The sequence below is a fragment of the Periplaneta americana genome, chromosome 16 (assembly GCF_040183065.1).
Source record: "Periplaneta americana isolate PAMFEO1 chromosome 16, P.americana_PAMFEO1_priV1, whole genome shotgun sequence".
Lineage (NCBI taxonomy): Eukaryota > Metazoa > Arthropoda > Insecta > Blattodea > Blattidae > Periplaneta > Periplaneta americana.
Genome location: NC_091132.1, coordinates 153494184 through 153603562, shown reverse-complemented (window position 1 = coordinate 153603562; position 109379 = coordinate 153494184). Strand labels below are relative to the sequence as shown.

The 109379-nt window shown below is 35.3% G+C and overlaps 1 protein-coding gene across 7 annotated transcripts; it reads right to left on the bottom strand.

The window, feature by feature from the left end:
- Positions 1-15521: 15521 nt before the first annotated feature.
- LOC138691379 (zinc finger protein 664-like) lies at positions 15522-109152 on the bottom strand. 7 transcript variants are annotated; one of them, XM_069813288.1, is made up of 6 exons: positions 107801-109152; positions 99356-99438; positions 59190-59269; positions 45559-45669; positions 39424-39506; positions 15522-17313 (listed from the first exon to the last, which is right to left on the bottom strand). In XM_069813288.1, exons 3-6 carry the CDS (start codon positions 59262-59264, stop codon positions 17184-17186), a joined length of 399 nt encoding a protein of 132 aa, XP_069669389.1. In that variant the 5' UTR covers positions 59265-59269; positions 99356-99438; positions 107801-109152; the 3' UTR covers positions 15522-17183. The 7 variants fall into 7 exon arrangements, with proteins under 7 accessions (XP_069669389.1, XP_069669390.1, XP_069669391.1 ...); XM_069813289.1 differs by lacking the exons at positions 99356-99438; positions 107801-109152 and adding an exon at positions 75579-75631; XM_069813290.1 differs by lacking the exons at positions 99356-99438; positions 107801-109152 and adding an exon at positions 64559-64619.
- Positions 109153-109379: the final 227 nt, after the last annotated feature.

Sequence of the window (109379 nt, the reverse complement as noted above, 5' to 3'; positions counted from 1 at the left end):
TAAACCAAAGGTCCCGGGTTGGATACCCGGCTCCGGAACAATTTTTCCCTCGAAATTATTCAAATCAACTTTACAGGGAGTTATACCTGAAATCTTGATTTGCAACTTAGTACTGTGTTAGGCCGTATAATGGTCCATCTATATACAAGATAGGCCTACTACATAACCTATATAAAAATGTGGCCTACACTTTTCTGACATTTATTAATAAAACAATTGATCAGTAAAGATGTAGGAACAACTGGATAATACCCACGGCAGACGAATATCGATAGCGGACGTTACTCGCCGGCCACTAGTCACCAGGCCGTACCGAGCCGTGCCAAACAAAACACAATCGAAATGGTGGTAGTAAAATTCGCGACTATATTCTTAAATAATTCACTGCATTAGTCAAGAGCAAGGTTTTATGTAGTACAACGGCGGTGTTTTGAACGCATTAAAAGAAATGCAGATGTAGTAAGATCTTAAAGTGGGCTATCACAAGGAAATGAATATAAAAAAAGGCGTGTTTGACGGAATATCATTCAAATGACGGAAAATAAATTTGCGGTTAATGTTCCCCAAAGCGTTAAGTACGTAATTATGACCGCGTTGCCGTTTTATTTCTGGCCTAGAGAAAAATAGCCTACCTTTTACGAAAAAAAATTTAGGGTCCATGAAATTATTCACCGCTTTCATTATAGGCCTATTATTGTTTATCAATATTACGAAACAAAAACTGTCATAAAGGCCATGACCGACTACAAAACATCGATACGAAAGAGATAAACACATTCGGCCGTAATAAAACAAAAGAAAATGCGACAGATGTTTTAGTTCGAGATAAAATGGACACTTTAGAAGACATTTTAAAACGTTTCCAGAAGGAAATTACAGAAAGGTACAATTCTTGCGTCGGATCTTACAACAGATCAACAATAGGTTCGTCAAATACATGAAAACAATATTTATATTACATAATATGTAAATAAACATCATGTTAAAATCTTCTGTCACTTCCCCATCCCTAACCTAACCTATCCTAACCTAACTCAACCTAACCTAAACTATCCTAACCTATCCTAACCCAACCTAATCTATCCTAAACTAACCTAACCCAACCTAACCTATCCTAACCTAACCCAACCTATCCTATCCTAACCTAACTCAACCTAACCTACCCTAACCTAAACTATCCTAACCTAACCTATCGTAACCCAACCTAATCTATCCTAAACTAACCTAACCCAACCTAACCTATCCTATCCTAACCTATCCTAACCTAACCTATCCTAACCCAACCTAATCTAAACTAACCTAACCCAACCTAACCTATCCTAACCTAACCCAACCTATCCTATCCTAACCTAACCTATCCTAACCTATCCTAACCCAACCTAACCTATCCTAACCTAACCCAACCTATCCTAACCTAACCCAACCTAACCTATCCTAACCCAACCTAACCTATCCTAACCTAACCTTACCCAACCCAACCCAACCAAACTTAACCTAACCTAACCTTCTCCCATTCCTCGACCTCATATCACTTATCACATGCGGCTCGCGACAGGATATTGCCTGTCTGCGCATGCGCGGACTTGGCTAATAAAAACCTAAACTAACCAAACCTAACCTTCGTATATCCAAGGTCTGTAACCGGAACAAGAAGGGATCTCAATCATTTAATCTTCAATGTACACGCGAAAATATTTTCAAGGATCACGCTTCCACTGCATGAGAGGTCCGTGCATGCGCTACAGCAAAACTGTTTCTATCGCGAGTCTCTCATCTAAGCCACTCGTCATAATTTACCCGCAATATTTGCGCAAATACACCTTGTACCTAACAGTGGTGCTTAACATTTAATAAAAAAAAAACAAATATAGCAAAACTCTTTTGTCTCGAGACTCTCATCTAAGTCATGTAATAAGTTTCAAACAATTATAAAATACGATAATTTGGTCCAGGGAGCATCCGTTTTTGATGCAAAGATAATTAGTTTGGCTTCTTTCTTAAATGAAATTACGAAATGGCGTTCCTGTGCTTAAGTCACGTAATCTACTTGCAATATATTTGCGCAAATATACCTTGTAGCTAACAGTGGTGCTATCTCTCAGTAATGTTCAGAACGAAGGAGGCACAGAAAGAAAATAAACAAATTTCTCTCTCCAATGACGCCACACACCAACTTCGTGTTCTTATGTTGGCGAGATTGTGTATTTAGTAAAATTTGACGCTAAACGTAACGGCACGGTTCAATGATACCGTGGGAATTCTCCAGTATAGCGAAGATGTAATTTAGCATTATAATAGGACCTTATATATTCTTTGTACTGTATATAAAAATGTAAACTATTTTATAGCCTCTATTTAAAAAATAATGTAATTTACCAGTATTAGGCCATGTGGCAACTACACGATAAAAATAATAGCCTACACTCTTTGAAAATACTGCAGCCTATAATGATATTGGGAAAATTTTAGAACACTGATTGCACCTACCAAACTATGTCTTAAAATATTAAAAAGAGCAGATTTGCCTGCGTTTGTCGAATGCGTATCATTATATTTACGAAAAGGCACTTTTCAGTGCCAATAATTTATTTTGTGTGCACAAGGTTGGAATTTTGAAGTAAGAGGGAAAGGGTGCAATCCATGTTCTGGAGTTTATCCATGATATTTTATTGTCGAATAGCCTTACGTAATTATATTTGACATGGTTGACCTTCACCTTTACTATAAAAAATGTACTTTTCTATATAGTAAGTTATGGTATTTTATAAAGCCAGGTATTAAAAAAATTAGACTCAACAGCACAATATGTCCACCTATGCTCTATCTAACATAATATGAAGCTTCAAAAATTATATTTTGTCTTACGTAAATGGCTTAGAATGGATGTGGAGAGAACAGGAGTAAGTTAGTAGATTATTATAACAATGCACATTTCACTGTAGCTTTATTAAACGTATTATGGTTGTTACATGGACTGAACACTTCATTTCTACTTTCTTTTATTGCTGTTCACTATATCTTCACCAGGTTCAGATGGATCCAGGTGCCGGAGGGAAGGAACACATGGTAAAGTTGTGAAAGAATAACCCAGGAAGATCCTTATGAGGAAGCCCCAACACATCCATTTATACTCGTATATACTGTAAGAGCAGAGCTAGAAATGTAATGAAGGATATAATATACCATTAGTTTAAATTTAGGATTTAAAAAAAAATATTAAATTTCCTGAACCAACCACAATTTTACCCGAAAATCGGGTAATTACTCGCCTACTGGCAAAACTGGGTAATTAGTAACGTGATGGGGACTACTATAGTGCACAAGAATGATTCCCAGATCTTTTCCCAATTCGTTTTGTCCAAAGAAATATTTCCCAAAGCAGTTTTTCCCCGATGATATTGCACCAAATGAATTTATTTCCAATTGTAATTTTTAGCAATTCACATCTTTCAATGACAGATTTTCTCTTTCTCACAAATAATAAATAACAGAAACCTTAATTATATGCGCTGATATTTTTGAAGTGCCTAATAATTACAGGGTAAAAGTATAGCCTAAAGTTCGTAAATAATCGTGAATTCTGTCCTCATCTTTGTACATATTGTAGTTCATATTATATTCTTTCATGCATTCTGAAGCATTTTCTTTTTGGCTTCGTCTTTATAGCCTGGCTGAGTGAGAGTTATGTTATAATGGCCGTTTCCGTATCACTTTGTCGTTTTTGAAATTCTTGAATTGGTTGAATAAAGTGAGGGGTGATGTTCCTACAACACTTCGATTACAGCTGTGCTACCCCTCACTTATGTTATTGGTATGGTGCTGTCCTAAGATTGCATCATACATGTCCTATTTCTCTAGTGGATAGTGTGACTGCACTGAAAATCTTATTCGTCCTGTATGTACTTCTCCTGCAATATAAGTTACGCGAAAGTAATTTGCAATTTCACGAAGATCTGCTGGCAGGTAAGTCTGTAAAATGTTAAAATACTCTTGTACATCTGCAATAGGTATGAAAGTAAGACCAAGAAGCATATGTACCTACTAGATTAATCGATCTGTCATTTGGACCGTTGTATCGAGCTTGTAAACTAGAATTTTGGACCTTACGGTACATTGATTGGCATAAATGCAAGAAACACATTAATTGTTTCAGGGAATGTTCTTAGTGCAGCGTCGATTATCCCCACTTCGATATTGGACATTATTGTTATCGGAGGTGTAAACTGTAACTGTACATGATCCGCTTTTTCCCTAACACCTTCAAACACTTGAATGTAGAGTGCTTCAATTTTCCCTTATAAGAGAGTAAATATGAATGGAAATGCTTCTATTGAACCATCATTAGCTGTTGTAATATTGTTCCTGAAATAACAAAAATTTGCGTAAAAATAGTTAGACAGCCTCTAAATGTTCCAGCTACGTGCTATGTATCTGATTTTATCAGTAATTCTGAATTTCTTTTTGTGATAAACACTATAATGAGGTTCTTAGGAAAATATTTGGGGCTAAGAGGGATGAAGTTACAGGAGAATGGAGAAAGTTACACAACGCAGAACTACACGCATTGTATTCTTCACCTGACATAATTAGGAACATTAAATCCAGACGTCTGAGATGGGCAGGGCATGTAGCACGTATGGCGAATCCAGAAATGTATATAGTGTTAGTTTGGAGACCGGAGGGAAAAAGATGTTTGAGGAGGCCGAGACGTAGATGGGAGGATAATATTAAAATAGTTTTGAGAGAGGTGGGATATGATGATAGAGACTGGATTAAACTTGCACAGGATAGGGTCCGATGGCGGGCTTATGTAAAGGCACCAATGAACCTCCAGGTTCCTTAAAAGCCATTTGTAAGTAAATAAGGCAAACACTATAACTCGATCGGATTGCTCTTCTTCCTCCTCTCGTTGGTCATAACTATCATACAGTAGAAACTAATCCTTACCTTATGTCCGTGTATAACATTCTGGGTTATTTTGAAGGTCTCCAATAGTCCTGGGATCTGCTAACTGGTTTCTCATCAATTCGCACCCAATACTTCTTTTTAAATCATCTCTCTCTGAGATTTGGTCCAATATCCCAGATGGAACTCCATGCAGTTCATTAAGCAACAAATGACAAGGGGTAATTTCAGAATTCTATTTACAGGAATCCCTGCTTGTACTTTTTCTGTGTTTAGTGCATGTGCATATTGATTTTCTTTCAATAATTGGATTACATTTCTAATGCTTCTATTAGTTGCAGTTCACTCAGGTTTTCTTTCTCTCCTTTGGTATCTCTTCGATTATACAATAGTCTGTTTAATGTAAGCTTTTTATCGCACTTTGCAGCGATTATAATTAGCCTTTTGTAATCGTGAAAACTTTGTAACTAATTCAACAATTCATTGCATAAATACACGTCAAAAAATGACTTTTATACTCCATTGGCAAGTCTATCGTGCTATCAAAAAGGAGTGCGTTATATGGCAGTAAAAATTTTTAACAGCCTCCCAATCGATATAAAAAATGAAACTCAAAATATAAAATTATTTAGAGCCAAATTGAAGAAGTACCTAATTTCTCATGCCTTCTATTCTGTAGGAGAATTCATGACATTCAATAGCACTTCATGAAATTGATACTAAAACTTTGTGTTGTACTAGTAGACTATATTGTAAATCTCATCTGTATATATTTCATCTAGACTGTGACTATAAATTAAGACTTTATAATAGTATTAAGTTTTTGACTTGTTCCATATTCCAGCTGTAAGCAATGTATGAATACCATGGAATGTTAATAAATACAATACAAAACAATACAATACTGCTTCATTTGAAATTTCGTCATTTTTACTTGTACAGCATAGACACAGATAAGTATCTTAAAATACAGGGTGATTCACGAGGATTTACCGTCTTTTACGGAACTTATTTCCGAAGATACTCTGAGCAAAAAATGTCATATAAACATAGGTCCTATTCTCAATATTTACAGAGTTATGTTTTGTTACTGGAACGCATTGCTGTGAACAATGCGTGATCTTGGTCAGCATGCAGTCATCATCCAGCACGAGTGCTATGGAAATCAAAGCCATATGCAATTATGTAGAGCAACAAGTGCCGTTCACAAGCGTGCGGCCAAGTGTACTCAAGCGGATGGTGACATTTTTTTAAAATATGTTGTAAACTCTCCAAGGCTGTAAATTAGAGTGCAAAATTGAACTACAAATAATTAAGTCGGTGGAAGTGGTGTGGTTTGTAATAATTGTTGTGATGAGTGCGTAAGAATAATGTAATTTTCTAGTTAAAAATAGAAAAAGATGTGTGTACAAGGCAACTAAGGAGTTCACAGCACATTTTTAGCTTCATAATACTTGCCAATTAAAGAAATGATACTTCTGAATGGTTCATTTTCTATTTGTATGATTCTTTTAGCTTCAAACTAAAGAAAAAAAACGTATTTGACAAACAACTTTAAATTAGTGTAACTCTGAAAATATTGAAAATAGGACCCACATTTATATGAGATTTTTTGCTCAAAATGTCTTCAGAAATAAGCTCCTTAAAGGACGGTAAATCCTCGTGAATCGCGCTGTATAAACTGTCTGTAAGCAACATATTCGTGCACTCAGTGTTCAAAGCGACCAGAGTCTTAAATTTAGATCATATAAAATACTATTTGCCCAGGAAATTCAGCAGACTGGTTATGCCGAAGATTGCAGTCCCATAATATGTATGTTGAAAATGCAAAATGTTTACATGGACTTACGGATACATACTGTAGCTCATGTTTACATCTGATAAGATGTGGTTTCATATTATTGCACAAGTCAGTTGTCAAAATGTGAAATTGTGGAGTGATAATCCTCATATCAGCTGGAAATTGCTATTGCATTCCACGAAACTGAATTACAGAAAGCGGCAAACAAGCGATGAGAGGCAATTGTCACTGCAGGAGGATGCCACATTGCAATAGTATTAGAAACAAATATTAAGTGAATGAATAACCGATTTGTCTCTGAAGGACTAAGGCTTCCTTGCGAGGGGTAGCTCGGTAAGACTCACGTGGGGAGTTAGTCCGCGTAGGTGGTTATGTTCATTGGAATTTGCTCAATTCTGGGCAGTCACTGGATCAATTCCGCATGTCACCTCTTATTCCTCTCTCACTCCTTTCCGATTGGGCACTGTGTGATCGTGTTCGTCACTCCGCACTTTGCGCACTTCCACCCTTCTTCCTGGTCGGGCACTTCCTGCCTCCTTCTTAGAATGTCTCTCCAGCCACCAAATAATTATTAAGGGGATGCATTACTGAATTTTCTAATTTCTACACTTTAAGAGATAATGTATTGAAATTTTAACAGCATATTATGATCATGATTATGAATTAATCAGGAAAATTTCAATGATCTAAGTCAAGAAATAACTCTTTTAAAAATAAAATTTGAAAATGACGTTTATCTTTGGAAACCGTTTTTTGGAATCTAAAACAAGAGTTTTCTATGTTTTTTGTAGTGCATATTATAGCTGAAACACAGGTTGTGGTAATGGAGCATTGGAATTTAGCATATGAAGAGTAAAATAAAAAAAACATGACATTTCTTCAAAAACTGTCATTTTTCAGTAGCGCATCCTCTTAAGTACCTACGTAATAATTCTGTCACTTAAGTACCAGTACATATTCGTTTTATTCTTTGATTCTGCAGTTGGATGTTAGTTTGTTAGTGGGGTTTAAAATGGGCGCGTCAGCTACTATGGCTATTTGCGACCTTATCTAAAATCCTTCACAAAACAGAAACACAATACAGAGTGTCCATAAAGTCTGGAATCAAAGAAGTGACTATTTTTTTTTATGTTTGTTCATAGGTTCATAATGTCGCTGTCGAAAGAGCACCGAGAAGTCCACACCTGTGGAGTAACGGTTAGCGCGTCTAGCCGCGAAACCAGGTGGCCCGGGTTCAATTCCCAGTCGGGACAAGTTACCTGATTGAGGTTTTCTCCGGGATTTTCCCTCAACCCAATATGAACAAATGCTGGGTAACTTTCGGTGTTGGACCCCAGACTCATTTCACTGGCATTATCACCTTCACCTCATTCATACGCTAAATAACCTGAGATGTTGATAAAGCGTCGTAAAATAACCTACTAAAAAAAAAAAAGCACCGAGTGGAGATCATTTTTCTTTGTGGACGAGAGGGGTGGTCAAAGAGGGACGTGCAGGCCAAGTTTAACAGGAGGTATCCAGAGAAGTCAGTAACACAAAGTGTAGCTGCAAAATTACTGAAGAAATTTCGTGAAACAGGATTGATAAACGATAAACAGTGTTCCGGCAGACCATCAGTAGATGGAGATACCAGGTCTGCGGTACTTGCAAAGTTTCACGCTAGTCAAAAGAAATCAATCCGGCGCACAAGCTTGGAAATCGGTGTTCCCCAGAGCACGGTGCATAAAATTTTAAAAGGTTCCAAATTCCATTCTTACAAGTTGCAGATCATGCATCGTCTAACAGAGGACGATCCTGACCGAAGGATTGAGACGTGTGAATGGTTCCTGAGCCAAATAACAGAAAATCCATCTTTTCTGGAGGACGTGTGTTGAAAATGGTGGCGGACATGTGAAACACATTCTTTAATGTTAATATCGTCGTTGTTCCTGCAATAACTCCTATATGTCATATTTATCGATTTTCAGATTTTTGCTCTATTAAATAACTTAAATATGATACAGCAAATAATAAAATCTCCTATATGTAATTATATTTCTTTGTTTCGAAAATGTACGGCTGCCATGGGATGAATAAATGTGTTTTCCTTCCTACTGGAAACTTTTATATTTTGCACATATAAGTTATTGCAGGAACAACGACGATATGTATGTATGTGTATTATTTTCTATGATTCCAGTCTTTATGGACACCCTGTACAATAATCAGAATACTTAAAAGAACTAAAAAGCGCTGTCACAGTTAAAACGAGGTTCCCAAATGCAGTTTCAACAAGGTGATGCATAGACTTTAGCTAGTATTTAATAAGAAACAATAGAATAATAAAAACAAATGCCACCAGAAATAAATTATATGACGCATTTCTAAAATACTCTGATGTAAAAGGTCCGAATGTCAAGTTTGTTAAAAACATACACTACACAAGAAATGTAACCTCCAGATGTAAAGGGTCTGGAGAATAAGTAAAACGAATCAATAAAGTGTGGATGTAGTTAATGATTATTACTATGTAAATGTGTCCCGAGATATACAATAGCGTCATGTCTAAGCTACCGCCTGGAGTAGTGTTATGGAATAAGCGCTATTTCGACTCCTCATAGAGAAGGAATACTCTAAATAAATTGCGGCCAGTATATGGGAGCAGTGCCTATCCAGAATTGTGATGAATTTGGAGAGATAAGATAGGCAGCAAAATCCAGTTTCCGACACCTGTTATAGTTGTTGTGGTGATCACTGTGCTCCCATGTTACAACCATAATAAAATTATATGATGATCGTTCATTTTTGTTGACTCCAGCATTTAGCTAGTCGGCCTTGGCAATTCATGGGCTCTTCTGTCATGGATTATTTATCTAATATAAATCTATGCAATATAGAAAAAATTTTATGAGATAAATTTAACTAATTAATATCACTAGCATAGAGAAGAAACATCGAATCACTGGACTTGAACTTAAGTACTTATCTGATCTTGTAGTTAATCATGATGCACTCAATAGGCTCACAAGCAAACATTCTCATGGGGGTAGATAAAAAAGTTACTTTTTTTTTCCTCCATCATGTTAACAATGTCAAAACAAGTGCTTATATAAATTTTGACCACTCAAACGCAATTACAAGAGCTGTAAAAAAATGTTTCCCTGGGACAGTTTACAGAAAGAAAACAATATTTCATGGTAGGATTTATTGGAACAGATACTGAAATTCTTGAGATATTTTTCAACATATTCTCCATCGGAATTGAGACATTTGTCATACTGTGGGATTAACTTTCGTAGCCCTGTGTCGTAGAAGTCTGCTGCCTGTGATCGGAACGAATGTGTGACAGCCGTCTGCACATCTCTGTTGATCCCACAGTATGACAAATTTCTCAATTTCAATGGATAATATGTTGAAAAATAGTTAAAAAAAATTGTTGTATCAGTTCGAATAAATTTTTTTCAATGAAATTGTGTTCTTTTTTCTTCAGGGAAACATGTTCTACGGCCCTTGTAATTGCGTTCGAGTGGCCAAAATTTGATCAAGCATTCGTTTTGACATTATTAACATGGTGGAAGGAAAAAATGTAATTATTTTCTACCCCCATGAGAATGTTTGCTTGTCAGATGCTGTGGAAAGTCAATATGGTGTATGAAACTGATATAAAGATGGTAGTAAATAGAGTTCAAACTTGAAGGAGTTATTGGTGAACTAAGGACATGAAATGCATTTAGGTATTATTAGTTATTGGCTATTTGGAATACATAACAAATTTTAATTCTCTATATTTTTACATATAAAATCAGTGTCCAAGCCTTACTCAATATGACTCCGCTGTCGCAGCTTAAGGCTTTGAGACGAATTTAAAATTATAAGACACTCAAATGTATAAAAACTCTTTCTAATGCAGGAGATACGCTTACAAATCATGTACCACTTTGATACAGAACTCTCTCATATTGTTAAAAAAATTCACATCTTTTAGTTTTATTGTCCTAACAGTAAATCTAGAAATAGATGGATATTTACTGTATATATCATTTTAATGAACTATAATTCTTCGTATATGGGAATTTTCACACCAGTTACACGGATGCAGTTGTTCACCATACGGTCAAAACTAACTGCACTTGATATAGTCACAAGAGTTATATGTTACAATTTTCTATACACATTTTCTCCTCTCTACCCTAGACCCGCGAACTGAGTAGTAATGTTATCAGCGCAATAACGTGTCATATATTTTTGAAAATTATATTTAATAATTAATTTCAGGAGATAAATAATGGGAATGTCTTAACTTTAACCCATCATTGCTTCAAAATGTGAAAAAAAAAATTTTAGTAGCAATTTTTAAGATAATAAAATATAGACAAATGCCATTAATAATGATTCTACCAGGGAAAGTCTACAGGCGGAATCATTGTGAGTGTGATAATAATGGCATGGTCGGCGTGGGTAGCGTAGTCAATATAGCGCTGGCCTTCTGTGCTCGACATTGCGAGTTCAATTCCAGGCCAGGTCGATGGTATTTAAGTATGCTTAAATGCGACAGGCTCGTGTCAGTAGATATACTGACATGTAAAAGAAGACAAAATTCTGGCGCACCGGCGACACTGATAAAACCTCAGCAGTTTAGAGTGTCGTTAAGAGGTACTGCTTACAGCAGTACAATTTTGGGAATATTCAACATTTTTTTTTTTCCTCCATTACTGTATCTTGTACAATAATGAAAATTAGTATGTGTGAAACACTGTCCTTCTATATGATAAAAGTATTTTTACGACTTAAAAAAATTATTTATATATATTTTTTCAAGATTAAAAATGGTAGCAGTTGAATGGGCAGTGATGAAGCGTTTCCCTCATAACTCGAAAACTATCCAACATTCTGTTATGAAATTATTTTATGTGTTTTTATGCATGTCATATCTATAATAAGATCCAAAATCACTTCTCTACCTTTGATAGATTATCTGATAAAAATAAATTAATTTTAAAAATTAGTCAAATACCAGTATTTTCTTCAAACACAGAATAAAAAAAAAAATATTATTTTTTAAGGAACGTAGTTGAAAGAGCATGATATTGTAAACATGAGTTTCAGCAATAAAATAAAAGATAGAGAACATGAGAAAGTTAACAAGTTTATGGGGAAACGCTTCATCACTGCACAGTGAACTGCAACCATTTTGAATTTTGAAAATAAAAAAATATAAATAGGCCTATTCTTTTTTAAATCGTAAAAATATTTTTTTTTTTTTTCATATAGGAGAACATTTTATACATACGAATTTTCATTATTGTATAAGATACAGCAATGGAGGAAGAGAATGTTGACTATTTCAAAACATTTTAATGGTGTAAGCTGTACCTAACCCCTTAAATAAACCATAAAAAAATAAAATAGAAAATAATGTCGTGGAATGTCATACCTGCCTGAAGAAAAAAATTAAGATGTGAATGTGAAAAGATAACATTTCAAGAAACATTTAAGTAATTCCCGCAGTGAAGACTCATATACAGGGTGATTCTGACCACCCATAAGTCACTTATTTCGGAAATCAGTGCATTACAATTTTCGAGACAAAAATATTTGTGACAAGCACATGTGAACTTTCACTTGAGCTTAATTTCATCAATCAGCCCTAACAAGAAGTAGAGTCAGTGGCATATCACTTTAAAATTTCAAATGGGAGTCTGGGTCAACTAGGATATCATCTGACAGAGCTCTTCAAAACAAACAACTTTCATAGGAAACGTTTTTATTAATTTCTACTCTTTCAATGAGAAAACGTACGAGAAGTCAATACCATTAATATTGAGAAATGTTACAAGAAGAAAATGTAAACAAGATAAGTCCATTTAATGTTGTCATAGTACACATGCACAATTATCTGAGTGTAGACCTGGTGGCTGGCAACGCCATTGAAGGATTGAATACAAGTAAACTACCCCTTCCTCTTTGCTTGCTCAGCAGTGTTGACTTTAGTCACCGCAATACAGTACCTACAGTATGTATGGCCAGGTCTTCATGTACACTACACTTAGCCAGGCAATAAGTTCAGGTGGCCTTGCACAACAATTTACATTAAGAAGAAAGTGTTTCGTTTTCTCTGTACCTACGTATGTACATGTTTCAAGTTTTGCAATTACTTTTGTGACTAATAAAATAAGTACCTGAAAGTTAAGAGTGATTACAAATACCTCCTACGTAGGTCTTACTACAAACAGTGATGGTTTACACAATTCAAGAAGGTTTTGATATGTTGATGGTATTGGACGAATCTCGTAGAAACTTCCGGGCTGCCGAGGATCTGTATGCAGAGAGATACTCGCAATGTGCTCGACAATCTTGTAATGTTTTCAGGCGTCTTGTTGCTCGTGCACAAGAAACCAGACAGCTGCAGCTTAACCATAATCAAAATAGACGTATCAGACGACATGTGCAAGATGAGAGATCAATGATGTCATTGCTGCTGTACTAGTCAATTCTCACGACTCGACCAGGAGAATTGCTAGGGAATCTGGTATTAGGCAGACAATGGTGTGGAGGATTCTGAATAGCAATAAATAGCATCCTTACCACATCAATATGTACAGTAGCGTGCAAATTAATCCGAACAACGTAATTACTTATGCAAAAACACTCAAACGGGATAAAAAAGGATCTAAAACATACCTCAGTAATCTATGTGGCCTCCCTTGTTCCTAATAACAGCTCTGAGACGATTTGGCATGGATTCCACTAATTTCCCACAAATATTCTTCATTTCTTCATCGCGAAACCATACACCAATGAGGGCAGAAATCATCTTCTCCTTTGTAGAACAATCCATTTTTTGCATTCTTCTTTTGCAAATTGACCACAAGTTCTCAATGGGGTTGATGTCGGGTGAGTTGCCTGGCCAGGGGAGTACCTGAATATTCTTCTTGTTGAAGAATTCTGTAGTTTTTCGAGACGTATGGCATGGTGCCAGGTCTTGTTGGAACACACCTCTGCCATCCGGAAATGATTTTTGCAGCTGGGGTACGATTCTGGTTTCCAATAAGTGAATATATTTGTCAGAATTCATCATTCCCTTGATAGGTATTAATGCTCCAGGCCCTTCGTGTGTAAAACAACCCCAAAACATTACTTTAGGGGGGTATTTGGGTGCTTGTTGGAGATGAGCTGCTGTTACTTTTTCGGATCCTTTCCGTACGTAAGAAACATGGTGGCCGTGGACCTCGAAATGAGACTCATCGGAAAAAAGTTCATTCTTCCAGGCATTCAATTTCCAGTGTTGATGTAATTTTGCCCACATTAAGCGTTTTTTGCACATAACAGGGGTTAGCAGTTGCTTCTAAATAGGCTTACGAGCCATTCGTCCAGCTTCCAAAAGCCTACGCTGCACTGTTGTAACGTGAATATTCGCCCCAGTGGTAGCCATTAACTCGCGGGTTAAGTCGACAGCAGTTAGTCTAGGATTTAATTTACTTTTCCTGACAATTAAACGATCATCTGCAGGTGAAGTCTTCCTTTTCCGGCCACAGTTTCCTTTTTTCTGGGGTGTGATGGATCCAGTCTCCCTGTATCGTTTTATGATCGAATTAACAGTAGCCAAACCGATGTGACATTCTGCAGCAATTTGCCTCTGTGTCATAGAAGAATGCTCTGCTAATGTTATAATTTTAGACCGTTTTCGTGGAGTTGTATCCATTTGTGAAGACGACAATGTACACAGGATTGCAGTATTAAGTCTTCAACACAACTGAAATGCTTATAAGTACAAAACGACAGGCAAAATGTCACATATTATAAAAAAAATAATGACAGACCTTCAACAATGGAATTACACGTACTACAGATGTCAATTAAAGCGGTATGAGCAGCTGTGAGGCCAACAATGACAGAAAATGTAAAAATATGCCGTGTTCGGATTAATTTGCACGCTACTGTACTAGCAACTTGAAGATTTTCATAGTCGTGTGGTTTTCTGCAATTGGTTGTCTAGCAAAAACCGCCAGTTTCATCGCAGTATTCTCTCGACAGATGGAGAGAAATTCAAAAGCAATGGCGATGTTAATATCCATAATGCTCACTACTGGTCTCAAGTCAATCCTTTCTGGCTGAGAGAAGTGGACAAACAGTGGAGTGTCAATGTCTGGTGTGGCATCGTCTGACACCAAATCATTGGATCTTATTTTTTTGAAAGTGCTGTGAATGGTGTCATATATGCTGAGTTCCTTAAGAACATCCTCAAACAGCTTTTGGAAGACGTGCCACTGGCAACACGAGCACTAATGTGGCTGTAGCAGGATGGATGGCCGGCCCAGGCCATTTCTCTTTGGATGGACGTGACATGGCCAGCACCTAACTTTAATCCTTTGGATTTCTATCTTTGGGGACGGCTAAAAAACACTGTATAATCGTCTCTTAAGATCGTCCCACAACAAGGGATGACATGAAACAAAGAATCCGGGAGACCTGCCAGTCACTTGACCACGCCAAAGTGTTATGAGTCACTAACAGTATCAGAGGAAGAGTACGGGTGTGTGCTACTCAGAACGGCAGACAGTTTGAATATTTGTAAAAATTAATGGCAATATCCAATCATCTGTCAACATTAACTGTCTTGTTTACATTTTCATCTTGTAACATTTCTCAATATTGATGGCATTGTCTTTTCGTACGTTTTCTTGTTGAAAGGGTAGGTACGGATAAAACGTTCCCTATGAAAGTTGTTTGTTTTGAGGAGCTCTACCAAATAGTACTCTATTTGACCTCGACTCCCATTTGAAATTTTAAAGTGATATGCCACTGACCCTATTTGAATCGCTCCATACAGAAAGGGCTTTAGTCCATTAGACCTAGTTTTGAGAAAAATAAAGAAAACATTCTGTATATGCCTACTCTATTCCTTTCTGCATAGAATTCTGAGCCTGACGCTTCAGTTTCTATCTTTCCAAACATTGGACTGAATACCTTTCTGCACAGGCCGATGGAGCCACTCATAAAGATATGATTTCCATCTATATCTCGTTTTTAAAAATTTGTGACTGAAGCCCTTTCTGTATGGACCGATTCATTTCTTCTTAGGACTGAGTGATGAAATCAAGCCCAAGTGAAAGTTCACATGTGCTTTAGTCCCAAATATTTTGTCTCGAAAATTGTAATGCACTAGTTTCCAAAATACTACATAACTGTTACGGTGTCGTCTGAATCACTCTGTATGCAATTACCACAGGAAAATAATCAAAGAGAGCAGCTTCAAATCTCCCTCAATTCCAGCATGGTTGCAGGCCTTAAATCTGTAGAATTATGTCCTAAAACATCGCACCGGAAAACGGTGTAGCATGTGCAAACGTACGTGATTGATGGAAGATGCTTTATTGAAAAACTAGTCCATAGACATTACATTTCAATTGTTTCTCACCAAAATGCATACCTGCATGCACTCTCGACAACACTTGACCGCACAAAACATTTCCCAAGAAATATCACATTAGTATGATTTCTCGCCATAATGCGCACTTACATGCCGTGTTAAATAACACTACTTCATGAAACATTGCCCACAAACATTTCATTTGAATGACCATCCCGGTAATGCGTTCGTGAATGCCTTGTGAGATGAGCAGACTGCACAAAACATTTCCCACAAATACCGCATTTGAATGGCCTCTCGCCAGAATGGGTACGGGTATGCACAATGAGATTATGAGACTTAACAAAACATTTCCCACATGTATTGCATTTGAATGGCTTATTTCCAGAATGACTATGTGCATGCCCTCTAAGATGGTTAGACTGTATAATACATTTCCCGCAAACGTCACATTTGAATGGCCTCTCGCCAGAATGAGTTAGGGTATGATCTATAAGATTGCTAGAGTATACAAAACATTTCCCACAAACATTGCATGTAAACGGCTTTTCGCCAGAATGCGTACGTGCATGCTTTTTCAGAGCAGCGGACACTACAAAACTTTTCAAACACCGCATTTGAATGGCTTTTCGCCCAAATGCCTGCGTGCATGTACTATGAGACCACCAGACTGTACAAAACATTTTCCACAAACCTCGCATTTGAATGGCTTCTGGCCAGAATGAGTACGTGCATGCACTGCGAGAGCTCTAAATTGCACAAAACATTTCCCACAAATATCGCATTTGAATTTCTTCTCGCCAGAATGCGTACGTGCAAGGACTTTGACAGAGTCCGTGGATACCCAGAGTACCGCAATCCTTTGCGCCGGAAATGCCGATAAATCAGTCATTGTTGTTCCAGCGCGCGCAATTGGACTCTAGACTTAGATATGTCCCGATTATGGAAAAATTTTTCACGCACAAATCGCATACGCCTGTATGCGTACGTATGTAACCTTGGAGATGTCCTAACTGTAAAACAAATTTCCCACAGGTGTCACATTCAAATCTCCTTTCGGCGGTGTGGGTGCGCAAATGCATTTTGTAGCTGTTGATAGTGTGTAACAACTTTCCACAAATATTACACTTAAAGGTACCTTCGCCCGTAACTGTCTGATTGTGACTCCACATTATTCTTTGCTGTACTTTCTCTGACAGGATTCTCTGAGGGAACACGATTTTCAGCTACTGTGCACTTTACCTCTTCGTTGGAAGTGCTGTAAACAAAAGAATCCATTAGTGAAAGTTATTCCACAGTCTAATACACACAGTCGCGCAACTCATACGTATAAAGTATGCCAAAATTTGACAACTGACGCCGACAGTAGTGCTCCAGAGGCAGCCAAGTTAAATGTGTGCAGACTACATATGATAACACAGCAGAAAAATTATATTACATAGGTTATTTGATATTTTTATACGATTACAGTAACTATATATGGTGCTTATTAATTTTATTTTAGAAACCTACAAGAATGTTACACCCACTTAATCCGAAAAAGTTATAGGTTCGAGAAACTGACAATTCCTTTTGCTTCTTACTTTCAAGTGAATCATAGTTTGAAATATATAATTTTTCGAACCTGGATGGCAAATTCAATTTATTCCTAAATATAATTATGCATCATTTGAACTCTGTACGTATTTCCTGTGAGAAAAATCAGTATTAATACTGGTAGCCTCAAAAACAAGGATGTCATTTCAGTTTTAGTCTAGGGGAGGAGGACAATATTTTTAGGGCAGATCTTATCGAATGGCATACTCCACACTATTTCCTCAGAAATTAACTATTTTCCGTACCGTAAATTTGGGTAAACTCGACCGCTGACGTACACTTGATAACAAAAAAGGAGATTTAACCCACACGAGATGCACTAAGTATATTTTGAAGTTCACTTTTTTCTTTGCTTAAGTATCGGCATTTTTTATTATTTTAAGCCACAACAGACGCGTTATGGCTTTTTTTTTATGATATGTTTACCACAATTTGCAATACATTTCTAGTGTCCACATATAGGCCTATGTTTAACTTATCCTACTTATATGATACATTTACATGCACTTACTGCTAATATGGTGTACATGTCATCTATTGAATGCACAGGTTCGATGAAGAAATTTTGATTTCAATTAATAAATAAATTGTACTTTTATTTGAGTTGTAACATCAACACCAATCTGACAACGATTCTCTCATTATGTTTTCAGCTATCAAAATGACAGCAGCATGGCAAATAATAAATAAATAAATAAAAGAAAACACAATTTGAACATTGTTATTGAAACTGAAGGCACTATTCTTACAAAGTCCAACGAAGTAGCAAATCAGTGGAATGAATATTTTGCAAACATTTTCATTGCCCTTATGCTCAATTTGTGAGGATTCTTTTAGGTCTGGGGTTGGTGCAGGGGACATGCCAAATAACGTAATGTGTAACAAACCACAGAAAACTTGCTTTCAGCATCCAATAACATAGGCCTATAATATTCAAAATGAAGTGAACACAGTGTAATATTAATGTAGACCTTACTTACATACGTACAAATGGTTTTTAAGGAACCCGCAGGTTCATTGCCGCCCTCACATAAGCCTGCCATCGGTCCCTATCCTGTGCAAAATTAATCAAGTCTCTATCATCATATCCAACCTCCCTCAAATCCATTTTAATATTATCTTCCCATCTACGTCTCTGCCTCCCCAAAGGTCTCCTTTTCCCTCCAATCTCCCAACTAACACTCTATAGGCATTTCTGCATTCACCCATACGTGCTACATGCTCTGCCCACCTCAAACGTCTGGACGTAATGTTCATAATTATGTCAGGTGAAAAATACAACACCCTTAATCTCTGTTCCTCGCTCAAAGTGAGAGTCTAAGTTTCACAACCATACAGAGCAACCGGTAATATAACTGTTTTATAAATTATAACTTTCAGATTTTTTGACACAGACTAGATGACAAAAGCTTCTCAACCGAATAAAAGGCATTTCCCATTTTACTCTGCGTTTAATTTCCTCCCAAGTGCCATTTATATTTGTTACTGTTAGTCCAAGATATTTGAATTTTTCCACCTCTTCAAAAGATAAATCTCCAATTTTTATGTTTCCATTTCGTAAAATATTCTGGTCACGAAACATAATCATATACTCTGCTTTTACGGGATTTACTTGCAAACCAATCGCTTTTCTTGCTTCAAGTGAAATTTTCGTGTTTTCCCTAATCGTTTGTGGATTTTCTCCTAACATATTCACGTCATACGCATAGACAAGAAGCTGATGTAATCCGTTCAATTCCAAACCGCGTCTCTTATCCTGAACATTCCTAATGGCATATTCTACAGTAAAGTTAAAAAGTGAAGGTGATAGTTCATCTCCTTGCTTTAGCCCGCAGTGAATTGGAAGAGAATCAGATAGAAACTGTCCTATATGAACTCTGCTGTAAGTTTCACTGAGAGACAGTTTAATTAATCGAACTAGTTTCTTGGGAATACCAAATTAAATAACAATATTATATAAAACTTCTCTCTTAACCGAGTCATATGCCTCTTTGAAATCTATGAATAACTGATGTACTGTACCCTTATACTCCCATTTTTTCCTCCAATATCTGTCGAATACAAAAAATCTGATCAATAGTCGATCTATTACGCCTAAAATAGCACTGATGATCCCAATAATTTTATCTACGTATGGAGTTAATCTTCTCAAAAAAATATTGGCCAAAATTTTGTATGACGTCAGCAAAAGTGATATTCCTCGAAAGTTACCACAGTTAGTCTTGTCCCGCTTCTTAAAAATAGGTACAATTACAGACTCCTTTCATTGTTCTGGTACAATTTCCTTTTTCCAAAAAGCAAGTACAAGTTTATAAATTTCACTAGATAATGCGCTTACACCCTCTTGTATTAACTGTGCTGGAATTTCATCGATACCTGGAGACTTGTACTTTTTCAGATTTTCTATCGCAATTTCGATTTCTGAAAGTGTGGGTTCGGATATAAATGGCTCAGAAATTTCGTCCCGGTCATTTATTAATGTAGACCTACAAACAAAAATATTCGAAACTTTTGTTTATTAAATCTAATCTTCTAAAACTTATCAGTATTTTCTACTCCTGAAAGAAAAAATAAATAAAAGACGTAAGGTGGACAAGTGAGCCTAAAGGTAAATAATCGGTATTACTTTAAAAATAATATAATACACCATTGTACGTCTTTTTCCACATGTATTTAAATTATTTTGCCTGCCATACGGACAGGTAACTGGTAAGGAATAAGTGTTTTATAGAACATAATACCACAGATAGAAACGACCAATGAGACTTATGTTTTTCCTTTTTAATTTCATTGCTTGTTGGCTGCCATTTACCATTTACTCCATCAACAAGTCTATTGTGCTATCAAGAAGGAGTGCGTATATAGCAGTAAAACTTTTTAATAGCCTCCCTATGGATATAAAAAATGAAACTCGAAACATAAGATTACTTAAGGTCAAATTAAAGAAGTACAGTACCTAATTTCTCACGCCTTCTATTCTGTAGGTGAATTCATGACATTCAACAATGCTTCATGAAACTGATACTAAAACTTCGTATTGTACTAGTAGAGTATATTGCTAACCTCTTTTGTACATATTTCAACTAGACTGAGACTTTAAATTAAGATTTTATACTAGTATTAAGTTCTTTGACTTGTTCCATATTCTAGCTGTGAAACAATGTAAGAATACCTTGGAATGTTAATAAATACAATACAATACTGATGGTTATGATTATGAGTTATGACTTTATAATCTCTCTTGGTCTTTAGGGAATCTGAATAACTACAGGCTCAGAAAGATTTTAGTTTGTTGTCACTGCAATTTACAGAATTAGACACATTTCCTTTATTCAGAGAGATTACATAAAGTTATTAACAACCCACGCCCTTTTCATAAGCATGTTCTGGCATTTGCAATATTTGTCTATGGTAGCAATCCTATGACTTATTGCTTCACCTTGCCGGCCGCTTGGGTGCTACTGTCGCATCAGCTGTCGAGTGTGGGCAAGAAAAGTGTTGGAGTTGCGCGACTGTATGTATTAGAATGTGGTTATATGATCATCACTACAACAAAGGCAATCAACACAGTTACTAAAAACTGTACTGTCATACAATGTTAAAGCCATATGAAAAATATGTCCCGATTTTCCATAGAAGTTTCAATTAGAAATATAGGAGAGGTCTGACGTTAGATGTAAAGTAGTGGATTAAAGCAAAATACAAACACAGGTAAGTAATTAGTGAAGCTTTATGAAGACACGAATCTTATGAAGCCAAAAAATGTGAAGCAGGCTATAAAAACTGCGCTTGTGTTTACTATAAAGAAACTGCACGACATAATATGTTGACTTATAATTGCTTTTTGTTGGAAACTTGGTGTATAGATACCCAAAAGGTTAATAGAAAAATGGATTTGAGGGAGGTTGGATATAATGGTAGAGACTGGATTGAATCTGCTCAGGATAGAGACTGATGGCGGGCTTATGTGAGGGGACAATGAACCTCTGGATTTCTTAAAAGCCATTTGTAAGTAAGTAAGTAAGAATCATACTTATAAACAGAACTACATTAAACTAAACATTTCTAGTCTAAGAATTTCTTAGAAGCTATTTTAAACTAATTTGCAATTCAAATCAAGGGAACAATTCGTCAGAGTAAATAAAGGTGAAGTTTTATTAATGTACTGCCAGCATAGGAAATTAAAAACAAAAACAGAAAATATCTTAGTTTTGTAGTGTGGAGTAGTAGAAACTCGATGTGATCACTGGGAGAGCTGTGGTCCCAACCAACCCGTCCTAAATAGGATCCTTGCTTATATAGGAAAATCGTTGTACTTGTAGGAAGAAGGCAGCCATATTCCATCGTTGTGATGTTATTTGAGGTGGAGTGGGAGAATGATTGCAGTGTCGCCAACTGTGGTAACCATTCATATTATCTTACACACCTAACAAAAACAAAACCTAACCTAACCTAACGTGCTACACACCTATTGTAACATTCCTAACGTTTAGCACACCTGTTGTAACATTCCTCACAGTTTGATTTCGTTTGCCGATATTGGCATCCCTGCTACGCCTATAGCCTGGAACTCAAGTCATCTAGTGGAAGTGAAGTGAAACTGCGACTCTGTTAATTACGTTTCCGAAGTTGTGTCTGTGTTATCTGCAAGAATTATTGTGTCATTGTAGTGATAACTGCATTTATATTGTACAATAAAAATTGAAATGTGTCGTGGCTGAGATAAAAGTGTTCTACATTGATTTCCAGCACTACAATCCCAGTGATGAGCGTGTGAATATTCGTTAGGAGTCCATTGGAAGTGGCAGTAGTGTAATAAAACTTGACCTAAATAAATACGTCACCTTATGTAATGTAACATATCTTTTTTTTTTTTAATTTACACTTTATATACGACTTTTTACGTTATTTTTTAACCATCTTAAGGAAGGATAGCCCTTAAAGACCGCTGCAGGTAGTTCATTCTATTCATTTACAGCTCGATTTAAGATGGTGCTTTGTTTGCTGGGAATATCTGTTATCCTACTGGCACTCCACCACTGCTGCAGTGCTCATAATCATCACACTAATGTGCTGCATGCCACTTCAGATGGTACACCAAGGACAATGCTCAGCTGCATTATAGAATACAAGTAAAGCGTGCTCTTCTTAGAGGGGGCAGTGAGAGAATGACGCAACTGTAAAATACACGCCATTTAGTAAAAGATAATGATGTAATCTTCTGAAAAGTTACATAAATAGTAATGGTGCTGCCAAAGGTGTTTGCAGGCTCATTTTCAAGGTACAATTTGTTATTTGTCTTCTTCATTTCAACAACTTTGATCAATTTATAAAAACTTCCAAGAAGTTCATATATCATGATGACTTTAACATAAATATCCTAATCACGATATAAAGTCATTGCTTCAAATTATGTCAGTAAATCGCTCATTTTGGTGTAGCAGTACGTTTGTCTCACTGTGAAACTAACAGGTCCGGGATCGAATCTTAGTCGGGACAAGTTGCCTGGTTGAGGTTTTCCAGAATTTTCACTCAAGCCATTAAGGCTATGGATTGGTAAAATTTCTAACTTCTACATTTTTACACCAATTAAACTGAAACTTTCACCACATATTTCTTACAATGACGACATGCAACACACAAATTTTCACTTTGATATTCCAATAAGTATACTTATAATCAGGGAAAGGATTTATATGTAAATACATATTTACTTATAAAGCTAATATAATTTATATTTTGCATTATCTTTATGTTTCACAATGTGTAGGGTTGAAAAATCCTACTTTTATTTTCCATATTTTTCCATATTTTAGAGTTTAGTACATATTTTCGTTAATTTCCATATATTTTCCATATTTCATATAAAACAGTCCATATTATATTAGGTTTAACAATAAAACAAAACAAAATTCCATTAACTTTTAAAAATACATTTCAACAATAGAGATTTAAACACATGTTCAGTAATCCCTTTAACATCAGAGTTATTTGAAAATTAGCAGTCCTATCAACAATGGGAAAGTAAGTTACAAAACTGTATTAATTTAATTTAAAATTTTTAACAGACTTCAGTTGTGCAGCTCAACAGTTAAATGCCAGTCAGAGTACACATAGGTTCAGTTTTGTAAATCATACTATAAAGACGGTAAATATGCCAAAAGTACGTCATTCAGTCAATTTAAAATCAAAACTAACAAGTTACATTTCAGAATTTAAAGAAGATGGTTTATCAACTGACAATAAAATATTATTTTGTAATTTGTGTCAGTGTGCAGTATCATCTACACAAAAGTTCCTGGTGCAACAACACATTACAACTAGTAAACATCAGGCCAACAAACAACTAAATTCCAAGCAGAGACAATTGTTTTTAACACAACCAACAACATCGAATGTAAGATCTGAGTTTAACATCGACCTGTGCCGTTCTCTCATCTCTGCTGATATTCCTCTCTACAAACTAAAGAATAAGGTCTTCAGGGAATTCCTTGAAAAATATACTCAACATACAATCCCGGATGAGTCAACACTTAGGAAGACGTATGCTCCATCCATCTACGATGAGACAATACAGAAGATAAGAGATGAAATTAAAGATAGTTCAATTTGGGTTTCCATTGATGAGACTCCCGACAAAGAAGGTAGACTTGTTGGTAATGTAGTTATCGGTTTGTTAAGTGAACAATATTCTGAACGAATTCTTTTACATTGTGATGTTCTAGAAAAGTGCAATAACAAAACTATAGTTAAACTGTTCAACGAAGCTATGGGTATCCTGTGGCCAAAGGGTATTATGTACGATAATGTGTTATTCTTTATTAGCGATGCTGCCCCTTATATGGTCAAAGCTGGACAAGCATTATCTGTTGTATATCCTAAATTGACTCATTTTACTTGTGTGGCGCATGCATTTCATCGTGTGGCAGAAGTGGTCAGAGACAATTTCCCTAAAGTAGATTTGTTGATTTCATCAGTGAAAAAAGTATTTCTCAAAGCTCCCAGTAGAGTTAACGTGTTGAAAGAAATGTACCCTGAAATTCCATTGCCACCAAAGCCAATTTTAACTAGATGGGGTACATGGCTAGAAGCAGTTGAATATTATGCCGAACATATAGACTCTATTAACAATGTTCTCCTTGCATTGGACTCTGAAGATGCAGTCTCAATTGATACTGCGAAAACAGTTACCTGTGACATAAGTGTGAAGAATGACTTAGCTCACATTCAGCATACATTTTCATGCATCATAAAAACGCTCAAAAGTCTCCAAAATAGGCACCTTTCACTATCTGAAAGTTTTGAAATTATAAATAGTACTGTGGAACAACTGAATCGTGGTAGAGGTAAAGTTGCAGATGCAGTAAGAGCTAAGGTGGACACTGTACTTTCAAAAAACCCTGGATATGAAGAACTACAAAAGGTTGTTGCTGTGATGAGTGGTGAATCAACAGTGAAGATTAACTTGGACTTATCCCCAGCAGACATTGTGAAATTGAATTATGTACCAGTTACTTCTTGTGACGTCGAACGCTCTTTTAGTCAGTATAAATCTATCCTCAGAGACAATAGAAGAAGATTCACTTTTCAGCACTTGAAAGAAATGTTTGTAACCTATTGTTATGGTAACAGACAATAAAAATTGTGTTTTGTTGAAACTACATTGGAAGATAAGGTACGTCCATTATATTTTTTGTTTAGTTTGATTAAAATGTACCAATATTTAACGTACATAGTCATTTTTTTATAATTTTAAGTCCATATTTAATTCCATATTTTGGTAAAAATCCATATTTAATTCCATATTTTGGTAAAAATAACTACATATATATTTACATATTTCATATATTTTTAGTCCATATAAATCCGTTCCCTGCTTATAATTAATATTTGTATTTTTTTTAATACCGTATACTGAATTATAATTGTTACAATTTTCAAAGTTTACATAATTTTTTTTAAATTTATATTTCAGTTACTCCTGACAGATGCATGTAAAATATGACACATGCTTCTCATATTTTTGCAATTATTTTTTGGGAAAAAAAAAAAAAAAAAAAAAAAAACCTGTTAGTTGTTATTTTTTGGATTTTTTTTTTTTTAACTTATAACATCCTCAAGACATGGTGATTTCAGTACAGTAGAACCCCGTTTATCTGTCACCCTATTAACTGATTGGCGGATTATCTGTCTGTCTTTATGCCGCTTTTTTTCTATATATGAAGTACTGTACATTATATTAGCACGTTATTTTTTCTAGAGACTTTATTCTTACACAGTATGGCCTACTGTTTGAGTTGTCGTGCTTTATAAATTCTATGTAAAAGGACTTCCTCGCTTTTAAAAAAAATCGTGTTGTGCTAAGTACCAAAAAGTACAAACAACTGAGTGGTTTGGAGAATGAGAACTTTGGCTCAATTTAGAATACGGAGTCTCAAGTGTTTCCAATTTAATAAAAATCAGGATAGAGTGTATAAAGTATGTAAATCTATGACAACGAGACCTCACTATTCCTATCTTTCCACTGACAGATATTACAAGGAGTTTCTTTGATCCTTAAAAATCCGTTGTTAATAACCAGACTTAAATCAGTGAACTTCTGATCCAGTAGCTAATGTGTTCAATACAAGACCATGGAGGAAATTACGAAAGTGTAAGCATTATTCACTAAATGTACCAAAATATTTTATGGTACGGATTATCCGATTTTTCGATTAACCATTCAGTCCAACCCCTTCATTACCACAGATAATAGAGGTTGTACTGTACTTTCAATAGAAGAAGAAAACACATGTGTCACTTTACTTCACAGGCTTTTGTGAACTTCTGTGCAAGACTGGAGAAAAACTGCATTCATTAGAACATTATGAATGTTACAAAATGTTGAAAATTGGAAAATCGAGAAGACGAGTGTCAAAGTACAACATGTATATGATATATACACTATCGAATTGATACCCATACTTCCTATGCAGGTCTACCACATATATTTTTCTCCTACATAACAGCGCGACATATGAACTGAATGAGATGTAAAATTAGTTAGAATTAAGAACGAATTCTGTCAGAATGACAGCTGGGTGTCAGCTTACAGGGCTGCAGGCCACACATGCTCTAGTCTCTTTAATTCCATCCTGAGGGGCTTTAAATTGACATAGGGCCAAAATAAGGACAGATTTAGAAAATTGAAACGTTATTTTATTTTTTTTAGAGTCAAAAACAAAATTTCCATTTTTTTAAATGTTTTTCTCGTTACTTTCACCGATCTATAGCCTCAAGAGAAATTGCTGGATATTTATGGCGTCAGAGCCTGGAATCATTCCACCGCTATTATCACATTCATCTCCATCCATCCACCTACACACAACACAGAGCGAAGAGAACCGACCTAATGGCTGTACTTGAACATAATCGCCAAGAAAGGAGACATGGGCACTGCCACGCAAATTGACGAATCCTTAAAGAAAATAGAAACTTCCGATGCCAATCATTCCAGTGAATATGGAATATCCACATATAGTAAAAATATTTACTGCAACATAAAATTCCACTCCAGTAGCATACTGAAGCTGTATCCAGCAGATCAGCAAACATATTACAAGTTTCGTGATAAAACGAGTTTATAAAACTCACACATCATCTGAAATGCCTTGAGAAAGAGTTTGTCTCTTCCCAATTTGGATATTATTTTCCAAATATGGGAGCCAGACTAAAATGTCATCACCTCAGTGAATATATATGTATGTATGTATTTATTTACACTGCAAGTGGGCAAGCACCCGGTGGCAGTGGTATATACAATATTAACAATACACAATAAAATGATAACCAATACACAATAAAATTTACAATACACAATACAATTTTACAACACATATACAATTTTACACACAATACAATAATAATACACAATACAATTTAACGTGTGAATACGTGTGAAAATTTGTGTTTGTGGAGAAATATGTACATGAGCGTCAGTACTAATAGCAAATTATAATTAAACCACTGTCACAGATCATTACACAGGGTGATTCACGAGGAAAGGTAAAAAATTTAGGATGTGAATTATTCTGAAGTCATTCTGAGTCAAAAAGTTCATATGAATATAGGTCCGTTTTCGAACGGTTACAGAGATATGATTCTTTGATTTCACAAAAACGTCTGAGATTCCATTGCTCTAACTCGCATTTAGAGACAGATAACGGACAAATTTAAAGTTTATATTCACGTATGCGTACATAACTAATATTCTAAACATCGGGGGCGATGTTTTCGCACATTTTCAAACGTACCTTCTTCTACTTCAATGCACTGTTGCGCTCGGGCGTGAATCGCGCTCATCGCTCAGGAGAGTTGCACGTAGCAGTTCTTTATGCCGCATCCAAAATACAGTCGATTAGCGCCTCTCTTGTTTCCCCTTCCTTTGCTATACCAAGTCTTTCATCCAACCCCATAGACAGTAAATACTCTTCGATATGGTACCGTTCTGTTTGAAAAGTGTCGTTCTTATTCAGCGACGGCACACAATGAACTTCCATCGCACAAACCATAAACATACACAATATCGGTGTATTCTGTAGTCGAAAATTTATAAGGCATCTTGAAAAACACAACTTAACACTTCCGATAACTGTACCTGTATAACTACTGTACTGTAGGTAGCTGACTGAACTGCTGTGAATTGATAAGTGATAGTGTAGGCTATTTGTGATATGTGGTGGTTCTCTGTCATTACACCGGACAAGGGCAGGCGATTGGACATTTGTAATGCCCCAACACCCGGTTTGTGAGGTGAATGAAGTTCTCTTATCCACATTGCTCACAATGCAGATTCCAATATTACGTCATTCATTGCGACCTTGACCTTGTCTCACGTCAGCAGCATATTATGGTAACGTCTAATTCACATTGAGGAGAGACGTTTTATCAAAAAAATTCATCTAGCTCCACCATCATTCGAAAACGGACCTATGTTCATATGAACTTTTTCACTCAAAATGGCCTAAGATATCGTATCCTAAATTTTTTACCTTTCATCGCGATCGCACATATGTCCTGGTGACCACTGAACATCCTTGATCTGTCGAAATTTCACATCTAAATTCGCTTCAACCAAAGATATTAAATTCAGACAGGATCTGTGGACGCAGATCTGAATTTTTGGCTATATGATTCTGCTTGCAGATAATAAAATATAAAATTAGTGAAGTCAATATATTCAAAACACAAGTTGAAAACAAAATCAAGGTAAAGTTGATAGCTTATGACTGTGATTATTAGGAGACGGATTTCTATAACCTTAAATATAGGATATATATGCATATTTATAACTAGAGCCCGGATTTATATGTAATAAAAGTTGAGAATGACATCTAGTATAGTTGAATGGACGTAGTGTTGGATAGGTGGGTTTTTAAGTCAGGTTCACAAGACTTCGAAATGTGACAAGAAAGAACTTAATCACAAGGACTTGACAATGTATCTTGTAACCCTGCGCGATTTATAATTGGCAGTTAGGAGGATTTTAGACATTTTGCGGTACCAAAGGGAAATAATGTCAGGAATGACATTTAAAAGCAGTGGCTTGTATGTTTATAAACTCTACCAAGTAACAATATTAACTCCTAGTATGTATAAAACCGGGCTCTATTTATGATCTTGAAAAAAAAATTCTTCCTACCAAATATTAAACCTGGTGGCTTGTTAAGGTCTCACTCCATTGTTTGAGTGAATGGCTCAAAGATCTTGTTCCTAAAAGGGCGGTAATTTAATGCTTGGCGTGATACCCTTGTTCTAGGCATCCTGAGTATATGAAATTTTTTGCATTTCGGTTTATAAATTTTTAATCTTCTCTAAACTTGGGTCAATATTTCTTTCAAAATATCCAAATTATTCTTCTTGTCTAATCTAGTATAGCCAGCGGTTCTTCTTAAAAACTTCATTTCATTGACAGTGATTCAGTGTTCATCATATTTATGTATGGTCCAAGCTGCACTTCTAAACATGAGAATGGGTCTCGCCAATGTTTTATAGGCTTTATTTCTTGTTTGTTTTGGACAAGAGAAGGTTTGAAAATGTTATTAATGGTATTCATTACATAGTTAAAGTATTTAAATTTTGTATGAATATCTTTTTCTTGTTCACAGCTTAAATGATAGTTCTACTGGTTTATTATAAAGGCAAATTTTGCTGCAGAGATGACTTTTTCCGATGAATTCCATTACTTTAAGTTTATTAACTGAAATTTCCATCCCGTATTCCTCAGAAATGAGTTGTAAACAGAAAACAGAATTTTGGAGGCCATTTTCAGAATCTATTAATAATATTACATCATCTGCAAATGGTAATATATCTAACTTTAAATTTCTATTCATGCTCAAATTACCATGTTTTGTTCTGTTCAGAACATCATGTGAAACAACAGGAAATATTACAAATGTCTTCACATGGATATTTAGTAGGTTCTCATTTCTGTAGACATATTTTCCAAAAAGGGAGTGCTTGTATTTTCATCAGAGAGGATCTATTGTTTAGTAAATTGATATATTTGATTTCTGACTTGAACAAGATATTGAAATCTGTGGAATACAAGTTGGTTATGAACTTATGAGATATCAAATTTAATTATCTTATGTGTTTAAAGGGCGGCAGTGGGAGACTATTGAAAATTTATAACAAACTTAGATTCATTACTTAAAAGACTTTACAAAGCACATAATTACCAAATTTGTAATTTGTGATGACATAAACGTAGATTATAAATAAAAAAAATCTTATATAAAAGCAAACTACTCACCTCTTCAAACTTATAATCTTGGTCGCACAGTAAGTTTCCTAATCAGAATACATGCTGGAAGTAGTACAGCCATTGATAATATATTTATATATAAAAATAGATTGAATTCCTATTCAATAGTACCTTTAATCAATGGCCTGTTTTATGTTATGTTATGTTTTATTTAACGATGCTCGCAACTGCAGAGGTTATATCAGCGTCGCCGGATGTGCCGGAATTTTGTCCCGCAGGAGTTCTTTTACATGCCAGTAAATCTACTGACATGAGCCTGTCGCATTTAAGCACACTTAAATGCCATCGACCTGGCCCGGGATCGAACCCGCAACCTTGGGCATAGAAGGCCAGTGCTATACCAACTCGCCAACCAGGTCGACCAATGGCCTGTGTAATCACGATGCACAAATTCTAAGTATTTTCAATGTGAGTGAAAAATTCCAAAGTGTTAATTTAAAAACCAAAAAAGGGATTATAAATGCTGAATCTCTTCATCATTTAAATGCATTTCTACAAAATAACTCTTGGGAAAATGTATATAGCACTGGTACCCCTGATATTAATAGTAAATTTAATGCATTTTTGACTACATTTACGAATTTTTCAATGAATGTTTTCCAGCTAAGGAGGTGGAAAAATATAAAAGTGAAAACATGTGGATAACTCAGGGAATTAAAGTATCATGTATTACAAAAGGGAAACTATAGGCTATTTAATGAGTAAGAATAGTGATGACCTAATGTACTTAACTACTATAAGAATTACTGTACAACTTTGTCGTTAGTTATAAAAGATTCAAACAGAATGTATCTGAATGAAAAAATACAAAATACAGATAATAGGATTAAAATTAATTGGGACATTATTAAAAATGAAACTAATCGATATTCAAAGAATGAAAATATTACTTGTATTAAAATCAATGATTGTAAAGTAGAGAACTCAAAATCAATTGCAAATCGTTTTAATTACTTCTATATAAATATTATTGAAAACTTAAACATTAAAGATTGTGCAGAAGATGCTGCAATTGGTTACCTTAACAGATGCATTTAACATTGAATTTCTATAGTCGCGACGCTGTTATTCCCGACGTGACTCCTCCTCTTTGCTTATGTCTTAGGAAGTGAAGGCTCTATAAAGTCTAGGTAGGTAGTATCGTTCGCCATTTTTGTTCTTTCGTTGTCGAGCTACCATACGAGGAATCTATGTGCCACACCATTAAACATTATCATGTCGTAGCTAATATGATAATAAATCAAACGCACTGTAATTCAGCAAATAATTGAGCGGCAAATAACGTCTTCGTGTGCTTTTGTGCAAATGCCAATGAAAGAACCAAAATGGCAGGCGATTATATTAAGTATTTATCGAGCCTTAAGAAATGAATAACGTCTTTCTCAGCGAATCACAAGACGCACACGTTTAAATGTAGCTGACCTCCAACGCGATTGGCTGCCGGTAATTAGAGCGACAGGACTATAGGTCTAAAATTTATTCTCACTACCGCAGCACAAATTATGCATGTGATAAAACATCTACAAACAAAATATTCCTTTGACTATGATGAAATGCCAAGTAAAGTTCTGAAAGCTTGTTCTGAAACAATTTTATTATTTTTTTTAGTAGGTTATTTTACGACACTTTATCAACATCTTCGGTTATTTAGCGTCTGAATGAGATGAAGGTGATAATGCCAGTGAAATGAGTCCAGGGTCCAACACCGAAAGTTACCCAGCATTTGCTCATATTGGGTTGAGGGAAAACCCCGGAAAAACCTCAACCAGGTAACTTGCCCCGACCAGGAATCGAACGCGGGCCACCTGGTTTCGCGGCCAGACACACTGACCGTTACTCCACAGGTGTGGACTTCTGAAACAATATTCCCTCCTTTAAGCTATTTATGCAATTTGTTAATGCAATGTGATATTTTCCCAGAATGATTCAAATAATCAATAGTAAAACCAATATACAAAAAGGGAGATAAATGTGCTATTGCTAATTATAGAACCCATATTATGATTGACAACATTCTCAGAAGTGTTTGAGAAGTTCTGTATAATAGATTATATCATTATCTGGATTCCAACAATATATTAGTTTTAGAGCAGTTTGGATTTAGAAAACAAAAAATTTACAGATTTAGACTGGTGGATGAAGTACTAAATTCTTTAAATTCGAAATTACATGTCGGTGGGTTTTTTGTGACTTGGCTAAAGCATTTGATCATGTAGATCACAATATATTGTTTAAAAATTTAAGTTTTATAACATTAACGATGAGACGTTAGGTTGGTTTACATCTTACTTATCAAACAGGAAACAAAAGGTAGAAATAAATATATCAAATAATCACAAAGTGACTTACTCAGAATTTTGAAATTTTAAACATGGAGTTCCCCAGTGGTCAATTTTAGGTCCATTGTTGTTTCTAGTTTACATTAATCATTTAGTCTGAACCATAAATAATTTATCCCATGTAATTTTATTTGTAGATGGTACAAGTGTGACTATTTGAAGGAAATAACACGATAATTTCATAAACACTTCTAATACAGTGTTGAATCTAATGAATGAATGGTTCCATGCAAATAAACTAGCACTTAATGTTGATAAAACAAGTGTAGTCAAATTTAGTACACGTACTAGTGCTCAGGTTTCTTACAGTATTCGATTAAACGGAACTCATCTCAAAGAATCTATAAGCACAAAGTTTCTTGCTTTAGAGTTGGATAATCACTTGAACTGGGAAACACACATAGAATGTATTACTCCTAAATTGAGCTCTGCTTATTATGCATTAAGATCCTTATCTTCTATTGTAACAGCCTGGATCTGGTTGCTCAAATAATTTATTAATAATATGGAGTAAACAATATTTGCAACCAACGAATAACCCCACCATGGAACATTATGATCGGGATGGTAATCTCTTTGTTAAGTTGATTGAGGAAAAACACATAATATAAACTTAAATTCCCTCAAAAAGAACATGTATTAACCATGCAACAATAAAAATGTCTGTACTGCGTCGTCACACTAAAATTCCAATCACTGGTAATTTACGTCGTCACACTAAAATTCCAATCACTGGTAATTTACGCTTTAAGTAAATTAGTTGTTACTTTCCATTCAATGACCTGGTGTTCGTCAAAACTAGGGCTAGTAATGCCATCTGTTTTCTCTAAAGGAAAAACATGAGTAATAAATATTGAAAACCAAACTTCTCTCCCACAGCATAACTTTAAATTAAGAAACACCCTACAATTAATATAGCCCCGTTTGAGGAAAACTACGTATAAACACTCCACGTTGTTGGTATCTTACTGTTATCATAATTCATACACAATCAACTCTGTAAATATACGCCAAACCTGTTACAATCTGGTAGAAACGCCATCACAGTTAATGCAACAATGCCTTCTCACTCTCGCTTTCATGTATCCTCTCTCACTCCATGTACTACTTCACAAACAGAGAAAGACTGTTATAAATACAAATAACAGGCCTCGTTCGACTCTCGGTTGGTCCGATGTCACATCACAGCTAGAAACTTAAGATGTACATTCCTAATATCCGCCAGTATTTATCCAATCGCCTTCCTACTTTCTCACTTCACTATAACTCCAAGTTGGCTGCGCTCCTGCCTGTAGAGATTATCGAACCCAGTTCGATTGCCATTCTACTTCAATGCACTTACTTCTCGAACTTTCCACCTTCGCGATTCAATCGCGAATTCCCACAATCAACAACCACGGTCACCACATCACAACTGCTCGTAGGTCTGTCGGTAACTCTCACGCAGCTAAACCAGTCGTCTACACATCCTTCCTACTCGAAGGTCTGCCCGCAACTGCCCAAACATCTAAAAATTTATGCTCCCCCGAAATAAAAAAAAATTGATGTGCCCTCGGTCTAAACCAATCAGAATCAAAATCAAATCACGTGATACGCTACTTGCTCCTTGTACATGAGGAAAAGTAGAGCTATAATAGAAGAAAAGAAACAAGTTATCTAAAAGAGAAAGTAAGACTGAAAATGGAGAGGAAGTAAGCCATCTATGAAGATTAAGATGAACTAATAAAAAAAAAGAAAAGATAATAAGGATAGAAAGAAAAGAAAGAAATGGAAAAAAAAAATAAAAGTAATGCGCTGAAAATAAAACGGCACACTATTGGTGATAAAAACATATTTAAAATGTCATATTTTGAATATTTTCACTCTGTAATGAAACATGGATTAATATTCTGGGGAAATTCGTCTGAAGCTAAACATATTTTTTGTTTTACAAAAGACAGCTATAAGAATAATGTCTGGTGTGCATAAAAGAACACAATGTAAAAATATTTTTAAAAATTTATAAATCTTGACTTGTGAGTACATTCTTTCCTTAATGACATTTTATATTAAAAACCGAAATATGTTTAGTACTAATCAAGACATTCATAATTTTAATAAAAGACATAAATCAGATCTTCATCTACCCTCTATTAGTCTAAGCTGTTATAAAAAAAAAGGAGTTCACTATTCCAGTATTACAGTCTTCAATGCACTGCCTAATTATCTTAGAGCTTTGAAGGACAATGAGAAAAGGTTTAGAACAGAATTAACCAAATTTCTACACACTCATAACTTCTAAACAACTGACGAATTGTTTATGCTTTAAATTGAATTATTCTACTTGATATGAAATGTACAGTTTTGAATTAATCTCTTTACTATGTATTGTATATTATTTTTTATATAACTTAACTGATGATTTGTATATGTTATAAATTGAAGAGTAGTCTGTATAGCTCAACTGATGAAATGCATATGCTGTAAATTGAATAGTAGTCTGTATATCTTAAATGATGAATTATTTCTGTTTATAAGTTGAATTAATCTACTTCATATGAATTCTACAATTTTGTATAGCTTAACAAAGTATGTATGCTTGTAAATTGAATTCATCTGTTTACTATGTATTGTATATTTTTGTATAGCTTGGCTGATGAATTCTATATGCTTTAAAATGAGTAGCAATCTGTATAGCTCAACTGATGAATTGTCTATTCTTCTAATTTTGAAGTAATTTGCATGATATATATTATCAATTTTTTTATATCTCAACTGACTGAATTTATTATGCTTTTTAAATATAATTAACTTACTTGCTATGTATTATATTTTGTAGCCTCAACTAATGAATAATTGTTTAGGTTGTAAATATAATAATCTAATTGCTATGTACTGTATATTTTTGTAGAGCCAACAACGTAACTCAGTCGGCAAACTCGCTGGCCTACTGGTCTGGAGCTGTGCTCAAGCTTGGGTTGGATTCCTGTTTGGTCCGATTGCTTGGTTTCTTTCCGAGGTTTTCCCCAGCTATAGGGTGGATGCAGGATGATCTACGGTGAGTCCTTGCCTCATCTCACTTCGTCTCGTCAAAAAATTGTAATCTTGTAATATTTTGAGTTGTTCCACATGTTAAAGCTTCATTGCTAATGTAAGATCAATGGAATACAATAAATGAAATGAAAAAAAAAAAGAAATATTCGATAACCTCCAACTGTTGAACACTAATATCAAGCTATTTTGTTGAATATACACTATTCTACCAAAAAGTAATTGGGCACTGTTTTGCCCCTTCATAACCTCGTAGTACCACCTCTTGTTGCTATAACAGCAGCCACCCTGTCAGGCATGCTCTCCACTAGTTTGTGTAGGATATCCACTGGAATGCGTCGCCATTCCTCTTGCAACATGGCACTCAGTTGAACAATGGAAGTTGGCCCCCTGTTTCGGCGGCTACTATGCAGTGGTATGGAGACAATAATGTTCACCAATTGGACTGGCCTGCACAAAGTCCTGATCTCATTCCCATTGTGCACCTTTGGGACCAATTAGACCAGCGATTGAGGTCTCGGGAGATGCGGCCAACTTCCGTTGTCCAACTGAGTGCCATGTTGCAAGAGGAATGGCGACGCATTCCAGTAGATATCCTACACAAGCTAGTAGACAGCAGGCCTGAGAGGGTGGGTGCTATTATAGCAACAAGAGGTGGTACCACGAGTTTCTAAAGAGGCAAAAACAGTGCCCAATTACTTTTTGGTAGATAGTGTATTTTATTTAGCAGGTTATTTTACGACGTTGTGTCAATATCCGAGGTTATTTAGCGTCTGAATGATATGAAGATGATAATGACAATGAAATGAGTCTGGGGTCCAGCACCGAAAGTTACCCAGCATTTGCTCATATTGGGTTGAGGAAAACCCCGGATAAAACCTCAACTAGGTAACTTGCCCCGACTGGGAATCGAACCCGGGCCACCTGGTTTCGCGGCCAGACGCGCTAGCCATTACTCCACAGGTGTGGACTAGATAGTGTATTTCCTTCTCCAAAATAGACATGCTAGTCACTATTACATCACTAAAACTATTACATCCATTTGTGACGTAGTAACAAGTAGGCCTACTGGCGATCATAGTTTATTGCTTATATAGTGCATACATTCTATCTGTGCTGTGCACTGCAGCATCTGCTCTACATTCACGAGCAGGGGAAGATAAAATGTAGGCCTATGCACTGAATGTTAAGAGTGGAATTTATATAACAGATTGAGAAAAGAGTCTTAGTAAATTGTTGTTTTCTAATGCCAGGCGTTTGACAATAAAGTCATTTGATCTCTTGCACTCCAATATTTTTCAAAGATATTATCATGACCAGCCACTGAAGCACAGATTTTGAGGTGTTCCGAATCCATTTCTTGGTTTGAGTTGCACAATGGGCGGTTAGGGGACTGATATATTCCAATTCTACGCAGGTGTTTGGCCAAACAATCATGGCCTGTTGCCAATCTAAATGCAGCTACAGACGATTTTCGTGGTAAATCGGGAATTAACTGTGGATTTTGATGCAGAGAGTTCCATTTTTTCCCTTGGGATTGAGTTATCAAATTTTGTTTGTTGAAGTCTAAGTATGTAGATTTCATAAATCTCTTCACAGAGTAATACGTAGATTTAGTAACAGGTCTGTAAGTAGCAGTGCTGCCCTTCTTTGCTAAAGCATCCGCATTCTCGTTTCCCAGGATTCCACAATGGGATGGTATCAATTGAAATACAATTCTTTTAATGAGTGATATTAAATGAGAGAGCATTTTAGTTATTTCCGCTGTTTGAGATGAAGGTGTTTGTTTAGAGACAATTGATAGAATAGCTGCTTTGGAGTCTGACAATATAAGTGCACTCCTAAATTTATTGATGAGGCATAGAAGATTCCTGAGACATTCACTTATTGCAATGATTTCACCATCAAAACTTGTTCCATATCCAAGAGATCTATAAAGTGAGAAGAGACAGCACGTAACACCTGCACAGGCACCTCGTTCTCTGGAGATCAAGGATCCGTCGGTGTATAAATGAAGCCAGTTTTGTGGAGGGTACCTAATATTAATTGTCTCTAAAGACAATTGTTTCAGTATTTCAGTGTTTACTTCTTATTTCAGTATTTCTTCTGTTAAATTTAGATTATATTCTATATTTAATAGAGTTAAAGGGTTTGGTTTAATTTGTAAGTTTTCTTTTAAATTCGGGATATTGATTTTCTGTTTTAATTCTTGAACAATGGATATGAAACTTTTTTGAGTTTTCAATCTACAGAGAGGACTGTATGAATGCCAATTGTTTCCTGGTAATCTGATAAGTTTTTCATATTGAATCAGTGCTTTTTCTTCTATTGTCATTTTGATGCTGTTAATATTAGTGAGGAATCTCATAGAATCTATTGGAGTTGTTTTGATTCCACCAGTAATGAGTCCGAGAGCTTGGTTTTGAACATATTCTATGTCGTTTATGAAAGGTGAAGTAATTAAAATTTCTCCGCAGTATGTCAGCACTGGCTGTATAAACACTGTTAAATGGCAGGTTATAGCCGATATAAGTGAACACCATATTTTAACGTTTTGGTGGCTACTTCATTCACACACAACCCCCAGAATGTCTGAAGGACCACACCTGCTGTTGGTCGACGGGTCCATTGGACCTAGCTGGGAGATCTTGTTGATCACCAGCTTTCCCTCCTTAAGCCACTGGAGGACGATTTTAGTGCCATAGCAGGTCAGCACTAGGAACAGAAAAGTAGAAAAAGGAGGAAGGAAAGGGAAATGAACCCCTAGGCCTCGAATGCTCTAATGCCGTCGGGGTCGAAGAAAGTAAGAGTTCAGTCAGAGGACTGGATAGGAAAGGGTAAAGAGGGAATTAGGTATTGGATAGAGGAAAATTATACCAAATTCAGTTAATAACTCATCAAGCTGACCAGTGCTAACGGATGAGTAGCCCCTCCCTTTAGTTCAACTCGTAAAATTATGCTTACTAACAGCTGCACCAAGGGAAGGTAGGGATGGGACATTGCGTATTTGTCCAGGTTGGTTCCTTAAATCCTTCAATGGGAAGGATTAATGGCTCTCCCCCCTGTATCCGACAGATACCCTTTTGCAACCATTAGTAAATTAATTCTCCTGTTAGCACCATACATAAAAATGCAAGGAGGATGTTGGACGATTAACATGTTAAAATTACTTTCACAGATACATATTATGCTTTACATTAATTAACTCACAGAGAAAATTAAAAGTCAGTAAAAGCTACTGAAGTGCGTTTCTAGGAAAAAAAAAAAAATTGCTCTGCATCATATACAAACTTGTATTACGCTATTAAAAATTCCAATTATTATTTGCATAAAGGATAGTCTACCCTCATGAAAAAGGGCAAAGTATACTCGTAAATTTTCTATATTGACCAACAGCTGAACCCTGTGTGAAGGTTTAATTGTTCCATGTCTTGTGAATTCCGCAATTGTTTTGCATGTCGTCTCCCTTGTATCTCTATCACTATCACACAAATCTGTGTGACAACTACAGAAGAAAGCTAATGCCCTACGTCCACACTTCAGCAACAAAACCAAGCACAAATTGAACACTTGAACACATCCACAACATACTCACCTGTCAGTCAAGATTTCAGATTCCTCCGTTGCTACTTCCAGCTGACTCTCCTGTTTTACTCTAGCCATGCCAAACGTCTCTTCCTGAAAATAAAAATCTGTAGCAAAGACTGATAGTGGCAGATTAAAGAGCTCTGATCCATTGAAATACAATGCTCATTGTTTTAACATAACGAATTTCAATATAAATTTGCACAATGTGCCAAAAACAGCACAGGCTATAAGACTTTCGGATGTTCACAAATTTATTCCCTTCTTATTTAAAACACTATCATTGTATCAGATATTACAACTAGAGTAAATAAACAACTACACAAGATCGCTGCAGATATTGACTACTTCACATTAGGGGACAGTTTTAACCCTTACGAAGCCACGCAGTTCTTCCTAATATTGGTACTCTTGTCGGGAGTTACGATATAACTGCCTGGACTTAATTTTATTATGCGATATTGTTAAAATGACCAACATCTAAGCAATTTTCAAATTTTACATGTAATATTATAATGTTTATTAGCAAATACTGACAATTTTATAAATTCCAAAATGTCTGACACCAAACAGAAACTGCTACATAAAATCGTTTTCATTGTCCTTGTACAATTTCAGAATACTGTTACACATATACAAGATAATTAATTACACTTGAAAATAAGAAAGGAAAGGAAATGGTGTTAATTGATTCTTTGTCATTATTAAGGCCTTCCGAAATTTCGAATCATTTCTCATAAGCCAACAACAATGCACAAAACTGGTTGAGACTGTCTTTAGACAAAGCTTAACACAATCTTGAAAGGTACTGAAGGTCACAGCATTTTAAACGAACCAATTTCTGATATAAAGTTTTCTAAATATAGGTGGAGTAGCCTACATATAGGCCTACAAACATAAAGAGGTTTTAAGGGTCAAGTAAGTTAAGAAGAAGAAATAAAATGATCATTCCATTTTTTTAATTCGTGGTGTTTAACCCTTCTGTACTCACGTACTTTTTTGTAACATATTCAGTCACGTGGGGGACAGCTGTCATCCAAGTTATATTCCTGCTTTAGAGAATGAATTTGAACATTCTCTTCAGTGTGAATGGTTACATAAATGTGTTACAAAGTTTATTTATAAATGAATGTAAAAACAGTTTTGAAAGAGAATTAGTTCATTTATAATTAATAGATAGACCTAATTATTTATATATAAATTTCAAATGCTTTCTACATTTATTTACAAAATTAACACTGGCAACAAGTTTATAATCCTTGCTTTGTTGTGAAAATCTTTCTATACAATAATACCTGAATAGCTTGTGTCTTACTGTTCTATTTTCCTAGGATTATCCTTCTCAAGTCTTTATTCCTGAATGCTTTTTGCAGACATGTCTTTACAATACCTAGTTATTTACGAGCAATTGACACAGATATCCCTCAAATGGTCGGCACATGTCGGTTTTGAACATTTCACACACCATTTTAGTCGTTTTATCTGGAGACCTACCAAAGTGGTAACAATGGCCACTGGATCCATTCCTTTGTTCTTGAATTCGCAGTAATACTTGAGAACGCTTTCTAATCTCTCAAGGAAACTGATAAACGTAGATCCACAATCCTTCGAAGTTCAATAGAAGAAAATTATCCCTAAAGACATAGTATATAACTCACAAAAGTGATAATAAATACTAACCGAAACTTTACAGAAACCATAATGTAAAAAGTCGCGTGGTTGACAATTGCCACCCAAAAGAACAAAACCTCAGCTATGCAAGTTATACGGGGAATTTCATGACTGAAACTAAATAATTTTATTATGTGAGCTTGGTTTTGAAGATACCTAAAGCCTCATTGTTGTAAACCTTTTCTAGGAAATACAACAATGAAAAGAAACACTGGAATATAATTAATTGCACAGAAAATACATCTACTGCTGTATAACTGTACGTATTTACACCTTAAATTGTTCAAAATCTTTTTTCTTCAATGTCCATATTTTTCCTATCACTAAAGATTTGATAAACACAAGAGAATGCATACAATGTTAATATAATAAGCAACATCGTAAAAAAAAGACAAAAATGAAAAACAAGGAACAAAGAAACATAACACAAGAGCACAAAAGATATATCACACTAACATACGAAAACCAAAACACACACAAGATTGCATTTTCATTCAGGAACAGAAATTACAATACTACATACAGAACACAAAACTAACCACAAAAATATCTGAACACACAAACAAAACAAATAAATATAATCTAGTAGGTGTTTACAAATTAACATGCAATAGTGTTCTAATGGATTTCATCACACATTGGAGTTAGAGAAATGAGGGGGCTGACTTCCTGGCTAAGAAGAACATACTAATAAAAAATATGAAGACTACGCCTCTATCTTTCCATTCATCGAAAATTATAATTAAATATAACATCCAAACTGAAAGATAGACACCCTGCAACAGTTAAGTCAAGGTAAATCTTGGACTAGCCTAATCAACAATAAGGATTTGCTAGCAAATCTTTCTAGAAGTGAAAGTGTGGCTGCATTCCATATAACAACGAAGCATGATTGTTTGGCAGAACATCTAATCACTTCAACATCATCCCATCTCCAAACTGCATGCTGTGCAACATGAATGTAGTAATGAGACTGCACAGTACTTCAGTCACCACAATTGATCTAAAGAACAGTAAAGTTGTACTGGGAAGCTAGAAGACTGATTACAATAACTCAAAATGTCTGAGCATTAGATTAAATAAATATAAATAAACAAACAAATAAATAAGACATGCAATAGTTGTAACAAATTGTAGACTATATTAGATGAACTGCCAGACCTTATCAAACACAATACAACGAACACTTCACAGTCCTAACCAAACTACAAAATACTTCCAGAGACGCAGAACACATCAACACCAACATAGAAACAGATAGAAACAGACAAGGAAATCCTACATATTGAACCAAAAAAACGAGAAACTATAGACGCGTCGCTGTTATTTCCGGCGTGACTCCACCTCTTTGATTACGCCTTAGGAAGTGAAGGTTCTATAAAGTCTAGGCAGATAGTATCGTTCGACATTTTTGTTGTTTCGTCGCCTAGCTACCAGACGAGGAATCTATTTGCCGCACTGTTAAACATTATCATGTCGTAGCTCCTATGATAATAAATCAAACGCACTCTAATTGAGCGGCAAATAATATCCTCGTGTGCTTTCTGGAAACGCCAACAAAAGAACAAAAATGGCGAACATGTGTTGGGTTTTTGCCGAAAGACTGAATTACTGCGGAACAACCGCCATCACAGGGTAAGGACAATGCTTGCTGACATCCTAAGATAACAAGGATTAGAAGTCCGTGAAGAAGTGCATTGTATCTCGTAAGATGATTCAACAAGATGAGCAGATGTTGCCATTGATAGAAAAAAGAACACAGGAACAATACTAGACCCGACTATCAGGTTTGAAACAGATGCACAACAGTCAACACTTACTGATGAAGAAAAGAGAACATCTATGAACGTTGCATTCCTTATTTTAGCAAGCAGTATAACATCATGGTTAATTGTTGCTGAGTACACGGACTTCTTTCTGGATCCATGTTGAATCTTTCGTACACTACTTTTAACACTTGAATATGAATAACTGATTAAATGGCGATCTTACTCGTGTTAATTATGTAAGCATGTGTGGCTTACAGCTGTTTCGGTGCTACTTGACACCATCCTCAGAGCCTTCTGTGTCTCGGCATCATCTCAACTTCGCTGCCTGTTGTGTGGGTGCGTTCGTGTGATGAAGAGTTGTGTCAAATAGTGTGTGTGTTCTGAAATTGATCTTTGTGTTGAGTATTTGATTAGGGTGTGTTTTAGTGTGTCTGTATATTTCATATTGTTCTAGTGTGTTGAGTTTTTGGTTTTTGGGCTGTATGTGTAGGATTTCCATGTCTGTATTTATGTAATTGTATGTGTGGTTGGTATTAGTTATGTGTTCGGCATATGTAGATGTATTGTGTCCTCTGGTTATTGCTTTAATGGCTCAACACATTGGATTTATAAATTGAAACCATCTGCCCTTCAATAAGGGTGACCACAAGGATCCAGAAAACAAATACATGTATAAAAGTTTACAATGAAAATACGTACAATAGATTTCAAAAGAAAATTAAAGTGAATCATATTACTTGAAATAGAGATGAAATTGCAAAATTTGAATTGAGTCCTTCAAGAATTTTCTCAACATTGTAAAATATGAATCACTTTGATTTTAAAAAGTTATAGGTGTATTTGGATATGCTTCCACGAACTCCAAAAAGAAATAATTGATTAAATGGCGATCTTACTCGTGTTAATAATGTAACCATGTGCGGCTTACAGCTGTTTCGGTGCTACTTGACACCATCCTCAGAGCCTTCTGTGTCTCGGCGTCATCTCAACTTCGCTGTCTGTTGTGCGGGTGCGTTCGTGTGATGAAGAGTTATGTCAAATAGTGTGTGTGTTCTGAAATTGATCTGTGTGTTCAGTATTTGATTAGGGTGTGTTTTAGTGTGTCTGTATATTTCATATTGTTCTAGTATGTTCAGTTTTTGGTTTTTGGGTTGTATGTGTAGGATTTCCATGTCTGTATTTATGTTATTGTATGTGTGGTTGGTATTAGTTTTGTGTTCAGCATATGTAAATGTATTGTGTCCTCCGGTTATTGCTTTAATGTGTTCTTTGTATCGAGTTTGGAATGATCTGCCTGTCTGTCCAATATAGAAACTGTCGCAACTATTGCATGTGAGCTTGTATAAGCCTGTGTGGTTGTATTTATTTACTTGTGTTGTTTGTATGTTGAGATGTCTTTGTAGTGTGTTTTCTGTTCTGCATGCTACGTTGTATTTCTGTTTCCCGAATGAGGATGTGATCTTGTGTGTGTTTTTGTTTTCTTGAGTTCTTGTGTTTGTGTTGTATTTTGTGTGCTTTTGTGTTTGTTGAGTTTTTGTTTTCTCTTCTTTATGATGTTGTCTATTATGTTTGGGTTGTAACCATTTTCTTGTGCTATGTATTTGATTGTGTTCACTTCTTCATTATAGTGTTGTTGGCTCATGGGTATGTTGAGTAATCTGTGTACCATTGTCCTGAATGCAGCATATTTGTGTTGTGTGGGGTGATTAGATGTGTTGTGTTATGTGTGTGGTGGTGGTGGTGGTGGTTGGTTTTCTGTATATTTTGAAGGTGTGTTTGTTGTCAACTTTGTTATGGTGATGTCTAGGAAATTTATGGAGTTATTGTTTTCAAATTCCAGTGTGTATTGGAGTTTTGGGTGTATTTTGTTTATGTATTGGTGCAGTTTGTGTATTTGTCGTTTGTTTCCTTTGTATAATATCAGTATGTCGCCTACGTATCTGTGCCAGTATATTATGTTGTCTGCGTATTTGTTGTGGTCATTGTTGAGTATGTATGTTTGTTCTATGTTATGTAAAACTATCTCTGCTAGTATACTAGATATGGGTGATCCCATTGGCAATCCTTCTTTTTGGGTGTAGTATTTGTTTTGTGTGAAATAGTTTTGCTTTGTTATGATGTCTGTGATTTGGATGATTTCTTCGATGTGTTCTTGTGGTGTGTTGTTGTCTATGAGCATTTGTTTTAGTATCTGTAATGTGTCTTGGATCGGTAAGTTAATGTATAAGTTAGTGATATCGAAAGATGCTACTGTTGCAATAACATTGAAATGGATTTGAGGGAGGTGGGATATGATGGCAGAGACTGGATTAATCTTACTCAGAATAGGGACTAAATGGCGGGCTTATGTGAGAGCAGCAATGAACGTCCGGGTTCCTTAAAACTCTTAAGTATATTACTTTGTTGTTTGGGAGTGGGCAATGGATTGAGTAACACATGCAGCATAGATATAAGCAACGACAGATTGATACAATCAAGAATGTAATAAAATTCTGTTTATAGACAAGATAAAATACTATTTCTCATTACTGTAGGTTGATGAGATAGGTGGAAGTAAACATTTTTGCCACAAGATTATATGCAATGCATAGAAATTTTGACCACTTATCTTAACCGATTCTGAGAAACAACAAACCCCCACACAGCAACAAGGACATAGAGAGCTGCCATTACATAGTGGAACATCTATAATAAACCTCACTCACCTCCGGTTCAAATTTTATCACAGGAAATGTGATTGGTACTGCATTTTCCTCAATTTTCATTTCCCACTCGAAAACATAGGTAGAGTCTGTGCTCTCCACTGTGGTGTTTTCCTATGGAATACATAAATATAACAGATTTCAAATCCATAACATTTTGTAGGAAGATCAATTCATTTCTTCAAGCCTTCAACTGTAGGTTTGCATGCTGAAATTTGGCTACTCCTTCTTTTGAAAATGAGTAACACGAGGAATGAAGCAAATTATATACTATGATTCAATCAGCAATGCTGGGTTCATGTTCATGGTACAGCACACATCATCCTTTCAGGATATCATTGCAATAACAGTAGACATAATATGTAACTCAACTTGTATCTCATTTACAGCAAGGATTTAAAACGGTTTCTGACACTTCCAAACCAAAATATTGATTTTGGAAACGCTTTCTACCTGCTTCCCGCGTAGAGCAACCAATAGAAGCTGCTTTCGTCTCTTGCCTTTCAGAGGCAAAGCAAGTGAAGATAGTGTTGTCACATATTCTTAGCTCACAAGCAAACATTCTGATGGGGACAGATAAAAAAGTATTTTGTTTTTCTTCCACCACGTTAATAATGTTAAAACAAGTGCTTGTACAAATTTTGGCCACTTGAACGCAATTAAGATGGCTGTAAAAAATAAGTTTCCCTGAAAGAAAGAAAACATAACTACATTGAAAAAAAATATTTGAAAAGATACAAGAAATATTAAATTACTTTTCAACATATTCCCCAATGAAATACAGACATTTGTCATACCATAGGATCGACACAGTGGTGTAGATGGCTGTCGCACATTGGTTCCAATCCCAGGTGGCAGGGCACAGGGCTATGAAAGTTGATCCCATGGTATGTCAATTCTGGTGGGGAATATGTTGAAAAATATTTCAACAATTGCTGTATCTGTTTCAATAAATCTGTCCATGAAATTGTGTTTTTTTTCTGTAAATGGCTCCAGGGAAACTCAGATTTTGCAGCCCTGGTAAATGCGTTCGAATGGCCAAAATTTGTATAAGCACTTGTTTTGACATTGTTAACATGTTGGAAAGAAAAACTAACTTTTTTATCTGCTCTCATGAGAATGTTTGCTTGTCAGTTGTCATATTAATGAAAACACTTTCTTCCACGCTTAACAGTAATATCTGCCTAATATTATTACTTAAAAGTTTTGTGATTCAGTCATGTGACTTATCAATTTTAATATAATCTACAATATAGTTTACATATATTTGTTGTGAACGTTTTCGCCTTAAGTCCGGCATCTTCAGACAAATGAAAAGAATTTAAATATCATATGAACAAATTGGATAAATATACTAAGTGACATATACATATAGAGTCGACAGCAATTCGGAAGGCGGTAGTTGGCTAGCGTTTGCATCGAGAGAGACAGGTAGAGAGAGCAAGGCAGCATACAATATTGCCACATCGTACTTCACGCGCACATGCAATGCAAATAGCACAGGAGAGAATTTAAATTATCAAAAGACAATAATAACCTTAGCCGTTGATTACTGGAAGCATGACACCAAAAGAAACCCTCTTTCCTTCACGAACAATATTCTTTGCACGGTTCTCAATCCCACACCACATGCTTCTGCAGTCCCGGTGCCAGAGAGAATTTTTTTCCGTTCTACCCATCCTTCATTAAAAAAAAAAAAAAAAATTAAAATTAAATGAATTTTTAGGTTGAGAACATTTTTGTTTTTGATAAGTTTGATAAAATCTGAAGGACCCACAATAATAATTGATACAATAGAAATTTTTCAGTCTTTTTATAAAAGAGATGAAGACAGTTACCAGCAACCAGGAAAAAGGAATACAATTTCTGTGCATGATGATGTAGGGGAGGATTAGGTTAACTGGACCGGTTAGGTTAAGTGGTCCATGCTTTTAAATTTTGGCGGGAGTTGTTTTCTGTCCTATCCAATAGATGGCATAAGCAATTCTACAGTACAGACAACCTAAGCCTTCAAAAACAATTGAAGTGCATAAGGCATCCTGTTTAGAGAGGCTTTGTTGTTCAAGGAAGTTGGAAGTTTTTTTCCTGCTCGGTTTTTCCCTGGTTTCATCACTGCTGAAAAAGAGTTACGGAAAAGTTCTTTACACCATATTAACCGTAAGTATTTACTCTTTAAAACAGATTATTTTGTTTTTAAAAATATTTGTTTCATATGTATTTTAGAGGTGGACAAAGAAAGCATGTGCTGTGGGGTTAACTGGCCACCAAACTGGTTAGGTTATGTGGACCGGGCCAGTTAACCCCAATATAGTTTTCATATTATTGAAGTTCATTTTTTAATTTCTTTTTTAATAAGCTGAAGTGTAGGCAATTCTCTTATGTTATTTGCCGTTTAGTCAACTGTTCGAAGACAGGTCTGAACCTCACAAATGATACCAACAAGACACCACTTATGAGGCATTAACTTACTTATTAAATTCTGATTGAGATACACTTCTAATTCCAAACTTTAATTTCAGATGCCGCGTGTTCGAATGCGTACAACCAATCACCGGTCATATTCAGTAGAAGATTTGAAAGTAGCGGTAATAGCCACCAAAGAAGGAATGAGTATTCGTGCAGCATCTGCTCGATTTAACATCCCAAGGACGACGTTGAAATGTTTTGTCAGCAAATCTGTTGATGGATGTGTGGTAAATTTTAGGCCATCTAATGAACACAAAAAGGTGTTTACACCAGCAGAAGAGCTGTCTCTGTGCTCCTACTTGAAGAAAGTTGCAGGTATGCACTATGGTTTGGTATTCACAGACACAAGGAAGTTGGCTTATGAATTTGCTGCGGCTAATAATAAGCAACTTTTGCCAAATTGGTCTGAAGAGAAAATGGCTGAGAAAGAATGGCTTCGTTCTTTTATGAAGAGGCACAAACTTTCTCTCAGACAACCAGAGGCTACAAGCTTGAGCCGTGCAACCAGTTTTAACAAATTTAATGTAGACAAATTCTTTTCAAATTTGAAATCAACCTACGAAAAATTTGGATTTGGACCAGAGGATGTTTACAACCTTGATGAAACTGGTCTCACAACAGTGCAGAAGCCTGGAAAGGCAGTTTCCCCTTGTGGCCAGAAGCAAGTGGGTAAAATTACTTCTGCAGAGAGGGGCACTCTCGTAACTGTGTGTGCCATTATTGGGAGCACAGGAAAAGCAGTCCCTCCATTTTTTGTGTTTCCCCATGTGCATTTCCAGGATCATATGCTACACAATGCCCCACCTGGAAGTAGAGGTGCAGCTCACACCTCTGGATGGATGACTGGAGACATATTTTTGTCTGTATTGGAACATTTCATCAAACATGAAAGGCCGTGCAAGGAAAAACCCAAGCTTCTCACATTAGATAATCACGAAAGCCATATATCAATAAGGGCTGTATCACTTGCAAAAGAAAATGGTATAGTTTTATTAACAATACCACCCCATACTAGCCATAAGCTTCAGCCACTCGACGTAGCAGTTTATGGTCCATTCAAGCCATATTACAATAAAGCTTGTGAGAGGTGGCTAATCAATCATCCTGGACAGACACTACGCATTTATGACGTAGCAGGCCTTATGGGTGAAGCTTATCCATTTGCATTCACTCCTGACAATATCATCAAAGGATTTAAATCCACAGGGATAATGCCCTTTAATGGCGAAACATTTGGTGAAGCTGATTTCCTCTGCTCATCTGTGACAGACCGACCTTTAGATCAAGTTCCTTCGCCCAATCATGTCTCTGCTATCCATCTAGAGCCTTCAACCTCTTGGACCTCTGTTACTGATCCAGTTCCATCCAAGTCTTCCACCTCTGTTACTGGTCCAGTGCCTTCAACTTTTTGCACCTCTCCTAATGATCCAGTTCCTTCAACATCCTTTTCCTCTGATATTGATCCAGTTCTTTCATCTTCTTGCACCTCTGAAAGTAATCCAGCTCCTTCACCTTCTAATGAAAAGCAATCTCAGACAGTGGAGAATTTTGTGTCACCTGAGATCTTGAAGCCATTTCCAAAGTGTGGACCACGAAAAAGAGATGGTCGTGGTCGAAAGAAAGGAGAATCTCTCATTCTCACTAGTTCGCCCATCAAGGTTCGTCTGGAAGAATTCCGTGTCAGAGAAGCAAAAAAGTTCAAGAATAGGAAAACTGCTAGACTGGCACTGGACTCGTCATCAGGTGAAAGTGAGCAGTTGGTGTTAAATGACTCTGACTCTTCTTGGAATGAAGAATGTGATGACGATGATGATTCCTACAAAATTGAAGCTGGTGACTTCATCATTGCTAAAGTTCATGGAGTGAGAAAAGAGTCTGGTCGCAACTTTGTAGCAGTTGTGAAGGAGTCACTTCGTAGTGGTGTTCAAGTGACATTCTATAAGCGGCATTTGCCGTCAACTCGATTTTCTATTAGCAATGAAAGTGCCTTTGTTGCCACTGCTGATGTTGTTACGAAACTTCCACGTCCTCTGAAGGACTTAAGACAAAGATATGGGGGCATGATTTATTTCAATATTGACTTGTATGAATACAGCCTTCGCTAGGACTCATTTCTAGCTAAATATTTGATAAACTGATGTATGTTATGTTTTAATAATTAGTATTTTTCATAAAATGTGGTTTTAGAGTTCTTGCAATATGCATTGAAATTAATATTAAATTTATTAAATTCATGTCCAATGATTTCACTACCCGGTCCATTTAACCTTACCGATTAGGTTAACTGGTCATTTTTCAACTTAGTAAATAATTTCATTTTTCACAAAAAATTTGAGTACTATGGAGTCATTGCTCCCCATATTGTGTGGACAACACCTTACTTAAACTTCACAAGAAATTTAATGTAGATAAGTTAAATATGTAATATTTGAGACTAATTTGAAAAAAAAAGTGGTCCAGTTAACCTAACTAGTGAAAAGAGCTCTAGACAAAAGTGTATGATCCTCATGACAATAAAAGAATGCTATGAACTTTTTATACAGCATTAGCCTGAAATTAACGTAAAATTAACTTTTTTAAATAGTCATTTGTATCAAATTATGCTGAAGTGTCACACTGTGTGTGCATATGAAAGTATCATTCAAACATGGATATTGGAGGGAATTGTTTCTCAACATTCTCAGGTGGTTGTGAAGCAGGTATATGAAGAAAAGTGGAAGTGGAAAATATTGGGTGTGGCCTCAGAATAAGGAAGATACTGAAAGATCAATAAAAAATTATAAAATAATAACAAAGATCCTGTCAGAACCTAAAATAATAAACTATAGGGGACACACGGTTTTCAAGGAGCTTTTAGATAGTTAGATCTGTTGTTTCAGCTCTGTTGTCATACATGTTACAGGTCAATGGTAAATGAAAAATAGTCCACTTTATTTAATGCTTCTAATTTTATTTGTAAATTTGGTATGTCTAGTATGTAGAAAGATGCACAGTTGAAGAGCAGACGGACAAAAGGGCATAACTGCCAAAAAATTAACATTAACAACAACTGGTACTTGTATTGTTCTCTGTGGACCCAGTGGATGGGGTTGTATCTTGCGCCATTTAAGTACTGAACTCTTTTTACTAATTGTGTAGTCAAATTCTTGCACTGATAATACTGTATAGACATGAGACCTAATATCACTTTTCAAGGAAAAGGTGAAAATTTTTCTTTTTGGCATTTTCCTCCCTTTTCCCCTTCCGCTCTTCAATTATAGTATAAAACATGCACATTTCTATCAATGTCTAAACAGTACCATACTTAATTATAGGTTTTCAGGGTAATATTCATAATATTGTTACTGGTACCTTTTGCTGCTCATGTTTAGTTTCAAAACTAATAGACCTATATTCAGTATTCATGGCATGTTATTTTGAATCTGCATTCCTTGTGTAACTTATTTACAAGTGTAAGATTTGAAAACTACATCTTGATTTTGTGATAAAATAAATAACAAACAAGAATGCTAAATAGATCTGTATGTCCCACCCATAATGATAACAACATTACTTTTATGTTAATTCACTACACAATATATGAATGCGATTTTTTTTAATACGACTGTTTCTCAACCAAAAAAGGTCGACTGTTAAAATTCAAACCGAAAAAAACTTGAAAATATTCACAAACAGAGCAGACAGAACCTTTATATGTTTATAGTTCGTTCATAGACAGCAAGTGAAGTGGAAAGACGTATTGTGGAGACGCTCTTTAGAAGTGCAATATAAGCAAGTATGGGTGTTAACCTAATTACCTACAGGTTACGCATTGGATGTTTCAATGCTAGGCGGCAAAGGAGGTTTATAAGCGATGTAAGTGCGGTGAGTGAAGTAGGATACTGCACAATTATATCGGCGGCGGTGTTAGCAGTGCTACTAATTATTGGAAACGTGGAGCTAAATCCGAGACCGAGCAACATGGACTCAAGAGACAGCTGCGATGAGGGATTCAAGAAGGAGTTGAAGGATTATATGAAGGAAATGAGAGAGGACCGCCAAAATGTAAGTGTTCTCCTAAGAAAAGTAGCTGCTGATGTAGACACACTAATTAACAAACACACGGAGGTCGAAAACAAATTGAGTAATGTAATCAAGGAGCAATGCATATTAAAGGCTGCAGTAAGTAGAATGGAAAGTGAAAATAAAGCAAATAACATTGTAATTTACGGTATAGGGAACACTATTATGAAAGAGCATTAGATACATGCTATTTGGTGCTGGAGTTCCTTACAAGATATTTTGGGCTAAATTTGGAAGAAAGTGCTATAAATAATGCATACAGGGTGGGTCGAGGAAGAAATCGCCTGATTGTTGTGAAATTCAACAGCTATTTTGTCAAAGAGCACATTATTATGAATGCACAGCGACTGCGGGGATCAAGAATAAATATTGATAATGATTATACGAAGGAGATTAGGATACTAGAAAGAAATTAATACTGATACTGAAAGAAGCGCGGAAAAAAGGTTTGAGAGCAGTAATGATAAAAGATAAATTGAGGATAAATGGGAATATATTTGATATGGAATTCTTCAAGCGGCACAGTGTAGAAGATATAATGAAAGAAAATAATGAATATGATCCAAATAAAAAGCTGACATATAGAAACAGATCTGCATCACCTCAACGAGCATGGAGGAGTAGAAGTATATCAAATGGCAGAAAATCTAAAAGTTTGGAAAGGGACGAGCAAGCAGGAGATTCTACACGCAGGAGTGAGCTGGCGGAAAACAACGGTAGAAGATTATCTGGGCCATCCAAAGATGGGGATATTAGAGACTTCTTTAGTAAGGCGGACATCGAGAAAAACACTACTCATGAGGGAAGATATAATAATGAAGAGGGAAGACATCACGTGGAAACAGCTGACAAGCCAAAAGGACACGAAGGAGCCAGTACTGAGGAGCAAATGGACGGGAACAGCATGATTGGAGATATGAGACGATCAAGAGGACGGGTGGAGACTACTATGGGGAGATCCAGAAGCGTGTCGGCAGCTGAGGAGAGTGCTAGCAATGCGGATGTCTTTAGAGGTAAATTGGCAAATAGAGCATTTCTTAGAGCTAAAACAGATCAATCAAAAACCAAGGCTATGCTAAATACAGATCATAATTATCAATTAAGGGGAAGGCATCAATATCAATTAAACTTCCCACCAATCAGAAAGAATAATATCTAACTAGATGTGGGTAGTCATACGTTGAGAATATTGTTCAACAATGTAGAAGGCTTAAGAAATAAAATTGAAGGAATGGAATTGGTTAATATATTAGGTAATAATGACTTGATATTACTAGTCGAAACGTGGCTTCCCAATAAATTTGTATCAAATATAAATGGTTACTGTTGCTGGTTGGTGGAAGGTTGTAGATACCATAAAGTTGGAAGGGAGCAAGGAGGAATAGCAGTAATTATTAAGGAGGAATGGAAAAATATTGTTACTATAAAAAAATCAAAGATAAAGAATGTCTTATGGTTACAGATTGATTTGTGTAAGAACGATCTAAAAATTATGATAGGAGTGGTTTATAACCCTCCACAAAATTCAAAATATCATAATAATGAGATTTTCGCTAATTTAAGTCGGGAAATGGAATCATTTGCGGGAAATGTAGGAAACATTAAGTATATAATTTTTGGGGATTTTAATGCGCGCATAGGAGAATTAAACAGTAATTATCATAATCCACTAGAAAATATACTTGATAACATCAATATAAAAAGAAGAAGTGTGGATAAACACATAAATAATGAAAGTAGGAAATTAATTAATTTCTGTAATGAAAATAATTTATATATCCTTAATGGAAATTTCGGCTACGGTAGATCTGATAACTTCACATATATTTCTAAAAATGGAAGCAGTGTAATTGACTTAGGTCTATGTTCATATGATATACTAGAATTAATAGAAAGCTTTAAGATAGATATGACTAGCTATAGTCACCATCTTAGTCTTATTATCAATATGCAATCTGAAATTTTAAATGAAGTAAATATTAGAAAAATGAAAAATAATCTCTAGGATTAGATAAATATAAATAATACAAAAAACGACAGTATATATGGGAAAATTATAAGGAAAAAAAAATTTTTATTAGGTTAAATAGCAAAATATGTGAAATATTAAGTATTGGTTTGGAGTTTTTTTCTGATAACAATAAGATAACAAATGCTATGGAGTTATTATATAACATTGTAAAAAACGCGGGCATCGACATGATTCGAGATGAAACAAAGTATGTACATGCAAAAATAAGAACATGGTTTGATGACGAATGTAAGGAGGAAAGAACTAATTTATTTAATAAATTTAATCGTTGGAAAAAAGACAAAAAGAGAAGAGGACAAACAGGACTATCTAGACAAAAGAAAAAATTATAAAGACTTGATAATTAACAAAAAACAAAGTTTCCTTATGAAAGAATCCAAAAAAAATAAATAATTGGATAAATAACAATAACATAAATGAAGTTTGGAAATACCTAAAAAGCACTAAATTAAATGCAAGCACAAACAAAAAAATTGATAAGATTAAATGGAGGGAATATTTCTATAATATATATAATAAAGGGGAGATAAATATAGAATTAAACTTTATAGGACCAATGAATAAATATAACAATGACTTAGATTGTGATATTAAAATTAAAGAACTACAAGTAGTAATAAAAAAAGCGAAGAACAAAGGGGCGGGTAGCGATGAAATGCCAACAATTTTCTGGAAAAAAATGATGACAAAAAACAAATATCATCAAATGATATTAAAACTATTTAATAAAATAAAAAATTCTAACTATTATCCAGAAAATTGGGCTTGTGCAAAAATAATTACAATTTATAAAGGAACAGGCAATAGGAATAACCCTGGAAATTATCCAGGTATCTCTATATTATCCAGCCTTAGTAAATTATATATAAGCCTGATTGCACAGAGACTTGCAAATTGGTTGGATAAACATAATATTATTAACAACTTACAATTCGGATATAAAAAAGGAACATCTACGGTAGATAGCTTAATATTAGTTAATGAATTAATAAACAAATACACTAAATACAAGAGAGGGAAATTATATTGCTGCCTTGTTGACATATCTAAGGCTTTTGATTTTATAAATAGGAAAAAACTGTTTTTTAAATTGGCGAAGATCAGTCTGAGTAATAGTTTCATTAAAAACCTAAAGGTGATGTATGAAAATGCTTGCATTATAATAAATGAGATAACTGGAGCAGACAGCGAATGTGAAATTCCCATGACTAATGGAATAAATCAAGGATCCGCACTCAGCGGTTTACTGTATATATATTACGTAAATGATTTAGCTGACGACATAGATAATAACTGCGGGCACTGGCCTACTCTTGGGAATGTGCAAGCACCTGCATTGCAATTTGTTGATGATACACTTCTATTGTCAACAACGGTCACAGGTATGAGGAAATTATTAAACACTATGGAAAATTATTGCTTAAACTGGGACCTGAAGTTAAACAAAGATAAAACAAAACTGATAATATGTAAACAAGGGTGTAAACGGTCAATGTCTGAAAATATACTTATCAAAGAATTTAACTTAAAAAACCACGACGAACTTAAAATACCTCGGAATAAATATAAACTACAAAGGAGAATGGTCATATCACATAAATAATATATATATAATGTTGGTAGGGAAACTGTAAAGATTATAGACAATACTATGTATAAATTGCCCAACATCAAGGTTAATATGCTAAATAGAATTTATTTCACTACGGTTGAATCTAGATTATTATATGGATGTGAGATATGGGGATTAGAAGATAAAGCTATAATGAAATTAAACAGAATAAGAGCAACTTATTGTAAAAAAGTATTAAATATTAGTTTAAATTCTTAAAATAATGCTGCTAGAATAGAAATGGGAATGGACAGTATCATAAGCACAATATTATCAGAAGCACAAAATACTTAATTAAAAGAATCCAAAGCGAGCGAAATAAGTTTATGAAACAATATTTATTAAATCAAATTGATAATACGACAAATAAAGCAATAATGAATATTAAAAATTACATTTTTAAAATTGAGCTAGGGTGGGTATGGAATAGTTTAGCTAGAAGAAATATGTCAGCAAGCCTAAATCTAATTAAATCAAGATGTAAAAATATAACTAGGCAAACTGATTTCAGTAGTAACAATGAAATGCGATCCCTATTATTTTTTAATGAATATAAAAAAATATGGGGAAGGAGTACATATATAGAAAATGCGAATATGAAGGAAAGATTTGGACTAGCTTGGTTTAGACTGGGGATTTGGAAATTAAGAAATAATAGAGGCAATATACCTCAAGGCACATGCCCATTGTGTGGAAGGAGAGAAGATGATATTCACATTGTCCTTGAGTGTCAAAATGCTGAAGATATACGTAAGAAACTTATAAAAGGAAAATTCCTTCAAATCAATAAAGAAATAGCTATAAAGAAGCTCATGAACATTAATAACATAAAATTACAAAAGCAATTAGGTTTATATCTTTTTTTGGTTAAAAAAATTAGAATGGATAGAATAAATGAAATAGATGTGAACGAAAGTAATTAAGAAACATATAAATAAAAAGTGAAATAATTGTGTGTGTGTGTGTGTGTGTGTGTGTGTGTGTGTGTGTGTGTGTGTGTGTGTGTGTGTGTGTGTGTGTGTGTGTGTGTGTGTGTGTGTGTGTGTGTGTGTGTGTGTGTGTGTGTGTGTGTGTGTGTGTGTGTGTGTGTGTGTGTGTGTGTGTGTGTGTGTGTGTGTGTGTGTGTGTGTGTGTGTGTGTGTGTGTGTGTGTGTGTGTGTGTGTGTGTGTGTGTGTGTGTGTGTGTGTGTGTGTGTGTGTGTGTGTGTGTGTGTGTGTGTGTGTGTGTGTGTGTGTGTGTGTGTGTGTGTGTGTGTGTGTGTGTGTGTGTGTGTGTGTGTGTGTGTGTGTGTGTGTGTGTGTGTGTGTGTGTGTGTGTGTGTGTGTGTGTGTGTGTGTGTGTGTGTGTGTGTGTGTGTGTGTGTGTGTGTGTGTGTGTGTGTGTGTGTGTGTGTGTGTGTGTGTGTGTGTGTGTGTGTGTGTGTGTGTGTGTGTGTGTGTGTGTGTGTGTGTGTGTGTGTGTGTGTGTGTGTGTGTGTGTGTGTGTGTGTGTGTGTGTGTGTGTGTGTGTGTGTGTGTGTGTGTGTGTGTGTGTGTGTGTGTGTGTGTGTGTGTGTGTGTGTGTGTGTGTGTGTGTGTGTGTGTGTGTGTGTGTGTGTGTGTGTGTGTGTGTGTGTGTGTGTGTGTGTGTGTGTGTGTGTGTGTGTGTGTGTGTGTGTGTGTGTGTGTGTGTGTGTGTGTGTGTGTGTGTGTGTGTGTGTGTGTGTGTGTGTGTGTGTGTGTGTGTGTGTGTGTGTGTGTGTGTGTGTGTGTGTGTGTGTGTGTGTGTGTGTGTGTGTGTGTGTGTGTGTGTGTGTGTGTGTGTGTGTGTGTGTGTGTGTGTGTGTGTGTGTGTGTGTGTGTGTGTGTGTGTGTGTGTGTGTGTGTGTGTGTGTGTGTGTGTGTGTGTGTGTGTGTGTGTGTGTGTGTGTGTGTGTGTGTGTGTGTGTGTGTGTGTGTGTGTGTGTGTGTGTGTGTGTGTGTGTGTGTGTGTGTGTGTGTGTGTGTGTGTGTGTGTGTGTGTGTGTGTGTGTGTGTGTGTGTGTGTGTGTGTGTGTGTGTGTGTGTGTGTGTGTGTGTGTGTGTGTGTGTGTGTGTGTGTGTGTGTGTGTGTGTGTGTGTGTGTGTGTGTGTGTGTGTGTGTGTGTGTGTGTGTGTGTGTGTGTGTGTGTGTGTGTGTGTGTGTGTGTGTGTGTGTGTGTGTGTGTGTGTGTGTGTGTGTGTGTGTGTGTGTGTGTGTGTGTGTGTGTGTGTGTGTGTGTGTGTGTGTGTGTGTGTGTGTGTGTGTGTGTGTGTGTGTGTGTGTGTGTGTGTGTGTGTGTGTGTGTGTGTGTGTGTGTGTGTGTGTGTGTGTGTGTGTGTGTGTGTGTGTGTGTGTGTGTGTGTGTGTGTGTGTGTGTGTGTGTGTGTGTGTGTGTGTGTGTGTGTGTGTGCGTGCGTGCGTGCGTGCGTGCGTGCGTGCGTGCGTGCGTGCGTGCGTGCGTGCGTGCGTGCGTGCGTATATATATATTCTCGTTCTTGTTATAGATGTAAAATTATCCATGGAAGAAAGTAGCAAGTGTCGATGTATGGAGAAATACGAGGAAAGTCAACATCCCTTAATAATAAACAAATACACGGAAAATAAAATACCGGAGAAGATTGCAAAATTAAAAAAAATAGAAGGCAGGAAGTATTAAGGGAAAGTACAGTTACTGAGCTGACTAATAAATTCAATTTTGGAAGGTACGCTTTTTCTAGACTCACAGATAATAACATATTTGACTTAGAAATTATTTGGCTATCTTTTTTATTTCTAAATTTAATAGTTTTGAAGGTACGTCAAAAGAATATTATGAAATAAAATTAAGGAATGAAGGCTTACCTACGAGAGAGAGCTTGTATGAATTGTATAAATTTTTTTGTAAGGAAAGAGGTATGGATGAAACTAGAATTAGGGATGATTTAGATATGCTAGCTGTACATTGTAGATTGAAGAGAGAATTACATCTTAGGAAGGTAAACCAATACTGATGGTACCAATATTCTAGAATGAGTTGGTCTTGCACAATAACTGAAAGCTAGTGCAAGATAAAACAAATTATGTAAATGGGTAAAATGTAGAAATTGTATTTAAATAATAATATATCTTTGTGTTAAACTGTTGTATGTAATGTGTCTTTGATTTATTATATAATAAATTATCATTATCATATGTTTATAGTTGCAAAGAAATACAGGTCAGAAGTTTGTTCCACCCATAATAAAAATTAGTTTGACATTATTATCACTAATAAATCAGTATATTATGTTCATCACTCATGGCACAGTTGAATAGAAGGTAGAAGGTTTGACTGAAACAGTTTTGCTTTAACTTAAAATTTTTTTAGAGGTTATTCAAGCCAGACAAATAAAGCTCATTGGTAAAACTGTCCCACTCATAATCATGAAATTGCTGTAGAAAAGAGGGTAAAAGAAATACATCTGGTGAAGGATTTAACTTACCTCTTCTTTAACAACGTGATCACATGACTGAACTGCCAAAGGGCTGACCTCGGATTCCATATTGATAACATCCATTACAACTGAAAGAAGAGTCAGAAAATTACCCGTCTGCTCTCTCTATGTGCTATTCAATATCATTTGTTTCGCACTTCTATTACAGTAACATTTAAAGAAACATATGAGTTATTCCACGTCAAAGACACATGAGTCATTTTCTACGTCAAATTGCATAAAAGTGTACAAATTTTGACCTTCATATTTCTGATTGCATTTATATAGCTATATTTTTTTACCAACTCTATGGGTCTAATAAACTAACAAGAGTATTTTTATTTCCATCTAAGTCCACACGATTTTTTAAAATATGTTGGTGCACTGAACTTGGGATGTAAACAGAAACAATGGCGGAAATAGAAGAAGTTGATGAAAAAGTGAAAAGTAGCGGCAATTATTATAAATGGATGGAATTAGTTCGGAAAACAAGAGTTAGGAACCCTTTTAGTCTTGTTAAAATGACAACTGGCATGTTTATCACTGCAAAACCTGTTCTAGACAAGGTACAGAAAATAAACAGTGTTCGAATAAGGGAAAAAGGTGTTGTTAAGCAATATTACACATCTGAAAGTAACCAAGGACCACCCTTATAAACTTTTTTTTTAAGTATACATATGGAAATATTGAACTTGTGACTCTGTAGATATTAGGAGAAAACAAGTAGGGCCTACAAATTGGGTCTAGTTGTGTGATATTTCCGGCTAAATATGATGGTCCAAGCCCTATCAATCCAGCCATACTCAAAGATTTGCAGGAACTGATTAATCATGTTCCACCAAAATATCATTATTAAGTATGTTACACCAATATGAAGGGTCCAGGGGAAAAACCTGTTAGTCCAAAATTATCAATTTTTTGTTTTGGATGCCATGAAATACCTCAGGCAGTAGAGATTTCAGTGGTTTAATTGTACAGAGTAAAAACTAGATTAAGCCACATATATTTGAAGAATGATAACTCAGATGCAATAGAATGTAATGGACCTTGAAACATTAAACTCGCTCTCCTGTAAAAACAGTAAAATGTGACTTGGCAGGTTCTTCCCCTGGACCCTTCATATGTCATGGCTATTAAAGAATCCTTACATCTGCCTCAGAATCTGAGAACATTAACGATGAGTCAAACTTTGATAAGAGTCATACTTTGATCACGCTGACTATTGTTAAATGTCTTCTTCTCACACTTTCCTAGCCAAACCAATATTTGAAAAATTGTATTAAATCTAGTATGACATGTTAATAAAAGGCTAATTATTGAAAGCTTTAATAAATATTGTAGAGTTACTAGTGAACAAAAATATTTTTATTCAGAGTCAGATTTTGTGAATGTTGAAACAAGTTCTCGAATAATTTTTATTTTTATATTATTTAAGGTCCACGCCTGTGGAGTAACGGTTAGCGCGTCTGGCCGCGAAAGCAGATGGCCCGGGTTCGATTCCCGGTCGGGGAAAGTTACCTGGTTGAGGTTTTTTCTGGGGTTTTCCCTCAACCCAATATGAGCAAATGCTGGGTAACTTTTGGTGCTGGACCCCAGACTCATTTCACCGTCATTATCACCATCTCATTCAGACGCTAAATTACCTAAGAAGTTGATAAAGCGTCGTAAAATAACCTACAAAAAATATTATTTAAGTTTTCTTGTTTAGGTAGCCTATATAATAGAAAACTTTTTTGTAACAAAAACATAAATTTATACTATCTGCTTGAATCTCATGCTTACAAATATGAATAAAGATCATTATTAATATTTTTTCAGCCTCATTTACAAAACTCAATTTCTCTCCATTTTTAAATGTGTGGGTTAGCTCATTTTTCCGAGCATGTCTTCAATTATTGAAAATAATTTTTTATGATTCAATTTTTAAAAGTTAGATATCAATGTGAAATAGCCATATTAAATATCTAAAAACGTGCCTACTAAGTGCACTGAAGTATTCCTAATAATTCCAGAAAAAAAAATCACAATGGCGATCTCTAATAGTTCAATGGAAATTTAATTACTTACAAAGCAATGTATAGCAGAATGGTGCAGCAGCAGTAGACAGGAAGCACTGACAGCATGCTGGGAGATTTTTCGGTGCTGGATGATCCAGTGAACGTTGCAACATTATGCATACTCGTACACCCACTATGGATCAAGTCACTCGAGGAAACACTGATAAATTACACTCATATTCACTTATTATGATATCTTCTTATATTTGTACATTTTGCATTTTAAATGTCGGTTTTCATTCACACTGCACTTTAAATTTTCACTTGCCTACCTTCTTTCTCGAGAGAAAATTGTTTAGCTAAGGCTTCAGTTTTTGACAACAGAATGGAAGAATGTCATTTTAATGTACCAGTTATTGGTTTTAGATTGTGATATCTGGCCTGCAAATTTTCGGTGTGGTTTGTGTGCTTTTTCATGGGACAAAATATAAATGACATGTTAGAAATGTTTTTTTTTTGTGCCCAACCAAATAGTTTTTTTTTTGTGCCCAACCAAATAGTTTTTTTTTTTTTTTTTTTTGATGTTGTTATAGGAACTTGACTAGTTTGTAGGCTGGCTCTCGTAGCAACTCTTTTAACAGTTCCTCCAATGCCATCACATGGACCTTTGCCATGCGATGTTGCAAAGAGGTGCCATTCAGCATGAATTCCATTATCGTCTTCATGTAAACAGATATTTTAAAAATTCTTTTTGTTTTCGTATTGTGAACTTGATCCAACTGAAAAGTAGATATTTTTTTATATTGTTGAATTCTCGCTTTAAGAAATTGATTGCTTCGGATTGAGAAAAGTGAAAGAAATCGGTGTCATGTTTCATGCTTTCTGAGATGTCAATACTTTTGTGACGAATTTCTGTATCATCTCTGAAATATACTACAAAAGGATGTATTATGGCTTGGCATTTGTTCCAATGTACACCTTGCACTGAATCTTGTATTACAAAAGAATACTAGAATTTGATGTTGGTAGTGGAATGTTTGCACAATCTATAAGTAATTTTACGTTTTCGTAATGTGTGCAAACACATACACTTTGAGTTCCATTAGCCCCTTGCAAAATACATTCTTTTGGTCTCAGTTCTGCAAATTTAGAAAAACTTATTTTTACCTCTGGATATTAATTGTTCTTGAAACACTTGTATGTTTCCTTAAGATTACATGAAATTAATTTTTTCTGCTTATGAACTCTTTGACCGCACTTTTTAACAGTAACAAAATTCTTTTTTCCAGCCATTACCCTATTCACTCAGTCTGATCTGTAGTCACTGTACACAGGTCCGAAACTTCACCGAGTTTATTGTCAGGAGTGGACAAAATTCCCTTTTCTTTAGCCAGTTCTTTTGCCACCCTTATCATGTGATCAGTTGCTTCAAAGTTTTGTTTAATTTTATTGCAGGACCAACTTTCAAAAATTGTTAAAATTTGAATTTTTACCATCTCGTCATCTGCCGTGTGAAAGGATTCAATCAATCTGTTAATAATATCATTATTGTCTGTCTTTTCAATGGATGTCGATGCAGCTTCTGTATGGAAAACTTTACTCTCTACGGTGGCCTTTGGGTCTACTTTTTTAAACTTTTCACGAGGATATCGTTTTTGTTGTAGTTTTCTTTTCTTAATAGGGGATTCTCTTACTGACACCAAACTGTTGTTTAGCTCTTCAATACTACTGATGTCTAGCGCTGTATCCACAGAACTGCTAGAAGAACTAGGACTATCATTTTCTCTGTCTGCACTACTTTCATTTGATTCATGTTCATTAATATCACAAGTACTGGTACCAGCCTCACATATAATTTCACCTGACCTGTCCGGAAGTTGATACACTTTTTTACGGCACGAATCACATATTCGCACATTCAAAGACTCCGCTAAATTGAGCTTTATCAATAAACCCCGACTTGCGCGTCTTAGAGTACATTTCTTTTTAAAAGCGTGGTTAGGAAGGTCAAATGGATTCAAACACTTGTTATATATCACGCGATCTTTACCATCACTCATGTTGTAGAAGTCACGTCACAGGCGTTAATATTCGACAAACAGAATTTCACTCCATACAATTCAAACCCTGACTATTTTTCTCTCTTCTATATTTAGTCTCTGGCCATCTGTTTACTGAAACGAAGTTTACTGCCTTACCCAGCCTTGCTATCATTAAACATTAGGCTGTATAGGCCTAGTACAGTATAAACATACAGCATCGTAAAGGGCTCCCACTCTTAGCTGAGCTGGCAAAAATAATAATAATAATAATAATAATAATAATAATAATAATAATAATAATAATAATAATAATAATAATAATAAAACTTTAGATAAGATATTTACCGTTCCTTAAGGTGTAAATCATTTGATGAATGAATGCATTTGTAGTGTAGTGTGGCGACATCAATTATTCTATGCAATGGGGTATTTCGTAAAACTTTTCGCGTGCAGTTTTCTAGCACACGTGTATGTGTTGGTCTATGGTCGCAAAGATTCATAAGCTGGGGATCGCGAGCATGTGCATGCCTCCGGAAAATAAGTTGTTGTAAATGTATGTATGCAGATCCCACAGTTTTAAATACTGTAGTTTACAGGTAAAGGGAACAAGTCTCTCTCCCTCCCTCCCTCCCCTCTCTCTCTCTCTCTCTATATATATATATATATATATATATATATATATATATATATATATATATATTCTTCAGATTTTTAACTTGGATATTTAATGTAATTTTGCTTTGAAAAAGAAAAAAAATTAGGCCAAATTTTAAATTTGTGATAGGTCTAAAGTAATGAAAAGTATTGTATTTAGTCTTTCAAACGCGCCAAACCCCAAGTCTCAACTGCATGTAGACAGAATTGCAAATGAGCTTATGTAAGCTTAATAGTGCGCGCATATAATAATTTCAAATAGTCATAACTACACAAATAACTGATAATTGTGGAAATTAAACAATACATGTCTCCTTATTTGATGTCTGGAATTCGTGCAGAAAAAAAAAACCGACCATTTATGAGGTCGTTGCTGTGCGATTTGACGTGGAATGACTCATGTACAGAAATTAAATACAAAATGGGTATGACATTTTTTGGCTTGCGTAAGAGTGGCAGCAGCACCGGCAGAACAATGATGATATCTAACAATGAAAATTGTAAATGTTCCACACCGATATCATACACATCTGTGGTACATACGAGTAATGAAGTCAAACCTTATTTCAGCTCCTCAGCCTACAATAACGAAGTACCGGTAAGAATCTGTATATTGAATACCTGCATTAAGTGCTACACAATTATTACTGAGTTAAAAGGAATACAGATATACTCCAAAACGTACGTGAAACCAATATCTGAACTGAAGTACAAAACACGGTCAACTGTCATTGCCAAAGCATGGACTACATGCATCAAGAAAACTATGGAATAACCGTGGTGGGAATATAATGGTGTAGCAGACGGTTGACTCAAACTCGTTTTCTACTGCGCATGTCGTCACTTGGGAAGCAGCAGCGGCGCGCTAATTCGCACCGCAGTGCTCGAGGAACAAAGCAAACAACTGTTGTGTGTACGTGCACGGTGTTAATTCGTTGTTTATATATATTATATTGAATGTTATTCTTGTATCAGTAATGCTATTGATGTGACACATGCTATTAATATTCCTGGATGTGCAGTATCTGGTTGTTTGAGTTACAATCGAAAAACAAAAGGAACTGACGTAAAATCTATATATATATATATATATATATATATATATATAATTTGAACTGGTAATGGAAATTACGAGAAAACGGCTGGACGAATTTTAATAAATGACCCCTCATTTTGAAGCTTGGAACTCAAAGTTTTTCGGAAAAATAGTAGTTTTCAGTGAAATGTCAATTTTTAAACATAATTTTCCTATTTTCCAAAATCCATCTGTCGTCAGTTTTGAGAACTAGCTAATAGTATTCACGGCTGTCCTGATATTCCCTTCGCTTTTTTGTAAAGGAAAAGCGAAGCGAGCATCAAGTCGGCCGTGTTGCATTTCAGAATAAAACAAAATACATACTGCAGTAAACAATATTACACGAAGGCCAAGATCTGCAAGAATGCTGACATATTTAGAGCTCAAATTAAATTGGTTATTAAAAAATTAACTTACTAAAAATAATTTATAGGTTCGATTCTGTTGTGTGTAATTTTCTGGGTACAGCTGTGTATTGGATATTAAAAACTAAAAAAACTTAAGGTGGTTTGATGATATTATTACCATTAGAAATGAATTATTATTGTAGTTAATGCCATGATGTGACTATTTTTCATTAATTATACATATTAATGCTATATTGATTATATGAAAGTGAAAAGTTTTGGGGTTATATAAGTAGATGTAGAGAATAACTTAAATTAGATTTTGATTTCTATATTTTACTGAGTGGCGGCTATATAGTATATATAGTATATGTTACTGAAAGCTATAAAACTTACGTAAGATAATATTATTAAAAATAAAAAATGTTCATAATTATTAATGAAGTGGGGTTGGGTCTTTTTCATATATTTAATGGTGGTGTGGTGTAGATATTTATATGCGTGGTTCTCTTCAGTATTGGCTCGAGAGAGAGTATCTTTCATTGTTATGGAAGCAAATAACTTTCCGAATGTCTGGTATTCTTCACTGAAAATAAATCTGAAAAATGTTTATTTGAACGTCTAATGAATTTAGTTTGCAGCATTTGCTGCAGAAGCCACTAGTATTATAGGTTTCCGAAGAATGAAGACTTGGCAAGACAATGGTTGCATGCTTGTAGAAGGGAGGATGAAGTCAATTTACAGCACGATGAGTTTTCTCGCAACTCATTTGCAAAATATATTTTCATGTTAAACTTATTGTTTGACTTATTCCATAGATTGCTTTGAGGGAAAAGAAAGGGGGTAAAAATCTTAAGATTTAATGTTGTTTCAGCTCGAATATGTTCACTTCATTTTGAGGAGTCAAGTTACGAAGTACCTTTAAAGCAGAAACTTCTAAATTATGAACCAAAAAGCAGTCGTAATCTGAAAGTAGACGCTGTACCCACAAAAGCTCTGGCGCAGTCTTGCTTGAAACGAAAATCAACAGATAATCTGAGATTGGACAGATGTGAAAAACGGAGAAGGAGAAAAGAAATTCATGACATCATTGCCAATAGTTCATGTAGGCCTACTCTTCAGGCCACTTCCAAAACCAATTCAGACGAACATGTATCAGAGGATAGTGCATTAGACCTAAATAACGAAACGTAATTACAGCATTATAATAACTATCAACTAGTATGTTCCTGTGTATCATATTGTTATTGTTAAAATTTTTCACATATGAGTCGCTCCGCAGAAGGGAATAATTTTCTCATAGTTCTTCAAAACTTTCTAAGCTAAAAGGACTTAATTACATGTCTCATAAAATGTTAAAGCTGTGTTATCTTTTAACAACTTCCAGACAGAAAAGGCTTCAGTAAATGGAAGGATTCAATTGTCTCGAATGTCAATAGAGGAGCAAAAAAGGAGTCAATTTCTCGCTTAATCCTAGCATTATCACGGTTGGGGAAAAAATTGCCCAACCTTTTTATTTTCTAAATTTTTTTCAATTAATGAAATCTGACAGCTTTCATCGTTACTCTATTTGTCTCTAACATGAGAAAGTATGCACACGTGTTCTGTTTCAGATTTCAAATATAGCAGACTAATAATTTGAAGTATTTGTTAGTGGACAGATTTTACCCACCCTTGGTATTTCATATGACCTACACTTTCAAACATTTTATAGTTTGAATTCTGTGATTTTTGTCCATTGTTGTAACTGTTTGTAATGCCGTTAAAGTCGTTTACTGTTTCAATTCTCCACTTTACCATTTACTTGCAGTGTAGAAACTTGAGTTGGTAAATTTGTTCTTTCTTTATTGGTGATTGTTCAAATCTAGTTGTATTCAGGGATACAGAACATGGACATGAGTTGTTTTGTGGATAATAGCAGCCTTATTGTTTTGGGTGAAAATGATATTATAGTGCTATTGGAAATTGATTTACCGGCGGAGTTGAAGAAAGAAAGTGGTAGTGAGGAAGATAATACAGAAGTGGTTAGTGAGGGTGAATCAAGGTCTATTTCAAGTACTAGCTGCTAACAAGAAAGCCGTTCACATTACGACAATTAATGTCAGATGTGGAAATTGTGGACTTAATTTGTGTAAAAAAATATTCAGATATTAAAATTGTGTGCAGGAGCATTTTACTAAAAGAAATATGCAGAATCACTGGAATGAAAAACTGATGTGTTTTTTTAAGTAATGTAAAAATGTTGACGATGACAATTTTTGAACGTATTTGAGGATCTCGGAATCAAAACGCGTTAAGTCCACATTTTATCGAAAATGCGTTTTTTTTTTTTTCGAATTTGCCTTCTTTTAGGGACACTTCATCATGCTACACTTGACATTTGTTGCAATTCACATTTTCAGCCTCTTTAAAGCCAGCCTGAAATCGAAGGTCTGATTCAGAATGTATTCTGTCCATGAACCTAAGATATCTTCTAATGAAAGCAGTACACCAGAATGAACGTAATTAATTCGACACCTGCCTTTAACAAATGTTCATTATTGACTCTTTTCTAAAGTTTGCTTGTTGCTACCTTTAAGTTCATGCAGTAAGATTTAAAAGGACGGGCTTATTGCCTGGAATCTCTATTTAAATCTCCACGCGCAGACAGTGAATTGGTGGTGTGCGGTAAGTGGCATTTAAAGGCAGGTGGAGGTCGTTTGCAATAAACATGGGTCTTTTACTACAAATTGTGATATTATACTCATAATTTGGTAACAGTTTGAACAGTATGTTAAGTTTCGAAAGACTCCAGTGCAAAACATTTCTTGTGAGATTTACAAACTTTGCAGGTTCTCGCTGGCTTCTTTTTCTGTGGGTGGTAGGTATATGACGGGAGGGGGGGGGGATAAGCCCAACAGTTTGCTTGTAATATTGTCGTCGTAACCCTCTATAAAATGCCTGCTTCCAGGTGAAGTTGAAGATTTGTATAGATCCTTTCCTTCCTGGGTTTGCTTCCCTTCACGGTCTTACATGCAATTACGTAGACATTGAAAAGCTGAAAAGTACCATAAACATTATATTGAAGAAACATTTCTGTAGTTTTTTTTACGTATTTTCCCATAATGGAGAAGGGATATAAGACTTCATTCTGACGCTGACCTGACAGTCAACCCACAGCATAACGTTATTGTACTCTATTACGCCCCTCAGTTTCACCACTGTGTATTCCCTTTCATTGTTACCCTTTTTTCCTTTATGTTCACCATGTGAATGTTGTGCTTCGTAGACAGACCTTTTCTGTCATGTCACTATACTGCCAATAACTCTTACAAGACCTCGATTCTGATTCCCTTTCTTAAACTTTGTTCATTTTACTTGGAATGCAGGACAGAACTTCAATGCACTTTTATTCAAACAGAATTCTGGAAAACCTTTCGCTTATATTTAGACGAAAATAACTCCTCTTCTTCAAGAAAGATCGTTTTACAACATACAACAACCCTCTAAATAGACAGCTTGAAAAAAACTGCATTTGACAGCTTGAATGAAAACTGTCAATAAAAGTCGCAGGGTCACAAAGACGTCATGTCTAGACGGCTATGCTTTGGGAGCGCATCACGTTCCTGACAAGACATTAGTAGGGAAGGGATTAGTTAATACAGCTTCTTGGTATTCACATCAATTAACCTACCCCACTTTCAAAACCTTAAGGAGCTGAGCTGAGCTAAGCTAGCAAGCTGCGAGAGAGTCTGCAATGCTTCCCGCGTGACGTTATCACGTAGTAGGAGAACGGGCGAGGCTGCGCACTGCTTCACCATTATATTCCCACCACGGGAATAACATCCTCGGTAATAGTTAGAGGTGGGGAAGAAATAACGTAACAGTTATTTTGGAACCGTTCCTTGTTTGGAACTGTTCCAAAAAGTAACAGCACCTTGGAACACTATGTTCCAAAATAACAGTGTTGCTCTGACCTAGTACGAAATACTTGCGGTTACAAATACTCGTTTCACTTTGGAACTACATTATGACAACGCCTGTTCCACAGAACGGAATATGTTTGGTACTATTGAAAGCAGTGACGCCAACTTTTGAAAAACAGGAGGTGGGCTCAAACATTTGACGAGCCTTAAGGGAAGAGGATACTGAAATTTTGAACTTCCTTGTATCTTGTTTAGGACTTTCGGTTTTTTTTACACAAAACTAGCACATGTATAAAATATAAAATCAAATCTTGCAATGTTAAAAAAATAAAGGGGGGGGCGAAAATTTTGTAATTTACCCCCCTCAACTATGATTTGGAAAAAATGATATATCTCAGCCAATTATTGAGATATTTTAAAGCTGTTTTCACCATTACATTCACAACAAAATTATCTACAAAATGGCTTCATTCGATTTTTAATATACTGCCTAGATATTAAATTACAGGTATCAGAATATAATTTATATTTTTTGGGAGTTCACTTTTTTACATAAACTTAATTGTTTTCATGTATAGTGTAAAAATCAAAATTCTAATGAAGAGAAAAGTTTTTAAATAGGTTACTTAACATCTGTGTAAAATTTTGTCTCCCTATCTTTTGTAGTTCCTAAGTTATATGAATTTGAATGCAGCAGTGTGTCCAAAAACAAATTATCGGGAAAATGCAATCAAAGATATGCATGCGATAAAAAGTATTTTATCTTACTTTACGGTATTCAGAATGCACCAGCTGCATAGGATGGTCCTTCTTGCTTCTTGCTGGCTTCCTCTGACCTCAGTCTGGCAATTTTCACAGCTCTCCTGTAACGTTGAAACGCTTCGGCACTTTGTATACTTCTTCTATTCACTGTAGCTAGGTCTTTCCGTTTTGCGTGTTCTTTAGTGTGGTGTCCTGGAGAGAGACCTAGCTTCACTTGTGTTGCAGTTATGGTGCATTGTCCATAATTATACTGATTGATTGCTTCACACACTGCTATGCTGATGCGTCGCTTCGTCACAAACACTTCTTTGGGACACTTGCTCCAAATTGAACGATGGAGAGCTTCATTGCCATTCTGAGTTTCTCCTTCCAGGCACCTCTCTAGAAGTTCATCAGAGGCAAGTCTCTGAAAGACTGGCATTACATTGAGAACAACTTTACCTGATAAGGGATTATGGACATTGTCTTTGTGGGACCCTGGGGTTTCATTCTTCGCTACAGCTCGGTTATAAAAACACCAGGAATCCTCACCTTGCGGGCACTTGTGATGTTCTGATTTAGCATCAGTAGACCTACAATGGTACAAAATGGCATAGATTGCAGTTTTCATACCGTCTCGATTGCCTTTATGTGCATAAATGGCATTTCGATAGTAACTGCTAATGCTCACTATTGTAGACGCTTTCAGGCTACCATGAGCCTTCCCACCGAGCGTCGTCCCCTTCTTGCCTTCATCTTTCACAAGGTTCCGAAGTGCCGTCCCCATTCTTATGGCGACATGATTGATACACTCCAACTTCTTTATTTTGCCACCATATATTTTGTTTTGAAGGAACAGTTTATATGATTTGCTATTGCCATCGCTTATCATCTCTGTATACCTGAATCCATAATCTTCAGATCTCTTCCATAATGTGAGGGCTGCTGTCATTTCCATCGCAGTTGACGAACCACTGTAATTCTTTTCACAGTCCTTCACATGGCCTTCATACCAGAAATGATATTCTGGCGTGTCACCCAGGTCCTTATTTGTCTCACATGTATGACAATACTTAGACAGGATCTCATAATCAATAACAAATCCTGTCTGAGCAACAATAACACATGCTACGCCACACAGTGAGGTGTGTCCACGACGGTGCCAGGTGGCATCAAAACTTACCGTTATATCTATAATTTCTTTATTGGCAAGAGAGGGGTCTAATTCTATGTATTTGTCCCTTACTTCTTGCCTTGCTTTTTGAACAGGTCACTTACCGTTTCTTTTGATGCCTTTTCAATTTTCTTTACGTGCCTGTCGAAAGTTTTGTGTGTCATGCACAAAGTATTTAGTGACATGCAGAATGTTTCCAGAGCTGCATGCCCTTTGCCAAATGCATTGAATGCTTGGACTATTCTTCTGTTTATATCAAAACTTGGCCTTGCCGAAGTTTCATTTACTCTGACTGAAGAATAATGGTATGTAGAGTATTTACATTTATTGCAGTATATTTCAAGTCTCTTTGCGAAACCTTGACTATCGCTAGACTTTATAATTAAACTTATACTAAAACACTTTGAGCACGCCACATTACTAACTAAGTTTTGTAAACAGTTTGTATCTACTATTATATAAGTAGGTGATAACATATTTACATCTTCTATTTCTTTATTTACAATTTCTTGGAGATATTCTAACCTCCTCTTCACTGGTGGAGTAACATTAGGCCCAGATCGATTGTTATCCGAAGACCTGGGCAATGACTGTTGAAGGTCTACTGAGCTTTCGGCATTCATAATGTTTTCTACTATTTTTAGGGGGTTCATCCTTACAGTTTTCATATGCTTTACAAGCCTAGACTTATTTTTACTAACTCTGCCCATGATGGAAGCAATTTGGTCTAACACGCTACTGTACGAAATTTATGTAAATTTGTGTGCTTGTATACTAAAAACCTGGCATTACTTTCAAATACGTTTTTCAAACCTAACCTACTGCCACACACAAAACCGAATTTCACTATTGAACATACACACAGTTATTACACAGAACTTATCACTTAATCATACTTTTATACACTTTTTTACACACTATAATAACTATATACTTATATTTACACTCTACAATAATTATTTTCTTTTTGTTTCTAGAAACATGTGATTTCCAGGCTTAGAAACAAAGCAACTCACAAATGTAAACACAAACTGCGTGTACTAACAAAAAGATTTGGTGGGAAAATTTACAAGGAGTGAATGCTACTGTCATCCAGTTCAGAAAAAGTAAACTATTTCACTATAGTGCTGCCACAATGTTTAGAAATGTAATTATCATGAAACTGCATGAAAAATCACAAGAAATGGCAGCGAAAATGCGGGAAAATAGATGAGAAGTAAAAGAAGGAAAATAAGTGGGCGTAGGTTTTTAAATCCCAGGTGCAGCAATTTAAAAATGGCGTCACAATGCGTCATAGTATAGCAGAAGGGCTTTAAATGACATTGTATCATATTCCCAATATATCAAGGAGTAATTTAAGAGAAAAAATTTTTTTTCGAAAAGTTGTCGATTTTTTGACAAATTTCAGTATCCTCTTCCCTTAAGTTAAATAAATCTCACGATAAATTATTGGGTGGGCTCGGATTCCACGAGCCCATATAAGTTGGCGCCACTGTTTGAAAGCAGAATTAGGAATCCTTTCGTCGTATTGAAATAAATGTTGGAAACTAAAGTAAAAGATAAATAGTAAAGATACGAAGATAGCCTTTAAAAAATGTACACACTATCTTGGAACTGATGTTAATTAAGCATAGGATTCTATCAAATAACATAATGCCTGTATTATAGGAACTACATTGTGAATTTTATCAAGGGAGATGAAAATATATAGGTTATGTTTTATTTCCAAATATTTTACAGTTTGTTTCATTGCCAATTCTTGAAATTAAACTAAAATCTGTTGAAACATGACTGTATTATTGAAGTTCTTTTGTTTAAAAAAAAGTTCAACGGTAAATTTTCATATTTCATTACAATGAGATTATTATTCTTCATGACGATACATTATTAATACGAATTTTAGCACGGCCAAAATTATTATAGCTTTTATTTACGCATTTTTGGAGAAAGTGAACACTACTGTGACCACTGGGATCCATTTCGATTTCGTGACCAATTTACAAATAATTTAAAATTACATTACATTTCCTGCTTCGAACGAACCTGATCTACGAATTCAATTTAGCATTAGAAAAGATTTCATTTCCAGGAATTCACATCTCGACTCATTATGACATCGTACTGCATCACAAGTATGTGACCATTTAGCGTCCGTACATGTTCTTAAATACCACTGTTACATTACGTACTAGTAGTACGTGGCTCTTCCACTGTTACACTAAATACTCCTGTTACAAAAAATACTCGATGTTATGGAACTACATTATGAGTCATGACTATAAAATAACGTAACGGCCTATTCCAAACCAACACTGTTACATTGCATACTAGTAGTACTGTACCTGTTATACAAAATACTTGCTGTTACATGTTACAATATATTCGATGTTATGGAACACGGCCGACTTGATGATACCTTCGCTTTCAAAGATGAAGCGAAGCTAGCATCAAGTCGGCCGTGTATGGAACTACATTATGACAACCGTTGCTGCAGTGTTATCAATTTACCGACTTTGTCACTAGATCTGGCTACTTTTAACAATTTTCAGTGCCAAAATAAATACCAACTTTTTATCCTGAACTGGCGTCTTGCATTAATACGTGTATAATGTAACTGGTTTCGTGGTGTCCATACTGTCAGTATGACTTCTGGACTTTCTCATGGCCCTCGACTTATACTATTGCCTTTTTTACCCAAATGTTTGCATAAACTACTTTGACTAAAGGGTTTTAACAAAAATAAATTGTGTCACACGCTTCTCAGAATGACAGAACTGAATTTAGGGACTTGACTCTGGAGGAGTTTCGTTCATTCCTGGTGTGTTTTATTTTGGTACAGTATATATATATATATATATATATATATATATATATATATATATATACTAGGTTCAAAAAGTTCCCGGAATTTGCTAGCATCATAGAAACAACGTACCTTAAACACTATTCTACAGCATTCCCTTCAAAATAGTTGCCTTCCGCAACAACACACTTTTGCCAACGCGTGTAGAGTTCCTGGAAGCAGGCCTGGAAGCCATTTTGTGAAACCCGTCTTAGTGCTCTCGTCGCGTTTGCGATAACCTCTTCAGCATTGAATCTCCGTCCTTTCAGATGACTTTTCAGACGGGGAAACAGAAAGTAATCAGGTGGTGAGAGATCAGGAGAGTATGGTGGGTGATCCAAAGCAGTTATGTTGTGCCTGGCAAGAAAATTCTTTACAATAATTGCGCGATGAGCAGGTGCATTGTCATGCATAAGGAACCAGTTGTTTTCTACCCACTTTTCTGGACGTTTCCTTCTCACTGCGTCCCAGAGGCGACGGAGGGTTTCTACGTACAATTCTTTCGTTACAGTACGACCTTCTGGAATGAACTCATGGTGCATGAGACCCTGAGAGTCGAAGAAAACTTCCAAAATAACTTTGCTTTAAGTGTGCTTAAATGCGACAGGCTCATGTCAGTAGATTTACTGGCATATGAAAGAACTCCTGCGTGACAAAATTCCGGCACATCCGGCGATGCTGATATAACCTCTGCAGTTGCGAGCGTTGTTAAATAAAACATAACATTTAAAATAACTTTGCCTTTGAAAGTGTCCCTAGGAAATTTTTGCTTCCGAGGAGATGTTTTCGATTTCCACTCAGATGACTGTCGTTTAGGGACTGGGTCGTACAAGTAGCACCAGTTTCATTTTGTTTAAGAAATCACCATCTTCATCAGCCATACTGATCATGTCCCCAGCAAAACACAGAACTTGATGTTTGTACTTTGCTCTGTGGACATAATTACAAAATGCGACGAACAAACAAAACACTATGATAAACAAATGCCTACAACTCAAAACCAATAATTGCCATTATCAACAAACTTTAAGGAAATGACATCATGAATGTTACCAACAAAACAAATGTATAATATCCCTTGTTATATATTAATACGAAAAATGGTAGTAAAATTCCGGGAACTTTTTGAACCTAGTAGTATATATCGGCGTAGGCTATAAAATATATGGTGGTACTGTTGTTTTGGAACTGTTATTTGGAACCTAGTATTTTCATGGAACTGTTACGAGAAAATAACAACTTTTCCCATCTCTAGTAATAGTAGAACTGAATAATGACATCCAGTATGCCGTGTTTACTTTCTTCCTTGATTGTTATCTCAATGCGTAATGAATGATTAATGGCATGTATAATATTAATTTGCAATACACATATTTATGTCCACAGGCGCCAATTTCTTTGAAATAATGGAGAGGCAATGTTTTGAACAAAAGTCTGAGAGCCCACTCTTGTGCAGTAACAGCATGTCTGACGTGCGCCCGGGTTGAAATTCTGGTTGGTACAAGTTACTTGGTTGAATTTTTTCCGAGTTTCCCTTAATGGTTAATTGGTTCAGAGATCCCAAAACCTCGGAAACTACTGCCCTTATACACCACCCTTTCCCTTTCATTGCTTTACTTACCCTATCTTAACCTTTGTAGCAAATGGTGTGATTTAGGTGGCCATTTTCCTAGATCGTACCACAGTCTAATATATACAGTCGCGCAACTTCAACACTTTTTTTGCCAACATTCACGACACTAGCGCTCAAGCGGCAGGCAAGGCACTGGTCATAGGGTTGATACAGCCAGCACGTGCTTTAAAGGTATACGAGATGTTATAATAAGGTTTTAATCATGCGTCGGAATAAAGGCAATGTGTGCAATGACGGAAATTGCAGTAACAACAAGTTTAAATCTCCGGATTTATCGTTCTTCAGATTCCCTAAAGACCAAGAGAAAATCATAACTCAGTCATAACCTATAATTCACGCTGTAGGTAGCCTACGTATTGTGTTCTATAAAACATTTATTAGTTATCGGTTACCTATTTGTATGTCAGGAAGGAGAGTTTAAATAAAAACAAAGTAAATACCTGTTACAGTATATTATTGTTTTGCAAAGATCATGTGTAAATGTGTAACCATTCCGATTTTGGATAATTTATCTACAGTTTTTAATGCAAGTAATTCCATAATTTTTGTATTCGTGTTTTTTTTTCTATATACTTTTCAAAAGTTCAATGTTATATTGCATTCAAATAGGGATTATGGTGTTATTTTTTTCAAGAATTCATGGCGTATTATAATCCTTTTGCAAAATATTCACTTCTTGAATAAATCCAGACTGTGTCGATAAATTTCTGATGTGTTGGTGTAGATTCATGTGGCAGACGTATTAAGTTCTCAAGAAAAAAAAAGAGGCAATCTTTTCTGTAATAATTTGCATGACTGTTATTGGTGTTGATTTTACATTGCCAGTGATTATTATTTGAGCCGTTCAGAGCAAAAGTGGTATAAGTCAAAATTAGGTAATGAGGTTTAAAGTAAAAATTCTGTAAAATACAGCGCAAAGTAGCAATTAATGTATCCTTCGTGCTATTCACTGACTACTAATAGTTTAAATAAATTCAATATTAACTGCTACTTTGCGCTGTATTTTACAGAATGTTTACTTTAACCCTCATTACCCATTTTTGACTTACACCACTTCTGCTCTGAAAATAAAATTAGGCCTACATTTTCTGAGTTAATTGAAGTTACAATTTTTTCAACAAAATTGTGTATTCATTTGTTCTCACCTTCACACCTACGTCATAATAAGAGTAAGTGCAAGTAAATTACGTATTATATAGGTAGGGTAAGTTAAAATTAAGCTTATGTGTGAAAACTGGAAATGTAAGTTAATGTAAAATACGGTAAACTTTCCATAAAAATTTAAACCATAATATCAGCACTATTAGCGACTCAAAATAATAATAAAAGAAATTGAAAAATAATGAACTTCATAAATCAATGTCTGTCAAATTAAAGTTTAAATCTTCCCCTCTTTTATTTTTAAATTTACCTCAACGGCCGAGTTTACCCCAATTTGCGGTATGGAAAATAGTTAATTTCTCAGGATATAGGGAGAGGAGTTCACCACGCGATGTACCCTACGAGATATGCCCTACAATTTTGACTCTTCTCACAGGAAATATAGAGTTCCAATGGTTTATAAATATATTTAGGAATGAATTGAATTAACCGTCCACGTACAAACAATTATATTATTTCAAACCATGATACGTGATCAGGGCCATGATTCAGTTGTAAGGAGCAGAAAGAATTACGTTTATTCCCAGCTTCTGAAACTTGTAGATTAACTGCATGTGAAATTCTTCCAGGATTCTAAAGTAGAATTAGTAAGAACCATATACACTTATTGTATAGCATAAATATATAAAATAAATTACGCAAAACTCGTTTACTGATTTGTTATCATATGTAGTCTGCACACTTTTAACTTGCCTGCCGCTAGAGGGCTACTGTCGCGCCTGCTGTCAAATGTTGGCATATTTTATACGTAAGAGTTGCGTGACTGTATCTATTAAGGTGCGTACACACTTAGCGAACGAACAACGAACGAACGACAAACGATTGCATTCGTTGATTGAAATCGGTACGTGTGTACGTCGCAGCAAAGGCAAACCGATCGTTTGGTTTGCCTTCGGAAGTGATCCGTCGCTTGTCGGTACATCAAAGGAAGTTGGTATTCGTTGTGGACGGGATTTGCCACTAGCTTGTAGTTCGTAGCAGAACGCAGCGCTTAGTTCAATTTCACTAACAGGATGTCGAAACTGGAGTGGACGGAAGACGCTGTTATAAATCTTATTAATGCATATAGGGAGCAGGAAACTTCATGGAATCCCAAGTATCCTACTTAACACAATAAAATAAGAAAACATGATGTTTGGGAACCTATTGGAAAGATGTTTAGCTGGAAGATAGGCGAGTCAAACACGTGCAAAATTTGAAAATTATTTTTGTTTATTTATTTTCAGTGGATATATGTTTTTTGTTTATTGTAGGGAGCAGAAGTCAAAAAGAAAATTGAATCCCTACTGAAATGGGGAGTGATGAAGTGTACGAGTCAACTTGGTTCGCGTATAAACATATGTCGTTCCTTTTGGACAAATTCACGCCCAGAAAAAACAAAGTTCCAACCTTGTGCACACAAAATAAATTATTGGCATTGAAAAGTGTCTTTTCGTAAGCATGATGCGCATACGACAAACACAGACAAATCTCTCTTTTTAATATTTTAAGATAATTATTGTCAGTGAGGTATCCGTGTACTGAAACTTTCCCCTGGGGCCTATTTCATAAAAGTAATATTACTAAAAAGGTAATAACATTAAGTAATATTATTACTGTTCTGTTTCATAAAAGTAATATTTAATAATATTATTTATTACTGTAAACGCTCATATTATTACTAAAATAAATAATAATATTACTAAAGTGTTTCATAAAGCAGCAAAGATAATTAAATTTATTAATAATATTAACGTTAGTTCCATGACTATATTTTAAGTAATAGTTTAATAATTTGTAAAAAGTAAATGCCAATGTAGGGTTAGATTTTGAAGATAAAACCATGAAACCATTTGAAATGGATAATTCTGACTCAAATAGTGATGAAAAGGGAGTGTTTGTCCGACGTCCAAGAAATTTTAGACAACGAATATCCTACAACCATATGCAAGAAAGTTACGAATATAATGAAATAGTTGACCTTTCAATTCGAGAACTTTTCGCAAAAAACTCTGTTCCTTCAAGTTATTTTCACGTCTTTTCCCCATTTTAAAAAGCATAAGAGACAAAATGAATGACTAACAAAGTCCCTCTCCATACTTACAAATACTTACAAACTGTCATAGACGCCAATGTAGGTGGACCAGGCTGAAATTGAAAACTATCTTATCTAATTGTAAAAGAGGAACAATTGGAAAGGATGAAACCTAAATTAAATTCAATTACAGTATAGAACTGTTAGAAAGTAATTACTGTATATTTTACATTATTTTATGTTATTTGAATGATTGAACTTAACGTTTTTCCCCTCCTTTCTCGTCATTTTTTAAATTATAATAATTGTTCAGAAATATATGCCTATGGGACATCTACATAACAAAATACAGTAATATTAATATTTTCTGTACCTATTGAAATGTTTTTTTCAGTGTATACTTGTGACAACCTGAATCTATATACTCTTCACTAATTAACATTGTGAAGATCTTGGTGAGCCAAAATCTTTTGCAGACATATATCAACAAGTAGATCTATTACAAAATATGTGGACTACTTTAAACCACCCCTATTGAGGGCATAAACTAAAATTAACTTACGAGATTTATAGGTACCGTATCCACAATTCCACATCACAATCTCTAATTAGAACATATGTATTTGCATTTTGTATAGTCAGGTAACTTCTTGAAAATACTACTTACAACATAATCAGCAATAAAAACCCATTAAGACAATTTCAGTATTTTTATTAATTTCGTCATAACATTAATCTTCTGCAACATCCACACCTTCAAACTCAAACACTATATTTTCTAGGAACGACTTCACCGCGTAAGTACTTATGTCGTTATTGCATTACTTATTTATTTTTGGTAAAAGAGTAATTTTTATGTGTATTTATTTACGCTTGCACCAATAATTTTTAAGCCTTTTTATATAAGTACTTGCGCAGTATTCCGAATTATAACGGAACTTGAAATATCTTACATAAGACGCTTTGCAGGGTCCACTAACCCTGTCGTTAAACACTGTCCTTAAGGCTGCTACAATATTGTCATCAAAAGTTTTCACTGCTTAACATTTTCATATGGTACTTCTTTAGATAACGAGGTCCAATTTTTACACACGCTCGCGCACACACACGCTTCTGTCACTGATACACTGTTTTTGGAATTGCAAACTTTACAACAGCAGAGACGTGAACAATTAGGAATGATAAATATCTGTTCACAATATTTTAGATTTATCATATTGTTTCTTTTACTCGTAAATCAATTGAATCAAATAACAGAAACAATAACTTCGAGTTGCAGTGATTTACAATCTTATCTGAAATAAATTGTCTCCCAAACCTTCACACATATTACGATTTACTCTGTTGTTGCTATTAAAGATAGTACTTCAAAACTTATTTCATTCAACAACTGTTAACAGAGAGAATAATATAAATAGCTGTAGAGTGCAGACCAACTTGGTTATGTTTGTCAGCCTTAACCTCAAATCATCTGGCTACTGTACGTATTTTATGACTCGTGCAAAACGTTTATGAAACAGAATTTAGTCGGTTAATAAAATTGTTTTCATGACTGCAATACTATTACTTAATCAGTGGCGTCTCCTGACTTTGATCTTAAGGCGTTGGCAAAGAAAAAAATTAAATAAAACATACTCTATTAACCTTTACACATTCCCTCATATTTTTTTTGTGAACAAATAATAGGAAAGTCATTCATAAAGGTAATTAGCGTAAATTTTTTAAACATCAGTAAAATTGAATCAAGCTGACAGAGTAAACATCGATTAAGATAAATCTAAACAACGTATAAGTATAATTAATTGAAAACCAAAAGCACTGAAGCTGTCTCGTTACTCACAGTTATTTGAATTCGAAATCCACTCTCCTTTCCTTCTGCAAGAATTTCTTGATTACTGCTTCGTAGAACCTGGATTTGTCCTCTCGTAAGCTGGCAAGTAATTCCTTCTCGATTGAGATAAGGCTTAAGTTAGTCATCCGGTTGTGTGTTTGAGTGGAGCGGCAGTAGGTGTGGATCCTCTTCAATGATGAGAATGACCTCTCCACAGATGACGTAGTGCAAGGAATTGTAGAGACCAGCAATGCTAATTTGTATATTTCCGTAAATCTACTCATTAAATTCATGTCCAATAGATAATTTACAATTTGAATTGGCGTTTTGTCCGTCCCTTCATTAGAAGCATACCATACGTGAAGTTCATTCTGGAGTTTGCTTACATTGAAAACACTGCCATAAATATTTTGCACTCTATTTAATAAATCATTTGGGAAGTTTTCTCTTTTATTGAAGTGGGCCATTTTTGTTGGATTTATCAAATTAAAATACTGTAGCTTTTCAAATGATGCAAATCTAATTGTTAACTGGTTGCTAACATTATCAATGATTTCGAAATAAAGTCGCTTGAAATAATCTCGCTGTGACTCAGTGTTCAATCTCCTCTTTTTTACTTCAATCACCTCTTCATCTTCCACAGTATCATGAATAGAAGACCACACTGCTTCGAAATTCTCTCTTTCCTTTTGCAGCTGCTGTTGAAATGCTGTAATTTTAGTACTGGCATACAAAATATCAACATTTTTTGACTGGAGTATAGTGAACAAAACATCCGAAAAAGCAAGTAGGTTAGATAGAACCTTTATTAAAAATATGTTCTGGAAATCCTTGAGGAAGCTAGAAAATCCATTTGCGGTCATTGCAGTTATATGATCAAAGTTTCCACTTTCCTTAACATGTTCAAAGAACATTATCAATGCTTCTCTGTTCTCACTGACTGTATGGATAAGTCTAGAGGTAAAATTCCATCGGGTATTAGACAATGATGGTAGCTTTCGGGACATGAATGCTGAAAGCTCATGTAACCTCTTAGAAGAATGAGAAAAAAATGTAGGCAGTGATTTAAGACCGGAAAAAAATACTTTTAGGTCCTTGTTACATTCTAATGATTGTTGAAGTACTAGGTTCATAACATGAGCATAGCAGTGCGTAAAGAGAGCTTTAGGATATTTTTCCAGAACTTTGCTTTGAAGTCCATTGAGGTGACTACTCATCACGGCAGCGCCGTCATATGTTTGAGCGACTAGTTTTTCCCCACAGTTATATTGTTCTATTATTTCATTGACATGATCAAAAAGAGCTGCTGCAGTTCTGTCAGCGCTCACGTCACGAAACCCAAGAAACCGTTCTACTACTTTCTTCTGTGAAACTGAAAAATAACGAAATACTGTTGATAACTGTGACTTATTGCTTATGTCTGATGTTTCATCAAGCATAATAGCCACAAAATCCGTATTCTGAATTTCGTTGTAGATTTCATCTCTCAGAACATCGGCTACTGAATTGATTAAATCATTTTGAATGCTTGCCGAAGTACCGCGGAAAACTGTAGACGTTAGTAAATGTTCTTTGAATGGTGAATCGAACTCTGCACTTGCAAGAAGAAATTCCACGTAATTACCTTTGTTTATAGATTCTGAACTTTCCTCGTGGCCTCGAAATGACTGTTCCTGTTTCGCTAAATAGCAAACAGCATTAATCAATCTCTTTAATATTTCCCTGTTCTTTTTTACTTTTTCGTTATGCAGTTCTATTTCAACCTTTCGTTGAGAATCCAGAAGAACATCAATTCTAGTAGGGGATGCAATAAATCTGTTGAACGTTAAAAAACTAGCGAGATGAATTTCTGACTCACCATGTTTCTTCACAGCAGTATTGAGGTGATTTAAATCACCATACCCTTGCTGATTCCAAACAGTTTTCTTTGTTGAGAATAACAAACATGTCCAACAATAAAATCTGTTCACTACATCACAGCCGCAAAGCCAGTTTGAAATCTCATATAGCTCTTTACGAAAATGTCTCTTGAACCCCCTTCCAGTTCCAGTAGCACCACATTTGCCCTTTACAGACGTTGATATTATTAAATTAGGACATGGTCTGCCGCTGTCAATAACTTGTTTTTTCTGTGCGTAAGGAAGCGATGAAAAAGGACTATGTAATAGTTTTTGTACAACGCTTTCATTAGCCATCTTAAAACGATATATACCGCAACATACGCAACATCAGCGATAGCTGCTCATGCCGGTACTGGCGTGTGGCGTTGGAAGTAATTTCAACGTCCTGAGGAGCTAAAAGACGAGGGAGAGTGTGAGAGGGCGCATGCGCAATGAGTCTCTTACAGCGAGGGTTCAGCAAGTAACTCGTTGCAACGCCATGGCAAAGTTTAGCGCGTTTCATACTGCTAGGCTAGGCCGCTAGACGATAGATAGCAGTAGCAGTTCAGGTGAAGCGTTAATAATCATTATTAAAGAAAAACATTGATGTAATGTACTTTATACGGATTAAAAGAATAATACCATAATTTCCTAATTTTATTTGGGCGTTTGCGCACGACCCGCACACCCCCAGGAGACGCCACTGTACTTAATATTATTACTGTGTTTATGAAACAGGCCTGCACTTGCTATAATTATATTTTCGTCTGCCTTTATAGCGGATAATCAGCGAATGTGAATGTTTTCTGACAATTTGCTGATGATTTGTACGTCGCTTCAAACAGCGAACGAACAACGAAGTTTTGCTTCATCATTCGTTCGTTGTTCGTTCGCTAAGTGTGTACGCACCTTTACAGCGAGGGTTCAGCAAGTAACTCGTTGCAACGCCATGGCAAAGTTTAGCGCGTTTCATACTGCTAGGCTAGGCCGCTAGACGATAGATAGCAGTAGCAGTTCAGGTGAAGCGTTAATAATCATTATTAAAGAAAAACACTGATGTAATGTACTTTATACGGATTAAAAGAATAATACCATAATTTCCTAATTTTATTTGGGCGTTGGCGCACGACCCGCACACCCCCAGGAGACGCCACTGTACTTAATATTATTACTGTGTTTATGAAACAGGCCTGCACTTGCTATAATTATATTTTCGTCTGCCTTTATAGCGGATAATCAGCGAATGTGAATGTTTTCTGACAATTTGCTGATGATTTGTACGTCGCTTCAAACAGCGAACGAACAACGAAGTTTTGCTTCATCATTCGTTCGTTGTTCGTTCGCTAAGTGTGTACGCACCTTTAGACTGTGATCGTACTACACGTTATCAAAATCGCATCTAGTTTTTTAAATGGAATATATCAGACAGAGTTTCAAACTTATTTTTAGATATTTTACTTTATAATACAAACTACAAAAACTAGAACATGGCATCTGAAACATACTGACGAACAAATTTAATAAACCTATAGTAGAAATAAATGCTAAGATCTTATATTGTTAAAATATTTAACAACTAGCCGTACCCGTGCGCTCCGCTGCACCTTTTAGAAATAATTATAAAGTAATTACATAATTAAAATAGGACATTTGATCCAGGGAACAACTTTTACAACAGCGCAAGATAATCTGCTTCGCGCATTACCCAATTTTTTTTGCATTGCATTTATTGCATATATATTTTATGTATTTTAACACGATTCAATTGAGCAGAGCTAAATTTGAATTATAAAATAATGGATTGCTAAGCTAACGTACTATTACTGCATACTAAATCAATACACTCTCGTTGTTCGTTAATTCTCTGAGATTAAAATGAGTGTACATAAATATTATTTTAAGAAATACAGTAAACGAATGTACAAAATAACCTATCAAATTTTCTGTGCATAAGAAGCTATTTTAATCTTACCTGTCCTCGATTTACTCAGACGCTACTGTACTAACATTACAGCATTATGTCCATCTAGAGAAACTACACTTTCCAATGGTGAAATGATAATTAATTATAGAAATCGGTTAATTTAGCTTCTGATATTACTTCATACAAACACAGAAACATTCTCTGTAGGCTATGTTTAATAGCTTTCGATTGTTGATGTCCAAGGCCCCTTATAGACGAAGTCATTTGTTCTTAATTCATTGCACCATCTTAGATGGCGTTATTTTAATTTTAAAACTCATTTATCTCATTAAATATCAGTCCTATCAAAATTGTGTAAGGAATAAAACTTATCGGAAATCATTTTTAAAGAAACGTTTGTTATGTAACATTTTTCACAAAAATCAATAATAAGCGAGATATTTCGATTTATTTAATTCAGGCCCCCTTATAACCCCCCTTTTAAATAAAGTATTTTGAATGCCATATAGCCTAAAATCTAAGTTACAACGAACTTAATTTATATTCCAATTTTCATATAAATCGGTTCAGCCATTATCGCGTGAAAAGGTAACAAACATACAGACAGACATACAAACAAAAATTTCAAAAATGCGATTTTCGGTTTCAGGGTGGTTAATTATATATGTTAGGACCAATTATTTTTGGAAAATCGAATATTACCAGAAAAATTTCGGTTACAGATTTATTATTAGTATAGATTAGAAATGTCATCATGAAGTACCGGTAGCAAAATATAATACCGTAAGTACACTGAGATTGCAACAGCTTTCAGTTCCCAAATGTAATTTGCTACAGAAGTCACATAAAAAAACACCCTTCACTGCCTTTACTAAAATCGGCACACACTACATGAGCCCACTTAGCACACATGGCACACAGAACACTTGATCACATCTGATACAAAGTGGCATTACATAAAAAGCAGTACCAGTCGAAATAGCTCAACAATTTCAAAGTTATTTCGAGCTACATTACTTTTTAATACAAACTCAAAAATTAGGTCATGACATTTGAAACATACTGACAAACAAATTTAAGAAAACTGTAGTAGAAATAAATTGTACGTAAGATATTATTTTAAATATTTAACAATTTGAAATGTCATCATGAAGTAGCAGGATATAATACTGTAAGTATACTGAGATTGTAGCTGCTTTCAGTTCTCAAATGTTCATTTTCTACAGAAGTCACATATAAAACACCCTTCACTGCCTTTACTAACATCGGAACATGCTTCATGAGCCCACTTTGCACACACAAAGACTTGACCATATCTTCTACATAAGTGACATCACATAAAATGCAGTACCAGTCATCTTTTGTTACATCGACGACAACATTTCCAGAAGAAAACAGTTGCTTTTAGATCTCAATACTCCTTTCCTTTCTTTGTTTCCTTCTTCATTTTTTGCATGTGCACTGGATTCTTCATTTTGAGAATGTTGCCCTACTTGCTTCTGCTTCTGTTCTTCTAGGTTCCTTTTATATTGGCTGCACATGTCAGAGGTAGATGGTTTAGAGACTGGGCATATTTGCTTTCTTGGAAAAGCAAGAGTTGAACTTGTGGATGGAACAATTTGCTCACTGTTCACTGGGAGTGTCTTTCCTTACTGCATTTTGGGGCATGATTTACAGTTCATCAGCATGGGAAACATCATCCTCATCATTTCCAGATTGCTCTGGGTCAAACTTCAAGCAACATTAGATACAAAAAAGACATTGCAGTCCACTGGCCATATGCTAATGACTCTAAAGCCACTTGCAGCATTCTTCACTGATGCAACATTTACATATGCTTCTCCAAGCAGAGTTGCAACCTCAAGGCGTGATTCTGTTCTTCCACTTTTTCATTGCTTCATTGTAATAATTTTCAAGAGGATTGAATATTGAAACATCTAAAGACTGTAATCTTTGGGTCGTGTGTCCAGGCAACTGCAGATTTATAATGCCATTATCACGGGTTAGTTTGATTCCTTCCAGGTTTTGGAATGTGTGGTGTGTCCGTCGAGAACAAGCAGTATTTCAGTATTTTTCTTTCATCTGAAGGTTTTACATGTGCGATGATATGCTTAAGCCATTGCACAAATAAACAAGAGTTAGGTAATATAACCTGTATCTGAAACCTCCACCACGCTACCAGGTGGAGCACCATTTGCTACAGCAGATGATTGTGCACCCTCTTGAAAATAATCATTGGTGCAATAAAATTTCTGGCTGCAGTTGTGCAAGCCACAAGAGTGGTACTGATTCCTCTTCCCCTGCTAGGCATTATTCTTACTTGATGTTTCTCCTTACGAGCAATGATTTTCCCTCCTTTTGACTGAACGGTGCTCTAGCCTCACTCTTCAGCATTACGGTTATAAATAGTCAAAACATTACACGAACTTTATTTCTAATGCAACATTTTAATCTTTCCCACTTTCCTAAAGCAGTATCAATTTTGAACAAATTTCTGCTGGTGTGGTTTTCGAAACGGGGTAAGAGACTTCTTATTTCTAATAATCGTTGAGAAATTGCTCAATAAAGATCTTAATAGACTCAATAAAGATCTCGAATCTGTTTCATCTTGCTCTCAACAATTCGGACTTAACTTACATACAGATAAATCACAGGTTATCTTATTTTCGAATAAAAGACATTAATAAGCTGAACCTTCCTCCTGTGACTCTAAATGAAGTGATCATTCCATTCAGTGCAACTGTGAAAAATCTGGGAGTTCATTTTGAATCTAACCTTACCTGGGACACGCATATCAAGCACACATACAAGAAAGTATTTTCCACTCTTCACTCATTAAAAAGATTGTACCACTATCCAGCTAAATTAAAGGAGATGCTTGTACAGACTCTTATTATGCCACATTTCGATTACTGTGACACTTTATTCAATGATCTCAGGGTGGATTTATTCCATTTAATTTGTAATGTCCGCTACTACGATCACATTTCACCTTCTTTCGATAAATTATTTTGGCTCAGGTTAAATGAGAGGGGAAAGTTACACTCCCTTTCTCTCTTATACCGAATTTTGCACATCTCTGCTCCCTCTTACTTATTTGTCCGATTCCACAATCTTTCTTACTATCATAACTTAAATACTCGGTCACAATATGATAACACGCTAGAAATACTACTCCACACAAAACCTCTTTATTCTTCATCTTTCACTGTTCATAATTCTCGTCACTGGAATTCTCTGCCGCCTGAAGTCAAGGGCTGCCGAACTTTAATTTCTTTTAAATGTAAATTAGAAAAATATCTTATGATGAGTTGCCAGACCTAACACGTTGCAAATATTTAATGCAATGTATTCCACTATATTTATTTTTATTTTTTTGTTTCTTATTTTTATTGTGTAATCATGTAAATCGTGTTTATTTATCACTTAACACCAATATGTATCCCACTGTGTTGCTTTTTTATTATTAGTCTATTTTTTTATTGTGTACATTTTATTCAATTATCGGTTTCTGGTTTAATTATGTGAACCCTACTTACTTGTAATCTAATATTAATATGTATTCCAATGTGTTTATTTTTATTTTTACTGTATAAATTTTTTTTATTGAATTATCGGCTTGTTTTTGTGTGATTCAACAACATTAATATGTATTCCACTATGTTTATTTTAATTTTATGAGGTAAATATTCATGTAACTACCTCTTTTGATCTCATTATGTACCTAAATCCTATCAGTATGTAATTACTTAATTCCGATCCAGTTGTATGTTCAACTATGTAAACAAGTTTTAATCTTGGTTGAATGTAAGAGAAGGCCTTATGGCCTTAACTCTGCAGGGTAAATAAAGCCATTATTATTATTATTATTATTATTACAAAAGTTCGGCGATTAGGTAACCTTCTTTGAGGAATAAGTTGATGATACATCTTCTTGCCTCACTTGAATTACGACGACTTTCTCCATAAATTATTAACATATGATATTCCTAAACTGTGAGTGACATTGTAAGTTGTTTATCGAATACACTGTACTGAATTGCCATCTGCTTGGCAGTAGAGCTACAGACAGGGAGCTTGAACTCAGCTGACTCGTACTTACGTCTGTGCAGAGTACTGCCTGCTGAATGTTGCCACGTTTCTCATGCCAGAATATTAACAAATTTAAGCATGCATTTTTATTTAATTTCACGAAAACGTAACAGAACACACAAATATTTATTTAAACTAATATTAACTCTTTGCTAGATATATCTACTTATGTAATTATTTTCGTAATTTTTCTAACGATATAAAACGCAAATAAAATAAGGAAATAATTTTTTGTTTCTGGGAAAACTATCAAGTTTTGACCATATGTTGTAGACGATTGTGAAAAGGACGGCACCTGAGAGGATGATGGCACGTATACCCCTTCCACTCTGTATTTTATAATATACCACCAAATGTGGCAAGGAAATAAATGGCAGTAGTTGTCACGGGGAGGTACTCAGGCCCACTAGCAATCAGTGGATCATTTGAAGCGTTTAAATTTTATTTTATTGTTCCTTTGTGCTTAAAGACAACTATTGTGGGGATCATCGTGCTGACCACACATTACCATGGTACTTGGATAACCGTTCAAATCTGCTGAGATGCATGTGGAACTGAAAGCAGGAGTTGGCTTATCAGTCCTGGGACTTCCTGGACTCTTGATTCACAGATTATTTATACGGATAAGAGAACTATAAATAATTTATTCGGGATAAATAAAAGGGTAATTTGCTAGGAGACGTCGTTGCATATAGATCACTTTTACACATAACCTAACCTTAGTGTATACAACGTATACAAAAACACTAACCTAACCTAACATAACCTGTCACAGATTAAGAAAAAGGTTAGGTAAGGTCAGTTTAGGGTTTTAGTATATCTTGCAAAAACAAATTTTAGGTTTAGTGTAAAAGTGGTCTATATGCAACGACGTCTCCTAGCAAATTATCCCAATAGAATTCACCTGTTCAGTTATACTGAAAGCATTTTAAAGCACTACACTTTTGAACGTGTGCCCAGTCCATAAGACTATCACTGTCTTCGCACAAAACACAGGATGGTGATAGCAAAATGGAGATCCAATGAAGATGAGCAGCTAGAAGATCATGAACAGTAAGAACACGGACTGCTGCAACTGTTTCTCTGTGTGATTGATGTGGGATGTCCTTGGAGATTAGTAGTGAATTCCACTTCTTGTCTTCGCTTGTTGTTTGGTAGTGTCCACGTACCTCATCTTTGAATTTCCTATTTATGTAGAGTTTAGCCGAATTGAATGGTATTTTGTAATTTGGAAATACTACTATTTGTGTTTCTTTTTTTGCTACGGTATCAGCTATCTCGTTCTCAATTATACCACAGTGGGAGGGAATTCATTGAAATTTTATTACTTTTTTGTTGGTGTGTAGCTTGCATAGTGAGTCATAGATTGTTGCTATTCTCGAATCGAATCTAGGGGCTGTGGTGTGACTATGGCATGTACTGCTGCCTGTGAATCACATAGCATAATTGCCTTTTCAAAGTTGTTGGATCTTATGCAGCAGTGACCAAAACTCGAGCTGCAGTGATTACATGCGACAGACAGCCTATGAAGTAAGAAGATGGAGGAAAGGTACTTGACATGAAAACTACAACCAGTGGTGTTCCTATACTAACATCTTGATCAAAGCCGCGGATAAAAATCTCAAGCTTTGCTGTATCAGTAATGTCACTGCTGTCATCAAGAGCCAGTGAATAATATACAATTTTTCTTGCTTCTTTTTTTTAAACTTCCTCTTGAATATAATCAGGAATTTCCTCAATTCTTCTCTCGATACTTGGTCGAGAAATTCGTAGTTTTTCAAAATTAAGAACTTCTTATGGACAAGTTATTGAAGTTATTTTCACCATTACTCTTTTGAGAAATTCTGTTCTATTAAAAGGCTTTAGAGCACGAGATATTCCAAACACCATTAGGTAGCTGACTTCCTTACATTTATTTATTTCATCTTTCTTTTCTTGGCTATGTTTTAAGACATGTCAATTCTTAGCGTTTAACAGTTCGTTGGCACATAATATTCAATCAGTTTTTCTGCAATATTATTATTAATATTATTATTATTATTAAATGATTAACTAATAAACAGTTACCCTCATCTAAAGATTAAAATTGAGATAAAACCTAATAATTTTATCCTTCTAGGAGAAGATTCATGCACGTACAGAAGAATTATATAAACACATGCTTAGTGAACAGTAATAATAATAATAATAATAATAATAATAATAATAATAATAATAATAATAATAATAATAATACATTATTCAGCGTGACAATGTTACTATATACTTCTAATTGAACCGTTGAGCAAAGTAAACTTATTACATTTTGTCCACAAAACAACAAAAAAGATCTCCTCATTCTTTACGCAACCACCCCCTACTGCTTGTAGAGACAGAGTTTGTAGAGCGACATGATACCCCCACTGCTTGCCTTCAGTACGTGAATGAAACACACAGCAATGTAGGCCTACAGGAAACTCCTCGTACCCGTTTGAATGTCTGTGATTACACGATGTAATCACGACACCCCCTTTGGTCACTGCTGATCTTATGCATAGTTGTTCCAACACCACTCTTATTCCTTCTACTTCTCCATCAAAGTTTGTGTGAAATTTACCCAACGATAAATAAAAGTAATAACATTATTAATATATAGAAAACAGAAATCAAAATATTGTAACCAAAATTAATACATATGTGACCTGGGTAATGTTATCCATGATCCACTCGGCAGCCTAAGATGCTGTGTAATCCGATATAGTATGTAAGGGTATGGGATTGTAGTGAAATTAGTAAAGGGAGTTTAAAGTTAGATGAGTTACAGTTAAGCTTAGCTAATAACAAACAATTAAGTTATTACACACGGGTAACTATTTTTTAAGAATACGTACAATTTGGTTCCATGTCTCCCTCAATATGAAGTCACTATCCCAGTTTAATGTCCTGGGACATATCGAGGAACATGACCCTCAAATATATCACAGTTTCGTTGTATTACAGGGAGTAGGTTGTACTACTGAAATAGAACTTACTCTCTTATAATCTGTTCAACAAATTCACAAACTTTTTTTAGTTTTGTTGTTCTCTTTTTAGTGGGTTATTTTACGACGCTGTATCAACATCTCAGGTTATTTAGCATCTGAATGAAATGAAGGTGATAATGCCAGTGAAATGAATCCGGGGTCCAGCACAGATAGTTATCCAGAATTTGCCCTTATTGGATTGAGGAAGAACCATGAAAAAACCTCAACTAGGTAACTAGCCTTGACCGGGAATCGAACCCGGGCCACCTGGTTTCGCGGTCAGACGCGCTAACCATTACTCCACAAATGTGTATTTTGTTGGTCTTTCTCTATATTTATAAGTAATTACATTTTAATGAAAATAATTTACATTAGCTACACGGATGAAATTTTCACTATATGAGGACAACCAAAATCTTAAAATAGTGAGATATTTTCTTTTAAAGTCTCCTAGACTTACATTTTCTCTGCGCTGTAGCCATTAGTGTCCTGCAATGTTGAAACATGACAGAGCCAACCAAGATATTACAAACTTTGTCTTATTTCATATGAAAAACTAAATGCAAGATCTGTGCTAAGATCCTTAAGAGTTTAAAACGTGAAGGAGTGGGAGTGGACGACAGCCAATATGTTCCTAACAAGGTGAAAGAAATAGAACATTCCTCCTTTGCAAAGTGAACCTAGGAGAATATCGAACTTCGTCATATTTGACAAAATTGAACAGCCTGTAGTGGATGACACTAGTAAACACCCAAGATATATAATGGTGTTATCAGAGCAGGAAAATATTTTTGTTTTGAAAATTATATTTCTCTATGCATTTCACATGGTAAACAGAATGTTTGAATTAACATTCATTACTTTTTCAAAATGTAATTTTCCCTAAAAACTAGGAGTAATAATAATAATAATAATAATAATTCTACAAAGATTTTTAAAAGAGGATGTGGTGACATCAAGAGGATGGATGTGAGTGTGATATGATAAATTAGGGTGCGCAATATAAGAACAAAAAGGAAAGAGAGTCTCAATTTGATTACATAAAATCTTTAAGAAAAAGTAGGCCTACATTTTGGTTTCACCACTGAAAAATCTTTTAATATGCAATTATAAGGAACGAAACAGAAAACAATGTTTCTCGATTTCGTCTTAAATGCGTGAAAATACTGTCGAGTCATTGGGAAAACTTTTCCGACATATATTTCAAAGGTTTGCGCAAGAATGTGTACGCACACAGTCTGAGAACACCCGGATGATCAAAACATTTAGTACAAAAATTTCACTTCAACGCCTTCTCGCTGGAGTGCTTACGTGCATGTACTGTGAGATGACACGATCGTACAAAACACTTCCCACAGACATCGCATTTGAAAGGCTTTAATCCAGAATGCGTACGTAAATGCTCTTTCAGATGACCCGATCGCACAAAATATTTTCCACAAATATCGCATTTGAATGGCTTCTCGCCAGAATGCGTCCGTACATGCACAGTGAGATAACTCGAATGTACAAAGCGCTTTCCACAAACATTACATTTAAATGGCCTCTCGCCCGAATGCGTACGTACATACTCTGTGAGATGACCAGACAAAACAAAAAAATTTCCCACAAACATCACATTTGAACGGCCTCTCGCCAGAATGCGTACGTAGATGCTCTTTCACACGATCCAAACGCACAAAATGTTTCCCACAAATATCGCATTTGAATGGCTTCTCGCCAGAATGCGTCCGCAAATGCAAAGTGAGATGACCAGACTGTAGAAAACATATCCCACAAACATTACACTTGAATGGTTTCTCACCGGAATGCATACGCCCATGCACAGTTACAGCGCAGGACTGTACAAAACGTTTTCCACAAACATTGCATTTGAATGGCTTATCACCAGAATGAGTGCGTGAATGGACTTTCAGAGATCCCCATTGTGAAAAACTTTTCCCGCACACATCACAGTTGAATGGCTTGTCGCCTATGTGCGTACGTACATGGGATTTGAGATGTTCTAATCGAAAAAAATGTTTTCCACAGCTATTGCACTCAAATTTCCTTTCGGCGGTATGGGTGCGCAAATGCATTTTGAGTCTTTGGAGTGTCCGTAACAACTTTCCACAAATATGACATTTATTGGAACCTTCGTCTATTTGACAGTTCTTTTGTCCATGGATCTGATCGTAATTCTGGGGTTCAGGTGAACTTTCTCTTACAGGATTCTCTGAAGAGAGACATTCTTCAGAACTTGCCCACTTTATCTGTGTTGTTTCATTCCCCTTAGTGTTCAAAGTGCTGTAATCAAAATATCGCATTAGTGGAAGTTACGGCCATCACTGCAACAAAGTGCATCAACATCGTCACTTAAAAAATGCCATGCCGTAAAATAATGAATTATGAAAAATTTGTGAGGATTTTGCATGGTGCATTCAGATAGAAATATTGGACAGATGTCAGATCGGCAAATAAAAGCAAGTACAAACACCAAGAAGTAATTGCAGAGGCAGTTTGACGCGAATCTTCTTAAGTTAAAAAATGTGAAGCACGTCTTGAAAATTACGAATGGAATTACTGCGAAAAAACTACGTATGGCAAAAAAAAACTTTAATAACTGCTTCTGCATTGGAATGTAGGTGCACTTTTGGCCCGAAAGCTAGAGCTCGGCTTTCCACACTGGTAACCCTGCTTCGAATTTGTGTTGTACAGAAACTGTACTTAGATGGCATGATTTTGCGAAGAATACCCGTTACCCTACTGGCGAGCTAATATCGCTCCATTAAACATCATAATGTAATAGGGTCCCATTTATTAATTCTCTTCGTCCACTAGATGACAGGAATATTTTAATAGTTCTCCGCTCATTTATTTATTTCCTATTGTTTCATCATTTCACTATTATTAGTGCCTATTATTCCTTGTTGTTGGTGTTATTATTCCATACAATTAGTCTAATTACAACCACGAATTTTTTCAATTCTGTACATTTCACGCTACAACAGCTTATGACATTGTGTGTTCCATCTTTATATTTCGTATTGACCTGACACTCGTCAATCAGTCAGACAGGCTAGCTGTTTGTAACGATCCCCACATTAGGTTTTCACCTGAAAACGAAGAGAGATCCACTGTTCAAAACATTGTGTTAATATTTGACAATTAGCTATGGAAAAAGTCCAAGCAGCTCTACCATTGACCAATTCACTGTTGCTCTCCCCCCGCCCTCATTCATATCAATCATAATGTTCACTAGACATCGGACATTAAGCTGCTAAAAACATACGACTTTTGAGCGTTTAAAAAGGAACTAAAACATTAATGGCCGGTTTGTCCAAGTATTGTTAGATCACTTAACGACTGTTAAACCTTCAACAGTTTGTTAAATATAGTTTTTCCATTTGTTCAACACCAGTTTGGCTTAAAAGATTAACTTTAAATGTAGGATTTCAGGCTGTTAACTCATTTAACAAACAGTTAAACATGGCGGATAACACCACAGCGTTCAGACAAAAGTTGTGAAAATAATATGTTATGTTTCTCTTTGAGGAATGTTTAGAGTAAGGGCCGGTTTCACCAAGCTTCAGTAAATCAGTCCAAATGAAACATTAACTAGTACTGAACATTAAAATATTTACACGAGTACGTTTATATGTGCCGTTGCTTACGATATGTGTGCTGTCTCCGTAGCAGCCTAGCAGCTATATGTGCCTCGTTGCGCTGGTTACGTCATGGCTCTCTGATGGAGCAGTCAGTAGCGAGTTGGCTTGCCATCCCTGGAGCCCGTGTTCGATTCTCGGCGATAACTCTTTTTTTTTTTATTAACGTAACTTATTTTTATACATGTTACCTTTCTTCATTTTTTTAATTTTGTGTAGTGGAACGAATTATTTCGCAACTCAGGCTACACTAGGAGAATTTAAAAAACTCTTGGGAGATCAATTTTCTTCCCGAAATAAAACAAAGATAAACAAAAAAAAAATAAAGAAAAATAAAAGAAATGCACATGTGGATCTAATGCATTGTCCATATGCCACCGGCGTCTATTACTGCCTGGCATTTTCGGGGCATTGAGTCCACCAGATCGCGGAAATAGTTCTGGTACTTAGGGAAATCTTCCCCTTCCCAGGTAGCCAGAACTTGATCCCAGAAGTGATCTGGATTTTGAGGTGGGATGTCTCGATATTTGTCAATCCTCCTCTTTTTCATGCTTTTCTGTGAACAGTCTTTGAACGTTTATGGCAGTGTGCGCCAGGTGATTATCCTGCTGGAAAATTAAATTTCCATCAGAAAGAAAACGATTATAAATTCCAAGAATCCAGCTCTTTCGCTTCTGTTTTAAAGCCAATGCAAACATATCTTATCGCTAGCTATAATATAATTCTAATAAATGAAAGTTAATATACCAATTCAGTTTTGTTATATTTGAATCCACATTATGTATTAATTTACTAATATTTCTTAGGTACCGGTATGTAGTTATAATAATCACTTTCATGTCTTAAAATAAAACTCAGTTGTATGTTACCTAGTTGACTAGTCTCAGCTTTGTCTCAGCCGTTTTTATGATATTCTAACCTATGATCAGTTTCTTCTAAAAATGTTGAGTACCAGTACCAAGATCTTCGTGATGCGGTATCTTTTGTGAATTTTTGTGTCATTCAAATTTTCAAAATGATCGGTTTTTAAATGGTTAACATTATCTCCATTTTACTCTTAATTTTCGAGCAGTTCCAGATATAACAATTCTGCGTCGAAACGTTCCGCCATTTTATAATGCAACTAATGAATAATTAAAAATTTAAAGACGGAAATTTCTATCACTAAATTTAGTGATAGTTTTACTGGTTCGTTAGTCTAAAGATGCTTGGTGAGATATAAAAATGATTTAATGAACAAGTAAATAAATTAATGAATCATTAAAACCTTAATGAAGCTTTGTGAAACCGGCCATAAGACTGGTAATATATAATTTAAAAGATATTTTGGAATATTAATATAGGGGAGATAATCTTTATAAGTCAACTGATTATCATAATGACGCTTATTTCGATGCTGAGCTATTATCCATTTAATATTGAGAAAATGTGCGATCTCAACGTGGCAAGAAATTGAAGTCAGATTTGAATATCCTACAAACAGAAATAGGCCACTTGTTCCAATTCACCTGCTACTATTAACTTTAGATTCTATGTTACTTGCTCTTCAACTATAGCCGATGTCAATAGTACTTCAATAGTACTGAGTAAATAATAAAATGTTTCAGCAGCAATTGCTTCTTTAGGACGAAATTACATATAATTTATACATGGACCTGAATTAGAGAATTTTATATTATATGGAATTCTCCTCGGGGTTTTGTGTACAGTTGATTGCACACATTCGTGTAATTATTGTCACCTGGTGGTCATAATGCTGAGATTTTTCTAAGCAGAAATTCATACTTAGCATTATATAATATAACCAAACTTATAACAATTATTATTATTCAATAGTAGTCAATGCAACTTTCATTTATCAACTCTCTGTACTGTATGAATCATGGCTACTGTAACAGGTTATGATTTTACACATGTTTCATGACTTACTCTACAGTACAGAATTTAAATAATAATATCATCCAATAAGAAGTTGTCTTATATATGCAAGATCATTACCAACTGCTGTTGAGTAGTTAGAATAGTATTAACGACATTTAAAGTTAAGTGTTGGTTATTTTAAACAAAATTATGTTGAAAAAATGAAAAACATCTTAACAAAACGTTAAAAATAAACCAGCTGTTAATTTAACATTTGTTAAGCCAAAATGAAACATTACTTGGAAAAACTGGCCATTAAAGTAAGCCAGAGAAAATACACATAAATCTGAAAATTGGTGGAAAAAAGTTTGCATCTAAATTAACAAAAATACAAACGAAAAACAAATCATATATAAGGGAAACAAAATGACGTAATTGCTTGACAGATTACTAATTAAAACAAACGCCTACGACTAAGACATGATAACAAAAATACTTTTTTTTTTCCCCCTATCATTGTCAATGACCTACATAAATTGGCCTTATAGGAAATCACTAATACCTTAAGAACACTGAAACATTCGGAATTGAGGCACTTGATTGATAACAAAAAGTTTGTACACCGTTGAAGATGTTTTAACATCAACAGAGGTTAGTGAATCATTGTTAAAGAATTCCACCTTAGCTAACGGTACATAATAATGTTTAGAATCTTACTGGTTTGTGCTACGTATGGCATTTTTATATTGACTATACATCTATTGTGATGCTTAAAAATATATTGCTAACGCATTAAATTACATATTACACAATCAAATCATTTTTCCGTGCATATTAAGGCAATATAAAAGAAGGTATCAAAATGATCCCCTCAGTCTTTCTATGTATGTCATCTTATCCAATCCTCCTAGTGTTAAACGAAGTACAGTTAATCCCAATGGAATCTCACCACAATTTTCGCTTAATACATTATACACTGAATTGATAATGTCATAGCCAGGGTTTCGTCAAAGAACACAATATGCAGAATGTGCGATCCACGAAAACCACTCACATCTTTGTTCGACTATTCCCTTTCGCATGAATGATTGCCTTTTTCTTTTTTTGGCCTAGCCAAAAGTGCGTTGTTTTGGTATTGCCAGTTATTTGAATGCCGGATACAAGAGATTTTACTGAATCAATATATCTGAAATTTGAAGGCAATACTTGTCTTGTCTTATATGGTCGACATGTTGATGCTCACAAGGGATTGTTGAAAAACTTGAATTACTAACGGTGTAAAAATAAGCCAATGAAATTTGCTTGTCAATAAGGGGGAGGGGGGGAGGGAAACAGTAATTATAAGTGAATATAAAATGGAAATCATCGTATCTCCAGTTCTAATACTGTTAATTTTTAATTCGGGTTAAGCAAGTGTCAGAATTTAGACACAATAAAAATAATATCGAGGGCATCATACTGGAGGGGAAAAACAACAAATGGAGTAGTATTGAAATATTTTAATAGAAACTATTTATGCTTGAAAACAAACGTCTGAGAATTACAATGAGCATAAGTAAGGATCAAAGAATGTATTCTATTATGTAGACAATTGAAAAAATTATTCTGTATTTAAATGACTCTAATGTAAAGGTGCAGTTTTGTTGATATGCTCTACTGGCACAATGCCCTCAACAGTCCGAAAAATGGTTAGAACATCACTAAGTGAAACCAATAAGGCATCACTCATGAGGCGAAAACTTTAGGAGATAATGGAGTAGGGTGGCGAGTTTCTTTTCCCCTTAACAATAATAAATCAATAAAATAAATTAACATAAAATTCAGATATAATAATTACATAATCTCTTTCATAATTGGAGAACAGAAATAAATTATGGTGTCCAAAAATTACGGTATACAGAAAGACTGTTACAGAAACGCAATAAAAAGAAGACTGGATTTGGTCAGTCATATAAGTATCTTTCAGGTGGGATTTACAAAGCAGGTGGCAAAAAAAATTTGTTGGAAGACAGGAAACGATATTAAACAAATCAAGGACAAAAGAATGGAGGCAAATACACAGGGAAATAGAAGATGGTTGTTATTCCAAAAGATTTCATAGTTCATAAAGTTATGTAGGATGATGAAACAGAGTAGTGCTGGTGGTGGCAGTCATAGTAGTGGAGAAAGTGACAATGTTGAGATATCTTATGTTATTTCAGGACCAAAATATATTATACCATTCACATATGAACAATAGTCACTTATGCGCATATGGTACTACATAATATTACACATTGCAAATAAATTTCATATGGAATTAATATAATGAAACAATAAAAGAAAGGACGAAGTGAAGTGTAACACATCATACTCACCTTTCGGTCAAGACCTCGTTCTCCTCTATTGTTATTTCAAGCTTCAGCTCTTCTTTCACGGTCTGCAAGTCATGCCAATCTTCCTAAAAATAGAGACCAAATAAAACAGAAAGATAGCACAATTTTCATGAATTAAATCTGGGTCAACTTTAGATAACATAACTGCATTTACATCGTATTGGATACTACAGTAAAACCCGTTCAAGACTGAAGTGACACGGTCCTAATTTTTCTTTAATTGTGGGCAGGTTTCTGTATTAATCAGTGTGAAATTAAAATGAAATATTTTATTATTCATATAAATGAAAAACTAAATTGCATGCCGCAAACTGCAAGAAGCACAAAATATTCTGTTCAACACTACATTCAATCAGCTTTCCGTCGCTTATTCCATGGGTAATTCATCTTGAAGAAAATCTCATTTTCTGTATAAATGTTATTGTAACTCACTCATTAATTATTACAGTTTACTAACAAAATTGAATATCTAACACCAAACTACAATACTGTAATGTATATCACTGCACATTATTTAAGTGGATTAGGAGCCATCCATTAGAAGTTTTTTTAGTAGGTTATTTTATGATGCTTTATCAACATCTTAGGTTATTTAGTGTCTGAATGAAATGAAGATGATAATGCCGGTGAAATAAGTCTGGGGTCAGCATCAAAAGCTACCCGACCTCAAGCATCTTGCTTTGTCGGGTGTGACCCACTTACATTGTATATATGCAATAATTTGTAATATGTAGGCTATTTGACTATGAGATTGATAATCAATTTCGAATTTTGAAGAATACTCATATACGAGTATTACAATAGTATTATAAGACAAGGCCGAGGATTCGCCATAGGTTACTTGGCATTCACCTTATGGTTGGAGAAAACCTCGGAAAAAACTCAACCAGGTAATAATAATAATAATAATAATAATAATAATGGTTTATTTAACCTGGCAGAATTAAGGCCATACGGACTTTCCTAGCACTCAACCAGGAGTAAAACTGCATTACAAAAAATACTAGAAATTTACAATGTACACTACAATTTTACACACAAAACTAAATATATAATACTAATATTATGTAAACAACAAATAAGTAGAAATCAGACATAATATATAACATATAAACATAATATATATAACATAATCAGTCCGAGCGGGGATCGAACCTGCGCCCGAGCGCAACTTCAGATTGGCAGGCAAGCGCCTTAACTGACTGAGCCACGCCAGTGGCTCTGTACATATTTACAGAGCAAACAATCACAGGAGACACATATCTTGACATGCTCCAATTTTTTTTACAGCCACAGTTACTGCAAGATGGTATCATTGATACAGTGGTGTTGTAACAAGATGGAGCACCACCACATATTGCTCTGATTGAATGTACGTATCTCAATGAAATGTTTCCCAACAGGTGGTTTGGAAGGGCATCTCCTCGTATCTGGGTAACACATTTGCCCAACTTCACAACCGTGGACTTTTTTGCTTGGAGGTTCATCAAGCAACAAGTATACAGAATCAAGGTTCCTAATCTGTAAGTGCTGCAAGAACGCATATATACCAAGTGAGTGAAATGATTACAGTGGATATGTTGGCGAATGTTTCCCAGGTGACGGTGTGTCATTGGGAAATGTGTTTTGAGATTGATGGAGGCCATGTGGAACACTGACTTGGTAGTACATACTAACTTAGAGTTTTTGTTGTATTTGGACTACGTTATCCACAAAATGTACTGGGACTTTATAAGCACAATGTATGTAAATACATTTATATCTATTTATTGAGTCATACATTTTCTGCAATCAGAATGTTCAACAAGTGTAATCGTTCTTCTTTCCACAGCCTGGTATGCAAACGATTCTGATCCAATAAGACTTATAGCAAGGCATCAGCACTACATTTAACTAATATCGACAGCTTATCTTTCTTCTCAATCCCGCATTTGGTTTCACAATAGCTCTGCTCATAGAAGAATTGAGGTTTGGACACAAATATTGTTTTAGAAGTCTTATGTGCTGTTTTTTCATTATAAACATTTATAATTTAACACTATTTTCTAAATATTCCCCTATAAAAAAAAACGAGAATACATCTTCCTCAGAACTCAATAAAAATGCACTTCCTCTACGGAGGACTATTTTTAATTCAATTAGGATACTGATACCTGTGCCAGCTTCATAAGAAGAGTAGTATAATTGAGAACAAATAAAATGGATACAAAATGCACAAAACGTTAATCAATTCAGGGTCATTCCATAGTAACACACGTAACATTTTTGAAGTAACTAACTATGATTTTCAAAGGATATTTAATTAAATACTTAGTAGTTCATGAAAAAGACATCACTGTCTTTTAACATAAGCATTCCGAAATATAAACACAAATTCTTAATGAAAACGAATAATTAATAATGTAAAAAATATGAAATATTGTAAGGTGTGACATACGAACATTTTCTTGCCACTTTATTTATTACCAAAATGGAAAATGTTCATATTACTGTGCCAAATGACATAAATACATTCAGTTGTTTTCCAAACAATGAAGACATTTGTGTAGTGCATGTAACTGCTAAATCACGAACTTAAAAAAAAACATAACAATGCCATTAAGAAATAAAATATTGCAGATATGTTGTGACACACGAACATTTCTGTCATGTTGTTTACTAATTGTTTTAAACGCACTATAGGCTAATACAGCACTTCTTGTGAAAGACATACATTATGTCTATATAGTTCTTATTATACAAAACAACACTAGATTACACTAAAATATACTTTTAAATTTAACCTTTGGACTACCAAGCGGTGTCAGAAGAAACCCCAAAGCAAATTCTTTTATTATTTTCATATGAAAACGTTATCTGTACACATTGATATTTCTTGTTATTGTCAGATTTGTTTATCACGTCATGTCTGTTGTGTAGGTTACATAAGTGTTCCATCCCTAAGGGAATAATATTTATTTTTATTCAGTGGGGTCTCTGTTGACCCCTCTTGGCACTTTGTGTTGTACAAAACTTTTGTCACCAATTTATTTTCTTTGTCCATTGTTGTTGTTGGTAAGCCTTTCAGGCACCTCAAATTGTTTATCCATTGCTGTTGGGAATTTGTTTTTACTTTTAGTTCAGTAGATTATTGGTTTAGATTGAGTTGTACATGATTACTCTTCCTGATACATAAAAATGTCAGGAAGGAAAATACATAAATCCATGGCGCTACAGACCTTTGCACAGCCAAGACCGACCAGCAGCCTGCTGGCCTCACGTCCACATGCCGAAGCAGAAGTGGACGATCATCCAACCAGAATGGAGGTATCGTGTGGTTAGCACGATGATCCACTCAGCCGTTATAGCTGGTTTGCGAAACTGGATTTTCACTACCTATCATAGCTCCCCAAGTGCATCACGATGCTGGGTGGGCACCAGTCCCATACACTGGCCGAAATTTCATGAGAAAATTTCTTCCCCGTGAGGACTCGAACCAGCACGCATTCCGTAACGTGAGTCCTAGGCAGGATGCCTTACACCGCGACGCCACGCTGCAGGACAGGAAAATATATGACATACATAATCAGGAACTTGTTGTTGAAGTGACTCATGTGACACAGAGTGAGAATGAGAGTGAAAATGAAGAAATAGTTGATCTGTCAGAATTAGAAGAGACTAATAGAAGAGGTTGAAGAAGTAGCAGATGAAATAAAAATAGTGATACTGATGATGATGTTGGTGAATATGAAAATGATGATATGCAGATTGATGAAAATTATACTAGTAAAAATGGAATGTCTTAGCCTAAAAGTCCACCAAAAGCCATGCGACGAACAGTTCAAAATATTGTTGGATTGCCTTGAGGGCTTACATGTGCATCTCAGATAATCCAGACAATGAATGATGCTTTCAAGATATTTTTGGTGATAGTATTTGAAAAATTATAGTAGACTACTAATAAGGCACAGGATTTTCATGAAGAATTAAATATAGAGAATCCAGAAAAACAGAGACAATGGCTGCCAACAGAAGGCCATGTAATGTATGCATTTTTGAGAACCATGAGTGTTTTGAAAGCTAAACGGGAGTCATAGAGTTCTTATGAACTACAGATCCTATGTACAAAAGAGACATATTTCTTGCTGCAATATCTCGAACTCTATTTTAGCATTTATCGACATTCATCAGATTTGATGACAATAGTACAAGAGATGAAAAAAGACGAAATGATAAACTGGCTTAGATCAGAGATGTCTTCAGTTTGTTTGTCGACCACTGTAAGTCCATCTACTGTACGATGTGAATTAGGATTGTAGCTGAACAACTTGTTACTTTCTGAGGACGGTGCCCTTTCATTGTTTATATGAAGTCAAAAGCTGGTACATATGAAATGAAAATTTGGGCCCTGGTTGCTGTAGAATCAAGTTATACAATAAACTTAAAGAAAGAAGGGGCTGCTCCTGAAAAAATTAATGTCAAAGAGTAGTGTTTGACCTAACAAGCTGCCTACAAGGAGGATACAGCATTACGACATATTTTTTCTTACAACTATTCCACTTGCAAGTGAACTTTACAAGAAATATTTGACACTGTATGGAACAATGAGAAAGAATAGGCAAGGAATACCCAAGGTATTGTTGCCTAACCCTGAAAGGGGGGTGTCGACACTGTGGACAAAATACATACATACAATCAGTGCCCTGCGTCTCCCTATGGGGAGCATAGGGCCACAACAAAAGAGCGCCATTTTGACCTATTTGCGGCCAAGGCCTTCAATTCTCTCTAGTTCTTCCCTAGATTTTGGGCTTCTTCTTGAACAAACACTGCCACGTTATCCTGGGTCTTCCTCTTCTCTTACTCCCCTGAGGATACCATTCGAGTGCTTCTTTAGCAATGTTTCCTTCTGGGCGTCTCAGGGTGTGTTCAACCCACACCATTTTCTTCTTTTTATCTCCAGATCAATGGGCTTCTGTTGCATCTTCTTCCAAAATAATATATTGGAAATGACGTTCGGCCACCATACCGCCAATATGTTGCATAAACAACGATTTACAAATGTTTGGAATTTATGAGTGAGGTATTCTGTCACATGGAAAGTGACATAGAGAAGAACTGAATTTACGTTACTCTCAAACAAGCGCAGTCTATCGACAAAATGGTAAATGAATTTTCTGTGAAAACAAGCACAAGCACAAGCCGATGAGCTTATATCTTATTCCTGAACATTGTCGACATTGGGGGTCTCAATGCTTATATACTATGGAAGGCGAAAAATCCACATCTTCAGTCAAGTTCTACGCATGGAAGGAAGAACTTTCTGTTCCAATAAGGGAAGGAGTCGATCATTCCGAAAGTGAAACGATGACTTCAGCATCCCACAGGATTTCATATACCAGCAATAAGTGCAATGAGATATCTTGTTCCTTGGCCAGAGACTATGGGAAAAGAAGCTGGTGAACCTCCAATCAAGCTATAAAAAAAAGCCGATGTTAGTTGTGCCTTAGAAAAACTGACAGGAATGCTAGTGAATCCTATGAAATGTGTAAAAAAAAATACATGTGCGAAAGCCATATAAAGAAAATAACCAAAAGACTATATCTTCCATCAGTGAAACTGTGAAGTAGACTTCATATGTGAAATTTGTTGCATAACTTTCTTCTGTTCAGTTGTACAACCTATTTATTTATTTATTATTTTTTTTAATTTTTGCTTTTATTGTCAAAAGTATATCTGCCTAGTTTGAACTCTTAATTTGAACTCACGGAAGAAATTGTGAAAAATTTGAATGCATGAATTCTAAATATGAAAAAGTGTACTAGAGAAGGAAATTTCAGTTAGGTTAGGGTACAATTGGACTTATATTGTTTCCGAACTCATTCATTAAATATGTTGTATTTTCAAAATGCACTATATTTATAATTTCCTTTAACTATTTTATTACATATTGTTTTCACTGTTCTTTATGAAGCAATTTCTCCTCGGGGTCTTGGCTGACCCCGCTTGGTAGTTGGTGTTGGTCTTAGAGCTTGGTAGTCTGAAGGTTAAAATATCCACGGTTGTTTACAATCATATGTGGTGATATTTCCTGTGTAATGTCATGTGATGAATATACCAATATATCAGCCATTTGTAGTTCTTCCCTTCCTTGGATATCACAGACACTTTAAATTCTTCGCCACCACAAGCTTTTGTAACTTCACCTGTATATTTGATATTTACTGTTAATGGGATTGGTGGTATTCGGCGAGATGAGGCTGAGGATTCGCCACAGATTACCTAACATTCGCCTTATGATTGGAGATAACCTCAGAAGGAACCCAACCAAATAATCAGCCCACTTAAATTCTTGAAAATACTAACAAAAAATGTTCAGAATATATGAATATTTATATCAATAGAACAACTAATATAGATTTAAAAAGGCTTATCTTTTAGAATTGCTAAATGATACCATTTACCTGGGGTAAATAATTACACTAATTTATTTATACATAGGCCTAGTATGGTGGCTATCTACTTAGCCTATCATCAAAATGTACTGTATAAGCTTGTTTTTTATAGGAAATAAATTAACATAAACCAATCTTTGTGAGCTTTTAATTGAAGGAATTAAAAAAATTATAAATATTTTATACGAACTTTAAGCATAAATTAAATGTTTTATGCTAATTTTAGACCTACATACTATATTTTTACAACAATTGTTGTTGTTTAGTCAACTGTCCAAAGACAGGTGTGAACCTCACAAGTGATACCATGAAGGCACCACTTATGTAGCAACTAAACCAGGAGATAATGGGGCATCATGGCCAGTTCCTTTCTCCCTTACAACAGTTATGGAACACATATTTTCAAGAATGTTTAATCTACATTAGGCTATATGTACATTGAAAAAAAAAAAAACGCACAGGTGAATATGGAAACACACAATATCTAAATCAACAATAGGGGTGCTATACATAGACAATTTCCTAGCCCGCGCTACGAGCGTGCTAAACTATCCCCTATCCCCTGATTACTTGTACAGGATTCATATCATATCGTATCGCTAACACTGGTTTATGAATACAAAAAACGTTAGTTTGCTGATCATCCACCGGAAGCCCGTGCTAAGAATGTCTATGAATATGACCCTAAGTATTTCAAATTCCACTACTAATTATGATTAGGCGTAAAGATTTCTAATAACAACAAAAACTGTAATTGGATTTTAGGATAAACTTTAGTGACACATGAACATAACATTTTTGTTCGTGTCACAGTCATTGTGTTACGTGTGTCACAGTCATTGTATTACGTGTATCACGTGTTTTTCTTGTATAATTTGTACATAAATCAAAATGTTGCCCATATAAGAAGTTGATTGTTATGTGATGTATCACACTTTTACATTTATGAAACATTAAAAAAAATGAAATGGTTTTGAAGAAATATAAACCACTGTCCATTTGAGCGTGACACACGAACTCTCAACCTTTCTTTGTAATAATTGTAATCCAGCACGAAATAATAATTAATTGCATTTTCTATGCCTTATAGCCTAATTATTAACAAAGGTAAACACTTTATTATTATTTGAATTTAACATATAGAAGTAATGATTTGTCTTAAATGTGCATTAAAATATACGATTTCTAATAATTTCGCGCTCTTAAACCACAAACTTCTTTGTGCTTTTTCTTCCACATACGTGTTGTTACACAATCAGTGTTGTCAGATTAAAAAAATTCGGATGATAACGAAAAAAATGACATATAACAAGCAGAGATTCGTGAGATTTTTATTTTTCGTGAAAATGTCGCATTTTCATGGAATCACCCTTCATCATTTCTATTATATACGAGTCTTTATCACTGCTGTTTCTTATTCTTGCACTTGATACTAATTTCAGTCCACATTTATTCCACTAGCCTAAACTTTTCGTTTCTTTTCATAAATTCCAATGACTGCCAAAGTAAAACAAGCATGAATCAAGTCCCTGACATGATAATACGTATTATTAATTCCATGCCAACAGCAGAAGCAGATCGTTTATAAATACACTCCTGGTCTCGCTTATCTATTTAATTAATGCTAACGTGTTATTTGGAAACATGTGGTGAAAATGTTATGGAGATGAATGAATCTATTGTGCAGAAACATCCTCGATGCTTGACAACAAAGTCCTGGCGAAATGGTTACCTTCTGGGCTAATAAAATTTAAATCTTACAAACTGAAATTTAATTCAACATCGTAAGCATCAATCATCTGTAAGATATTTTCACTATCAACAGGTGATTGCCTGATCATCAAGTAGGCCCACATGTTATAGCCTAGTTTTATATTTTTGTAATGCAGTATAGATATAGGCCTACATACTGTATTACATATAGAAAATAGATGGCTCTCACTCTCAACTTATCTCTGATAGAGACCTCTTAACTTCTATAGATGTAGCAACTTACCTCTGATAGAGACCTCTTAACTTCTATAGATGTAGCATCACTTGTTTGTATATCCAACGGATCTACCTCAGGTTCTGTCTTGATCACAACCATCACAACTGAAAGAGGTGATTCAGAATCTGATACAGGCCTACATTTATATCATGTGAATACGAATCTGTGACAGGTAAGGTTTGGTCAGTTTAGGCATTTATTATGCCTTGCATATACGATCAACTGCGACTCCACAAAAAATCCCGATGAAATTTAACGATTTTCACTTTCGAAATCACCGCAACTACCTCAGCGCTAGTTTCACCAAGAAGTGTCCCAAAATGGTTCTTCCCTTGGTCTAGTTCTTCTGTACAATAATCAATAAAAGAATTAGCACAACGATAACCCATGCAGAGTAAGCGAAATGTAATTCAGAGAACAATGAATACAAATAAATCATTCTATTATCCACAATAATGGAATATATTATATCAATGTAGAAATACTTGGCTATGTTTCAAACTTGCAACGATCAGGATGTCATGTATATATTCAGTATCTGCGAAACACTATCTTCATGCATTATAATCCTCGAAGTTGTCATACTCAGATAACAGAACAAATTATAACAATTCTATTTAATTTCACAGTAACTTGTAGAGAAAGCAATCAAAGTTGCCGTGACACTGAATTGTCGTAGGGATCGAAGTTGTGAGGAGTGTGGAATATTTGTATGTTGTTGTTGTTACTTATTTTGGGACGTCCTATCGCCTTTTTTCTTTAACGCGATGTTAACGTCCATGTTAACCTATAGTATCTTTCTTGTTGGTGTCGATAACACAAATTTATTAAAGGTACAATTCTTATAACTTCATTTTACGTATGCGAATGTGTCGAATAACTGCTTTCAATATAAGTAAATTTGAGGAAGCAATTAAATTTAAAATCGAACAGGGACCTTGCCCCTGTATAGGAAATACTTCTGATAGGAATCTCTGTATTTGCAGAGAAATACGTTCACATCCAAGCAAAACATGATTCACTTCACTTCACTTCGGGACACCGCCGTCTGGATTGTAATAATACTGCCTGCTCTTCGGTACAATTTAACATGGGAAACGCCGTATAGCAATGTTTCTAGAATTTTCCGCTAGAGCGCGACTGTGACTGCACCATACCGCATCATTTCTAATCTGCAGATGTTAAAGTGTTGAGGCCATGGATTCCATGGTTGAGGCGATTGTTAGTGATTGTATGATTAATTATTACATCTGACTAAGCTAAATACTCGTTTAAGTCAGTAGTTATAAAATTAATTTTCGATATAAAATAGCTGCTGTGTTCATGTTTAATAATGGTGAATTGTTGTGTTCGCCTTTGTAAATCTAGACAAGGAAGTTCACATTCAAAAGAAATAAAATGTCATGAAATTTCCTCAGCAAAACAACTTGGAGAAAAGTGGCTGGCGTCTATATCCAGACAAGATGCCTATAATGGTAGCAGGTGGGTTCCATCCGATTACTCACGTGTGTGTAGTATCCATTTTCGTTCAGAAGACTATAGAGAGAACTGCAATAAAAAAAATTAAAGCTTGGTGTTATACTAA

What these genes read in the sequence shown, in the direction of transcription:
- LOC138691379 (XM_069813285.1), bottom strand. Translation starts at nt 107,893, where the DNA reads ATGGTTGTGATCAAGACAGAACCTGAGGTAGATCCGTTGGATATACAA. An exon ending in TTAAGAGGTCTCTATCAGAG is followed by an intron (nt 99,439 to 107,800) that starts GTAAGTTGCTAC and finishes CTCTATTTTTAG; the next exon opens with GAAGATTGGCATGACTTGCA. An exon ending in AACGAGGTCTTGACCGAAAG is followed by an intron (nt 93,781 to 99,355) that starts GTGAGTATGATG and finishes TTTTGATTACAG; the next exon opens with CACTTTGAACACTAAGGGGA.